The sequence below is a fragment of the Lepidochelys kempii genome, chromosome 8, assembly GCF_965140265.1.
Source record: "Lepidochelys kempii isolate rLepKem1 chromosome 8, rLepKem1.hap2, whole genome shotgun sequence".
In the NCBI taxonomy this organism is placed as follows: Eukaryota; Metazoa; Chordata; order Testudines; family Cheloniidae; genus Lepidochelys; species Lepidochelys kempii.
This window is the reverse complement of record NC_133263.1, coordinates 78,266,047-78,409,910: the sequence shown is the minus strand read 5'-3', so window position 1 is coordinate 78,409,910 and position 143,864 is coordinate 78,266,047. Positions and strand designations below refer to the sequence as shown.

Here is a 143,864-nt window from a genome sequence, read left to right as displayed (position 1 = left end):
TTCTGTCCTAAGTGCAGGACCCTGCACTTATCCTTATTGAACCTCATCAGATTCCTTTTGGCCCAATCTTCCAATTGGTCTAGGTCCTTCTGTATCCTATCCCTCCCCTCCAGCGTATCTACCACTCCTCCCAGTTTAGTATCATCCGCAAATTTGCTGAGAGTGCAATCCACACCATCCTCCAGATCATTTATGAAGATATTGAATAAAACCGGCCCCAGGACCGACCCTTGGGGCACTCCACTTGATACCGGCTGCCAACTAGACATGGAGCCATTGATCACTACCCGTTGAGCCCGACAATCTAGCCAGCTTTCTACCCACCTTATAGTGCATTCATCCAGCCCATACTTCCTTAACTTGCTGACAAGAATACTATGGGAGACCGTGTCAAAAGCTTTGCTAAAGTCAAGAAACAATACATCCACTGCTTTCCCTTCATCCACAGAACCAGTAATCTCATCGTAAAAGGCGATTAGATTAGTCAGGCATGACCTTCCCTTGGTGAATCCATGCTGGCTGTTCCTGATCACTTTCCTCTCATGCAAGTGCTTCAGGATTGATTCTTTGAGGACCTGCTCCATGATTTTTCCAGGGACTGAGGTGAGGCTGACTGGCCTGTAGTTCCCAGGATCTTCCTTCTTCCCTTTTTTAAAGATTGGCACTACATTAGCCTTTTTCCAGTCATCCGGGACTTCCCCGGTTTGCCACGAGTTTTCAAAGATAATGGCCAGTGGCTCTGCAATCACAGCCGCCAATTCCTTCAGCACTCTCGGATGCAACTCGTCCGGCCCCATGGACTTGTGCACGTCCAGCTTTTCTAAATAGTCCCTAACCGCCTCTATCTCCACAGAGGGCTGGCCATCTCTTCCGCATTTTGTGATGCCCAGCGCAGCAGTCTGGGAGCTGACCTTGTTAGTGAAAACAGAGGCAAAAAAAGCATTGAGTACATTAGCTTTTTCCACATCCTCTGTCACTAGGTTGCCTCCCTCATTCATTAAGGGGCCCACACTTTCCTTGGCTTTCTTCTTGTTGCCAACATACCTGAAGAAACCCTTCTTGTTACTCTTGACATCTCTGGCTAGCTGCAGCTCCAGGTGCGATTTGGCCCTCCTGATAACATTCCTACATGCCCGAGCAATATTTTTATACTCTTCCCTGGTCATATGTCCAACCTTCCACTTCTTGTAAGCTTCTTTTTTATGTTTAAGATCCGCTAGGATTTCACCATTAAGCCAAGCTGGTCGCCTGCCATATTTACTATTCTTTCGACTCATCGGGATGGTTTGTCCCTGTAACCTCAACAGGGATTCCTTGAAATACAGCCAGCTCTCCTGGACTCCTTTCCCCTTCAAGTTAGTCCCCCAGGGGATCCTGGCCATCCGTTCCCTGAGGGAGTCGAAGTCTGCTTTCCTGAAGTCCATGGTCCGTATCCTGCTGCTTACCTTTCTTCCCTGCGTCAGGATCCTGAACTCAACCAACTCATGGTCACTGCCTCCCAGATTCCCATCCACTTTTGCTTCCCCCACTAATTCTACCCGGTTTGTGAGCAGCAGGTCAAGAAAAGCGCCCCCCCTAGTTGGCTCCTCTAGCACTTGCGCCAGGAAATTGTCCCCTACGCTTTCCAAAAACTTCCTGGATTGTCTATGCACCGCTGTATTGCTCTCCCAGCAGATATCAGGAAAATTAAAGTCACCCATGAGAATCAGGGCATGCGATCTAGTAGCTTCCGTGAGCTGCCGGAACAAAGCCTCATCCACCTCATCCCCCTGGTCCGGTGGTCTATAGCAGACTCCCACCACTACATCACTTTTGTTGCACACACTTCTAAACTTAATCCAGAGACACTCAGGTTTTTCTGCAGTTTCGTACCGGAGCTCTGAGCAGTCATATTGCTCCCTTACATACAGGGCTACTCCCCCACCTTTTCTGCCCTGCCTGTCCTTCCTGAACAGTTTATAACCATCCATGACAGTACTCCAGTCATGTGAGTTATCCCACCAAGTCTCTGTTATTCCGATCACGTCATAGTTCCTTGACATCACCAGGACCTCCAGTTCTCCCTGCTTGTTTCCAAGGCTTTGTGCATTTGTATATAAGCACTTGAGATAACCTGTTGATCGCCCCTCATTGCCAGTATGAGGCAGGAGCCCTCCCCTCACAGACATTCCTGCCTGTGAATGTGTCTGTGATTCTCTCCCAATTTGGCAAGATCTCTAAAGTGATAAGCTCCCTTTGTTTTGACAACACTAAACAGATTCCCTCCCCCAATTCCAAATAGGGATGACACAAAGTCATATCCTGTTAATGCTTGTGCAGCAGGACGTATGCTGCAGAAGTCAGGAGTGAGTGCATCACAAATCGCATGCGCAGGTGTGAAGCGACACTTGTCAATTGTGCTGGTAATGGTGCCTGTTTCTATCCACATATCATGTATGTGTTCCATTTTTGGAAAGCAGTGAACAGCAAGGATTAAAGCATCTGAATCAAGTGATCTAATTACTACGGTTCCTTTGCACCAAGAGACCCAAAAGCCATATGGGAACATGCAGAAGCATCCTTATGTCCACTTCTGTTGAGTCTATACAAGTCTTGTGCTTCTTCAACACCTATACTGGTGATGGACTTTGCTACTTCACCATTGCAAAAGCCTTCAGCAAGAAGTCATGTTTGTACTGTGTGTACTCCCTCACTCTCAGGTGCATTCTGAACCATATATTCACAGAAGAATTTTACAAGTGACTGATTGTTGAATGCCATGTTTAGAAACTTTTTCCATGGAGGCATAGGGCATGCACCAATTACCTGTATTTCTGGAATCTAACCTTAGATCCTGTCCAGTATTGTCTTTCTGCAGTTTTCACAGAGTATCTCTTGTCAGATCTGTCAAAGACTTTGATTACAGAATTAGCTCTGTCAAATCCTTTTGGGACCTGCCTCAAGTGCTCAGCAGCCAATTCATCAAATGTGTGATATTTGTCTCCAACCATCATTTGCATGACAGCAATGGCATCTCTGAGGTACACTGTGGTTTCTTTGTTGCATGCTCTTAACACATGGATTCTTTCAGCTTGACCTTTTAGCTGATACCCTAATTCTGCTTTATCTGTTCTTCTCATTGTTCCATTAGCCTGAAAGAGGGACATAGGCATAGATCCTACTGGGTGACTAAGAACAGTTGCCACTGAAACATCATCTCTGAGTCTGGCTAAGGACAGGAGTGTGTGGAAAAGAATTTTTGGAGTGATAGCTGCTGTGGGTGCCCTCTCTCTTGCCAGACTTAAATTTTGTCTTCTTGGCCATGTAAGCAAATGTTTTGATCTCAGATTTCTTGACTGGGCTGAAGAACCTGTGTCCCTCATCAGAATCAAGTACACTTCTCACAACTCACTCAATTTGTTCTTCACTAACATCTGCTATTTTCAGTAGAGACTCTTGTACATCTGATGTTACATGCAATCTAGTAGATATAATGATAAGCACCTCTGATTACAACTCTATGCTGCTCATCAATGTGAGCACTAAGGATACTGCCAAGTCTGAACCTTAGCAGATCAGTAGTGACTACAGGGATCTGGGAGGTAGGGTGAAGGAGTCAGGGGAGCAAGTTGTGTTCTCGTCCATCTTCTCATTTGAGGGTAAGGATCCAGGCATGAACTCATTCATCCTGGAGATGAATGCATGGTTGTGCAGATGGTGTCACCTGGAGGGCTTCAGCTTCTTCAACCACGTGATGCTCTTCCCAGAAGAGATGAGGTCCATCTGACCAAGAAGGGGAAGAGCATCTTCAGGTACCAACTTGCCAACTTAATGAGGAAGGCTTTGAACTAGATTCAATGGGGGCAGGTGACAAAATCCCACAGGTAAGTATAAAAACATTGACATTAACAGAGCATTAGATTTTGGCAGGGTGGGGCTGGGAGTGGGGGAGGGGCATGGGAAAGTACAATAGGATCAAAGGAACAACCAGAAAAAATCAGTGTGGCAATCTGATCTGCATTTTAGATCTCTGTACACAAATGCAAGGAGTATGGGGAACAAACATGTACTAATACTTCCAGTTCTCCCTGAGCTAAATTATGATTTAATTGGCATCAGAGATATTGCTATAGAGGGTATAGCTCATTTAGAAAGGATAGACAGGGGAAAAGGGAGGGTGGGCTGTATTGTACATAAAGGCTATATACACGTGTTCTGAGGTCCAGAAGGAGGTGGGAGGTGGACAAATTGAGAATCTCTGGGTAAAGATAAGAGGGCTACAAAATAGGAGTGATGTTTACTAAAGATCACCAAATCAGGAAAAGGAGGTGGATGAGGTATTTCTAAAACACCTAACAGAAATATCCAAAACACAGGACCTGGTAGTAATGGGGAACATTAACTACCCAGATATCTGTTGAGAGAATAATACAGCAAAACACAAAATCTCCAGTAAGTTCTTGGAAAGTATTGGGGACAACTTTTTGTTTCAGAAAGTGGAGTAACTGGGGAACAGCCATTTTAGACTTGATTCTGACCAACAGGGAGGAATTGGTAGTGAAGCTGGCAGTAAAAGGCAATTTGGGTGACAGTGATCGTGAAATGATAGATTTCATGATTCTAAGGATAGGAAGGAGTGAGAGCAGCAGAATAAGGATAATGGGCTTCAGAAAAGCAAACTGTAATAAATTCAGAGAACTGGTTGGTAAGGTCGCATGAGAAAAAAATGTAAGGCCGATCTACACTGGGGGGGGGGGGAGGGGGATTGATCTAAGATACGCAACTTCAGCTACGAGAATAGCATAGCTGAAGTCGATGTATCTTAGATCGACTTAGAATCACTTACCTCCCTTAGGATCAACGGCCGCCGCTCCCCCATCGACTCCGCTTCTGCCTCTCGCCATGGTGGAGTTCTGGAGTCTACGGCAGAGTGATCGGGGATCGATTTATCGCGTCTACACTAGATGGATCACTACCCGCCAATCCGGCGGGTAGTGTAGATGTGGCCTAAGGGATAAAGGAGTTTGGGAGAGCTGGCAGTTCCTCAAGAAGACAATATTAAACACAACTTCAAACTATATGATGCAAAGGAAAGATAAGAAATAATAAGAGGCCAGTATGGCTCCATCAGGAGCTCTTTAATGACCTTGAAATCAAAAAGGAATCCTACAAAAAGTGGAAATATGATCAAATTGATAAGGAGGAATACCATTCATGGAGGATTGGTCCACCAATGGCTATTAGCCAGCATGGGCAGGAACAATTCCTAGCCTCTGTTTGCCAGAAGCTGGGAACGGGCAACAGGGGATGATTACCTGTTCTGTTCATCCCCTCTGGGGCACCTGGCATTGGCCACTGTCAGAAGACACTATACTGGGCTAGATGGACCTTTGGTCTGACCCAGCATGGCTGTTCTTATGTTTTTATATTCTTATGTATCTAAGGTGGTTCAACAGGGGTCAGTACCTGGGTCTGGTACTAGTCAATATTTTCATTAATGACTTGGATAATGGAGTAGAGTATGCTTATAAAATTTGCAAATGACACCAAGCTGGAAGGGGTTGCAAGCATTTTGGATGACAGGTTTAAAATTCAAAATGATCTTGACAAATTGGAGAATTGGTCTGAATTCAATAAGTGAAAAGCACTTCACCTAGAAAGGAAAAATCAACTGTACAACTACAACATGGGGAATAACTTTCTAGGTGATAGTACTGCTGAAAAGGATCTGGAAGTGACAGTGCACCAGAAACTGAATATGAGCCAACAATGTGATGCAGCTACCAAAAAAAAAAAAAAAAAAAAAAAGAAAGCTAATATAATTCTGGTGTGTATTAGCAGGCATGTGTTATGTAAGTCACAGGAGGTAATTGTCCTGCACTGCTCAGCCCTGGTAAGGCCCCAGCTGGAGTACTATGTCCAATTCTGGGCACCACAGTTTAGGAAGGATGTGAACAAACTGGAGCAAGGCCAGAGGAGAGCAATAAAAATGATAAAAGGTTTAGAAAACATGACCTATGAGGAAAGGTTGAAAAAAACTGGGTATGTTTAGTCTTCAGAAAAGATGACCAAGGTGGGACCAGATAACAATCTTCTAGTATGTTAAGGGTTGTTATAAAGAGGACAGTGATCACTTGTTCTCTATGTCCACTGAAGGTAGAACAAGAAGTAATGGGCTTAATCTGCAGCAAGGGAGATGTAGGTTAGACATTAGGAAAAACTTTCTAATTATATAGGTAGTTAAGCTTTGGAACAGGCTTCCAAGGGAGGTCGTGGATTGGGTGCCAATGTCCACATTTTCTTAAAACTGTCCCCTGTAACGTCTAGAGGCTGTAGCTAAAAATACCTTAGATTCAGATATCTTGAACTGATAACTATTTGTACAGTTGTGAAATAATTAGCCTAAATGATCTCTGCAGACCAGAGTAGCAGCCGTGTTAGTCTGTATCCGCAAAAAGAAAAGGAGTACTTGTGGCACCTTAGAGACTAACCAATTTATCTGAGCATTTGTTAGTCTCTAAGGTGCCACAAGTACTCCTTTTATTTCTGCAGACCAGTTATAAATTAGCATTACCTTGTAAAAGGCCGAGATTTATTTTTGACATTTTAAGAGTTGCCAAGACAACTGCAGAGCACAGTAAACTGAGATTTTGTGTAATACTTCTATATCATCACTGCAATCCCAAGTGTTTCACTACTGCAACTATGAATATAACAAGATTACTTTGTAGGTGAATGGGGAGCGAGAGACAGAAGTTGAGTTCCATTCATTCAAAAATTACAAAACCAGAAATTCTGGTTTTAGGAATCAGACCCTTAGGTGGAGTAGTTCACTTTATTTAAAATTCCAAAGCAGACATGTTATCTTTACAATTTGGCAAAAGAGTCTTGTTAAACAAAATACATAAATAGTTTCTCAATTAATCCCACAAAGTGGAGTTACCAATCCTCATCTAATTTATCCCTACTATCTTCCTTCTTTAAATGGATTACAAATCAATAAACTCTAAGGAATAATCAAGGATTCTGAAATAAACAAGAAAAAGAATGGTTTCAGAGTAGCAGCCGTGTTAGTCTGTATTCGCAAAAAGAAAAGAAGTACTTGTGGCACCTTAGAGACTAACAAATTTATTAGAGCATAAGCTTTTGTGGGTTACAGCCCACTTCATCGGACGCATAGAATGGAACATATAGTATATACACATACAGTACTGATGAAGTGGGCTGTAGCCCACAAAAGCTTATGCTCTAATAAATTTGTTAGTCTCTAAGGTGCCACAAGTACTCCTGTTCTTTTTGAAGAAAAAGAATAAGTATTACATTTTAAACACACACTTCTGTGAACGATCAATAATAAATGTAACAACTTTCTATTGACCAAAGATACTCCACATGCTTCGTTCTGTCTGTGAGTACCCTCACTTCCTCCTTGGAATTTCCAATAGGGAATCAGTGTACTGCACTGTCCTTACTTTATTTATCTACTTATTCACAATGGCATGCTTTACATTTCATTACAGATCAGATCTGATGTGTTCTTGAGAGAGAGAGAGAAAGAGAGAGAGAGAGAGAGAGATTTGATTTTGCAATGATCTCAGGGTTAATTCATAAAGAGCACTTTCACAGTTGCACAGAGGTCCCACAGTGTCATGCCAGTTCTTTTCAATTATCTGGCTTCACAAATTCTAGCTCCAGAAATCAAACATCTGTTTTATGTCACTGATCATTGATCTCAGACAGCTTGTCATTTTAGTGCCAGCTGAAAAGTGTAATCAAGCACATCCTCAATTTTCCAGAGCAAAATTGCCCAGATAATTTTTTTGTTGATGATAAACAATGCTAATAACCTCATGGCCAATGATCTTCTATACTGGCCCTCCTCCCCCAACGCTCCCTTCACACAATTTTCCACTGTCTTCAGCAGTCATGATTGATATCACAATGCTGGTAATGTGATGCCTACTATCTGTTCCCTTGATTCTTTCTCAAACTAGATCATCTCTATGCTTGTCTCACCATGTCTAATTTTTGCATTGGTCTCACTCAGAGCTGGTTGCTGGCTGGGTTTTCCTGCAATTAAGATGTCAGTTGTCGGGGAGTTAGTTTCGCTTGTGAGATGTTATTCTTAGATTCAAATGCTTCTTTGGTCAAAAGTGGAAAGGAATCTGGTAGTTGCATACTAGTCCCAAGTGCAAGTGTTCATAAATCACAAAACTCCTACTCAAAAGGGAGGATTGTGTCTGGCATTCTGAGGGTGTACAAGGTGGGAGAGCACAAAATACCTTCTTTCTTCCCATTGGTGTGCCACCCAAGCAAGAGATAAGCAATATTGTAGTCTGTGCTCTCCTGAGTGACTGCACCAGGCTAGTATCCCTTGCAAGGCAAGCTACCATATAGAAGGCAGGAATTATATAGTACTAAAGAAATGACATTTTGTTTAGGGCCCCTGTACATTACTGGAATGGTGTAATGGGATCTTAGTGTAAATGAGAACTGGGCCCATTGTATCTCCATTAGCACATTTCACTTCAAATCATAGGAACAAAACTGCGCAGAGTAAGTCATAAAAACAATGCCCACTGTGAGAAAGCTAAGGAGATGACCACAAAACAAACAAGAAGCTACCACTGAGAATAGTAACCATATAATGGGCTAGGTTGTGATTGGCCTGTAAGTGAGCAGGATAGGAGAGCAAAAAGGACCTTACCCTCTTCACAGCTCCTCCACACAGAAACTAGGCACATCTGTAGTCCAGCCAGTCATTCCCAGTATGCCATTGATAGCCATAGTGGTGCCATGGTGGGACAGAAGGGCCTGCAGTGTTGCCAACTCTCATGATTTTATCACAAGTCTCCCAATATTTGGCTTTTTTCTTAAAGCCTTAGTTCCTGGAATCATGTGACTAGGTGAGGATCTCAGCTTTTGTTAAAAAACAAGCTAAACACACACACATTTTTATCCCTCCTGGCTATGGAGAGAGAGACCCCTAATGGCTCAAACTCCAGAAGCCGAATCAAAAGAACCTCAAATGTTGTTTTTAAAATCTCATGTTTTAAACTAATCTCAGGATTTTTGAGTAGTTGCAGTTGGCGCACTAAGAGCTTGGGAGCCATTGTTCCTTTTGGACGCACACTGTAGCTCTGAGCTCACACTCATGGGGCTGGAGCTGCTCTGCAGTGCACCCAAAGCAGGACTGCACCTTAAGGGCACAATCTCCCCCACTGTGTTTATACTAGGACCCACTGAGTACCCCAAATCTGAACTCCAAGCTTTGGGGATTTCTAAATCCAGACCCAAACCCAGCTCAAATGTTGTGGCCCAGATCAACCTCTAGTTTAATAGGGGAAAGTATTACAATGTATCTACTTAGGAATGAGAGTCTACACAATTCACTGCAATAAAGTAAACACTGTGGTGATACATCAGAATACACAATGCAGGGCTTGGATCACACATTATTAAAAATATATATCGTATAAAATTCTGCATATTTTTTGTTAGTCCAAGAGGACTAAATTGCTATACAAAGAGATAAAAGGAGTGAGGAGAGAAAGGAAGAAAATTCAGTAATTGATGCCAGCAAAAGCAGTATTAGTGTCTCCAGAGAGGAGGGCCTAAAAGAGTCAAGGGGCAGCCTATGTGGCCGAGTTTTAATACACTCAGCACTTTCTGAAAATTCCTTCAATCATAAAAGGTGCTCAAATCTCATCTAGCACCATCATCCTGCCCCCTTCTTTATAAAATGTAAAGTTCAAAGGAAAATAAACCAAAACAAATCCATTTCAAACCTCCTAAAGTATCCTGGGGTGAAAACAGTCTGTGATTGTCAGTAAGCTGATGTGTCACATAGTTCAATGGCTGAGGGAAAACAGAATCGTTTCATTCTTCTAGTGACGGTGTACTTGAAAGAGGATGTTAGGTCTGTGATGGCTGCAGGAACTAATGGATGTTTTCCTGTAGCTCAGAAAGGTAACACTTATTTTTGTAACTAAAATAGGCATGAAAGTTTTAAGTGAGATGGATTCCTAAGAAGGGAGCCAAGCAAGGAAAGTCTTTCATATGGCTTATCTTCAATTGGGGCGCAATCATGCATATAGCTGCCCCCAACCCCCATTGACTTCAGCAGGAATTAAGGGCACTCAGCACCTTGCCACACTGGGCCTCTGGTTATTATTTATTTTACCAGAAGGCACCATTGGATCTGCTACTTTAACAGTGTTTAAATACTTGCCTCACAAATGTATAAACCTCCATACAAGTAAGCAATCAACAGACAGGAAAGTTACTTCTTATGGGCAACGATAGAGAGCACTGCACAGTGCTGATAGAGTCTCATGTTGGCACGGCACAGTGGGGAAAAGAAGTTATATAGGAAGTGTCTTCCCCAAAACAGCCTCAGACCCAAGGAACTGCCTAGAAAGTGAAGGGGCTGTGTCTGGGGACAGATAGAAGACAGAACATTAAGTGATATATTTCCCTTGGAAAACGGAGTAACATAGGCAATAAATGTATGGTTAAGGCTGTGTGTTCTGTGATTCCCTTTTGAAGGGACATACAGCATTGGCCTGATAGCTATTAGCAGCCTGGCAACTACATCTGTCATGCTATGCAGCCTCCTGAACACTCATGGGGTTGGGATCTGGTTCGCAGGCCACAACCTCTGGTCCTTTTCCCAGTCCTGGTCCTACCCCTGCACGCCCTGAACCATGGCCAGTCCCATGACTCAGGAGGGAATGTTCACCTAAACTGAAGTTCTAACACTGCCATAAAGTTCTTGGACTATGTTTCTCCCCTCCATATGATTTTATGCAGTGAGGGAGTACATGGAAACTCTTTTTTTAGTATCATTGGTGTAAATCAGGAGAAAGCCCCTGGGTTTCAAGGCTCCTATTTCTAGGTCACTGGCTTGAATTTAGGCCAGGTTATCAGTGAAAAAAAGCCATTAACAGCTGATGTCTCTTCAATGTTCTGTATAAGAGGAGTTGGTGGTTTTGATCTAAATTCCGACCGACAAATGTTGACATCGCACTGTAACCAATAGCCTTGTCGGCAGTCTCAGTTGAGGGGCCAAAGACTGAACATGCACGGAGGCTGAACTATATCATCATCACCAGTTAGTCCTTCTAGGCAAGGGTTAGGCATATTGACAGGGAAGTGTAGGGAAATCCATACTGCCTATGCTGGATTCTGTTATGTGTTCTTCCACTACATATATGAAAACTTCCAGTAAATTCATAGATTAATTTTTTCCCTATTTAAAAAATATAAAAACAATATACTGTATAAGTTATGATCCCTTCAGGAAAAGAAATATAAATCACTACATCTGCATTGTGTCAGGATATCATTTTAAGCCAATTTCATAAATATTTTAATAGTGCAGCACTCAAGGAAATTTTTTTTAACAATCTGACAGTCACTTCCATGTTAAATGTTACATAATCTATTTTCCATCCTTTCCTATATCTCTCTAGTTCAGCTGTTTGAGTCATTTGATAATCTTCCATAAAGTTTGAAGAAAATGATACTTGTAGCCTTTTGGAAGAGGAAGTGTTTACAAAGCATATACATAGACTGTGATGGATCCAGAAAAGATTAGTTGCAAGGACAGTAGTCAGAAACTTGGAGAGCTCTTACAGGTCAGTTAGTATGCTGAATTACCTAAAAACTCAAGGTTTATTCTGATTTCTGGGACTGGTAGATTGCTGTATGCAGGTGCATAAATTCTACTTTATACTCTGAAGTCAAACAAATATGATGGGTTAAGTTCAGACCTTACGTAGGTGTAATGTCAGTGAAGTTTTAGTCACTTACCCTAGATCTGACTTTAGCCCCATGACTCAAACTGCATTACAACAACTTGGTCTAATACAGCCTGGTCTAATAGGGAATGAAACCTAGGTGGAGCTACTATAAGGTAGATGAATTACTGGTTGGAAAACCATTCCCAGAGAGCAGTTATCAGTGGTTCACAGTCACAGTGGAAGGGCATAATGACTGGGGTCCCTCAGGAATCAGTTCTGGGTCCAGTTCTGTTCAATATCTTCATCAATGATTTAGATAATGGAATAGAGGGTACACTTATAAAGTTTGTGGATGATACCAAGCTGGGAGGGGTTGCGTGTGCTTTTGAGGATAGGATTAAAATTCAGAATGATCTGGAGAAATGGTCTGAAGTAAATAGGACGAAATTCAATAAGGACAAATGCAAAGTACTCCATGTAGGAAGGAACAATCAGCTGCACACTTACAAAATAGGAAATGACTGCCTAGGAAGGAGTACTGCAGAAAGGGATCTGGGGGGGTCATAGTGGACCACAGGCGAAATATGACCCAACAGTGTAACACTTGCCAAGAAAGCAAACATCATTCTGGGATGTATTAGCAGGAGTGTTGTAAGCAAGACACAAGAAGCAATTCTTCTGCTGTACTCCGTGCTGATTAGGCCTCAACTGGAGTATTGTGTCCAGTTCTGGGTGCCACATTTCAGGAAAGATGTGGACAAATTAGAGAAAGTCCAGAGAAGAGCAACAAAAATGATTAAAAGTCTAGAAAACATGACTTCTGAGGGAAGATTAAAAAAATTGGGTCTGTTTAATCTGGAAAAGAGACAGACTGAGCGGGGACATGATAACAATTTTCAAGTACATAAAAGGTTGTTCCAAGAAGGAGGGAGAAAATTTGTTCTTCATCTCTGAGGATAGGACAAGAAGCAATGGGCTTAAATTTCAGCAAGGGCATTTAGGTTGGACATTAGGGAAAACGTCCTAACTGCCAGGGTGGTTAAGCACTGGAATAAATTGCTTAGGGAGGTTGTGGAATCTCCATCATTGGAGATTTTTAAGAGCAGGTTAAGACAAACATCTGTCCAGGATTGTCCATGAGTGCAGGGGACTGGACTAGATGACCTCTCGATGTCCCTTCCAGTTCTATGAAACACCCAAATTAATGTTTTCCTATATAGTGAAGACGGAACTAGCAGCTACCCCCTGTAGATCGCCCTCTAACCTTAGAAACCATCCCAAAGTATCCCCAACATTTTTAATGGGATTTTGTTTCTAGTGAAGATCTTCAAACACCAGCAGAAACCAGTGAAAGTTCATCCAGGTCTAGGGAGACCAAATAGCAAGTGTGAAATATCGGGACATTTCCCCCTCCAATAGGGGTATAGTTGCATATAAGACAAAGCCCTTTATATAGGGACATCTGGTCACCCTATCCAGGTCCTACTGTATAAGCAGCTATTTTTCGTTGAATGACCTGGATCTCCCTGCTCTCATGGTCATGTTTTAAAAGACTACGCAAAAATGCACAGTATATAACTCAGACTAATTTTTACCTCAGACAGTTGTTTTCTGGTTGGATTTTGGCTAATTCTTGACCTGTTCAAAATAGCATGTCTGAATGGTCATCTTCCTTGTCAATATTATATTTGTCTATTGTTCTGAATGTGTGGACAGAAACCTTTAAGGCAGAGGTGAGCAAACTACTGCTCGCAGGCCACATCCGGCCCGTGGGACCGTCCTGCCTGGAACTTAAGCTCCCGGGCGGGGAGGCTAGCCCCTGGTCCCCCCCGCTGTCTCCCCTCACCCGCAGCCTCAGTTCACCATGCCGCCAGTGCTCTGGGTGGCGGGGCTGCGAGCTCCTGCCGGGCAGCACAGCGGTGTGGCTGGCTCTGGCAGGGTGGCGCGGCTGCCAGACATGCTGCTCTGAGTGGCATTGTAAGGAGGTGTGGAACGGGGGGGTTGGATAAGGGGCAGAGGGTCCCCAGGGGCAGTCAGGGGACAGGGAGCAGGGGGTGGTAGGATGGGGCGGAAGTTCTGGGAAGGGGGCAGTCAGGGGATAGGGAACAGGGGGGTTGGATAGGCGTGGGAGTCCCAGGGGCCCTGTCAGGGGCTGGGAGTGTGGATAGGGGTCGGGGCAGTCAGGGGACAGGGAGCATGGGGGGTTGGATAGTGGGTGGGGTCCTGGGGGGGCAGTTGGGGCAGGGGGTCCCAGGAGGGGGCAGTCAGGGGACAAGGAGAAGGGGGGGTTGGATGGGTCAGGGGTTCTGAGGAGAGCAATCAAGGGGTGGGAAGTGGGAGGGGGGGGATAGGAGGCAGGGGCCAGGCTGTTTGGGGAGGCACAGCCTTCCCTACCTGGCCCTCCATACAGTTTTGGAACCCCGATGTGCCAAAAAGTTTGCCCACCCCTGCTTTAAGGATTGATTCAATGTACCTTTCTTGGGGAGGTGTTCATGCACACATGCACTGAGAGATGTAATGATGCAGAGTCTTAACAGCAATAATATTGAAATACTCCATAGATGCAGTACATATCTGGTCATCTTCTCTTGCACCCTATGTTTGATTTTGTTCTGTTTTGCTCAGAGATGCTTTAAATAAAATATTTACTCTGCATTCTGTATCTACTATAGGCACACAGTACAGGGTACAACTTGTAAATATGATTAAAATGTGTGCTCATGATTATTTTAATAAGGGTCGGCTGCTCAGCAATATTGGTAAGTACCTGAAGTTTTATTTCCTGGCCTTAGTCAAGTGGACCTGGGTTACAGTTCCAAAGACAAATGTCCGTGCCACAAGAGGGGTTCTGTATGCACTGGCTCCTGTGGTTACTCTTACATACTTATAAAGGGACTATCAAATGCATATAGAATTTATAATCAAAACTGACAACTAGTATAATCAATTAATATTGCAATCACATGGTCACTTCCTGTTCTCAAAACAATACTTTTTGCAGTGGCCTATTCAGCTGCTAAGGCAAATTTGGCATCTGAGGCCTGCATGTGTTGCTCCTGTTCTTGTTCCATCATCAATGAACAAAGTCTTGCACTAATTCTGTCAACACAGAACACTGTCAGCAGCATTCTGGTTTTCTTAAGAATCCTACAGGCAGTGTTGGGTTTGGTTTTATTTAGGGGGAGTTTTCTTCCACCTCTAGGACTAACTATAAGAGGTGATTAACTCATATAACTTTGGTGCACATAGTGTAGCTGTTATCTTTTTAGTTTGCCAATTAGCATCAGTTTGAAGTCTAACATTCTCTTTACAGCTGGCCAAAACTCAGAATTTCCAGTGTGCAGGAAATGTTGACATAATTAGTACAAAATGAAATCTGGGTGAGACAGATCCCAATTTGGATGAGACAGGGCTTGTGGTTCAGGGACAGCCCAATCCGGCAGACTGGTCAGAACTGGGGATAAAGAGCTTCAAGACTGCCAGGCCAGCTGGCTCCCAGGCTCAGCAGTGCAAGTAGGGTGGTATGGTGATATTTAAAGCTGGTACGGTTTACCAGAAAGACACAGGAGGAGCAGAACGTGGGGCCACCCGGCAACTCCTCTGGCGCAGCTGTACTGCCCCCAGCCCTTCCATGCAGGACCTCCTCCATCTGTACAGCAGCCCTGCTGGAGGACAGGTCTGGGGGCAGTACAGCCGTACCGGAGGAGCTGCGGGCATGGGACCACCCAGTGTCCCCGTGTTCTGCTCCTTTCTCCACTGCAGTTCCGAAGTCTCGCACAGCAGGAGGAGGTCAGAGCCCCCCACTCCCTAGATTCCACTTGCACCACTGCCCAGGCTGCAGGAATTGGGAAGCCCAAGGAGGCATCTGGGCTAGTAGTCTGAGATGTACTTCCACAGGCCTTGGAAGTACATCTCAGGCTCCTGGCTCCACAGCAGGGAGCTTGGAAGCCTTGAGGCCTCCAGGAACTAGTCAGAAAACCAGGCATTTTTCGACAGAACCTATTTGATTCAACTAGAGTTAATTGAACCAGAGATGTTTTCGCACAACATTTTGTAATTGACAAATTTGTCAAAAAATTCCCAACCAACTCTAATTCTCTCACCTGTAATAGCAGGCATCATTGTGTCCTTCTTTATTACAGTAATTCTTCTGCTGCCGATTCTTGGCATATTGCTCTTTGGAAACTGATTCAGGGTTACTTGTCTTCAACTCAAAAAGCTTGATTGATGTTGGCATTAGGATTTTTTTGTCCTTTGGTCCACAAGTCCTAATAAAGCACCAAGAGCTCTGTGGTGATATTTTAAACAACAGGTACTGATCTCAGGACTTTTTTGTTGTTGTTGACACTTTCTTTGCTAGTTGCATTGACATTTCTGCTAACCTATTTGTGTGTGCATAGTAAGGGCTCAACACGGAGTGCTTGAACTGACTATCAACGAGAATTACCTAAATGTGAGTGCTTATCTGTTATTAGCTCATCATCTGGAATCTCATGATGAGCAGACAGCAATTTACAATGTATTATGATATTGCTACTCAATTTAAAAAAGCACAACTAAGCAGTAGTCTACTAGAAAGAGGTAATCTTTACAGTTTAATTCAAATAGATCTGACAGTCTAAGCCCAAGGGTGATCAAGATCCTCATATGGCTTCAGTGGTTCATTTATATTTTGCTTCCAGTACTGACTGTTTCACACTTGGATATCTTAGGCCAGATTTCTTGGTCTGTTATGGCTCCTTTGTGCTGCTCCAGAGATAGAGGGGGTCTCCACACAGCCAGTTTATCCATCCAGCTGAGGATTGCCCCTCTTTTGTGTGTTGTACATAGTGTTTTGCTATTGTGTATTGCACTTTTGAAGTGTCGCAGCCCTTAATAAAACAGCTACTAAAATCATTCAATAACCTTTAATAAAGAGGTTAAATACAGCAGAATTTGGCTCAGGATTATCATATTTTACGAAGAAATCCAGGTTTCTTCTTTTCTGCAGATATGTACAACATGAACCTCACTCAATCTTTTTCCCTCAATGAAATGCTGTGTTTTTCCTCCAATAGCAGTTATATATTCTTATAGCCTATTATATACTTAAAAAAATTGTTCACTGGTGCATATGTAGAATTTAAAATCTAAGGACCAAATTCTGCCCTGAGTTATTACGTATGTAACCTAATTGTTTTCATTCATTCTGTAAGAGAAATTGGCTAGCATTTTGAAATACATTTTTCCTATTACTCTAAAGAGAGAACAAAGGAGTGTTTAGCAGACAGAAGAGCTGCCCAAGGAGATCTACTTTCAAGTTTGTAGAGACAGTCTTCCTACTAATTTCCCCTTTCTTCTGACAAATCTTCTAATCACATTACCCTGTCCATGGACTCGTATACATTTTCTGTTTCCCCCATATTTTCTACCATTTGTTAAGTTACTTGCTGCTTGTTGACAGTGTAGCTCAGCTCAGAAAAGGTTATATTCAACTGCATGAAAATCACAAATCGCTTCTCTAATGCCTGGTAATGGCAGACCTCCTTAGGGAATTATTTTGGTCTTGTTCTTCTGGTCATTCTTAATTTTACTTTGCCTCATTGTTGTGTAAACCTGTATTCAATAGAGTTGCTCTTCTCACAAACAGAATATGACAGTAAATCTTTTACAAATTTCTCCTGGAATGCCTGTATTTTCAGTTATATATGTTTTGCCCAGAAATAAAAATTTCAATTTATGGGCTAAATTATAGTCTCCGTTGCAGTGGTGTAAGTCTGTAGTGACAATTGACTTCAAAGGAGTGACTCTAAATTGACATTGGTGTAAATGAGATCAGAATCTGGCTCCTAGATTGCATGTATACTGCTTAACAACAGGGACTGGAAATCCTTAATTTTTGCCCAGAGAATGGCTGGTCACATAAACCTAATTGGTGTATTTGTAATTCATATAGGGCCCAGTATGCTCCCCTTGACCTTAATAGTAAAATTCCCATTGACTGCATTGGTGAAGGATCAGGCCCATGTGAGTCTTACTCAAATGACTATTTCTAGAGAAAAAAGTGTCATATCATATGATGTGCCCACTACAAGATTTTATCTATAGATTGTAGGAAAACATAACATTTAGGCCCAGATTCGAAGGCAACTGAAATCAATGGAAAGACACTGGTGGACTTCAACAGGCTTTGTATCAAGCCCTAAAGGAAGTCAGTACTCAGCTGCACAATAACTTCAATGGGAGCTGTGTACATGTATCAGAACTAAATTGGGAAGTAAATATATAATATTTCAGCATCCACGAGTGCTAATAAACAAGTATTACAACCCACATGGCAGGATTTGAAATGAGCTCCATCTTCCTTGTTAGGAATTACCAAGAAGCTCACCACTCTGTTTTGCTTGAAACTAAATGTAAGTGAATGGGACAAACATATCCTCTTTTCTTTGATATTTCTACCTGCAAAAACCTGCTTGATGCTTTCATGCATAGAAAGACTTAAAAAAAAATTACAAAAGTTACAACACTTTTTAAAAAAAGAGAGCCTGACTTTTAAGGATTTCCTGCAGAAACATGCCACATCTCTTTGCATTTGGACCATCCAGTTGCAGTGCAATATTTAATATGAAGTGTCACACTCCTACAATGGGAAGTGATGAATCACAATATTATATGTTAGCCCAGAAATGGGTGAAAATGTGGTTTCCTAAATCCCTGGTTTCCGTAAACAAAACAGAAGGGCTTTAAAACTAACTCTAGAAAAAGAGAACATGAACCAAACTCTGAAGTTAATGATGTTGCACATGTTTAGAAAATTATCAAGAAGAACAAACAAACTTCTTTGCGGGACCAAACTCTATAGTCCTTATTCAGCAAAATTCGATTAATTTTTAATTAATTTGATTTTTAATTTAATTTGATTAATTAAAGCATGGGATTTGCACCTTTTGTATGTTCTAGTTTATTGGATGGGTTTCAGAGTAGCAGCCGTGTTAGTCTGTATCCACAACAAGAACAGGAGTACTTGTGGCACCTTAGAGACTAACAAATTTATTTGAGCATAAGCTTTCGTGGGCTACAGCCCACTTCATCAGATGCATGCAGTGGAAAATAGAGTAGGACTATTTTATATACACAGAGAACATGAAACAATGGGTGTTACCATACACACAATAATGAAAGTGATCAGTTAAGGTGAGCTATTACCAGCAAGAGAGAAAAAAAAAAACCTTTTGTAGTGATAATCAAGATGGGCCATTTCCAGCAGTTGACAAGAACGTATGAGGAACAGTAGTGGGGAAAATAAACATGGGGAAATAGTTTTAGTTTGTGTAATGACACATCCACTCCCACTCTTTATTCAAGCCTAATTTAATGGTGTCCAGTTTGCAAATTAATTCCAATTCAGCAGTCTCTCGTTGGAGTCTGTTTTTGAAGTTTTTTTGGTGAAGAATTGCCACTTTTAGGTCTGTAATCAAGTGACCAGAGAGATTGAAGTGTTCTCCGACTGGTTTTTGAATGTTATAATTCTTGACGTCAGATTTGTGTCCATTTATTCTTTTATGTAGAGACTGTCTGGTTTGGCCAATGTACATGGCAGAGGGGCATTGCTGGCACATATCACATTGGTAGATGTGCAGGTGAACGAGCTTCTGATAGTGTGGCTGATGTGATTAGGCCCTATGATGGTGTCCCCTGAATAGATATGTGGACACAGTTGGCAATGGTCTTTGTTGCAAGGATAGGTGCCTGGGTTAGTGTTTTTGTTGTGTGGTTGCTGGTGAGTGTTTGCTTCATGTTCTCTGTATATATAAAATCGTCTTACTGTATTTTCCACTGCATGCATCCGATGAAGTGGGCTGTAGCCCATGAAAGGTTATGCTCAAATAAATTTGTTAGTCTCTAAGGTGCCACAAGTACTCCTGTTCTTTTTTTAGTTTATTAGAGTGATCTCCAATTCAAGGGGTAATTCATCTCTGAATGGAGACCTGTGTCTTAACAAAATCCTTTGTAAAAAATAGTATTTAGTTTTATTGTCCAATCTAACCACTCTAGCATACAAGTTTCTTTATCTGGAAAGAAAAAAATAATTGTGTAAAGTTTTGGGGACACTATGAAAAATGTATATATAAACAAGCAATTCACATTATAAGAAAAGAAAAAGAAAGAAAGTACTTTTGGTTCCCAACAATTTTTGTTTAATTACATACGTACAGGTTATAAGCATCTGACATGTCAGACCAACTATCAGACTACTTTTATCCTTCGCTTAGATATTATTAATGGCTACAACAGCTGCCAAATAATCCAACAGAAAACAAAACTGTGACTGATAAAGCACCCAAAACAATTGTCCATCAGAATGTTAAATAGTAAAATCCACGCAGAAGTATCTAGCATAAATGAGTTTTCCATTTCATTTCCTGATTCAACATCTTTAAAAAATGAATGAATTTGTCTTCTTGATGAGTTTTCCACCCTAGTTTAAGAAGAGGAAATGGAAAAAAAAGACAGTGGTTTGGGCACTGAGCAAGCAAGCAAAAGCTATGTAAATTTCTGTCATGTTGCCTTTTTATTCTAGACCAAAGTAAACTCTGACTCTCTGGTAGGTAGCTCCGTTGGGAAGAGAAATCTTAGAAATATTCAGAAAGTGAAAATAACTGGTAACAATATACATTTCTGTGAATCGGTTATGGAGAAACCTCTGAACCTCCTCTTCTAAAGATGAGCAAGAAATGATCACCTCTCAGCCTGTGTTCAAAATCCATAACTTTAAATTCCAACACTGAGCCAGTATTTAGCAAAACAGATGTATATTTGCTCATCTAAATGCAGACAATATAAAACAATTGAAAAGTAGAGTGTAATCTTAATAGTTCCTTTTAAAGTAAGTTTTTTATAAAAACCCTTCATTGTTAAGTTTCAAAGTAGCAGCCATGTTAGTCTGTATCCGCAAAAAGAAAAAGGAGGACTTGTGGCACCTTAGAGACTAACAAATTTATTTGAGCATAAGCTTTCGTGAGCTCACGAAAGCTTATGCTCAAATAAATTTGTTAGTCTTCATTGTTAAGTACAGTTCTTCTGTGGCTGTTTTAATATTGGTTTCAGATCATAATGCATTTTGTGATACTGCATCATGTGATATGAAGTAATAAAAATGCAGAATAGTCTTTCCTTCAGAGAAGACTAAGTAGTGCTCTCAATCAGTAGTACTTTCACAATCAGAGTTATTGTATAGTTTTTTCCTATAGTGGACTACCAAGCAGAAGGAGAAGATGCATTGTATGGTTATTTTTCACATTATCCTATAGTACTTGACTGCCCATTGTCGCTGTCTTGGAGTCTGAATTAATGCAATGATCTAAGCCGATGGTGGTGAAGAGGCAGGATATGATACTACCATGATTTTTAAGTTAAAGAAAGTCTGAAGAGGTTCTATAGTCCATCATAAGATTTTGGGAAAAATCCTAATGATCATCATTAAGAGATCTGAGCAAAATATGGAATTTCCATCCATGGAAAATTCTAACATGTTAATATTTGTTTTTGGCCCAAATCAGGACAGAAGATGAATTTCAAACATTTTTGTGGAATGAAAACTGAGAAATTTTGATTTGGACGTGTCAAAACATTTTAACGTTCCTGACTTTGAAATGTTTCATTTTGGTTTGTCCAAATCACCCAAAATGCCTTTTTGTTTTAGTCAGTTCAACAGTAAACTCTAATAGGACTGTCTGCTACTCTAAGAGCCAGAGAAAGCCAGAGAACAGCTAGCCCTGTTCTGGAGAGAAGACTAGTAGACAGGTGCTGGGGATCAGCCAACCCAGCTGGACAGCATCTAGTAACTGGGTCTGATTTAGGTTGGCAGTTTTGGTCATGTTCCTGGAGGTTTCATCACATGACATAATCTCCAATAAAAGATTAATCTTAATTCCTGAAGACTCCAGGACAATCCTGGAGGGTTGGCAACCTGAGTCTGATTATTCCCAGCTGGGGGATATAAATGAGGGCCTAAACCCCACAAGGGAGCCTGGACAAGGAGAGGACCGAGAGTACCCTCTCTTGTGGCTGTAGATGAAGGCTACAAAAGGGCAAGCAGGCCCTGTGGACCCTCTTGAGGCTGGGGAAGGTTGAGACCTTTAGCTGCCTGAGGACATAGGTTCCCAAAATCTCACTTGAGAACAATACTGTTGCTTTTTGTTATTATTCCACATTTCCTTTTGTTTGTGTGTTGAACACAGCCCTGAGCAGAGGCTACAGACTGAATTGAGTGTGGCCAATTGTTTGTCCCAGATTGGTGATCAGGTCCCCCACCTTACAGTTGCCTCATGGGAATTGTAGTTTAAGATTACGATGCCCCCATTCGTTCCTATGGGCCAGGCTTCCTGGTGGACTACATCTTCCATGATGAGCCCAGAACCGCGCGATTCCTGTGATGTAGCATGCAGCTGAGTCAGTGGGAAATCTGCATTTTGTTATGGGAGATTTAGTCCTCTAAACTACAACTCCCTTAAGGCAATGTGCTGATAGGAAAATGCAGTTTAAATGTTCTGCTGAACTAAGTGTGAAAGGTCCATTAAAAAAGCCGAAAACTATCCTGATTTGCTTTGAACTGTCCTGAAATTAAATATTCCCTTTTGATTTTCACAATGGGAAAAAGTTTTCAGCAAAATCAAAATTTTCCTACAGGAAATTTCAGATTTGTGAAAAACAGTTTCTATTGGAAAAAATCATTCTGATGGAAAACCATAGCTAAGGTTCTGGCTCTTTTGTCAAATTTCATGAAGCATTACCAAAGAGTCTAATAGGCTCACATAAAGAGGATCCTTTTTAAAAAACAACCTCTTGGCAAGACCAGGAAGCAAAACAAGTTTGAGAAGAAGCAGAATGAGGTTTGTATACAGATACACTAAACTGACTGATAGCAACAAGGACTCTAGATAATATCTTATTGCAATACATGTTTTTGTTTGCACAGACACGATCATAAATGTGAGAGAGTTTCAGGAGAACTGTCTGTAAGATTCAGAGTATAAAGCTATTTCCCCAGATGTAGCACCTCAAACAGTACCATCACTTTCAAGTTGACAGCTGGACTCTAATGTGTCTGATTCTCATTTACACTAACACCACTTTCCACTGCTCTAGCAGTAAATATAGTTTACTCCACTTTAAAGCCCCTTCACTCTGCCAGAGCAGTGTAGTGTGGCCTTACTGTCCGTGAGAATCAGTCCCAGATGTCTGACAGGAAGTGCTAAATGAAAAAAAATATACACTGTTACAAATATAGTAACTTTTCATTCACTTTCAAACCTTAAATTTTCCTTAGACATATAAAGACACATATAATTAAGGATGTTAAGCTGGCTACAGGAATACAAAATATGTCCCTGCTCTAAGTGGTAGGACAGGCCATTAATCAAAGAAGAAAACATTTATAGAAGACAGGAGGAGGAGTAGCAATGCCCTGTCTATTCTTTTTTCCCAGCTGAGTAAACTAGGCCTTAGCTTGAACCAAGCTATGGTCATGAGAGAGGATTTTACAGAGAAGACATATTCCTCAAAGTGCTTTCCCTTTTCCTGCCAGCATCACCTCAGTCTTGCCTGGCATCAGCCTTACGCTTTGTCTACACTACTACTTTTGTCAGTAAAACTCTTGTTGGTCAGGAGTGTGAAAAAACAAACCAACCACCCACCCACATCCTGACCAACATAAGTTTCGTCGGCAAAAGTGCTGGTGTGGACAGCGCTGTTGGCCGGAGAACCTCTCCCGCCAACATAGCTAACACTGCTCATTGTGGGTGGTTTAATTATTAAGAGCAGCTACACGGGAGACATTACAGCGGCACAGCTGCAGGGCTACCGCTGTGCCACCGTAAAGTCCATAGAGTGGCCCCAGCCTTAGCCACTTACTCTTCAGTGGAGGCGTGCCAGTTTGATCCAGGCATCGCAAAAAAAAAGGCAGGGATGTGGGTGTCATCCCTCTACAGCTGCCACTTCAGCCCATGCTGTCTCAGCAGCTCTCCCAATCGCTTTACATAGATCATTAGCAGTGAAAAGAAATGGAGAAAATATGATTGAAGAAAAGCTTTGACTGACTGAAAAAAGCCATTAAATACAGAATTCATTTTGTATCCATGCTATGATGATCACCACTATTGGTGTAATGGGGACTCAGTGATACGGTCCTTGGCATGCATTTCTACTGGCGGCAGCTGTTTCAAATAGCTAATAATGCTGCAGCCCACAGTGCAGCACCAGTGTCCAGTTTGCCAACACAAGCTTAGAGACTAGTCAGGTTTTTAATACACTGATAACTGAAGAATAAAAAGCCAATTGTGTGAGTTTAGTAAATCATTCTGTTTTATTTTCCACTTCAAGGATTTTACAGCATTCCCAAAGACTTTCAATATACTACTACCTTTACTGAAGATCTATAATACGGCACGCAACATTCCCAGCTATAAAGGACCCATATAAGTGTGAGAGTCCCTTCTTAAGATCTATAGCATCTTTGAGTCAATGGTAGCACTTAGTGCAAACTGTCAGTGACGCACATGAGGCTCTTGTTTCTTGTCTGAACTTGGCAGTTCAGACAGACATTCTAGAGGACAAAAGGTTTGAAGACATTGCAAGCAAACACACAGAAGATCCAGTTCAGACTGAGGAGAAATACAGAGTGCTCCTCCCTGCATAGTGCATTAAATAAGAGACGCTAAACATTGTTAAGCATCAGAAGGTTATGCATATATTATGCTGTAAATAAGGAACAGGGTGACCATTTTCAAGCTTGGTTGTCTATCATTGGGCACTACAATCCATATTTAGGCACCTAAATAAGTGGCCTGATTTTGAGAGGTGCTGAGCATTGATGGTTCTCACAAAAGTCAGTGGAAACTGTAAGAGCTGAACACCTCTGAAAGATCAGGCCACTTAGATGCCTGAATATGGATTGAGCCACGTTAGAGCACCCAAATTTGGGCATTTTGCCCAGGATCTTTTTAATTACAGAACAATTCACAGTGTGTAACTGTGCCAGGTCTTTCAGTTTTTGAAGGAAACGACTTTGAATGGAAGTGAAACTGAATTTGTCAGTCTGCTTTGATGCACGCATAAAATAAAACCCCAAAACTAATGCCAGGTTGTTTTAAGGGATGTACCAAATGATCTTCTAATTCATCACGTGATGCCTAGTTTAGTTGTATCGGACAAAATTACTGGTAGTGCTACACTCTTTATATAAAGAGGGAGAGTTGGCAGTACATTTTTCTAATAGTGTTGTTAAGAGAACTTACAAAAGATGACTATGAAAGAATTTGCTAATATGATGCAAAAACAATCAACGTGAGAGGAAAGCAAGATGGAACAGAATGTCAGAGCATATTTAGTACAGTGAGGCCTCTACACTCTACAATAATACAAATAATAATACAGTTCTAGGACTAAAGAGAGTTCCATTCTGCAGGAAGCATGTGTCCTTTTTACAATAAGTCAGGGTTATTCAATGGAACTTGCCTTGCAAGACAGGTTGGAATTTTACGGTTCCTTATTTTGGTTATTTTGCATGTCCATCACTCACAGCTTTAATAAGACTTGAATCCAGGTCTCCCGGGTTAAAGGGGCAACACATTGAATAAGAATGGGAGATTTCTATACTCAGAGGTTTTGTACGGTCTCAAATAATCTTTTTCTTTCTTGGTTTCCAAAATTAGCCCAGGTTCTCAAGCCATTTCCTTTGAAATTTAAACTCATAATATGCCCCATGCACCCAAAAGGGTAATTCTATGGGTGGGGGAGAGGGGAAAGAGGACTGTTTTCCTTCTATTGGGAAAGAGGTCTCCTTCAGCTCCTAAAGCCTTGCGCACACAAATAAAATATTTCACATCCAGAATTTTTCCTCAGCCTCCCTACTTATTAATTCACAGACTGACTGGACTGGTTTTTCACTCCACCTGCTCCCCCGTCCTTTGACAAATAGGATTTAAAATCAGGTTTTTCCCTCTATGTAGCCTTCAAATCACATTTTGGGGGGTGTGATTTGTGAGATCTTGATTGTCAGAAATATGCATTTTCCCATCCCAGCACGTACGGAACACTTTATTATGTACTTCTGACCTCCAAACACACCAAAGACTGAATGTTAATTGCTGTCATTACCAGTAAAGGTACTAGATTATGACTAGCTACGGTCTCACTTTTTGATGTGACAGTAGATTTTAAGATAAAGTATTTTGGAGCCAAATTCTGAACTCTTTACTCTAGCATACCTCCAATTAAAATCAATGTCAGTTTTGACTCAGTAAAGAAAGAGGGATTTATTTTTAACCAGCAGGGTTTTTCTAGATTCTCCCCTGCCCCAAATCTACAGGAGAAGAGAAGATAGGACTGAAGTTGTATTAAACTACTTGTGCTGCAGAACCCTTCCTTGCAGGGAAGGAGGGCTCAGGGGACAGTTGAGAGGGTCCCTGCACTGCTCCTAGTGGGGACCAGTTAGTAGAAGGGAGGCAAGGGACATCTGCTTGGATGCCCCCCTTCCTACTGCAGAGATTCTGAGACTTACAGATCTTGGGAGCTCTCCAGGGAAAGGGAGTGAGGCCCTTGGCAGCTGTCAGAGGGTTATTCCTGTGTTGAGGATAATAGATTAAAAACCAAATTGTGGCTTTGGCACTTAGTCACTGGGCTGTTCAGGGGTCATGAAGAACCATACTTCCCACGGGAAGGGGCTGGGCCTTAGGAATCAGCAGGAAACTAAGCTTGGAGTGGTTAAACATAAGAATACAGGGGAACCGGGCAGGTTGCATGATCTTTTATCTGCAGTCTACTCTCCTGGAGCACCCCTCCACAGACCAGTACAAGGATAAGTGGAGGAGCCATGGTCCTGCCTCCTTTTGAAGCAGTGTGCATCCCTGAGGCTTCAGGGAGAGAGAGTGGGCCCTGTCCTTCCACAAGTACAAGGACTGCAGTTGTGAGTAACTCTTGCAAGGTGCACACGAGGCATGGGGAAACTCCTCTTACCTCCTCCTCCCCCCCCCCCACCCCAGTTGCCCACATTAATCTGACAGGCTGGATTCTGGGGGTGTTGTGTGTACAGTTACTTTGTGGTTGCTTTCTGCAGAAAGGAGAGGATGCATCTCTCATATTGAAGTCACTCCCTTCTCTTGTCCCTAACTCCATTCTCCATTCCCTCTCCTCTTCCTAATCCCAATATTCATGCAGACAAGTAGCTCCAGACAAAGATTTTTCTTTTCACTTCCCTTTAGTCTGTTTCCTTGGAAGACCTGTTTAAAATCCTTCTCCTGTCTCCCTCTATTCCTCCTTGCTGCCATCCTCACCTCCTCCAATGTTTTAAACAAGGGCTAGCCTTTAAATAATGTAAAGAAGTATTTTCAAAGGAATGAGGAGGGATGTATCTCTGCAAAGGAGGGCATAAAGGTGTGGGGTAGCTGCTAGTTTACTACAAAGAGATGGACTCAATGGATTACCAGCTGCTCTTCTTTCCTCCCTATAATTCTACTTTTCCCCTTTTCAAATACTGCTGGGAAAGCAATCTGAAAACACTGCTGCTTCCACCTGCCCTAGGATAGCACCACCCACTACAACTGCAGTCTCGCTCTGTGTTTGAATTGGAGTCTCTTTGGGTATCTTTTGTCTGGGATCAACAAGTGGCCTTGTTTATGGCCATCTCCGGTTCACAGAGTGAGGAAAAACACAAAGCAATCATAGTTGCACTACATGGCAATTACTGCAGAGCCAAAGTTACATTCTAAGACAGCCACATAGTTCAGTCATCTTGTCCTACGTCTGGGACAGCTAATTCCACTCTAATCCTGCAGAATCCACCAATCTGAGGGAATAATTTAATGGTATATGGCAACGTTTCCTTTTTTGCAATGTGTAAACAAGAGGCATGATTTAGTTAAGAAAGATAGAGACTGACTTTTTGTAAATAAACAATCCTTGTAAAACTTGGTGCATCACTCAAAATAAAGCCTCCTTTCTTCAAAAATACAGGAAATAATCTTCTGCCCAACACTTTTTCAGTACCTCTTTCCAAAAATCACACGACTCTCTTCCTACATTGCCAAAATGATACAAAATGATGCCAGAATGACCAAGTGTTGTAGCTGTCATACCAAAAACAGTGGCAGTTATTTCCTTTAATATAATGTTTTGCTGAGAACCTTCTTAAAAAGGTTCAGAGTAAATTCAGCCTTGTTTCAGTATCTGCAGTTAAAAGAATCACCACCTCAGTTTAAATAGTAGTAAAACACCTACTTTGTGGCCACTGCACATCCAAATGCCTTTTCAGCAGCATGAGAAACATTTTTAATGATCAAATAAGTCCAAATACTGACACTGTTGAATAACTGGCACTGAAACGGTGATGAAAGTAAACACCAGTTAATTAGTATTCCTGTAAATGAATATTCTAATAAACTTTAGAGACTAATGCTATGGCTTCATTTGCTACAAATTCAAAGGCCAAATCTGACAGACAATGATGTCTATTCACAGCTGAAACGGGGGATTGTACGAACAGAATTTAGGCATAAATCCCATGAGGTTATAGTACTGGAATGACTACCCCAACTCAGTAATTTCATTTAAGATAGATGAGCATATTTGACATGAATGTTCTACAGTGTGTCATACTGGCATCCTCCTGCTCAGCACAGTCAATCAGCAGAGGTGTTGCCTGTCTGAAATATATAGTTTCAGTTAGAAAGTCTGGAGGGATGTGCCATTCAATAGCAATATACCAACTACAGTGGGACAATATGGACACTAGTGCCCACACTCTAACTGGCATGTTAGCAGGAGAGGAATCATATACTACAAAACTTTTAGAGAAATGCACTCTCTGTTGAGACAAGACAGCCAGCCTCTGGTAAAATGGTTACAATATTATGGACAAGATCCAGATATTTTTTAGAGTAATCATTATAATCCTTAAAAGCACAGTTGCCAAGTCCTAACATTTGATTTATTATAATTTTTAGCATCTCTTTTCAATTTCTTTCTATAATTTGTTTTACAAAGCAAATGCTTGAGGGACAAAAAATCATTGAAGAAAGAAAACCAAATTCCGTAGCCACAACCAATTCTACTGTAACATAACTGGTGTATCTGTGCAAGGGAGAAAAATATCATTTTAATCTGTTAGGGCTTAACAGTGAGAAAATGATTTGAAAGTTTTCCTTTCTTGACCTTTTAACAGACAACCATCTAAAGCAGCAGGGCCCACACCTCTGGAACCTGCTACCTCTGCAGGGCCACCAGAGCATGAGTTCTGGGAGCTTTAAGCAGAGTGGAGCTTTTATGGGACAAATTCTCTGCTGGTGTCAGTTTGTGAGACTCCCATGAAGTCAATACCACTGCACCCATTTACCCAGCAGAGAATGTGGCCCTAAATGCTTAGCTAGGCTTTTATAGAGACCCGTAGCAGGGATTCACCCACTCTGGTTTCAGACCTGTCCACTCAGCATGCTGTGTCAATTTCCCGTTTCAGAAGACATCCACCAGCTTCCAGCACTGTTAGCTCACTGCAGTGACTTAGCCAGATTAAGTCATAGAAATCCATCCTTTCCAAAGTTAGCTAGAACGCAACAGTCTTTAGCCTTTTGTTTTCTCTAACTTCTTGCCTTCCTGGGCTCCAACAGACCCTTCTCCCCTTGCTGACAAGGAGTGTCTTCACCCTCCCAACAAGTTGGCAGCATAACGAACCCATGGCCACCCTCCCACGGCCCTGGGACCCTAACAATTGGACTGTTTGTCTTGTATTGTGACCTGCTCTGATTTTGCTTCCCCATGACTCTTCCTACGTGGGCAACCTAGGCCTCCTTACTAGCCTTTCCTTGCTATTCTCCTACTCTTTAATGGAGCACTCACTGGTTCGCTCCACCTGGAGTCTCTCTACATGGATGAGCTGACACAGCTCTGAGACTCTGACCATCACGGCCCTTTACATCTCCAAACAGGCCTCAAATTTCTCTCTATGATGGACAGTACTAGGCAACCTTAACAACAGCCATCACTACCAGGTTTCTCCATGACGTTTGCTGCTATTATTTAAAAAAAAAAAATCTGTGCAGTTATAGTGACATCAGTGGTTGTATCATTTCACAAATGAAATTAAAAGGAAGACAGCCATTTTTCTGATACAGCACTCTAAAATAGAGAAGGGCAACGATCGGTAGGGGAATGTGGTTAGAGGCTTAATAAAAAGTTAGAGGCGTATTGTATTAACAGAAAAACTGGTTCCATTTCATATGAAAGCTGAAATCTCTCTGCTGTATGTTAACACTGAAATTGTACATATACCCCTGTCCAAAAATTTACTCTTTTGTTTCAAAGTCACAGATTTTAAACATATAAAGGCAAGTATGGGAAAGTAAGACCTTAGATCTGAGGTTAAAATGTATGACTGCAAGAGCTGATTTATGGTGACTAAATCATTTCAGAATAATGCTAGGATAGCATATGTTCTGAATTTTACTATCCTTGTTCTTTTTACAATCTACACATACAAGAAATCAATATCCACTTTTAAGATTCCCCACTCAAATTCAGTCATCACTAGGATGCAAAAAGTGCCATGGCTATACTGGGGAAACAGCCACCAAGAGTAAATGCATTATTAATTAATTTAAACACACCTATTTTTATAATAAAGAATAATGGAAAACAAATATAGAAGATGGAATAGATGCATAATATTGTTTCTAAAATAGGTTTTCCAAAGTTTCCACCTGTAACAGGGGTCATTCACCACTGCGGCACCTCCTGTTGGGTGTCCAAGGGATTAGCTCTGCTAGCCAGTGCATCCTCTTCTGGTGGTGTTTTGCCGCCATCACTTCTGCTGCTGGACCCATGTTGCTCCAAGGACTGCAGCATCCTCTTCAGCCCTCCAGCTGTGCCACACTCTGTGCTCCCCCCTTCCAGGGGATAGTCTCACAGTCCCTCAGTCCAGGCACTTCCTCAGTGGCGAGTAGGGGTGGGGGAGCCCCAGGCCTGCCCACTACTCTGGTTCCTGCCCCAGGGACCCTGTAGATGGCTGCCACTTGCTACATCCCCTCTGACTCCTCAGTTCATTTCCCTGGGCCACTTCCCCGCAGCCCCCAGCACCTTTTTCGACCTTACCTCAGGGCTTCAGCCTGCCAGTTTTAGCAGCTAGCCAGAAGCTCTCTCTAGCTTCCCTGGTCCCTGCTGGCAGCACTGCTCTGACCAGGGTGCTGGTACTCCTGCCTCCTACTAGGCTCACTTGCTGCCTTTCCCTGAGCCACTTCCATATCTCTTGCCTTCCCCACTCCTCTGGGTTTGCCAGTCTCTTCACTCCCAGGGAGTAACTTTAGGCAACTCATCTCTGCAGCGCTCCCTCTTCCTCAGGGAGTGACTGCAGACTCCTTCCCTACAGCCCCTTCTGTTGCCAGCTTCTTGGCTTTTGTAGAAGCTCTGCCTATCCCTCACAGGTGAGCTTCTCTCTCTATTTAGCTGCCTACAGCTGAAGGCTCCCCTATTTGAAGCCTAATACACTGATTGAATTAGGCCAGGTGGGCCCAATTCAGCTCTTGCAGGGCTAGTGTGGGGAGCTCTTCTTTAGGTCTGGGAAACTCTCATCTGTAATTCATTCTTCTTGAGACTGGCCAATGGTGCAGAATTATTGGAATTTCATGTTATACACTGAAATGTGTGGGGGGTTATTGTGTGTATAGTATTTTATAAGATTTATATTATATAAATATAAATATATAAAATGTAATTGCAAACCTTTATTATTTTATGCAACAAGACAAATAAATGCTCTAGGCCTTACAAACCTTGTCTGAGTTATTACAAATAAAAATTGTATGCTACATGAAATGAATAGTTCTAAATGGGTAAAGAATTCTGGGTAAAAGAAAATGCCCTATCCTAATTAGTATTTATGGGTATTTTAATGCAATATGTTACTATTAAATTGCACAGAAAATAATGCATTTGGAAGAGTTAAAGTGTAAACTGAACCAAAGTTTGCATCCAAAAGAGGATCAGATATCCACCAACTATTTTAACAAACCACTACAACAAAAGCTGTAGCTGTTGCAGAAACAGAGAATGACAGATGTAAGGTGTGAAAGAAAGAGCTTCACGAAGTGATAAGTGAATTTTCTGAAGAAAATTAAAACAAACGATTTTTGCTAGGGCTTCTCTGCAGGTATGGTAGTGCAAGGATTAAGGACTAATTCTTAGTTATATCAAAATTTGCATGAGGAAGGTGGTCAGGAGTTGGCTCTACTAGAATTCCAGAGTTAATTAGATATTCATGAGTAAAAATTAAATCTAGAAGGTAGTTGAAGGAAAAGAGGGACTTGAGGATGACAATGAATGCCAAAATCAATTTCAGGCACCTGTCACAAAACTGCATCTCAATGTGCTTCCCATAAATAACGTTTTTGAATTGCGGACTCAGGAAGTTTGTTCCCAACTCTGTGTAGAAAAGTTTTGCCTGGATTGCTTATATTCTAATTTTCTCCTCAATCTAATTTCTTTACATCTTGTTTCTGATATGTTAGTACTGCCCTAAATCCATTTATTGCTTTTTTTTTCTTCAAGACAAGTGTTCTGCAAGATTATCTCCACTTCCTCTTTAGTGCAGATATTACAGTTCTAACATTTGCCTTGCTAAAATATTAGCCCTCTTAGACGATTCTAGACTAAATGAACATAGGGTCTGGCATGGATAGGCATTATAAGGACTTTAGTTACCATTTAATGGACCAATGCTATACTAATATTGTAGGAACCATACATGGCTCCATCAGCCCTGCCATATATGAATCTAACACAGTTTCCACACTCTGAGTTATGCTCTGCTGGACTTTTATAATTCTTACAAATATTGTTCTGATAATAAAAAGATTCTAGATATAATCTCTCTGGTTCCTTCATAATACAGAATCTCTGTACATTTTATTCATGCATTCTTTAATATACTGTATATGCCTCAGGATCTCAACTGATCTTTTTTTAAATCACAACACAGGTAGTTTAAAAATATTACTCCCGGTACTTCTCAATAATCATTCTGCAGTGTTCTTCCTTTGCGACTACAATTAATTTGCCAGTTTTGCTACTACAGTTAAGGGGTTTTCTCATGTCACCTTATCCTCCTTCTTCAGGTACTGTAAACATTGCAACACTACATTGGACTGAAAACTGACTCTCAGCTGAAAAGCAAATTTTGTTGCATGCAAGCTGATTTGCTTAGCCCTAGGTAACTAGATTATAGTTAGAGGGCAAAAATGGATGCAAGTTTGGCTGGCATTAGAAACTTTTTATGCTTTTCTTCTTAAAGATGCCATTATTATTTAAAGTATTATATAATGCATCAATAACAGTAAAAGGGCAAGTTACTTTGGAATATTTCTTAAAATTTGAAATGAGCATTATGTTACAGAAGCAGCTGTGTTGTAAGTACTTTTCCTGCCCTGCCCTACCCCCACCAAGATTGCATATTTAGAGGCCATTACAATATTTCACAATATGCTGAATGTATTACAGCTTCTCCTCAGCTTTTCTGTACTTGTACATGCCATTGAGCAAATACATTGGCTCTCCTGAGGTGTGTTCTCAGGCTTCTGAATTATATAATTTTACACCAGGTACTGTCAGCTCAAGGGGGATTTACACATTGGTGATATTACCTCCAACTACAGACCTGATAATATCCAAACACCCCCTTTTCACCTCTGTAGGTAAAAATGGACAAGTCTACACATTAATTTTTACTTTCCCCCATTCTACAACTTATAAATACATACCAGATGTGAGGGATAAGATGAAGCTGTTGTCCAGAATGAGAATTTCATCAGCATCTGCCTTTAAATCTTCAGCTGCTATTTTGGTTTTGCTACTGCTACACAATCTTATAACAATCCAGGGACACTTCTAGAGCAGTCAATAGGGTTCCAACTAAGGAAAGCATGTAAGCATATGTTCTAGTCTGTCCTTATTCAGGACAGCAGTTAAGCAAATTCATTGAGTTCAATGGGACTTTAATGTTGTCTTGGATAGGCGCGCTTTCCTGAATCAGGGCTAATTCCTGATAGAAAGATGGATAAATTCAGTTAGAAAAAATTCTGTGCAAAGTCTGAACTGAGAACGAATCTTGCAGATTACTAAAGCCAATTAGCAGCAGCTTTAAATTATTTTCCAATTTAGTGGATGAAAAGTTCATGTAATTTGCATTCACTTCTGGATTGGATATTCTGTGTCTTTTGGACAATGCATCCTTTGCTGGCCCTCCCTCCCCACACCACACCTGGCAAGCTTCCTCAAGATACGCATCAGCTCAAATGAAGCAGAAAACTGACAATGTAATTCCAGTGAGAGCTGTTTACATTTCTGTAAATCATTAATAAAGAGGAGCTAGATTTAAAGTGTGCGTGCATCTGAGCAGAACAGATAGAAAGGCCGAGCTGCTCAATGCCTACTTTGCTTCAGTCTTCTCACAAAAAATAAGACGTGACCGGACGATTAGTGAAGTTACCATAGACAATAAAGGGGAAGGGAAGCAGATTGGGATAAGTAAAGAACATATCAGAGATCTTCTGACCAATTTTAATGAATTCAAATGAGTGGGGTCGGATGCTTTTCACCTCAGGCTACTGAAGGAATTAGCTGAAGAAATCTCAGAGCCACTGGCAATAATATTTATAAACTTATGGGGAACAGTAGAGGTCCTGGAAGACTGGAGCAGGGCTAACATAGTGGCCCTCTTTAAAATGGAGAAAAAGAAGGTGCTGGGCAACTATAGACCAGTCAGCCTGACCTCGATGCCTGGGAAGCTACTAGAGCAATATATAAAACAATCAATTTGTGAATACCTGGAGGATGAAAGGATGATCTCCAGCAGCCCGCATGGATTTACCAAGAACAAATCATGTCAAACCAACTTGATTTCCTTCTTTGACAGGGTAACTGATTTGGTGGATAGGGGGAATGTGGTGGATCTCATATACCTGGACTTCAGCAAGCCTTTTGACACAGTCTCACATGACATTCTGATAAATAAGCCAGAGAAATGTGGGTTTCACCGAACTGCCATTAAGTGGATACATAATTGGTAGAAAAGCACAAACAAAGAGTAACTATTAATGGAATGATGTCAGACTGGAAGGAGGTCTCAAGTGGGGTTGCACAGGGATCTCTTCTAGGTCTGGTGTTGTTTAACATCTTTATTAATGAGGTATTGAGAGCATCCTAATAATTAAGTATTGCGAGAATGTAGGTAATGTAGGAGAGCATCCTGATCAAGTTTTCAGATGACACAAAACTGGGAGTGTTGCCAATACGTTGGAAGATAGAGCTAAAATTCAGAGGGATCTTGATAAATTGTAGAACTGGGCTACTGCCAGCAAAATGAAATTCAACAAAGACAAATGTAAGGTGCTACACTTAAGGAAGAAAAACTAAATGCACAGACACAGAATGGGGGAAAACTGGCTTGGCAGCAGCACTTCTGAGAAGGATCTGGGAGTTGTGGTGGATCACAGCCTCAAAATGAGTCAGCAATGCGATGCTGTTGCAAAAGCAAATGCAAGTTTAGGTGGCATTAACAGAGGCATAGCATGCAAGTTACAAGAGGTGATATTTCTACTTGGCGTTGTTTAGGCCTCAGCTGGAGTACTGTGTCAAATTTTGGTCACCAATGTATAGAAAGGATGTAGAGGCGAGCAACAAAGATGATCAAAGGGATGGAATGCGAGCCATATGAGCAAAGGCTGAAAGAACTGAGTATGTTAAGTTTGGAAGAGAGGAGATTAAGGGGGGATATGATAGCAGTCTTCAGACACTTGAAAGGTTGCCATAAAAAAGATGGAGAAAAGTTGTTCTCTCTTGCCACAGCAGGCAGGACAAGAGGCAATGGCTTCAAATTACAGCATAGCAGATTTACATTAATTCTGATGAAAAACTTCCTAACTGTAAGAACAGTAAGACAATGGAACAGATGCTTCGGGATGGTGTGGAAGCTTCTTCACTGGAGGTTTTCAAAAGGAGGCTGGATAGCCATCTGCCTTGGCTGGCTTAGACACAACAAATCTTGCATCTTGGCAAGGGGTTAGACTAGGGGTATGACCCTAGCAGTCCCTACTAACCCTATGATTCCATGAGATATAAAAACATAATGCAATATATATGCTTAGATAGAACAAACTCCAAAGACTTAGTAGCTTTGTCTTATTCATAGCAAGTAAACTCCCTGGTAGCATGCATTGGCACCATTCATCACAGTGGTTATAAATGATCTAAAGATTAAGATTACACTAGCAATACATTCTGTTATGACATTTTGTCAATGGTCCATCCATTAAGGAATCTCTGCTATGCCCTGATAGCATAAATTATGATGATTTAAATCATACATGTATTAATTGATCCATAATAGCGCTCCCTCTGTGTCTTGAATAGCACAGAGCTATGTTTTTTAAAGCATCAGGTGCTTCCAGGATGTATTGAGATGCAAGATCTCAACAAATTTTCCTAGAATCAAAGTGGAAGTAACTTCTTTCTTACCCTTTTCATATGATTAAAAAAAAATGAATTGAACTAACATTGAGATTATAACCAAAGTGAACAAGAGCCAAAAAATTCCAATTTAAGACTTTAACAACTTAATAATTCTTTCCATTGTGGATAATTAATGAAACATATGGTACACAGATGATTTTCATGCTCTTTTTTCAGTGCCTACTCAAGATGGAGACCAAGATAAAGCAGGAGTCTTAACTTGGAATATCAATTGTTCCTTGTATCACAGCCTTCATTTTAATTGAACTGCTATTTTATTCAGCATAGTAGGGAACAAAAATGATCATAGTCTTATTTTCTAATTCTTTACTTTGAAACAGAAAGCCAAAATTCAGAACATTTGACTAATCTAGCCTAATTATTCATTTGGAATATGATTACAATTTCTTTGAAGGAAACCACTTCCCTCCCCATTTCATGACATCCTGAACTGGTCTTTTACACTGATAATCTGTTTCCTGCATCTAAATCCATGGGTTTATCTATTTCAGTAGCTTACACTATGTATCATGCCTTCTCATATCATTGCCACACATACTTTCTTTCTGAAACCTGTTTTTTGGAGTATTTAGTTTTTGGAATATTTATTTGCACCTTCCCAACTATAAATTGATTATTTTGCAAATCTGTTTCCAGGAGATTTATGGGTTTATTTACTTTTTTGTATTTTCAACATATTTTTTTTTTAACCTCAGCAGTCAAAAAAACCTTCCTACCATTTGCCATCTTCCCAAGATTACAAACATCTTAAGGGATCCTTTATGTTGTAAACTTTCCGTTCTAGGGTACATGTGTATCCTGTTTCTGAAACTGTATAAACTTATTGTACAACGTAAGTGATCTTTATTCATGATCAGTAGAACATTTTGTCATCCTTATGATTAAACATAAGATTACATCATCACTTGGAACAACAAGAACCTCATAGGAGATTATTTTGTACTAGTTATCAGACAAAATGTTAATAAGACCGAGTGGCAGAGATTTGCTAGAAGTCAGAGGGCTAAGAGCCTGATCCAGTGCCCTTTGAAATCAATAGAATTATTCCTACTGATCTCAGTGAGTTTTAGTAATGTTTGTGCTAAAATCCTGGTTTATGTTTGGAGTAAGGATTTTAGTTCAAGCTGACACTCCTATGCATGTGAGTGGCTTAGTCAATCAAAAACACATAAGATATACCATGCAACTTCCTCCATTTGACCTAGTCCAATGAGCAAGTCTTGAAATCAAAATAGAGCATAAATAAAAATTTGCTAAAACGTAAAGCCAGAAGCTTTTTGCAAACCCTTTTTTTTAAATCACAATCTACATACAAATAAGCTAGGGTGGGTTCATAGACATTCAAACTTGAACTAGGCCGATTTTAATAACTTTTGGAGCAGAATTTGGTTTGCTCTACAATTGGCAGGTTTTGTTTTAAACCCATCTCATACATAGAGCCAAGACTTGCTACACCACAGGTACTGTGACAGTCTGTCACAATAAGCTAGTAAAAATGTGTTTTCTTACATATTAATGAAATAAACCTTATCTTACTAAAAGGAGTTATTGGAGTCATCAGACTATGCCAGAGACATTCTAGCATCTCTAAAGAGAAGGTCTGACAGAGGATGTTTACAATTTAAGAGCTGTTTAGCATACACAGTATAATTTGTGCCATATGTTCTCCAATTTACAGTTTTCAGACCAAACCATCTTCTATTAGATTCTCAGTGCAGGAAGATTCCATTACTGCAGTAGCTCTGAATCTTCTGAAGTAAGACATACCCTTTTATTAAATTTGAGATTTTCTTTCTATTGCATTTCTTAATTGAATAGCATTCCTTGAATTATCTATCTGGTCCATGGCTGAAAATATAAATGAAGCAATACAGAGAGTTCACTTTAAGAGCCTAATTTACTGGAATCCAGTCTTTGTGAGCTGCACACATATTTAATACAGAGAGACAGCTTGGTTTCTGGTGGCTTCTGCAATTGATTTCTAGAGGAAAATCTTTGGCGGCTGCCCCTAATTGGTGGGAGCCTGAAAGGCTCCAAATTGAGAATCTTCTACAAAAACAACAAGGCCTTAATGTTGTTCAAAGTCTTATGGAGACTGTGGCTGCAATCAGTTAAGACTTAAGTCCTAACCACCGACTGAATAGTTTAAAATGCCACCCTATAGCATAAGTTTTTTTTTAAATGGTCCCATTCCTTCTTGAATGATTGAGTTTAATTACTAAGGAATATAGCAGGGAAAAGAGGAATCATGGACAGAAGACTTAAAAGTGGTCTAAAGAATTGCTTTGGTTACTTTACTGAAACAGTATGGTCTTAGATTCCTCTTCTGAGACATCCTCACACCTGGATTATAGTATGTGATCAGACCTGTTGCTTGTGTGTATTCATGTACAGGGCACTATTAGTAGTGCCCTGGTCACTGACATTGCTGCAGCACTGGTTGGAGTGCAGGCTTAATTTAAGCCACTGAGCCCTGGTCTACTATACTGGGTAAGGTCGAATTTAGCCGCGTTAGGTCGATTTTAAAATGAATGCATCTACACAACCAACTCTGTTCCGTCGACCTAAAGGGCTCTTAAAATCGACTTCTGTACTCCTCCCCGGCGAGGGGAATAGCGCTAAAATCAACCTTGCTGGGTTGAATTTGGGATAGTGCAGATGCAATTCGACGGTATTGGCCTCCGGGAGCTATCCCAGAGTGCTCCAATGTGACCGCTCTGGACAGCACTTTGAACTCTGATGCACTAGCCAGGTACACAGGAAAAGCCCCAGGAAATTTTGAATTTAATTTCCTGTTTGGTCAGCGTGGTGAGCTCAGCAGCACAGGTGACCATGCAGTCCCCCCAGAATTGCAAACGAACTCCAGCATGGAGCAAACGGGAGACACTGGATCTGATTGCTGTATGGGGAGAAGAATCTGTGCAGGCCGAACTCCGATCAAAAAGAAGAAATGCTAATATATATGCCAAAATTGCATAGGGCATGGTGGAGAGAGGCTACAACAGGGACACACAGCAGTGCTGCATGAAAGTTAAGGAGCTCAGGCAAGCCTACCAAAAGACAAAGGAGGCAAATGGTCGCTCTGGGTTAGAGCCCTATACATGCTGCTTTTATGATCAGCTGCATGGCATTCGAGGGGGGGGGACCCGACCACTACCCCACCACTGTCTGTGGATACCTGCAAGGGGGGAGTCTCACACAAAAGGGAGGAGGATTTTGTGGATGAGGAAGAGGAGGAGGAGGAGGAGAATGTGCAGCAGGCAAGTGGTGAATCCGTTCTCCCCAGCAGCTAGGACCTTTCAATCACCCTGGAGCCAATACCCTCCCAAGGTGGGATCCCCGACCCTGAAGCTGGAGAAGGAACCTCTGGTGAGTGCACATTTGTAACTACAGTACAGGGTTTAAAAGCAATAGTGTTTAATGTTTGATTTGCCCTGAAGAATTGGGATGCATTCTCGGCCAGTACAGCTACTGGAAAAGTCTGTTAACGTGTCTGGGGATGGAGCGGGAATCCTCCAGGGACATCTCCATGAAGCTCTCCTGGAGGTACTCTGAAAGCTTTTGCAGAAGGTTTCTGGGGAGGGCTGCCTTATTCCTGTAACCCTTCTGCCAGGCCAAGTTGATAGCAGCAAGGGCCAGGTTCAGTACACAGGGGTTCCCTCTCATCAAAGCAAATGCAAAACTGGCTCGAGCCCCCACCCAGTGACCTGGGAAAATCTTACACACCCCCTGGGCGCCTCAAAGAGGCAATACTTCCCCTCTCGCAAGCATAGAGTCTCGGTGTAGCAGAGAATCTTTAATAACATGAGGTAAATGACATCAGCATTAAATTGGGGAAACACCACAGCTAGTGTTCATTAACCAAACCATGAGCAAAGACCCACCCCAGAAAATTGGGCCACATCCTTTCCCTCGGGTTCTTGAGTCCCAGAACCCAAACGTCTCTTGAGTCCAGCAATCCACAAATCACCCAAAGTCCAAAAAGTCCAGCCCCAGAGTTCAAAAGTTCATCTGCATAGTGTTACTCCCCAGTCTGGCTAAAATGTGCCTGTGTGTGGGGGAAAGAGGTAAAGGGCACCTTACGTGTCCTGAAGCTGACTGCCCCACAGGGCTCTGCTCTGCTACGCTGTCTCACGAACGGCTCTGCTCCACCACGACCGGCTCCGCTCTGCACAGCTCGCCGTCTCACGAACAGCTCTGCTCAGCTCGCCGTCTCACGAACACACCGCTGTCTCACGACCGGCTCCGCTCTGCACAGCTTGCCATCTCACAAACAGCTCTGCTCACCTCGCCGTCTCACGAACACTCCGCCAGCCTATCCACGAACAGCACCGCTGCACTCTAGATCTTCTGGCTCCCCACTACTTGACACAGTGCTCAGTGATTTCAGCTCATAGTAGTGGGAGCCTTAGTGCTGGTGCACCATAAGGCCAAAGTGAATGCAGCACAGTACCTGTAGCAAGACTCTTAATAGACCCAAAATTAGCTCTGATGTTCCACAGTGGAGAGAGACAGAGGTGCAATTGGTGCTTCAGGCCCTCACAAAGGGGCCCACATCACCAGGTACTAATACCTGTCTCAAGTCTCTCTCCATTCACAGAGTTTTGGAACCCATGTCCCTTGCCTAGCGAGTGCTACTCAGTTGATGGTGAGTCCCTCCATCATAACAAAAGGCCAAGTACAGTTCCAAGCACAGTTCCCATAATCAGGGTAATAACAATTTATTCTTCCCGCCTCAATAACAGAGACACTGGGGATCCCACAGCAGCCAAAGTGTCCATTTGGGCAGTTATGGCCTCATTGTAGGTGGGGTGGGTGTGCCTATGCAAATGAGATCAGCCCCTGAAGTTCTTTTCCACAACTTGCCACACCTCACCACCAGATGTCAGGGTGGAGCCCATCCTGACTCTGCTTACATCCTCCCCCAAGCCGAGAATTTGGTGTCCTGACAAATCATACTCCCTTTATACCAACTCATTGGTTTCCTCCAAAGGGCCTCAGAAAGCCCACTTTGGCTTCCACAATCCTGTGTGCTAAATGTATTGGCTCCTCACTAGTCACCCCAGGTGCATCATAAGTTAACCGTTTTACTGGTCTTATCACCCTGTCTCGTTTATTGAGAATCTCTGTTGCCGAGGTAGGGGGAACATCCTCTTGATTGACGGATGGAGAGGCTTCCTTTGAGGGTCCCTTGGCTGGCGTAGGCCCCTGCACTCCTAATTCTAACGCGGGAGGGTGTGCCTATGCAAATGAGATCAGCCCCTGAAGTTCTTTTCCACAACTTGCCACACCTCACCACCAGATGTCAGGGTGGAGCCCATCCTGACTCTGATTACATTCCGTCCTCCATGGTAGGACACTTTACCACGCCAAGCAAGTAGCAAGTAGTCTGGAATCATTGCAGCACAAAGCATGGCAGCAAATGGTTCTGGGTTTTGGTTGCATTCAAGTAACATTTGGTCTATATCTTTCAGTGTTAGCCTCAGGAGAGTGATATCATTCATGGTCACCTGGTTGAAATAGGGGAATTTTTGTAAGGGAACAGTAAAAGGACCCCGTTCATGCTGGGCTGTTTGCGCTTGGCTAAAAGGGATCATCCCAAAGAATATCCACGCGGTGGGGTGGGGGGAGGTGTGTGCTACACATCCACCCTAAAAACTGTAGCCCCTCCTTTTAAATGTGAAATCCAACCGGCATTGCTTGCTATGGGAAAGGAGGGCACTGCAGTTTGAAACCATTCCCACATGTTATGAAGGCAGAAGAAGCAAACCCCACGTACCCTTTGGCTTACCACAGCTGCCTGGAAACCGAATTCTGTTGCCCAGCTGTGTGTGATGTGTCACCATACCAGCAGGCGCTCAATATAAAAGGCAAAATGCAATCTTGTACCTAAAGCACATGTGCTGTCTGCTGTGAATTGCTTGATTCACTGTGAAAGAGTCTGCCTTTTGTTCTCAGAAATGTATCATCTTAAATTTTACTCTCCTTTTTATCACCCTGCAGGTGCAAATGTTTCTATGCTCCCCCTATCATCTCCGTCCCTGAGGTTATCGCAGATTAGAAGGCAAAAAAAACCACATTCACAATGACATGTTTTCTGAGCTTGTGCAGTCCTCCTGCACTGATAGGGCACAGCTGAATGCATGGAGGCATTCAGTGGCAGAGGCCAGGAAAGCATTAAGTGAGCGCGATGAGCAGAGGCAGGATGCGATGCTGAGGCATCTGGTGGAGCTGCAGGAAAGCCAACAAGAGCACAGACCCCTGCTGCATCCACTGTATAACTGCCTGCCCTCCTCCCCAAGTTCCATATCCTCCTCACCCAGATGCCCAAGAACATGGAGTGGCGGGAGCCTCCGGGCACCCAGCCACTCCACTCCAAAGGATGGCCCAAGCAACAGAAGGCTGTCATTCAAATAGTTTTGATTTGTAATGTGGCTACAATAAGCCATGTGGCCTTGTCCTTCCCTCCTCCACCAACCCACCCCACCCAGGCTACCTTGTCAGTTATCTCACTTTTTTTTTAATTAATAAAGAAAGAATGCATGGTTTCAAAACAATAGTTACTTTATTTCCTTTGCCAGCTGTGATCAAAGGGGGGAGGGTGGCTGGCTTACAAGGAATTAAAATCAACAAAGGGGGTAGGTTTGCAGCCAGGAGAAACACACACAACTGTCACACCATAGCCTGGCCAGTCATGAAACTGGTTTTCAAAGCCTCTCTGATGTGCAGCGCGCCTAACTGTGCTCTTCTAATCGCCCTGGTGTCTGGCTGCTCAAAATTTGCCTCAACCTCCCACCCCGCCATAACCATCTCCCCCTTACTCTCACAGATATTATGGAGCACACAGCAAGCAGCAATAACAATGGTAATGTTGGTTGCGCTGAGGTCTAACCTACTCAGCAAACAGCACCAGAGAGCTTTTAAAGGTCCAAAGGCACATTCTACCACCATTCTGCACTTGCTCAGCCGATAGTTGAACTGCTCCTTACTACTGTCCAGGCTGCCTGTGTACAGCTTCATGAACCATGGGAGCAAGGGGTAGGCTGGGTCCCCAAGGATAATTATTGGCATTTCAACATCCCCAACAGTAATTTTCTGGTCTGGGAAGTAAGTCCCTTCTTGAAGCTGTTCAAACAGCCCGGAGTTCCTAAAGATGCGAGCGTCATGCACCTTTCTCTGCCATCCCACGCTGATGTCGGTGAAACGTCCCTTGTGATCCACCAGTGCTTGCAGCACCATTGAGAAGTACCCCTTGCGGTGGTCCGGTGCCAAGATAGGGATATGTGTTCTGTCTATCACCCCACCACAATTAGGGAACCCCATTGCAGCAAAGCCATCTAGTATGACCAGTACATTTCCCAGAGTCACTACCCTTAATAGCAGAACGTCAGTGATTGCATTGGCTACTTGGATCACAGCAGTCCCCACAGTAGATCTGCCCATTCCAAATTGATTCCCGACTGACCGGTAGCAGTCAGGCATTGCAAGCTTCCACAGGGCTATCGCCACTCACTTCTCAACTGTCAGGTCAGCTCTCATCTTGGTATTCCTGTGCTTCAGGGTGGGGGAAAGCAACTCACAAAGTTCAAGGAAAGTGGCCTTATGCATGCAAAAGTTTTGCAGCCACTGTGAATCATCCCATACCTGCAACACTATGCGGTCCCACCAGTCTGTGCTTGTTTGCCGGGCCCAGAATCGGCGTTCCACTGTATCAACCTGCCCCACTTGTGCCATGATGTCCCAATTGCCACAGCCCATGCTTTCAGGAACGTCTGTGTCCATGTCCTCCTCACAATCGTCCTCGTGCTGGCACCCCTTAGCCATGTTCTGCACATACTGCAGGATAATGCGCGAGGTGTTTACAATACTCACAACAGCAGTGGTGAGCTGAGTGGGTTCCATGCTTGCCATGCTATGGTGTCTGCATGGGTAACCCAGGAAAAAAGGCGCGAAATGATTGTCTGCCGTTGCTTTCACGGAAGGAGTGAGGGAGGGGAGACTGACAACATGTACCCAAAACCACCTGGGACAATGTTTTTGCCCCATCAGGCATTGGGAGCTTAACCCAGAATTCCAGTGGGCAGTGGAGACTGCGGGAACTGTGGGATAGCTACCCACAGTGCACCGCTCCGTGAGTCGATGCTAGCCATAGTATTCAGGATGCACTCCATTGACTTAATGCACTTAGTGGAAACTTACGCAATCGACTGTATAAAATAGGTTTCTAAAGATTGACTTCTATAAAATCAACCTCATTTTGTAGTCGACATACCCTTAATCAGTTTCTGTTGGGGATTTCTGACTCTTGGGTGGCAATTTCTAGGCTAATGAGGCAATTGGCTCAGTAATTGGGAAGATATAAGTGGGAGGAACAGGATTAGCCTGGGTTGAGGAGAGAAGACTGCATGGAAGTCTGCCTCTTGTACGCCTGCAGTATGCACTGTTATATTTTGTAAATGAAGAATATAAATACACACCTGGTGAAGGGGTAACAACCTGGTGTGTGTTTGTGGATAAGAGACCAAGAGACAGGCCAGACCAGGCAGTGTGACATACTGGATACCAATGGAGGCACCTTGTGACATTTCAGAATAGTAGCTTCTTACATTACTGACAAAAATGTTTTCATTAGCCTTTTTAAAATAGCTCTTGTAGTCCAGCAGAACCACTACAGCTATCGGGGCTGGATTCTATTCTGGTTTCTACAGCAATTAAATTGTTAAAGTTTCAGTTACAAAATCTGTGTTATTAATGAAGGGGAATAAACAAGAATGAACCCAGCTTGACTTTCAGCTCTGAGAAGGAAATTGCAGGGTTAGTAGTACTACCTCTCTCCCCGCCCTTTTTTTTTTTTTTACTTATACATTGAACAAGTTAGACATATTCCTATACATAGTCCATGGTACAAGTGTGCAGAGTATTCTCTATCACTACATGTAGTGTCTGGTCCTGTTTAAACAGATGCACCCAATGGAGAGATGCTACTCCATAACTTTTATTTTTTCTGAAGTTAGTGCTCTAATGCGGTTAGTTACATGTTAAGTTTTGTAGGTTACTTCTATTCAGTTGGGCTAATCATTTTGGACTGTATTGGTGAGTGGTTACTCACACAGATAGTCTCATTCATGTCAATGGGGGCTATTTGGGTAAGTAAATGTTTTGCAATCTGAATGCAGCAGTAGAAGAAGAATGGGAATTTCCCACTTGGCTTGGCCTGGCCTGATCAGGGCATATGTTAATTGGGAATTTCATCTTTGCTAAGCCTTTTGTTTTATGATTTATTGTAAGTCTGAGTCAAGTGAATATGGCTTTCTTCTTTATGTCATTTGGGAGATGCTTTATAGCCATCTCCTTCCCCTTTCTCGTAACATATCCACAATTTATGTGTGACCTCTTATTATAGACAATAGGGCTAACTGTCTCTTGTGCCATTAATCGTGTTAAGAAGGCTGCTTTTGAGCAATACATCATGAACTGCATCCTTCCAAGAAGCCTGAAAGAAGGATCTCTGTGGTACTTGGAGCATTTGGTGGTGTTATGATCTGAGAGACCAAGATTAATTTTAAACAGAGCACTGGACAACAACCAAGTCATTTTGCCATTCAGTGGGTGCAGCCAAAAAGTTCTGTCTTACCTTTGTAATGTAAAGATATTAGCAGTTTGAGTAGGCCTACTGTATTGTCCTCTAATTACAAAAGGGCATACCACTGGAACTAGTGCTATATAGCTTGCTGGTAAAACAATAACAGAAAAAACTTCCCAGCTTTGCCCACTGTTTCTGACTGTTTTTTAATGCCATAAATGCACATGTGATTTTGTGGCTTCCTATTTTGTAATGTCTAGCTTGTTGTTTGTTTTCCACTGTATTTAATGTTTGTTTCACCCCTCTCTCCAGTTTGAGGTTATTGTTTGTTCATAAGTCTCTTTGTGAACTAACCACTTCCTTTGTAGCTCTCTTATTAAGGAAACAAGTTGTAGAAAGTTTGGACTGACATTCTGCAGAATTCCTACTGAGAGTTTTCATATGCAGTGCAGTCCTTTTGTTTTGTTATAAAAGAAAGGACTTATTTTCTTCTGATGCTTTTACTAACAGTGTTGGTGAGTTAGTCAAAACAGGAGCATATATTCCTGGCTTAAGTGGAGATACAAATATACTTTATAATGAAAAAAAATTTACCTTGAGTTCTTTATTGTTCTTTTTCCTGCAATACTCTAATAAAATAACAACCAGGCTGGAAGAATTGCTCTTTGAAAATAGTTTTCTACTACAGAAACTTTCTGGAGAAAATTACCTCCAGGTGTAGGAGTGAAACTGATGTCTTACTTTCATATTTGTCCTTGCCTGTTACCAAAACACAACAACACCATTACACATGGACTGCAGGAGCACAATATCTTCTAAAAGACTTCCAACTGAAACTTCCAACCTGGAGAGACAGACAGACACACATTTCTGTGGCTCTATTTCCATTTCCTTTGTTTTCAGAGGCCTAAATATAGAATTTCAAGTTTATAGACATATGAAATGGGATAAATACAGTCAGACGATCGGAAAGCTCTTGGCCTGAAGAGTGTTCTTTTTCCACAGAATGCCAGTATAAGGAGAGTTCCTTGTAAATGGAATTGCAGTTGCAGTTGCACTGAAACATTTTGACCTTGTCTTCACTAGGACATGAAGCAGCATGATCCAGTGGACGGGTCACTGTACAGCAAGTCAGAAGAGTTGACTTCTAATACCAACTCGGCTACTGACCTAGTGGATGACCTTTGGCAAATCACTTCACCTCTTTGTGCCTCTGTTTTCCCTCACATCCTTTCTCTGTCCTGCCTCTTTGGACTGTAAGCTCTTCACAGCACAGACAGTATGATAAGGTGGCCCCTGCCTAGGGCTTTGCCCTGTGGCAGACCATGCCTTGACAGGCACCTCTGCCTCAGTTTCTACTTGGTCCAGTCAAAAAGGAATACAGTTTCTCTGTGCTTATATCACAGGGTCCACTCACTGCACATACTGCCTCCTCCTGGTGGCTCTAGGGGATTAGCTCTTTCCAGGCACTGCCCTCCTCTGGCAGTGTCTCTATCCATTGTCTCTTTCTCTCTGTGGCCCCTCTTGCTACCAGAGTTGCAGCTTCCTGTTCGTGACTTGGCCTCCCAGTCAGGTCACTAAGGTCTTCCCTTTTCAGGGAAGTCAAAGTCCTTCCAGACCAGGGGTCCAGCTAGCGTCTCCACTAGGTGGCTGGTAAGGGAATTTAGGCCCACCCTCTATACTGGGTTCTAGCCCAGAGACCCTAGAACAAGCAGCCGAGGTCTGTACAGTCCTAGCCCTTGCTGCTGTTTCCCTGGGTTTCCACCTGCCTATCTGGCTTCCCCCTCTTTCTGGGTTTGCCAGCCCAAGTTTCCTCCTCCCAGGGAGTGACTATAGACTACTTCCTTGCAGCCCCCTTGCTGCTCACAGCTCCTAGACTTTGTACAGGCCCCTCCTGTTCCTGCACAGCTGGGCCCATTTCCAATTAGCAGCCTGCTCCCTGTCTCCTTTTTTAGGTGCAGCAGGGGCAATTAATTGGCCTGCCTAGCCACTTCAACCCCTCAAGGCCTTGTGTGGGATGGGCACCCCATCACAGCCTACTTCAAAACCCCATCTCTAGGCATAATTTATTCATGTACAGATTCAATAGTCCGGACCCCTCATGACAAAACCATTCTCTCCAAATCCCAAAGTACAACAGGTTGACAGCACTTTTCCATGCCCTCTTCTGGGACATCATTTTCAGCTCACCCTCCCAAGAATCCATCTCGAGTCTGTTCCCAAACTCTCTGCCCTTATTCCAGGGCTCCACTCTCCAAGGCCAGCCACTGGAGAGCTCCCAGATTCCCATCTTTCCCACCCCAAGTCAGGGCTCCCCCAAGAGAACTTTTGGCATCTTCCACTCAGCCAGGCCTCCCTGCCTGTCAGCCCTTCACTCAGACCTATTGCAAGGGGGCTTCCCTCAGTGTTCTACTCACCCAGGCCTCTCTGCCTGTGAGTCCTACCCCTGTGGATCCACCCTCCAGCACCAACCCTCTTGCGAGGACTTGGCCTCCCCTAATCAGAAAGGCTCTTCCCCTTCCTTCTAGGGCCCGCTGCACAAGATCTCTGATAACTCAGATGGGATTCCCCAGCTCTGGACAGTCCCCGCCAACAACGTTTTTCACCTTTTGTTCTTTCCAGCGGCTCTCTGTACCAGCTCTCCTCTGCTGCTCCTCTTTCTGCCTGTGTCTCTCATCTCCTCAGGGATCTCTCAAGTGCCCCTTCATAACTTCCTCTTCTCAGGCCCAGCTGCCTTCTCTTAAACCCAAGGGGGAGGCAGTGGACAAGTCACAGATTTACTGGACCCCCCACTTCCTCTTAAGGGTCCAGTCACCCTGTGACAGACTGTCTATCACTATGTCCTTCTACAGTCCAGCTTGATCTTGGCCATGGCAGTACTGTAACAGATCATAATAAAATGTTTGCTAGCATTCCCCACTATTGCTACCAGCATTTCAGGAAACCTGGTGGTATGTGAAGCAAAGAACAGCGTACTAGAAATAACCTTTGAAATACCTGTAATCATATTAGTTACAGCCAACACAGAACAGCAAATACAACACTAAGGTGAATACAAATCCTCAGGTTCAGAGCTGAAAACTAAAAATGTTTCCAGTACTTGCAGACCAGGTTCCCCTCTGAGTCATGCTAGCACAACTCCATTGAAGCCAATGGCTTGCACTAGTGTAACTCAGGATAATATGACACATGATCTAGCTACATTTTACAAAACTAGATTTTAAAATTTAGAAGTAAACTTATCAAGACATTATTTGAAATATGTATCTCATTGATGTTTCTTCTATTGCTACTGAAAAAGTTCACCCTGAGTCCAACAGTAGATAAATATATTTATCACTAAAAGTCTATTTGATTCTGCAGCGTGCAAATATCAATTAGCATAATTTATAGGCAGGAGACTGGACCTTTGATTTAGGAAAACAAAATTACATGATGCCACGTTCAAAGTGCAATATAGGAGCACAACTCTCACTAAACTGTAACCCAGTGTAATTTTGCTGTGACCTGATCTTCACTTCCTACTGTAATTGCACATATATCTTTTTAATGTGTCTCCCTTAAAAATAGTGTGAGAATGCTAACCTAGTTCTAAACATAATCCATCTGGCAGCTAGTATCTTTGAAGTAAGCTCCTTAATGATTTTGCTGAAGTCAACACAACTCACTAACTGTTAATTAAGCTTTTTATCCTATAGTCCACAGACTATAGAATAAAAAGTTTGGATAATAAAATGAAGGAAACATGAAAGGTTTTCCTTTGATCTGGAATTCTTCCCACCAGAATGAGATCACAAATGCTTCATTATGTTTTATCGACTGAGAGAAGTTCAAAGCTAACACTAGACAGAAATTGGCTGTAACCACTGCATTAAATATTGACTATTCTATCAAATACCTTTATTGGGTATGGTAGCTCCTAGAGAAGTACATATCTGGGTCATCTGGGTCCCAAGAGAGCTTCTTCAAAACAGTAAGAATGATAATCAAATATATAGATTATCACATAAGATGTTCATACTCACTTAACTGATATGCTCAAGAATATCTTTGCCAAATGACCTGTTACCTGAAAAAAAATGTGGGTAAACAAATAATCAGTGAATTACTGAACTGATGGAAACAAAACAAGCAGCAAACAGAAAAACCAATAATCCAGGTACACTTCAAAATATAATAGTGTAATTTCATTCAAGCATTCACAACTGCTAGCTATAAGACTGAGGCTGGGAAAGACCGAGATTGAGCCATCCGAGGAGATGTGAGGGAGTGGCATGAGTAATGTAGCAAACTTGAATATACCCTAGCAGAGCAGAATGTGCTTTTGAAGAATTTCTGCTTCCCTCCCCCAGTATTCAGCCTATGTCCCTCTCTCTGCCAAAGTCACCTTTAACTATAGTTCTTCCACTTGATGCATTTTACGCAGCTGTGCTCTATCGAGGTACAGTGGGAAACCCAGAGGGGCGGATTGCCCTTCCTTTGAACTGAAGCAGCTACTGTGTTGGTAACGCAAATTTATAGCACCCTCACCCAGGAACGAGCCAACTGGTGAAGTGAAAATAGTGCCAGGAGGAATATTGGAGGAATGTCCAGTGAACAGGCTTCATTCACTGTGGCCACTGAGAACAGCAAATGGGCACTGATTGGGCCAGCAAGGTAGTGGACCAGTGCCAGAGAAGAGCAGGTGTCAGCAAGAGAGGTATAGCAGGGCTTCCTACCCCTCATCTGAAGCAGCAGTGGGCAAAATCTGTTCTAAGCCATGGAAACAGTGCTTCCCTATGGATCAGGAACCCACCCATGAATGAGCCGAGCAGATAGTAGAGGGAGAAGTAGGTGAAGAGCAGGTTCCCTTTCTCACCCTCTTTTTGTTTTCTACATGAGAGTAAAAACAATCGTGGCTTGCTGGAAATGAACCTGGAATGGCTCCATCTTTAGGTTGTCACAACCCTCCACTGCTCCCTAGGCATCTTATGCAGATACATCCTGAGTGACCCAACCAGACATTACAGGTGAGTAAGACAAACAAATGGGGGAGAGGAGAGGAAAGACAAGGTAACAATAACAATGGGTATTTAATATAAGCTAGCTGTGTTCAGAGTTCACCTAAATCCTTAACAAATTTCCTTCTCACATGACAGAGACATTTTCATAGCACACATAGAATGTGTGTCAGTATTATGGGTGACAGCCACGCAGCCTGATTCTGCAACCCCCTACAGTGATGGGTCAAGGGGGTCTTCTTAACGTTATGGCCTAATGGTATTAGAAAATCTGGGCAAAGAGACTTGGACACAAGCAACACTTCAGCGTTCAATATCTCCAGCATCATGGTTGTTTCAAGTCCTTGGCCAGTGAACAGTGGATAAATTATTGTCCAACATTCCTTTGTAAATGTAAAATTCCTTTCCTGAACACCTTTCGAGCAGCGTAATTTTAATGGTGCACAAGTTTTCTCCCTCATGGCTAGTGATCAAGCATATGAAAGCTGATTGCAGAGAGGGACTAGATAGAACTAAAGATAAAAACTGAATGAAAGAGCGCTACCAACACAATCAAATACAGAAGCAGTTGTGCACCAAAACAGTTTCTCACTTTGAACACTAGAAAGGTTTCCAGAGTTGCACTCCTGCTGAGAAATGGCTAGTACTCTTTTCTGACCATTTCACACTTCTCTCCCTCCCTCTCATTAACCTCCTATCACCTCTTTTGAAAAAACTTTTGGAAAGTTCATTAGACATGATGTCAGACACTTTGCTGTTTTCTTCTTGCCCTAACAAGACTCAAGTATGCTTTCCCCCTGTGGCACATTCTCTCAGTGCTTAGACCTTAGCTCTTCACATTTTTTCTATTGACTTGGGGTCGAGTCAGTTCCTCACCTCTACAAATAAGCTGAGTGAGCAAGAGTGGGCACTAATATTGGAATATGCCTCTGTGAAGAACAAGCAGAAGGTATTTAACTATTACTGGATAGTCGGATTTTATTATTTTGTTATTTGGTACTCGTTGAGGAAGAAGAGAGAGGGCAATCTGAGGAGGAAGACAGTAGAATTTCAGAGAATTCTGAGGCAAAAACCTCATTGGGAAGGAAGACAGCAATATCAACAGCAGAGATACTGTATCAGGAGCATTGTCCTTCAAGCGCTCAATCTTATGAAGTGCTGAGCAGCTTCCGCGCCTGCTGTCTTCATTGCCTTGCCAGATCTGACTACTAACACTCAGCACTGAAGGAGATGAAGAGAGCTCCTTGGGGAAGGACCTGGGCCAAGACTATTTTCCTGTGGCACGCCATTAACAGAACAATGAGAAGTATTCTTAAAGAAGAACAGGAACACTATAAAATAAAACCATATACAACTTGAAACCAACATAAAATTCTGTGATATACAAAAAAAAAAAACCAAAAAAACCCAAACTTCTGAAAAATGCACTTGAAAATAAATCTTTGTGAGGTGACAATACTACAACATATGCTCTCCTTACAGTTCTGCTTTATATCTACAGAACAATATTAGTCAAGGATGGACTTTAAGTTTAAGAGTAAATTTTTAAAGAAGACCTAAGTGACTCAGGAGCCAAAGACCCCTTTAAAAAGGGATTTAGGCTCCTAAATCCGATTGTCTTTCAATGAGACTTTAGCACCTAAGTGCCTGTCAGTTGGGCTCTTTCAAAAATTTTATTCTAACTGATTTTGTGTGGTTCAATTAATATTAATTTCTATTTTTAAATTTTCCTTAAAGGAATGGAATAATACTGAGCTGTGCAATTATGGAGTGGCTAATATACAATGCCTAATCTATAAAGAGTAACATGCATTAATATGGCAATCCATATTCTTATGGAGTTAGTGCCGCATGGAACATTGACCATTGCTATTAGGTTTTTCAGTGACAACATTGGCTTCAATGAAGTTTCACCCATTTACACCAGCAGGGAATCTGGCTCAGTGATTTAGGACCTGATCCAAAGCCAACTGACATCAGTGGAAAGATGCCCATTTGACCTTAATAGATAAACCCGTTAGCATACAAATCACTGAAAGCTACATCCAAAAAGAGTTGCACAATACAGTTCGGTGTGGCATTGTGTCAGAACATATACAGTTAATCCTAAGTATCCATATCACAAAACCACTGTTATAACTGATATTCTCGTATCAAAGCCCCAAAGTTAAAGGGTATGAGACTCCCATTCTCTACAAAGGTAATTCCGCCAGATAAGGATTGAGGCACATTAACATATGTTTGCATTGTTAGTGTACCTTTTCTATACCATCTCTAATGAAGGCAGTCTGGCACCTTTCACCAGTGCTAAATTCTACTCATTTATATTTATTTATATTTTTTTAATTACATGGAAGGAAAGAGAAGTAGGAGATCTCTTCAGGATGAACTGAATGACAGAAAAGTCAATAAGGATTTTATAAGGATTGGGTTTAAATATTAAATTTAAATTTAATATTAAATATTAAGCTAGGGATGCAAATACATTCTCAATTTGCACATGCAATTATTCACACTATGTTCACAAAATGGATAACTGAATACATAAATGGATATTTGTGGTCACTTGGATGTGCAGCTACCCAGTTTGAATGCACAACTGAGGTATGCACATAGATTTTGCAGGCACAATTGCATGTCTGCAATGACGTCTATAAAAATAACAACCCTGATTTTCAACTAAGTTTTCATCTTGGGTATTATGAGTGGGATTTTTTAAAGGAATCAGTGTTGGCCTCTCTGTTCCCAGGAGTTTAAGGATTGATTTAAAAAGGAAGACAGTTACGACAAGGCTGAATGTTTTTGAAAATTCCACCTATATGTTTTCTAAAACAAAATAGTTAATATATTTTAAACTCGTAAAAACCATGACATGTGAGATCAATTATTTTTTTTTAAAATAGACCTAGGTAGTGGAGAGTCTACAGTTTCTTTTACACTGATAAATATGTTTATGTACTAAGGACTTCTGGAGAGGACTTTTTTTTTTTTTTGGATCAGTGCAGGCATTGTTTTAGTATGGAAAGTGTTAGAACAAGTTTTGGGATATGTGTCTAGAGGTTTAAATAACTGCATGAGATGCCTGAGTGAAGTCTATAGGAATTGCTTGTTGATATTAAACGAATGATGAATTTCTTTACCAACATCTGGTATAAATGAAGATCATGTAAATCATGGCTAGCTGGGGTCAGCTTTAACTACAGAAATGTGCATATGGAAGTTTATATGGAGAATATATATAACCTCCATCCACTTACATTTCTCTGGGAAATTTACATTGATGTTAGAACTGCCAAACTTTTTGCAATGAGCAATATTTGGAAAGTTCCTGATTAACAGACCAACCTACCCATGGTACATTTTTGGTCTGATTATAAATAATTAATTGTGTTATATGTTATTGTAGTCATAAACAATGCCCTGTAGCACTTATGGGAGAGGTGTCATGTTACTTGTAGGGGAAGGACTATGTTATTGCCTTTAAAGCATCTGAGCATGACCAGGGTGAACTAGGCATTTTGAGAAGCCTGAACAGCATCAGATTGAGAAGAGTATTTGTGCAGCTTAAAGAAAGACAAAATGTGGTCTTCTCTCCAACCAGCTTGACTCTTGAGTGTGTTAATCATTACAGTACTGTGACCTATTGCAAGGACTTCTAAGAATCTTCATACACTATCTTGTGGTAAGATTGCAGTTTGCCTATATCACTAATTAATATCTGAAATACAGACATTATACAGAAAAATGAAGAGAGAAAGTGTAATAAAACACAGAATAAAAGCTTTCTTGAAACTTACTAAACATTCACACAATATATTGATGTCCCATAGGTTCACTCAAGGGATCTGTATCTCAGACTGAAAGTGACATGTTGGGGGAGGTTTACGTTGGATGTTAGGAAAAACTTTCTCACTAGAAGAGTGGTGAAGCACTGGAATGGGTTACCTAGGGAGGTGGTGGAATCTCCTTCCTTAGAGGTTTTCAAGGTCAGGCTTGACAAAGTCCTGGCTGGGATGATTTAGTTGGGGATTGGTCCTGATTTGAGCAGGGGGTTGGACTAGATTACCTCCTGAGGTCCCTTCCAACCCTGATATTCTATGATTCTATGTTACCTTCAGAATTACCTCTCTGGATATACAGTCACAAGCATGTTCTTCTGAAACAGGTTTGGCTTGTGGTTGTGGATTCACTGATCCCTTTACTCTGAGGTTTTCAAATCAGACTTGTGGAAGGTTTTCCTCACATTTACCCTACAAACCTTTATTCTGTTTTAGTGCCTCTTAAGAACTGGAATTTTTTAAAGAAGTGTAAGACTGTCTATTGCTCTGCCAGCCCATTACAATAATTAGTTAGCACAGATAGTTGGGTTTGCTCATTTGTTTAAGTAACTGCCACAATTAATTGAAATCCCCTTTTCTTTTAAGTAAAAACATCAAAGTCTACCGATCACAGAAAACCCAGGCTTAATTAAAATCTTTACAAATCTGCTTGCACACACCACTTCAGTTTAGTATATAAATTACTCTTCAATTGTTTCCAGCTCTTAAGGAAATTAGGGAAAGCATAAAACAATACACTGACTCAGTAAGATAAAAATTCAACTGAATGCTCAGAGATTAGACCTTTGTGCAATTATATAGCGATATCAAAGGTATACACTAGATCAGTGGAAAGCAAAGAATGCTAGATAATAAATGCAAGATGTTGTTAGTAAGGAAGAGCCTCTGTAATTTGGAAAGGTTCAGGTAACTTCGAAGACAGCAGAATTTAGAGGCCTATAGCTAAGTTAGTTATTTTCATTGCCAACTTTCATGAACTTCATATTGCCCCTTGTCTGTTTGTAGTATCCACTTGTGATCACTCATTTTATACTTCGTTTGTAAGCTCTCCAGTACAGGGACCATTTTTTATTATGTGTTTGTATAGTGCTGGAACACAGGGGCCCTGATTCCTAACTGGGGCCCGTAGGCACTACTACAATATAAATAATAATAATACTAATGACAAAATTAAAATACATTCCCCCCCACCTATGAAAATTGTTACATTGTTAGCTGCGCATGTAAAGATGGATGTGTTGTCCATATACAAGCAGATAGTTAGCCTAGTTCTTTGGCTACAGGAATTTAGAAGCGCAGTTGTGAGAAGGAGGAAGGAAACTGTACATTTGAGAGGATTAACAAGTTTGGTGCAAGGGACAGTGGAGCTTGTAAGTACAGGAAACTGCTCATCTCCAGACTAAAGAGCTTTACATTGCCTTTGTAGTTTCAGTAGCAATGCTGACAATCTCTGCTGGGAAAGGGGCATTAGCTGCAGAAAGCCAAATAGCTGTGAAAGGAATTGGCATTAATTATTCATGGAACTGATGCCACTTTTGGAGCTTAAGTTAAAGGATCTGACATGTCCATAGTGGAAGCGACAGGTGGGTCTCACCTGAACAACAGCTTCATGAGTAGCCACGCAGAAAGTATTCAGGATTTTCTGTTTCTCTTTTCCTTGTTTGATGTAAGCTTTCAAATATTGTTTGCTATAATCATATACCAGAAGATACATAGGATATGCAACCTGGGTGAGTTAATGTCACTGAAAGAAACCTTAACTTCTGTAATTTTGCTGAGGTTAGAGCCCTTTGTCTTGCATACTCAAAGTTTTATAATTGCTACATTTGTGTGTTTAACCTGGATCTTTTAAAGTGAAAAGAGGCAAGCGATCAAAACCTGATGCACAACAATTTACTGGACTAGTCAGAAAAAATTATGCACAAGTAATTTCTATAAGAGTTTGTTAGCAGTGAAACTAGTATTTACTAGTGCTGAACAACTTTGCTCTTTAATGTGTAACTAGAAATCTCCTTTAATGTCACCTATTTGGATTGCAATATCCTCTGTTTTATAAGGTCAAAACGTTGGTGAAGAGGAAAAGTTTCAACTAATGAATGCAGGACAAGACTTGTCAGGCAGCAAGGCTAACAAGACTGAAAAGTCAGACTTTTCAACATCATCTCTTGAACACATGTTCAAGAGATTCAAAGCCCATTTATCAATTTGTTTCATACAGCTTAAAGTTATGTTAGGACCTATAAAAAACTCTGCTCATTCATTTAAAGGAATCTAACTATAGCTGCTTTTATTGTATTAATAATAATGCAGCTGTCAGCAATATGTTTTTCTGGAAGGGATTCATGTGTACACTGTACGTCTGTTGTTCCTAGTTTCAAGAATGTGGTCATCGTTTGTAGTCACCCAAGAAAAGGTGTGTAAGATCAAATATAATTTTATATTTACCAGCACATATGCACATTGTTTTACATAGTGGAACCACAAGAGCTCTAAAATGCAAGTCTCACACACACTTTCAGATGGCTACCATGTGCTCTATCCCATGAATTGTAATCATTAGGGCCAGAATTAAAAAATATGGTTGAGGGTGCAATTTGTTACGAGAGACTGACAATCCAAAAAATCTTCATTAACTTGAGCAAATGAATTTCTCCCATCCGAGAGATGAATGTGGCCTAATACTTGTGAGAGGCCCATCACCGCCCTAAAGGCCAGATCCTGAGCAATGCAGAGGGCTCGCAACACTCTCTGAAGTCAGTGGGCAGTTGCTAAGCAGAAAACTTTACACCAGTTTTCCAGCCAGAAGAACTGCACTGCTGCTAGCAAGGCTCAAATACTTCTAGCACCAGATCATAACAATTTGCAGGGAAATGTGGGTTACTACTACTAAATAAGATCAGCCCCATCATGTTTGTATTGCAAACCAATACTTACATTTGTTGTTTTACTAGATTCATGGATTTTAAGGCCACAAGTGACTTATAATTATGTACTCCCATCCCCTGCATGACACCAGCCATGGAGATTCACCCAGTATCACACACATAACTTCCATGGTTCTATAGGCACCACTTGGGTTTTACCTAAACATACTGATCAGCTAAGTGTAAATTTATCATAAGTAACATATTGATAGGTGAACAATCTAGCTAAAAGAATGTTTGATCAGCTCCAGTGTGATAAAATTAAACAAGGATGATCAATTCTGGGTTCTAGATTCAAGACCTTAAGCTTCTGGATGGGTAATCAAATACATACATACAGGAAGTTTAGTCGTATATCACAGGCCTCATTTGGCACAATGAAACATCATAGGCCAGCCTCATCTGTCACAACAAGAATAATTTCATTGTGAGAGCCACTTGGCAGCACTGTTGAATATTGCGTCTCAAAAACTCTACCCATTGAACCAAAAAATATTGCCTGCTAGCTACCTTGAAAGAATCTCTGTAATCCATATGCTCTCTCGTGTACCTTTATAAAGGACACAAGAGTTCCCATTATGATCTCTTAGTGGAAGTACTCCAGCTTCACCATCCCTCCTCAAAATAGATGCTAAACTACTAAAATCCAGAATCAATTATGGAAATATTAGCTGTGCATATTAATAAACTATTTAAAATCCTGTCTATTAGATGTATTCCTTTGTAGTTTGTCACGCAGCATCTGAACATGTATTTTCAAGGGATTCTAAGGCCACGGTTTAATTGATAGGTGCCATTTTTTCTTAGAAGACATGTATCTTTCCAGCTGTCTGGTTGTCTCGATCATGGGGTTTTATTCACAGCTGGGGTTCCTCCCTGTGGCTGAGGCTGGGGATTAGCTTTGCTGGGTCTGCTGCCTCCTTCCTTCTCTTGCTGACGCTGTGGCCCCTCTTGCTCTCTAGGAATTTCTCTGCTTCCTCTTTGTGGCTTGGCCCTCCAGCCAGCTCACTGTTCAGTTTTCTATACAGTTTTCTCCTTCCAGGGTAACCAAGTCTCACTGTTATCTGGGTGTCATTCCAGGCAGCCTTCCTAATCAATTTTGTGCCGCTTTCCCAGTGGCTAGTTGGAGAACCCAGGCACACCTGCTAATCTAGGTTCCAGCCCAGGGACCCCACAATCAGTAGCCAAGGTCTCCACCATCTCAATCCTTGCTGCCATTTCCCTGGGCTTCTTCCTACTCAGCTCTGTGCAGAGTGTTAAATCCTGTTAGCTCTGCAGAGTTTTGTTTTAGACTTTGTAGTGAAGACTAGGAGTTATAGGGTTTGTATACTTTAGAAACCATAGATAAAATCCTATATGGTCAATAGTGGAACTCCTGTCAACTCCAATAAGGTCAGAATTTCACCCTAGATCCTTAACCCTGTTCTAGCTGGCTTGTGCTACTGCAGCATGGTAAAGCTGCCATGAAGCCAACTAAACCAGTCACCGAAGATTGCTGGCTAAAAAAACCCCAAGTCAGATCATAGCTATAAATTTAATCTAAGTACACCTTCACAGTGAGTTGTAGAGTGAAATCTGGGCTCCATTGATTCAGTGGAGCCAGGTTTCACCCAGGCACTCTAAGGGCTTGTCTACACAGTGGAGGTAATGCACATTAAATGGGTGTGATTTCTAAAGTGCATTAACGTGTTGCATATTAATTGGTCTGCATAAATGCTGCTGGTGTGCACTAAATGTTCTCTAAAGTACACTATGTGAAAGCACACTAAAAACAGTTAGTGTACATCAGCAGGTTCTACATGGACCAACTAACGCTCCATGTGTTAGTGTGCTTTAGAAATCACACCCCTATAGGGCACATAACCTCCCTGTGTTGACAAGCCCTTAATGGGGTTATTTTCTCACAGAGAGGAAACTCTCGTTTGATGGCGAGCCAGCGTAGAAACTCCTCCATCACTCTCCAACCCAGCCTTTGGGACAGGGGACAGGATTGGAGAGAAAGATGGTGTGCCTACAGGGATCCTGTGTTGTTGGAAGAGCACTTTGGGACTGTCTGGGCTGGGCACCAATGAGAGCAACAAGGAAAACTACGGAGAGGGAAAAATTTGCAAATGATACAAAGCTACTCAGACTGCAAAAAGTTAAAGGGATCTCATTAAACTGGAGGACTGAGGAACAAAATGGCAGATGAAATTCAATGTTGATAAATGCAAAGTAATGCACGTTGGAAAAAAGAAACTATACATATAAAATGATGGGGTTTCAATTAGCTGTTACCATTCAAGAAAGAGATCTTGGAGTCATTGTGGATACTTCTCTGAAAACATCCACTCAATGTGCAGCGGCAGTCAAAAAAGCGAACAGAATGATGGGAATCATTAGGAAAGGGATAGATAAAATATCATATTGCCTCTATATAAATGCATGTTGCCTCTATATAAATGCCTCTATATAATTGCCTCTATATAAAACACATCTTGAATAGTCATGCAGATCTCGTTGCCCCATCTCAAAAAAGATATACTGGAATTGGAAAAGGTACAGAAAAAGGGCAACAAAAATTATTAGGGGTATGGAACAGCTTCCATATGAGGCGAGATTAATAAGACTAGGACTTTTCAGCTTGAAAGAGAGACACTAAAGGGGGATACGATTGAGGTCTATAAAAATCATGATGGGTGTGGAGAAAGTAAATAAGGAATCGTTATTTACTCCTTCTCATAACGCACAAACCAGGAGTCACCCAATGAAATTAATAGGCAGCAGGTTTAAAACAAACAAAAGGAAGTATTTCTTCACACAATGCCCAGTCAACCCATGGAACTCTTTGCCAGAGGATGTTGTGAAGGCAAAGACTATAAAAGGGTTCAAAAAAGAACTAGATAAGTTCATGGAGAATAGGTCCATCAATGGCTATTAGCCAGGATGGGCAGGGATGGTGTCCCTAGCCTCTGTTTGCTAGAAGCTGAAAATGGGCAACAGGGGATGGATCACTTGATTGCCTGTTCTGTTCACTCTCACTGAAGCACCTGGCATTAGTCACTGTCAGAAGACAGGATACTGAGCTAGATGGACGTTTGGTCTGACTCAATATGGGCATTCTTATGTTCTTAAAAGTAAAAGTAGCTTTAAACCATCTTTGGCACACCTCTTTGGTCTTGCACTGAGCACAGTATGTGATTTCTGCCCGCTAGAACACTTGATCACCAATTTTGAAATTCAAATACCAACAATAGATTTTTTGCAGGGTGGATAAAACTCAATTGGAAAAAAAAATATTTACATTCATTCTTTTTTTTCAAAGTAAACCTATTTAAACTTATGACAACCTATAGTAAGGTCTACATTTACTATAATCCCTTAAAATCATTTAATTCAATTTTTAAAAAATATTCAAACATTACATGTTTACTGTTGAATTTTAAAGAAAATCAAGCAACTAAATTGGTGAAAGTCACTGACTACACACCTGGAACCGGAGCTCATTGAAGTGGTAAACCAGCTTTTGCTAGCAGTAACTTCTCCTGCAGGTGCACAGATAATATTTTCTTTGTTTCAGTTTATTCAAGTAGTTCATTTCAATGATTAGTTCATTCAAAGTTGAGAAACCAGTTGGGAGTTTCCACTTGTTTTCCTCTTCCAATCTATGAACAAAAATGAGGTGAGAGAGAAGGAGATCTATAGTTCTAAAATCTAGATGGTCATAGTGATCAAAACCAATCAGTTCTATGCACAAACTCCAAACAACACATCCTTTTTTTAAATAAATCAGTTAGTTTTACATGCAAAACATATTTTGATAAACTTACCTTTTTTTCCTTATGTATTAAGCACATTTAAAGTAGTTTTATTTAACTAATTAAAAACAATTTCAGTTTTTCTAGTTTTGTATATTTTTAATTTAATTCAATTTCCATTCAAATACAGCTTGACACAAATCATACATAAACAAAAATAACCATGATCTTGTTAATAAGAAAATGCATCATTCACTATTTTCTAACAAAAAAGTAAAAATTAAGAATCTGAATAACTGTATGTTAAGCAACATATCTGCTTAAATAAACATATATAAATACAGTGTATTCTCTTGATTAGCAAAAAGAAGTACCACATTTAATGTAAATGCTGTATTTCATATAAATCAACATGCTTTAATAGTTACCAACCAATGAGAATCAATCTTTCTTTCAGAAAATTAAAGTACAAACACAAATATTAAAATATATTCTTTGAATCAAGGTTTCCTGCTCACTGATTTAAATAAGTATTGAAATCTGTGATGTAAATCATTTCTATTTAAATCAATCCACCCCGATTTTTATGAATATTCCATAGACTGCCATTTGTTTGCTTGGGATAGTCAAATAATGTTGAGTACCAAAGTGTCAAAATTAATGGGACTTGTTTCAGAATACTCTGGGAAGCCAAAGTTCTATGCATTTTGGAAACTATTTGTTAGCAATGACAAATGCTAACTTTGTAATAGTGACTATAGTAAGGGCAAGAGATTGATAAAGGAATATACTGGAATGTGGGTGGGGACAATAGCTGTAATAAGTCTTCTTTAAAATATTCATATCAAAAGCTTTGCTCTAACTGTACTGAAGGCAAACTAAGCAAGAACACAGCCCCAGAGAGAAGTTATTGAGTCCACTTTGAGGTCTTTTTGGCTTGATTTTCTTGTTTCCAGTATTTAATTGGCCAAACTACAGCTGCCACCGGAAAATGCCCATGAGAGAGAGAGAGAATGAAATGGCTACTCAGTGATTTATTTAGTCTTCATTGTACAGTTGTTTGATCCCAGGGAATTATGCTGTCTTGAATTCCTGAACTTTCTATGGCTAATATAAGGCATTTGACTTAGTACCGGATGATATTTTGACTGAAAAACTAGAATATAAAATTAACATGGCACACATTAAATGGATTAAAAACTGGCTAACTGATAGGTTTCAAAATGTAACTGTAAACAGGAAATAGTCATTGAGTGGGTCTGGTTCCACTGGTGTCCTGCAAGGACTGGTTTTTGGTCCTGTACTAGTTAACATTTTTATCAGTGATCTAGAAGAAAACATAAAATTATCACTGATCAGGCTTGGAGATGAAGATGAAACAAAAACTGGGGGTGGAAAATATTGAAGAGTACACTGATTCAGAGCAATCTGGTTTCGCTTGGTAAAGTGGGGGCAAGCAAACAATATGCGTTTTAATGTGACTAAATGTATAGATCTAGGAACAAAGAAAGTAGGCCATACTTACAGAATGGGGGATTCTATCCTGGGAGGCAGTGACTCTGAAAAAACATTTGGGGGTGGGGGAGGATAATCAGCTGTATATGACCTCCCAATGTGACTCTGTGGCTAAAAGAACTAATGTGAACCTGGGATGCATAAACAGAGGAATCTAGAGTAAGAGTAGACAGGATATTTTAACTCTGCTGGAATACTATGTCCAGTTCTGGTGCCCACAAATCAAGAAAGATGTTGATAAATTGCAGAGGGTTCAGAGAAGAGACATGAGAATGATTAAAGGATTAGAAAAACATGTCTTACAGTGACAGACTCAAGTAGCTCAATCTATTTAGTTTAACAAAGAGAAGGGTAAGGGGTGACTTGATTATAATCTATAAACTTCTACGTGGGGAACAAATAGACTCTTGAATCTAGCAGAGAAAGGTGTAACATGATCCAATGGCTAAAAGTTTAAGCTAAACAAATTTAGACTGGAAATAAGGTGTACATTTTTAACAGTGAGCATAATTAACCACTGGAACAATGTACCAAGGGCCTTGGTGGATTCTTCATCACTGTCAAGTTTTAAATCAAGATGGGATGATTTTCTAAAAGATCTGCTGTAGGAATTATTTTGGAGAAGTTCTATGGCTAGTGTTATACAGGACATAAGACTAGATGATTGTAATCAGAGCCGTCCCTTGGGTGTGGTGAATCTGGGTGACCGCTCTGGGCCCCATGCTTTGGGGGTCCCCGTGGGTAGGGAGGTGAGGCAGGGAGGTGAGCGGGGTGAGGAGGCAAATGGGGAGGCGAGTGGCAGGCTGGCAGATGGGCAGGGGGCAAGCAGGAGCCCCACCAATCTGCACCTCCCTCTCCCTCCCAGCGCCTACTGCCTGCCGCAGATCAGATGTTTTGCGATGTCAGGAGGCACTGGGGGAGGGGAGGGGGGAGCGAGGGCACAGCATGCTCGGGGGAGGAACAGGTGGGGTGGGGCCTTGGGGGAACGGGTGGAGTGGGGGCAGGGCCTGGGCGAAGCACCCCTCGGCAGATAGACACCAAGTTTCTAATGTCCTGGGCCCCGTATCTCCTGAGGGACAGCTCTGATTGTAATGGTCCCTTAAAATCTATGAATATAAACAAACAATGGCATGTAAAGTAAGACAAAATGCAAACAGTAGAAAATCTTAGGGCTAATTCTGCTCTCAGTTATTCCTGTGCAGCTCCAGTGATGCAGGAACTCAGGCAAACTCATCTCTATTGGAACTATTCTGGAGCTGGATCAGAGACTTGGGAAATGTAAAAGACATCAGTTTGCTCATGTCTGAAAGCAGGTTTGAAGAAAGTTGCTCACTCCAACAGTTTAAATGCTGTTCCATGAAAGGAAAACCAGGCACTGAATACCATTTAGAAAAACTGTAGAGATCTTAGGGCAAATAATGTGGTTTGTCAAAAGGCTCAGAGAGAAAGGATACCAATAATAGGGCTTGTGAAAAACTGGATGCCTACCATTTGGTTTTGGATACTGTATAGGAACATTCAGATAAAGTGTTCCAAATCTTAGTGAGAAAGCTAAGTGCGGGAATAGACCATGGCAAGAAGGGATATTATTTTTCAGTTATTGGATGCAAGCTGATGTGGAACTGGATGGAAAATTGTGCCTACTATTAACATAAAGTTATTAGTTTAATCAATATGGTGAGAAGACAAGAAGGGAAAGGGAATTCTTGTTAACAATTTACTATTCAAGGCCTGATCAGATGCCAAGAACAGAGACTAAGTGATTAGACTGCTAAAAAGAAACAAGACATTGTACAAAAATCATAAAGTACTCTTGTTTCCAGATGTTAGTCTGGAAATTGAAGCCAAAAGAAGAGAACTGAGTTCTAGCAAGTGGTATTTTATAAAAGTGGGAACAGAAGCTTATTTCATAGATCCAGATAAGCACTGTATGCTGCTGGGCATAAGAACTGCTCGTGTAGGTATGTGGAACTCTGCAGAGAAACTACTGCAGAAGTTATAACAGAAAATAAGCCCTGGTAGGATTTAGACAATGTCTCCCACAAAAGAGTGATGAGGAGGCTTGTATTTGTTGTGGAGGTTTGGTTTGTTCTGGGGAGTTTCTTTTGTTTAAGACCTTGGTTGCCTGATGAGATCATGTCATTTATAGGACAACCAAATTTCCTCCCCATTACTACAAATGCAGACTGAAAGAGAAATAAACAGGAACACCACCTTTGAATGCTTCTGTCTAGGGGGAAATTCCCTTTAAATAAAAGCATACAAAAAGGAGTTGTGGCCCAGGTACAGAAAACTTTATATTTCTATCTCCAATCCATGCATCCCAAACAGATAGCTATAAGCTCCATTACATTCTAACTGCACCAAAATTATGGCAATAATTTGGACATGACTAAATGGATAAAAGCTAAATGATAGACCCTCCTACATAAGCTTTAAATGGCACTTTTCAATGTAATTTAAGATGCATTTAAAAAGTGTGTTATGCAAGGTATGTTTACTGATGTTTTCCAAAGACAATGATTGTTATAGTAATAAATTTCCAGACTTACATAGTTGTCCCTGAGGACTTGGGCTAAATTCTGATAATCAGGAGGTTTACAGTAATTAATAAACATTGATGGGTAGTACCTTGTTTTGATAACAGGGAGTTTCAAATAGCTGAAGTCTGGATAATCAAGGCTGAGCTATATACTTCTAAAATATTTGCTTGCGAAGGGCTTTTCTTTAACCAGGTTTGGATAGTGAGACTGAGAATCAGAGTTATGTGTTTTGACCTTTCTGGCTTGGGGATTGCCTTCTGACAGCTCACAGAAGCTTGGTGAGCCAGTACATTTTCATGCTTGCCATCTTATAATCCAGAATCTAAATGTTCATTAATAAAAAAAAGCTATTAGCCCTTATTGTTGCAAAGATAGCCCTCAAAACATAAAAATTGAATAACCAATGCAATGTAGCCCGCTTGAGTATGCAGACATCCTGAACCAACTGTGTGACCAACATAATGGCCGGCTCTCATCTCCACACTGGTCTTTCATTCTCCTTGCATTCTCCTCTACAGCCTGATGATAACACAACTTATTGGGAGCAGACTCTTCTGTCCATGCTCCTTGAACAAGCTTGAGTTGGGAATTTAGGTTTCAGGGACTCTTTATCCTTCACCACTTGCACTTAGAAGTTGTGGGGTTCTTTTCTCTTTGGGCAGCACTGTGAAATTTCCCTTACAACAGTAATCTAAATAAAAAGATTTAGTAAAAATAGAAAATGGAACTAAACTAGATGAGGTATCTTCAACTTAGTTACAGAGAAAAGTGATTGCCTTATATCCCTGGAAAGCAGTATCCTCCTTCAGAACTCTTTTGCCCATCTGTTGGCATCGTACTGGTGTCTACAGAAACACTTTTGTCTGCTATCCTCAAGACTTCCTAATCAAGCGCAACCTGATCCAGGGCTACTCCTCCTTTTTCCTAACCAGTTTTCTCCAGTTACCTATGCACACCATAACGTCTGGTAAAACAGCTTCATTCTTCACTTTGTAGAAGATGGTCTACTGAGGAAAAGAAAATCCTTAACTATGATTAATGGCTGCCTTTCAAAGGTTTACAACTTGCTCAGATTTTACTTTCATTGGCAATTGCCATTTTTGATCAAATCCTATGACAAACTTTCCAAGCAATTTTGTTTAATTTTTTTCCATAACCTATAAATTATAGACAGAGGTTCAAACCTCTGTCACAGAACAGTCAACTCTAAAATCTAATCATGTCAACATAAATGTCAATATTGTTACCGGTACTGCTTGGTAGTACTCCACACACTAGGATTATGGTTAACACAAAGGGGATAAAATAATCTGATATTTTATTTAAGTAATTATGACATATTTTTGATATTTGATTTTGAAACAATTGCAGAGCCCTATAACAAAAACAAAGAAAAATATAACTGCTATTTATAGTGGCTCAGATCACTTTAATGGAATGCTACAGAATATAATGATCATATTCAGATAGTAATTTATCTGAAAAATAATCTGTGTGAATGAATCTGCAAGAAAATATACAGTATTTGCCCTGGACTTGTCAGTGGAACAACTTGTGTGCTTAGAGTTAAGCACATATATAAGTGATTACCAGTTTGAGTCCCAAATTTGCTACAGCCAAATTGGGCTTGAGTTAAATGTGGCCTCTTCTACTATACAAAAGTTAACTTCATAAAAAGAGAGAGAGAAAGAGATGAAGAAAGGGGAAGAAGCTCAGTGAAAGCATTTCAACTGCTCTGCGTTCTGTTATGTTTTATGCTAGTCATAAAAAGTACAGTGCAGTACATCACATTATAAATTAAGAAAACCAAAAAAAAAAAAAGTATATTCATGCATTAGGACCATTATAGAAAAGGTAGAAAAGTTTGGGATTTCTTTTAAGATTATTGAAAATTGGGCTTTAACCTGAAGAAAATAATTAAATGTAAGTAACGTATAGCTCATGTTTTACAATATACTGTATATTGATTTTCTTAGAGGAAAAAGACCTAACCTGGAAGAACACCCTGTATTCTGAGAATAATCTGCAATGCCAACCTACCATTTTTGTACTTCAAAATGTTTTCAGTTTTGATAACCAGGCATGACTGTTAAAAATACATGAGGTTGTTAAAAATACATGTTTACTTTAGTAGTTTATAATTCAAAGGGGTACTTTAGTGGGTGGAGCTGTAAATTGGCAAGTGGATTGCTGCCACAGTGGAGTAAACTGCATCTCTGCAAGGATCTTTACTAAGAATAGATGTGGTCACAGTGATAATTAAAAAGGGCTTGGCCTGAAAGAAGCTTTGGTGGGGAACGATTAAAGCTATGGAGGTGGTTGCTGGCTACAGAAAAACTTCACTAAAAATTACATGGCATAGATTACCTTAAAAGGGTTACATTAAGATGAAAAAGATACAAAGTATAACTGATAGGCCATGGTTTCTATTTTTAGCAGAGCCAATGAAAGAAAGGGGCATTTGAAGTATTTATGCTAACAATAACTCAGAAGGCACAATTTTAGAGAAGAAAAAGATAACTTGTATTGTGAGAAGATGTGGTGAGACTGTGGGAAGGCAGGGCCGGCTCACAACATTTTCACACCTGAGGCGGGGAGCGCAAATGACACCCCCATGCCTACTCGCTTGGGCAGGAACTTTTAAAGGTCTCAATTCTGTTCCTTCTTCCTATTCTACTCCTCTCATGGTACTGCTCTGCTACCTACCCAAATAAAGGAGAACTAACTTAAAATGCCTTATTCAAAAATGTTAAGTAACACTTAACTTTCAAACGCCTGAACAGCAAATGTAACTTTTCTTGTCTGCATAGTAAACACTGGCATTTTTATCTGTTTGAATAATCAAAGTGGTGCTTTCTATGCTTTCTTGGTTGCAAAGATTTGAACTGCTTCCTCAAGGTCCAAGTCTGGGCCAGCTCATGCTCTATTGAGATGGTTGCAAGGCCGACCAGCTTCTCCTGTGTCATTGTGGAGCACAGATGTGTTTTTATTAACTTCAGCTTGGAGAAGCTGCGTTCTCCACTGGAACGTTTGTTCCCCCGAGGGGACAAATAAGCAGGCTGGTAGCAGGGCCTGAGTGAGGGAAGATATCAGAGTCTTAAGGGCCTAACTGGCTCCTACTACTTCAGTTGGCTGCCTGTTCTCCTCAAGTGGGTTCAGGGAAGCAGTAGGAAACAGGAAGCTCCCTGAGAAGCTGGTGTTAATCAGTTCAGGCTCTTGGGGGTGCTAGAGAGGTACATAAGAGGCTCCTCCTCCTCTCTCTCCCCAGAGCTCCTGCTGCTTTCTGTTATTCCCTCTCACCGTTTCTCCTGCCTGCCTGTTATGTCTCTTGTGCCCTCCTTCCTCCAGCACAGCACTCCACCACCTCTGTGCATCTAGAGCAGGGAGAATACATATGCACCAGGAGCAGATACAATTTTCTACACTGTGGGTCCTAGTGGCGCCCCCTCCCCCATTGTCTGGCACCTGAGACAGCTGCCTCAGTTTGCCTCATGGTAAGGCCAGCCCTGTGGGAAGGTGTACACACCTGGAAGCATATTTTTTCTATCACTTTTCAAATGAACCAGATCAGAGATTAATTGCTTTGTGTTAATTGCTTTGTATCAAGCATTTGGTACAGTTTAACCTTTGAAAATAATGAAAGGTGTGGAAGTCAACCTCAGAGTTCTGAGATTCTGGGGTGGGTGGTTGGGGGGGGGAAAATACCTTTTATGCAATCAGGATGTCAAAAGGTATCAGAGTTCTCTGGGCAGGAATAATTTATTCACCACTTAATAGGATGATATTCTTTTGGGCTACTTATAAGCCCCAAGAACCTTTGCAACTGGTCTCAAATCAGCCATGTGATGCTAAGGTCCTGGGCTGCAAGTTGTGAATTCATTTTGGTGATGATGTAATCATTGCACCACTGATGGGTACTCTGAAGTTTATCACTAAGTGATCATGCAGTTATGAGCTTTGGGATTAACCATGAACAAAAGAGTAAATATTCTAACCCAAAGTGCAAATCAGAATAGGTAGGGGGTTTACAATAAACATGCCTTCTGACTGCAGGAATTCCTTGCCAGTGAACGGCATCAATGGGGTTTATTTACCAGCATGGGCTCAGGGAGTGTGCAAGCTCCCTGTACCTGTGGGGGAAGCTCCATCAGCAGAAGCATTCTTCAGCGGAGCTTTAAACTGACTGGAGCTCCACAGGAGCCTCACCAACAAAGGCAGCCTGAAATTTGAGCTAAATCATTGCATCTACTTGGTGCTGTAGCCCAACCCCCTTCCCGTGTGGTTCCGCTTCTATTGTTGGTTGAACTGACTGGCTCTAGCTCTCCCACCAGGGGAAGGAATATAGCTGACTTTCTACTGTTACGCAGCAGTCTGGATTCTGCTAGTGGAGTAAGTCTGGCTCACTGTCTCTTACAAGCCCTTCCTCCCACTCTGCCCACCTCTCACCAGTTACTTCACGGAGAAAGCAGAAGCTGTTTCCTTCCACATGCAGTCACGCTCACCTTACTCTTGCACCATCACTCCCCTGCTCAACCTGACCAAGACTATTTCAGCTCAGTCTTTGACAATTAAGTTTTCCTTTTCTTAAGGGGCAATTTTAACCTATCAACTTGCCCCTTGACCCCATCCTTTCTTGGCTTCTAACTTCCCTTGCTCCTTCTTATTCCCTTCCTAACCCACTTTAAAATTAGGAATTAAGTATTAAGCACAACACAATAATTTGTTATTCCCTGAGCAACTGAGAAGAGAAATGAATGGATGAGACAGAGGTGTTGAATCTGTGCCAGATATCTGCCAAGCAGTCTCTCCTTTCTACTGTACCTCCTATGATTATGGAGCAAAAGGCTTCCAAAGGAAAGTGAATTACCCATCCAATCAAACATGGTGTCAAGGTTCCTCCCTGACTCTGAACTCTAGGGTACAGATGTGGGGACTTGCATGAAAACCTCCTAAGTTTACTTTTACCAGCTTAGGTTAAAACTTCCCCAAGGTACAAATTAATTTTATCCTTTTTCCTTGGAATAACCACTGCCACCACCAAACTCTAACTGGGTTTACTGGGAAACATAGTTTGGTCACATCTTTCCCTTCAAAATCCTCCCAACCCTTGCACCCCACTTCCTGGGAAAGGTTTGGTAAAAATCCTCACCAATTTGCATAGGTGACCACAGACCCAAACCCTTGGATCTGAGAACAATGAAAAAGCATTCAGTTTTCTTACAAGAAGACTTTTAATAGAAATAGAAGTAAATAGAAGTAAAGAAATCACCTCTGTAAAATCAGGATGGTAGATACCTTGCAGGGTAATTAGATTCAAAACATAGAGAATCCCTCTAGGCAAAACCTTAAGTTACAAAAAAGACACACAGACAGAAATCGTCATTCTATTCAGCACAATTCTTTTCTCAGCCATTTAAAGAAATCATAATCTAACGCATACCTAGCTAGATTACTTACTAAAAGTTCTAAGACTCCATTCCTGTTCTATCCCCGGCAAAAGCAGCATACCAAGAGACACAGACCCTTTGTTTTTCTCCCTCCTCCCAGCTTTTGAAAGTATCTTGTCTCCTCATTGGTCATTTTGGTCAGGTGCCAGCAAGGTTACCTTTAGCTTCTTAACCCTTTACAAGTGAGAGGATTTTTCCTCTGGCCAGGAGGGATTTTAAAGGGCTTTACCCTTCCCTTTATATTTATGACACATGGAAAGGGAATTGGGGGACTTTTCTCAAAAATCAACAGATTAATCCAGACCATTTGAAATGTTCTCCTTCTTCTAGATGTCCCACAAGAGATCATGCACAAGTTCTAAGGCAGCAAATTGGTAGTTTCTTAGCCAGGGAACAGATTGTAGAGGGCAATATTAGACAGATGGCTCTACTAATAATTCTGAAATGATGCTAGATTCTAGCAGCTTCTCTTGCAAATCTTCACATTCCAAGCAAAGGAAAGATGATGGGGAATGCCCTTTTGAAAAGGAAAGTCTTCAGGAGGAAGACAGTTTTCCATAGATATATAGCTCTATGGGGGACTTCCAGAACAATCAGAAAACAGGAGATTGGAGACATTTATTTGCAAGTTCCCTTGTAGAGAAGACTCAGTAACAGGTGCCTTTGCAAAAAAGTGCATATATGGGGACTAATTACTTTCCTTTATTCCCTCTGCTGCAAAATGCAGTAGTGAAGATTTTAGTGGAAGTTATGGTGAATTGGATATTAGTCGTCCCTTTTAAAATTTATCTGGAGATCCAGATCTCGGTTTCAGGCACTAATAAGAATACTAATGGACTATGCAAGAACATTGGGAAGGCTTGAGAGCTAGTAACATATCACATCAGGCTGATGACTCAGCTGTAAGGAACTCAGTGGAGATCATATCTCATATGTCTTCTATCAAGAAATTCCTTGAGGAGGCAGGTTTACAGAGGGAAGCTATTAAGTTTTCTATTATCTCTCTGGAAAGTTTCCACGAATATATCTTACAACAGAATTTAAAGCAGCTTTATGCCATGGATAGGAAACAGAGATAAAAGATCTTCTATCAACCCTAAACTACTAGTAATAGGCTATTTGGCAGACAGGATTAAAGAGGGTAGGGCTCCAAGTAGCCTTAAAATTTATGCTTCTGCTTTAAATTCTGTTCTTCCAGACATTAATAAATCTAAAGCATATGATATTATGAGCATCTTCTACTTCAAATCCTGACTTTCCCAAATACAGTGAAAAATGAGACTCTGGTGCATTACTTTCCCTTTTATCAGAGATCAATAATTGCAAGACTAGTGACTGAGAGCTTATTGGCTTCTTTTGGACTAGCAGACTCAAACCTCCACCTGGTTAGAATTTCAGAACCTTAATTAAGGGACACTGTGCATGGATATGAAATGCAACTCATTTCCCAACTTTACTGTGTCTAGATTGTTCTAGATAATTCTAAAAAACCAAACAGTTTAAATTTTATTGTGTTAACAAATATACACAGAAAGGTACAGAGTACGGAGGAAAGACAACTCTTCTGAATGACACTGTCCCTTTAATGGGTTGTTTCTCCTCCCAGTCCCAAACAAATCTATCAGGTTGATTAGAGAGACTCGGGTTCATGGATCACATATTAACAATCCTTGGATGGAAGCTACAGTGAAACTTAATTTAAGAAAAAAAAAATCCCATTCATCATGTGGAGTTACTAGTACAAATATAGTGATTAAAAAACATGGATGCTTCAGTACCATCAAGAGCATAATGTAACAGTGTAAGTGTCCTTGACCTTGATTTAGCAGGGAACTTAAGCGTGAGACAATAGTCCCAATGACATTGATGGGACAGCGGGACTACTCACATGCTCAAAGTTATGTACAGATTAAGTACCATGCTGAATCAGCCTTTAGGTTGTATTGGCACCAACTGTTTATAAGTCAGATGTCTCATCCAGAATGTCAAATCCTATAGTATGCAGAATGAATGTCTTTGTATTAAAAATTAAAAAACTATAGTGAAATATATTTTTACTAGAGAAGCTTCTTAATACAGAATAGTGTAGACCTGACCAATATTGCAGCCTTATTTTTCTCATCATTATACAGACAACACAAACTGTTTGTGTTCTTACATAGCTTAAATCTCTTTTTCACTTTCTGCTGGATGAACTCATCTTTGAAAAGGATGTTCAAACTGACTTGAAGAATGTCTGATCACTTTTGCTACTCTATGTGAGCTCAGAGCAGCAGAAACGGAAGGTTCCCACTTGTTAAAGCTCCAACAAAAGAGTATTATAAGAGACAGATATTCGTGACCACGTAAGCAAGTACAGTACCGATGAGCTCATATTGCTGCTTGACAATTCTTCTTTAACCTTTTGTAACAACCACCAGAAAGAAGTTCGATGCAACCAGCTTTCTCTCTTTTGAAGTGATACAGCTGCAGTTGAACATGTAAAGATTTGTCTGGGGAAAAAAAAAATCAAAAGCTTATTTGAAAACTGCGTGGGCACTTATGTTAGCAGCTTTGTCATGTGCCTCTAAAGATGAAAATGACAGTAGAAGGTACATATAACAACATTCTAAAAGACCTGTTTGATAGAGATTTAAGATATACATATAGGAAATGAAGAATCGGCAAATAAAATAATTTAAAGGATAAGAGACCCCAAACTCCATCGGTTCAACATAGCTCTGCTAAGGAAATCTGCAGTGTAACAGACTGTTTTCTATATAGTAAAATAAACACAAATAATTAAATTGGCAGTATTAACAATGTTGCTAAAAATATCTGCAGTAATCTGATGTGAATTTTAAGTAATTAACTAGTTAGAAAAATAAAAGAAATCAGTCTCTTTCTTCATAAAAGGAATAAGCCCAGTTGAGGAAGAAAACAAATTATGCTTGGGGCTAGCCACCCTATTTCAATGGTGGGGGAAAAAACCCAACCATTCTGAACAGCCACAAAATGTCATCACGATCAGGAAAACACAGTTGTCATTGTAAGAGGGACTTCAGACTCCAAAATGGTCCTGTCGGAAGACTCTGGAATTGCGAAGATTATAAAGTGAATTTTAAAACCATACAGCTTTCATTTCATAAATTGAGTTAGATCAAATTTACTGAGCCAAGTCCTAAATTTCTTCTATCTACAGTAACCTATCTAAGCAGTTATACTGAACTCCTCAAGTTAAGCACTATAAATTAAGGGGAATTTTGCCTGAGTACAGACAGGATTCAGCTCACTGGGATGCAAATGGGAAGGTTATGTCTCAGGACACTATGCTGCATATTTGTAGAACCAGTGATAAGCCATCTTGGACGCTGAAGGTTTCCTCCTGCTTAAGAAAGAACCAGCAGCTCTGTGGATGGGTTGGATCCAAGGTAATAAACTCAGTATTTGTATGATTTGATTTGTTACATGGTCAAGAGTGTCCTTAAAAGCTGCTTATAAAATTAAGTTTTCTTCCACAGTGCATTGGTGGTGGCTGCATATCATGAAGTTGAGTACAATATATTACACAAGCATGACATCATTTCAGTGCTATGACTAAATGACATGAATGTCAACTTTGCCACTAGCAGCATGAGAAAAAAGCCAATGTATGTGCCTCATAATAAGAGAACTACAAGTAAAGAGAAAATATTTGAATTCTGTAATGTGAAAATAAAGATCACTAGCTGCTGTGTATGCTGAAAAACAAGGAGACATCAAGCCATAAAGGTACCTTCTAAACTACAAGATGTAGACATGTTAATGGTAACACATAGCTAATGCTTCATAAAGAAATAAAATCCTTTTTGGGTTGTCATCCCCTCGAGAGCTCGGGATATTCCCTTTCAGTGAGGAGGCAGCATGCACTTACGACTGAGCAGACATATGACGTATGTGACCTAGCAGTATTATCCAGTTGGATCCAGCAATTGTTTAAATCATTTGGAATCAATAAAAGAGCACAATCAAGAACTGTGCTGTCTTATTTTCAAAAAAGGGCAGATTTGGGGAACATTCTGATGGCTGGCAATGTACCATATGCATCCTAACATCTCTGAACACTCTCCATTTGTCCATATTTTCCTGTAAATAAAATGCTCAGAATTGAACATTATATTCTGGGTGTTCTACACTGGAGTCATACAGACCTTTCATTTCCTGGGCTGTTGTTCCTTTATGTATGCAGCCTAAAACTGCATTGGCCTTTGTTGCTCTCATTTGACATTAAAGACTATGTCTGACTTGCTGTCACTATCACCAATAAATTTCTCCTTCTGAATATCTGTTTATCCAGATGTATTAGTTCAACCATGCAGAAAGTTACTCACTTGCCTGGGGTTAGTAATTTTTTGACAGGCAAGTTATCAATATGAAGATAGGCGAATATACTTTGTTCTTCTGTGTAGTAAATACACAGATTGTCTGCAGCCTGCCAATTCACAATCCCATAATATCTCTGAGGCAACTACATATATTTCTGTCTGTCTTTTAATACCATTTAGCAGTTGGAAATAAGGGGGAAGGATCTAGCACCATGTGATCAACCAGCTCCCTGCAGACCACACAGTGCTCCACAGAACACAATTTAAGAATCTCTGACCTGCAAAGGCATAACGTACATACATGCCGGCTGACTTTTATACATTCAGATTTTCCAAGTGTTCCCTTATGGCTCCCCGTTCTTTGTGAACAGTTATTTTTACAAGGGTTTCCTCATTTCTGAACCATCAAAACTTACTTTATTTTTTGTAGTTGAATACAGATTTAAACAAGGAGTTCAGTACCTTAGGTATTTGAGTCAACACTGGACACTAATCCTCCCACCACTTACTAAGGGGCCTATTTTTTCCTCCTCTAGTATTTTTCCTCCTGATGTGTTTATAAAAGATGTTATTCTCTTTGCTTAGCATTAACATATCCTGGCCTTCAAGTAAATAATACTTAAGCACAGTCAGAGTATCGACTGGTAACTTAGTAGTCTCAGCCAAACTCATAGTGCTTTCTAGTTGCAGCTACCTATAGTAGGAGCATCCAAGTATGTGGGTAAAAGGGCTGAATCGCTACGGTCTCTTAAGCTTCAATCCTGTAAATACTTTCATGTTCAACTTTATACAGAAACAATGGTCCCACAGACTCAATCTTGCACAAGCTTAACTTGACACATATAAGTAATTCCATTGGCTTCAACACACAAAGTTAAGTGCATGCATAAGAATTTTAAAGATAAGGGCCTTAGTGATTCCATAATTTCTTTTCTCAGTTCACAAGTAAAAAAAGATATATTTTTCTAACTGCCAGCCCAGCAACCTCAACCTGTTATCTCAGTGGCTTAGTGTTTTCTGAGCAGTGCATCACCAACAATCAGCCTGACACAACTGAGGTGTATTATACTCATGGGATACTTGAAGCATACAAACTTGCGTACTACATTGAGGTAAAGATTCTGCCTCTGAAACTGTCACCAATTCCACTAATCCATGTAGCCAGCTATGGGAGGTAAGGTTTAGCTATGGATAGAACTCTGCACGGATACAAAAATGTGAATCCGCATCCGAACCGCATCTGCCGGGATCAACCCACAATCCGACCCACAATCCACTAGCCAAATTTTACCTCTACCCGCATCCGCAAGCCGTCTCAAGGGCGGGAAGGAGCTGAGATGAGCGAGGTGGGGGGCAGTCTTGCATGAAGTGGCAGCGTGAGGGTAGGGACTGGGGGTAAGGGGCGGTGCAGGGGTGGGGTCTTGAGGAGAAGAGGCTGTGTGGAGGGGGGGCTGAGCTGCTGGATGGCGAGCAGGTGCTGGACAGCCCCAATTCCGATCTGCCGCCCAGCCCCAGCCACTGGCTGTTGCCACCGGCCCAGAGCATATTGCACCCCCTGGTTGCCCGAGCTGGATGCCATGGGACAGGCACCGGTAGGATAAGAAGATGGTCCAATTTTATAGGGACAGTCCTGCTATTCAGAGCTTTTTCTTATATAGACATCTATTACCCTACACACTCTGTCCTAATTTGTCATACTTGCTAGCTGGTCACCCTAGGTGCTGCCATGTGACAAAAGGCGCCAGAGTCCAGCTGCTGCTGCTCAACATGTACTTGCCAGGTATGGGGCCTGCTGCCCTGGGGGACATGAGGGCAGGACGGGGCCCAGGAGGCCCCAGCTTAGATTCTCCACCCCCAACATGTGAGGGCCTGTCCTCCCTGCATGGACCCAGCCTGAGAGGACGAGAATAGGCTCCCAGGTCTTCTCTCCTGCTCCTGCTTCTCCCGTGGCACTGACTTTCATCCCGCCACTCCCTGAGCCATCAGCCAGGCAGCCCGGCTCCTTGGTCTCTCCTTCATGGTCTCTCCATCCCCTGCCAGGCACTGACTCTCTCCCTTTCCCTCTTCCTCTCTCTTCCCCCCTCACGTTCCCAGCCCAGGCAGCGTATTTATCCATCCCTAATTAAAGTGCTCTGGGCTCTGTTGGAAATCAGATGACCTTTTTCTGGACGTATTTCTTGGCTTAATACCTCCTGCTGGGTGGGGGAGGGAGGGAGGGGTCGCTGCTCCTGCCACGAAGGGGACTTGGGACCGGGCTGCGTTTTATAAGCTGCCCAGCAGGCGCTGAGAAGAAGCAAAGTGTCTCCAAAACGGTTTGGGAGTTGGCCGGGCGCGGCTCAGCTTGGCTTGGCCCTGTGCAAACGCGTATCTGTCTCCACTCCAGATCCAGACAGCCCTGTAAGGTTCTATCTGCATCTGCATCTGCTCAACTACCCGCAAAAATGGTCTACCGATATGAAGCGGATAGCCGCGTATTTGCAGGGCTCTAATTATTGCATTAAAGTAAAGACAAAAGGTTCAGGTTTTTCTAATTTCCTGGATAGCAGAGGATAGGTTAAAAGCAATTTACTGGAAATTCTTAAACCATGTATCAAATAAGAAGCCTACACTTACTACAGTGACCTTCATGTGGTTTAATTGGACTCTGCTAGGCTTTTAAAAGTAAACTTGGTACTGGATTCAAGGTTTTACTTCTGCATATCTTGATGTTTCTTCATTCATGATTTTTTAAAAAGGTTATGATGGTTCAGTATCACTAAACAGGTAAATTCTGAATGGTGGAGGAAAATATTAAACCTAATCAAAAGAAAATTTAGTATTAGTTTAAGGCAGGCAACCAAAAAGTTGTAATAGAAAGTACTGTGCTTGTGACACAATAATCAAATATACTTAAATAGTTTTCTTTAAAAAAAAAAAAAAAAACCACGTAGAGTGTAAACCAACAGAAACCTACTTCATATACCATTAGCTTGATGATATGGATACCTAATTGCAAAATAAAAAAAGAAAATACTGATGCACCAATAAATATTTCATTGCTAGTAGTTTGTTATATATTGAGAAAAGATTATCATTAAAACATGTGCATGTAAAACAAAATAAGAAACGTCAGTTATATTTTTATATAAAAAGGACATTTATAGGATATTTAATATACATTTAAAATTTATATATTGAGATGTTTAGATGTTATCTGAAACTGTTATCCTTTAAAAACTATATCACAATTCTGTAAGAATATTTTATATTATGGCTATAGAAAACCAATTTACATAATCAGGATTTTCCTTCATTCTGGCCCCAGTTCAGCTAGGTACTTAGGCATGTGGTTTGTTTTAGGCACATGAGTAATCCCATTGACTTCAAATGAATTACTAATGTGCTTAATATTAGGGATATTCTTAAATACCTTGTTGAATTGGGGCCATTATCAGGAGGATTGTCACCACACTTAGTGCCTCCATATAATAATTTGAATGGATTTTCTTTCAATTATAGATTACACTTACAAAATATTAAGAATAGTATTTCTATTACTATCATGGTAGCTGGAATGCAAATTGAATCCAGTGAGATTTTTACAGCAACGGAAGTACAGTGAATAACAGGAACGCATATCTTTCATGGAGACTGTGCAGTTTTTCCCTCACTATTGTTCAAGAAATGCAGATTAGTAATGCCATGTAAACATTCAGAACATGATCAGACAGTGTATACACATCAGGGTAGGCTCAATTCTGAAAAACTTGGGAGTGAGAGTTTTGCTATGAAGCCCTAATGACACAGGGTTCAATCCAGCAAAGTGTCCTCAACTTCCATTGACTTCACTGAGAGTTAAGGACACCCAATAAGGACAGAATCTTGTCAGGTGCCATTTAAAGTATTCTAAATTAAAGAAATCAGCCAAACATTGTTACATATGAGTTTTTCAAGAACTGTACATAATTGTGGATGCGGTGGTTCTGGTTTTCTGATTTTTGTAGATTGTGCTCTAATTCTTTCAAACATACTTCCTGATGTTTCTCACTCTAAAGAAAAAGAGAGAAAGGGGATGCAAGTTAGAAATAAAATACAAAATAAAAATACAGTAAGACTAGCACTTCAAGTTTATAACCCTGTCTGTCATTCCCTAAAATTTTAGCCAACTCCACACAAACACAAGACCTCCAAAATGATCCCAAAAGCTTGAACCTATACATTATGTCTCCTGAGCCCAAACTGATCTGTTTGTATAACTTTATACTCTTAAAAAAGGACACTAGTCCTGGGATATCCTTTACAGCAACTGTCAAACGTTTTGGATTTCCATCATTAAACATTTGTGGCATCTTAATTCCAATACGAACTCAAAACTCACATGCTTATTTTTTTAATGAGAACGTCTGTTACTGATCTTTAATGCAGCCTGATTTTTGTTGCCTATGTTACCCTTTAAAATAAAGGGTGAATGATAACACCATTTACTTGTTTATTAGATCCATATACGGTAAATTGCAGATTATTGTTTATGTAACAAATTACCATTTTTGGATTCTCTTTTATGCCTATCATAACATGATTTCAGATGTGAGTTTCTTAAAATAACATTTTTCTTAAATTTTTTGTCAATTATAACATTTAGATTTAATTCTAACATTAGATGAAATAATCAGGTTAAAATGAGCTAAAGAAAAAATTACCTTCTTGTGCCCTGCCCTGTTTCCAGCATCATTCTAACAGGAATAGAACAATTTGATTTTTGTTTTTCCTTTCCATATATATTCCCAATTTTATGGGTATGTAACTGGAGAAGGTGAACAATGGATACGTTTTGTGTTTGTTCAGAATAAACCTCCCCTCAGGCATAAATAATTCTCTTTTCATATTTATTTTGAACTGGCGCCTAAATACTTCTAGAATGAAAACCACTGAAAAATGTACTACAGACCTGATACAAAGGTATCAGAGAGATTCTGCTAAAAAATAATAGCAATGACTTGTAGTCCTTATCTAAAAGGTTTCAGACCCAGTTGGGAGATTTGGAAGTGGAGTTGCAAGATAAAATAATTTAGAATGCATGGGAAAGTTTCTGGTCATGTGACTCAAATTCTTTTATAAAGCTAAGTGAGTTGTAATAAATCCATGCTTTGAGGCCTGACTACGTTCCCATTGACCTCAATGTCAGAACTCCCACTGGTTTCAACAGAAGCAGGATCAGGCTCATAAAAATGAAGACATCCATAGGTATCATGGATAGATTTTTAGAGGTACCTTTCAACATGGGAAAAAACAAAAAAGGGGACAAGAACACCCTGCCCAAAATAGAAATGCCAAAGGGGGGAGGGGAGGAACACTGACAATGTTGGAAATAAGTTATAAAAACAGCTAACAGAACATCTTGAATATCCTTATTTGAAGCAGCCACAAAAGAAACTCATGTCTTCCTTGTTAACACTCAGGTAGGGGGCTGAAATCTGTGGTCCTCTCCCATGGGTGGATATACACCCCTCTGTTGGGGAGTGATATCTTTTCTCACTCAGGAGGTTCCCCTGGAATTATTCTACTAATGCTTTCTTCCAGCTTCAAAGCTTCACACTTGGCTCTATAATCATCCCATGCCCCACAGAATATTTGGCTGTGTAGTTCCAACACTACTCCCATGGGCTCCCCACAGATTCAGCATTAATTTGCTTGCCAAAATCCTATATATTTCCAGGAGATCTGATACTACTTCTGCCCCTCTGGATCATGCCTTCACAGCTGTAGATCCTTGACTCCTGTAGAGGGGATCAGGAAAGGCTCAGAATGATCCCATTCCAAGGCCGAGCTCTGTCAGATACCACTTACTCTAGCCACTGAGGCAGAGGAGTCAATGTAGCCCTCAATTCTTACTCAGGTAAACTTATACTGACTTCACTGGCTAATCTGACCAATGTCCAGCTCAGCTGTTTGAACTATGTACCAGGTGGAGATTTGTTCCTTCATTTCTCCATGCTATTGGGAAAAAAAGATACACAGCAAGAGAAAACAAAAGCAGAAAACAGTAAAAATGTAAGGCTATGGGAAAACAATTATGCATTGCTTCATAGAAAATCCTTTACGAACTAGAGTCCACAAACAAACAAACAAAGAAAAAAACAAACAACAAAGTCATTTGAAATGTTAAACACTCCCCTATTCTAGTGCAGGGGTCAGCAACCTTTCAGAAGTGGTGTGCCAAGTCTTCATTTATTCAATTTAATTTAAGGTTTTGCATGCCAGTAATACATTTTAACGTTTTTAGAAGGTCTCTTTCTATAAGTCTATAATATGTAACCAAACTATTGTTGTATGTAAAGTAAATAAGGTTTTTAAAATGTTTAAGAAGCTTCAATTAAATTAAAATGCAGAGCCCCCTGTACCAGTGGCCAGGACCCGGGCAGTATGAGTACCACTGAAGATCAGCTATATAGTGGAATCCTGATTAATTGGGACTGAGGCCAGATTGCATAATCAAAAATTTGGATAAATCAGGAGAATGGGCGAGGCTCCAACTGTCCGCTCCAGAAGTGGCAGGGCTGACAACCCGAACCCCGCTATCCAGTTCAGTTAATATGGAGAGCCAAATAATGGAGGCGTGGACAAATGGGGTTCTATTGCATTGTTTTGTAAGAATAACATACATGCCTCTATAAGGTGCTTATGGATATTTTTAGTAAAAGTAATGGACAGGTCACAGCCCATAAACAAAAATTCACTGGTACCACTGCTCAGGCCGTCTGTGGGGCCAGCGGCACCAGCTACTGGTTGGGCAGTCCCCAGGGCCAGCAGCTGGGGGATGCCGAGCAGCAGCTGGCGCGGCTGGCCCCTGGACCACCCAGCAGCAGCTGGTGTGGCTGACTGCAGAACTGCCTGAGCAGCAGGCTGTGGGGACGCTCCAGCAGTGGCCAGTGTGGCTTTCCTGGTGCTGCCAGCAACAGACTAGGAAGCTCCTACTCCCTCTGAGCCTGATACCCCACCCCAACCTAACCTCCTCCCCACCCCCTTTTCTCTCACTTCCTTCCAGCCTTATAGATCCGGCTAATGAGGCTGGCAGGTGTGGTCAGTTATCAGGCAAAATAGGGAGGTTCACCCAGCCCCAATCAGGGAGAATGTATTGGGGCTGTAGTGGCAGGAGCTGATTAAGGGCTTCTGTGGCAGCACCCTGCCACAGGTAGAAAAGGGTGTCAGCAGACTGAGGCTGACAGCAAGACCAACACCAAGAGACAAAGATGCTGTGCAGGGCAGGCTGCTTCTCCCTGCCAGGGATGGAGTTAGCTGGGCTGATTAGTATTTGTTCCTTAAACTTTTCTTGGCAGCCTTTGTAAGTAAGACTCATGAGTGTAGGTCTTTTATTGTTTCTACTCTGTATTCTAGTGCTTTGTACTTTTGAGGAACAAACAAATAATGCTTCATTTGGAAGACACCTCCTATGTCACTGCAAACTTACATTACTACATTTCCCTGAAGGAAACCTCTTACAGGTACCAAAAGCGAGTTGGGCCTGTGTGATTACTATGCTTGGTAAAAAGGGGTTGCAGCCCAGAGATCCAGTTTAGGAATTGTTGGACCGAGTGGCTCTACCTGGAGCGAGGAGCAGAAAGCCAGACCTGTCACCTAAAGGGTGTATTTGAGAGGAACTAAAATAAGTTAAAGGCGCAGCTTGCCCTGTAGCCATGACAGGATTAGCAGCTTCCACAGAAAAATCTTACTCTCAAGAATCCAGCCCTCAAAGAGCCAGCAAAGAGTCAACATTACTCCTGGGGGGGAATTCTGCGCCACTGCACGTGCACAGAATTCATGTACCCAACAGATTTCTTTGCTTCCATGCAGAAAAATGACTTCTGATAGGGAAGCCACAAGAACAGTCATGCACCCCTCCGCAGCAGCCCAGGTGTGTCGTTTTGGGTGCTTGGAGTAGCTGGCAGAGAGGTAAATCGCTGCTGGGAGGGGTTTTTTGGGGACCTACTGGCCATTGGCTCCTACCAGAGCTGGGCTTAGCTGCTAGCCTTGGCTGGGCTGGGGGAGGACAGGACTTACTCTTCCTCCCAAGGAGAAGCCATGTCCAGGTCAGATAGGAACCTCCCCCAGCTATAGAAAGCTCCACCCTCTGGCTTTCTGCCCCCATCACTCCTCAGCCATGGGGGGAGGGGTGATTGTACAGGGAGCTGCTCCCCCATCCATGCAACTCCCATGCATCCAGACCCCCCATACCTAGATTTCCCTGCCAAGCCCCACCCCTCCCTGGCTCACCTACCGAGCCCCTCCTCCCTGGCTCCGGACTCCCAACCCTGCACCCAGACCCCACCCCCGCTGAGACCCCTCTACACTTAAATCCCACCTTGATGAGCCCCATCCCCTACACCTGGACCTCCACCCCACGAAGCCCCACTCCCCCAACACCTGGATCCCCCTGCTCAGACCCCGCCGCCAAACCCTATCCCTCCACACCCAGTCCCCCCTTGCTGAGCCCTAACTACCTTCATCTTGACCCTGACTACACAAGGATGAACAGGGAGCAGCCAAAAAAAAGCTAACTTTGTTCTCTGTCTCAAACTTGGAAATCTTTAACAGACTTCACAGAAATATCCAAAGTAGCATAAGAAACTAAATTTTCCCTGCAATACTGCTTATCTTTGTCAGTGATGTGCCTTTCCATTCTTATTGTATCATTTCTATCCATTGTAAATTGTTTTTTATTTTATTATAATTAAAGACACATCAAAACAATTCTGTGATAATGGCCATCAGTTTTGGGCTCCTCTCCCCGCCCCACCCACAAGCTTCTAGAGAGTTTAAAAAACGTCCTGTGAATCTTAAACCAGAGTTCATGCTAGAAGGAGAAAAAGACCAGTTCAGAATGTAAGATGATCAGGTATCAGATCAGAATGTAGGTGATCAGGTGTAGCCAGAGTTCCTTTTGACCATATGCCACCTTCAGTTTAGCTGGAATTCATCTCTTCCCCCCGCCCTTCACAAAAAAAAATGTCTATGAAGATTTATGTAATGTTCATCCATCTCATGAAGGATATGAGAGAAAAATGATTTTTTTTTAAATTAAGGGGGAAATGTTTGTTACCTTTGTGGTGTTTACGTGGCCGTTAGACGAAAATACCATTTCATCACCATTCTTCTCAGAGATAAGAAACATCTCTTTCAGGAGAGCTTCGACCTCCCCTTCTCTGACCAAAGGTTACTTGAGATTTTTAATCATACAAATTAATCAGTCAGAGAGAATAATTTCTTTCTAAGCAAAAGATTTAATAAATATGATTAATTAGACACAGTCCAATTCAATCTCCAACTTTACTGAACTCTGGGGGGAAAAAAGACAAGACAATCCATTCTGCTTGTAGTAGTAAAAGTTTGCTCTGAACATCTGTCTGAAGTAGACCTAAATGAAAGGACACCAAAGGCCCAATTCTGATTTGACACCACTTTTTACACTAGTGTATCTAACGACTACAGTTAAGTTAAACCTGATGTACTACAGGGTCAGAATCAGTCCCCGGGTCTCTGAAAACGTATGTATCTCTTTGTGTACTGTTGTCTCTAGCCTGATGCAATGAACTCAAGGGCCAACATTTTCTATTTGGATACCTAAAGTTAAGCACCTGGGATGCAATTTTCAACGAGTAGAGGATTTAGACATGCCTTCCATTAACAATAATGGAAAATGTGTTGAAATCCCCAAGATTGCTTTGAAAATCTCCACCTAAATTCATACTTTGGCATCTAAATAGCTAGCCTGATTTTCAAAAGGTGCCAAGCCCACAATACCTTCTTGAAATGGGGCCCTGATAGGTTAAGTACCAATGTGCCACACCTAGGATCTGCAAGTGCTTGAAACCTTTGAAAATCAGGGCACTTATTTAGATTCCTATATAAGGTTATGAGTGCCTAACTTTAAGCACTCATGTTTGAAAATTTTGGCACAGATTCCTGGTAAGATCAGATTCTTTTACCAGCTCAGAAATACATTTATCCACTTCACTAAATAGGTATGGACTTGCTACCAATTTGTTTGTGTCCAGGTGAGCCTTTAGAATAAGGAGTAGCCCTAAGGGAGGTTACTAAGGGGTCTTAGCAGAGTAGACAATCCTGCACTAATGTAGGAAGATGGATTAACTATCCTAGAGATCTTTTCCTAATCTGTCATCTATAATTCTGTGCACAAAATATGCAGTCTTTCTGATAGCTTTATGCTTAACTGAATTATGTAAACTGACTTTTTGCCCCAAACTATGTACAAATTCATTTAGAAATATATTCATTTATTTAAAATACTTTAGCATATGTAGAGATTAAATTAACTAAGAAGTTTATGATCAGTGTTAGTAAAGACCACACCACACGATCCATTGTCCACAGCCACGCTCTAAGATACAACCGCATTTGCTCCAACCCCTCAGACAGAGACAAACACCTACAAGATCTCTATCAAGCGTTCTTACAACTACAATACCCACCTGCTGAAGTGAAGAAACAAATTGAGAGCCAGAAGAGTACCCAGAAGTCACCTACTACAGGACAGGCCCAACAAAGAAAGTAACAGAATGCCACTAGCTGTCACCTTCAGCCCCCAACTAAAACCTCTCCAGCGCATCATCAAAGATCTACAACCTTGGCGGGGGAGAGGGATAGCCCAGTGATTTGAGCATTGATCTGCTAAACCTCAGGTTGTGAGTTCAATCCTTAAGGGGGCCATTTAGGGCTCTGGGCCAAAAACTGGGGATAGAGCAGGGGGTTGGACTAGATGACCTCCTGAGGTCCCTTCCAACCCTAATATTCTATGATTTTATCCTGCAGGACGATCCCTCACTCTCACAGATCTTGGGAGACAGGCCAGTCCTCGCTTACAAACAGCCCCCCAACCTGAAGCAAATACTCACCAGCAACCACACACCACACAACAAAAACACTAACCCAGGAACCTATCCTTGCAACAAAGACCATTGCCAATTCTGTCCACATATCTATTCAAGGGACACCATCATAGGATTAATCACATCAACCACACTATCAGAGGCTCGTTCACCTGCACATCTACCAATGTGATATATGCCATCATGTGCCAGCAATGCCCCTCTCCCATGTACATTGGCCAAACTGGACAGTCTCTACCCAAAAGAATAAATGGACACAAATCAGATGTCAAGAATTATAACATTCAAAAACCAGTCGGAGAACTCTTCAACCTCCCTGGACTCTCAATTACAGACCTAAAACTCGCAATTATTCACCAAAAAAAACTGCAAAAACAGACTCCAATGAGAAACTGCAGAACTGGAATTAATCTGCAAACTGGACACCATTAAATTAGGCTTGAATAAAGACTGGGAGTGGATGAGTCATTACACTAACTAAAAACTATTTCCCCATGCTAATTTTCTCCCTACTGTTACTCACACCTTCTTGTCAACTGTTTGAAATAGGCCATCTTGATTATCACTACGAAAGTTTTTTCTCCTGCTGATAATAGCCCACCTTAATTGATTAGTATGGTTAAGAGTTGGTATAGCAACCCCCATTTTTTCATGTTATATCTATATCTTCCTACTGTATTTTCCACTGCATGCATCTGATGAAGTAGGCTTTGCCCCACAAAAGCTTATGCTCAGATAAATTTGTTAGTCTCTGAGGTGCCACAAGTACTCCTCGTTCTTTCTGCTGATACAGACTAACATGGCTACCACTCTCAAACTGTCAGGAAAGAGATAGATACTCACATTGTTTAATTTGCAGACAAGTCGCTTTTGCTCCTCTCGTCTCTCTCTCAATTCAGTTTCCAGAGCCAATATTTTTGTCTGAAGAGCTCTCTCCTTGGATGAATTTTTTTCCACCACTTCAGACTCCTGTGATGTAATGAAAGAACAAAAAGCTATATATATACCTCTACCCCAATATAACGCGACCCAATAGAACACAAATTCAGATCTAACGCAGTAAAGCAGTGCTTTGGGGGGTGGGTCTGTGCTCTCCGGCAGATCAGCGCATCTGGCTCCGACACGCTGCTCTAAACGGCATGTTAAGGGTGCCGGGCTGGGGCTGAGGGGTTGGATAAGGGGCAGAGGGGGTTGGATGGTTCAGAGGTTCTGGGGGTGGGGCGGTCAAGGGACAGGGAATGGGGGGCATTGGATAGCACATGGGAGTCCCGGGGGGCCTGTCAGGGGACGGGGGTGTGGATAGGGGTAGGGGCAGTCAGGGGACAGGGAGCAGGGGTGTTGGGTAGGGGGTGGAGGTCTCTGGAGGGGGGGTTATAGGCGGGGGATCTCTGGAGGGGGTAGTCAGGGGACAAGGAGCGGGGGGGTTGGATGGGTCGGGGGTTTTGAGGTGTCAGTCAGGGTGGGAAGTGACTTAATAACGAAAATGCTCGAAGCCAAAGCAAGTTCGATATAACGTGGTTTCACCTATAACGCAGTAAGATTTTTTGGCTCCCGAGGACCATGTTATATCGAGGTACAGATGTAGTTACATATAGACCTGCATTTGAAGCCCAAAACAACAAATAATTATTTTAAACTATTTTATGCTACAATTGATCGTCTCTTCCATATTACTGGTTATAATCCTCCCTCTATTCCCGACCAATTATTTTGAGCACACATGGAATACATTCTGATTTAAAATTAAATAAGTTGTCTCATAGGAAAATACTGTCCGAATGATTAATGGGGGGAAAAAAAAAGTCTGACTCATCTGTGAATCTGTCCTGAACTGAGACTTATTCAGAATATGTCAGTATTACTAGAATATGAGAACAATCATACAACTGTACGTTCTACTTTACTTATAGTTAATTTAATGGGGACATTATCACTTCAGATATATATTTTCTGATTGTACTGCAATAGTTACTTGTGATGTAAGTTCCAACACTTCACCTATTTGTTTTATTGCTTGAAATCTATCTTTTCTGTTCATGACCACACAAAAACTTGTACATTTTGAGTGTGGAAAGCCCTCTTCTGACATTAGAAAGACTCAGTATCAAAGTCCTAGTAGACTGCACATTCAAAAGGAAAATGAAAAAAAAGGCAAGCTGAAGCTTTTGATCAGAAACTCTGTCACTTCTGCACATTTAAATATTGGATGGTTGAAGCTCTTCATGTTGTTTGAAGGAAAGAATTCCTTTGTATAAAGATGGACAAAATCCCGGCCCCATTGAAGTCAATGGGAGTTTTGCCATCAGTTTCAACAGGGTTAAGAAATCCAAAGTTCTTTGTATTTATTCAGGCAAAACTCCCATTGACCTATTTTTCCACATGGCCCCCTACGTATGGAATGATCTACCTTTCTTGATTTGTCTGACCATCACACCTCCTCAAGCCCATTGTTCTTTTCCAGGTTTTTCTTTATTTGAAAATGGGAAAAACTGCAATCAAATTTAGAAACATATTACACCATATATACCTTTTTTCTGCCTTCTTCCAAAGCAGCCTCCAACTGTCTGGCTAAAGCATCATATTCTGCTAATTTCTCTTTAAGCTGCAATTCACTCTGCTGAAGACTCTCCTCTTGGTTTGCCAGCTGATGTGCAAGTTCTTCATTTTGTACTTCCATCTTTTCTAGCTGTCTTTATGCAAAAGAGATACACATGAAATTTGATTAAGAGGAGAAAAATGTAAAAGTGAGTACTAGTCAGATATCACATTTACCTTTTAAGATATTCATATTTCTTCTTAAGGTTACAATTTTCCTCTTCCAAAGAATGGTTTCTCAAGAACCTGTTGTCATCCATCTGTGAAAATGATGTTTCCATGCTGTTTAATGGAGATTTGCACAGGACATTTTAAGCCAAATCAAGCTTGCCTTATTCAAGCTATCGAATCAGTGGGCCTACTTCATCACCATGGCAAGCAGTATTTGGCCTATATCTGAAGCAAATAAAATACAACTTATGTAGCAGACTATAATGTAAGCTAAAGACTTGTTAAGGCATGAATTTAGGGCTGGCTTACACCCTGCAACCTAATGCATTTAGTTGAACCGGTTTAAATCAGTGCAAAATCTTTTAAATCCATAAAGCTTTTTTTTCCATTTTAAAATTATTTTGTCCTCACAGTATATAAAAAGTGCTTGGAAGCTTGATAATGATATTTGTTTCCTTACCATTTTCTTACATGTACAACTGTTGTTATGCAGGAGCAGCTTAGAAGTGCTGTCTGATGGATTTTTTAAAGCACCAAAGCATTTATTTTGAAAAGAGCAAATAAACTTTGCAAAAATATATACTAGACTTTAACTATATATATTAGACTATAACCAGATCTAATAGAAGAAAAATACTGATTTGAATTTAAATGTCTTGTTGACAAATTAGTGATCAGATTCTGATCACAGGAACACAGTGAAAACCTTGAGAAACATCACTGATAGCTTTCAGAGTGGTAGCCGTGTTAGTCTGTATCAGCAGAAAGAACGAGAAGTACTTGTGGCACCTTAGAGACTGACAAATTTATTTGAGCATAAGCTTTCGTGGGCTAAAGCCCACGTCATCAGATGCATGCAGTGGAAGATACAGTAGGAAGATATATACACACAGACACACACACAACACATGAAAAAATGGGGGTTGCCATACCAACTCTTAACGAGACCAATCGATTAAGGTGGACACCATTAAATTAGGCTTGAATAAAGACTGGGAGTAGATGAGTCATTACACTAACTAAAAACCATTTCCCTGTGCTAATTTTCCCTCTACTGTTACTCACACCTTCTTGCCTACTGTTAGAAATGGGCCATCCTGATTATCACTATAAAAGTTATTTTTCTCCTGCTGATAATAGCCCACCTTAATCGATTGGTCTTGTTAAGAGTTGGTATGGCAAGCCCCATTTTTTCATGTTAAATCTATATCTGTATCTTCCTACTGTATTTTCCACTGCATGCATCTGATGAAGTGGGCTTTAGCCCACGAAAGCTTAGGTTCAAATAAATTTGTTAGTCTCGAAGGTGCCACAAGTACTCCTCATTCTCATCACTGACAGAGTTCCTCTGCATTTAGGGCTCAATTCAGGACAGTCTCCCTACTCAGGAAAGCATGGAAGCATTAGATTAACTTTAAGCACATACTTAAAATTAAACACATGATTAAGTGATTTCCCGAATTGAGGCCTTGGACAGGTTTAAGTGAGAGCAGAAGCTGGTTCTAGATCTATAAAGATGACCTTTCCAAGAAATTTAACATAAAATCCAGAGCTCGTATTTTTATAGGGACCATAAAAATAGCACATGGGACCTCATTCTGTTTCTAATGGCGTCATCGGAAGTTCTGCCACTGACTACCTGTCAGTTTTAGGAGACCTTTTCTGGTTTTCCCCATTAATTCCAACACTTCCCAGAGCTCTGCTGTCACAGATTATTCTAGTCCACAAAAAAGATATATGGTCTGTCACATAAATTTAAATTTAAAATAAAAAACTGTAAGTTTTTATTCTGAACACGGAGAGAAAGACAATCTTTGAAAAATGAAATGTATATAAAAAACAGGAGGAAAAACATGTTCAGGCCCTTAATTAGTACTACAAACAACAGTGATTAAAAAACTCTAAAAATTACTTGAAATCATCTTTTTTAGAAGTCTGAAGTGTCCTTTTTAGTACATTTATACGTAAAATACAATATAACTTGTAAAATAGAAAGGATATAATTTACTGCTTTGAAGTTTATGATTTATAGTCATTTCCCTGAACAAATATTGCCCAGCTTATGAATTAGACATTACAATATCATTTTTTAAAAATGTAATATTTTCATTACATGAAAAAAATCCAGAGATTGAAATTACTCCATTAGATATAATGGTGTCCTTTAGAACTGTACAATACACTAACAAGGAAAACTTTCTGGGATTCAGCTGGGGATTCACATTTAACATACCTAATTATTCAAAAGGGAAGAGGGTGTTTTGGTTTTTTTTGGTCAGAAAGCTCTAAAATCTAAACACAAAAGTAAATAAGAATTTTCGGTTAGGGAATGAAGCTGCAATTTCATTTCTCTAAAGGTACAGAAAAATGTAAGCAGACCATATCACAAAGAGCATCACAATTGCTGCACAAGGAACTTTTGTTGTATTAAGCAAGTACGTGGCTGAGAGAACATTGATATGGGTTCCCTCAGATGGCAAAACTACTCCCAAGACTTTCTTCCATAGTTTAGATACTTTACTATTAAATGGTTATGCTTTAAGCACCTGGACCTGTAGCTTCCTAATGGTTTTTGATTTGTCTGCATAGCTCCTTTTGTAGGACAACAGGTTTTCCTGATACTCCTGCAGCCTCTCTTCAGCTACTTTCAGTAAGTCACGAACACGTTCTAACTCCTTCAAGTGAGCCTGCATCTGGCTCCTCACCTGCACGGTAGCATTAAGGGAAAACAGGTAGGTGCAAAACCATAAATTAATTGTTAAAAATCTTCAAATGTTTTCCACATGGTTACATACATAATACGTCTAAAATTCTACACACATTTTTGCATAACGTTATTCCTCCAATAATAATAGGATGACCAGATGACCTGATTTTATAGGGACAGTCCCGATTTTTGGGTCTTTTTCTTTTATAGGCTCCTATTACCCACACCCACTATCCCGATTTTTCACATTTGCTGTCTGGTCACCCTAAATAATAATGAAAAATGTAATTAACATTACGGCACAAACTCATCCCTCCAGCCCTATATTTTAGTTAAGGCTCAGTGAAACTGGAAATGTAATGAAATGTTAATGAAAAGTAATGTGAAATTTTTCAACAATTTATTGTATGTGTATTGCATTCCTAAAATGCTGATTTATTGGGACATTGTGTAACATAATTTTTTCACAGTGAGGCATGTGAAAGCTCTAAAAGCTTTTTAGATGAGACATTCTGAACATGAGGATTATAGTGTAATTTTGGAAGGCAGTGGCAAGTGCCCTCCTCAGCCACAACAGCCACATACAACACTTTTCAAACATTGTTTAGTTATGAGATAGGCAAATACCATATCCCCATTTTACAGATGAAGGTTGGAACAGAATGTGACTTGCTGAAGGTCACACAGCAGGTTATTTTCAGAACCAGAATAAAAACCTAGGACTTGTCACTGTGAGGCTTAGGCCTAATCTTTAAAACCATGGTGCCCTACAGGGGAACCAACACCTGTCTGTGTCTCAGTAAAAAAAAAAAAAAAGGGGGCAACAATATTTACCATAAAGGAAATCCACAAACATATAGCAATTAAGTTATATGCAGTCATAGATAATCAGGTAAAGATTATCCCAATTTTACTAATTCAGAAACTGAAGAGCAGAAGGGCTCTACCTTCTGCTGCCTAGCATGGCTAACAATGAACCAGGGAAGAGTCACGGGGAGTGAGGAAGCAGAGTGTAGAAGATACCAGAGATCTATGTAGAATCATAGGACTGGAAAGGACCTTGAGAGGTCATCTAGTCTCCTGCACAACTATAGTATCTGCACAGCTGGGAATGTTGCTCCCCCCAAAAGGAAGAATTTGTAGGATGCTTAGCAAAGCAAACCTTATAGTAATTTCCTTCTTCCCTGTCCAGCTTCCACAGATTTTCTTAAGGATGGGAATAAGCTAGGCCACTGATTAGTATTTAAAAGCAAACAAACAAGTCAATCTGAACATTCTATGATGGGTTCACAAATGGTTATAGTGTGGACCACACCTTAATTGAGAGCAGCTTATGGACCACCTCCTCCCTAGTCACTGTCCGGGGTACGACTGCTGCTCCTGCTCTGCAATTCTCACTCTGTGGTGATTACAGCAATTGCTTACAGGGAAAAGTAGTGTTAGTGAAGTATTTAATATATTTTTGGCATCTTTTTATGAAATTTAGTACCTGGAAAACAAGAAAGCCAGCACCTTACAACCATCAGCAAGTGGTTCCCAGGCCAGTCTGAGGTTCACTGTTCTACAAAATACCATGAAACCATGTTATACTGTTTATTAAAGTGGACTACTTACCTCACTTATCTCTAAATCTTTGGCTTCTATTATTTTCTTTTCATTTAACACTTTTTCATATCTGACTTTCAGTTCTTCTGCTTCTGTTTGTAATTTTTGTACCTAGGATACAATATATTTTACATGTATTTGCAAATGCAACTCCATCATTCCTTAAAGCTGGAAGCATTTCTGGCAAGCAACAGCCTTTCATTTCCCTAAATGGTACTTTGTCTTGACCTGCACTTACTTATTCATTTTCTCTATCCTCATCATTGCCTTCACAACTGAGTAGGCTGCAGAAACACTGAATACCACCCAAACTGCTGAGCAACTGTGGAGACTGCTCCTTATTCCAAGCCATGTATTGTACTCGTACAGATACAGAAAGCCTATTTTGACTTTATGTTGCCCCCAAACGTATATCTTTGCAGAGGCAGAAACTGTGACTCCACCCTATTTGACTGTCATCTGACTCATTCACCTGAGGCCGCTTGCATCACTCCCCAGTCGCAACAACGGCAGTTTTCCTTCCTTGCCGTGTGACACCTGGTCAACCTGATGAAGTCAGCCAAATGTGTAAATGGGAAATGTAGTCTTCTGGGACTCAAACAAGACCAAATTACTTTTCAGATGAGGTTCCTCTGTATTAATTCAAGCATTGTTATTTTTTCCATAGGCAAACTTTTCTGTCCTGCAATTAAAACTCATCTAACAAAGCCCAAATAGTATTAACATATTCATGTTAAGACACACAGACTTTAATGAAAAGCCTCTGTGCTTATCGTGAAAAAATCCCCACAATCTTTGAAACAATTCACTTGAATTTACACAGGCACTTGACGCTCACTGCACTTTAAAGTTATTTTATTACATACAGTAAATAAAAGGCAACAAGTGGTTAATTAATATGATTTATGAGCACCTATATCTTTCATTTCAAAGGCTTTGTTATGGCCAAAGGCCATATGCAAAAAGTTATAGAGACATAAATATGAATAGATCTACCCATTTCAAGAGATCATACGTCCATGTCTCCAAATTTCAAAGATTCTCCATCAATTTAAGATACATGGGGTCAAATTCATCCTTGGTGTAATGAATGTTGCCTGTCATTGACTTCAGTGGGAGTTGGACTGATTCTAAAGGGTCAAGGCCAACATTTTCAAAATTGTGTGCATAAATGTAGGCTCCTAAACAAATTTTTTGGCACCTAAATATCTGGTGTGGCTTTCTAAGGTGCACAGTACCCAGAAGCTCCTGCTGAAGCCAATGGACCACCACCTTTAAAATGATCAAATTGTACACGCTTTTAGTTAGATAGCAGTAACTGAATTTCTATTTCTTGTTGGTATAAACATATTCATCATTAATTTACCATAATTTAGATTTGGTGCGATGAGATCTTATTGCAGACTGAAAAATTCTGTCTGTGAAAAAAGGGCTGTACGTTTAAAATCATAGAATCATAAAATATCAGGGTTGGAAGGGACTTCAGGAGGTCATCCAGTCCAACCCCCTGCTCAAAGCAGGACCAATCTCCAACTAAATCATCCCAGCCAGGGCTTTGTCAAGCCTGACCTTAAAAATATCTAAGGAAGGAGATTCCACCACCTCCCTAGGTAACACATTCCAGTGTTTCACCACCCTCCTAGTGAAAAAGTTTTTCCTAATATCCAACCCAAATCTCCTCCACTGCAACTTGAGACCATTACTCCTTGTTCTGTCATCTGCTATCACTGAGAACAGTCTAGATCCAGCCTCTTTGGAACCCCCTTTCAGGTTGCTGAAAGCAACTATCTGTTTGTAATGTATTTAACAGAGAGAAATACTATTTCAGTTAAAAAGAGCTTTTACACTGCAGAATACTTAAAGGTAAACCCATTCTCCTTGCATGTGTTTCACAGGTTTTCCATGCCTCCAACTTCTGTTACTTATCAAAAATATATGTGCTTCAACAAGGAATTTCCCCCTTTGTATTCCAATCTCTCCTCTATCTCATCTTTGCAGTGAAGTCAAAATTACATCAATCATTTCCACTGTAACAAATTCTTATGATGAAGAGCAAAATTATGGCTTCACTGCAGCAGCAAGTAAGTGGAGAAGCTGGGCTGAGAGGGAGAAAGTTTTTTCTGAAATAAATGTAATCAAGAGAAGCAGTGAGGAAACTAAGTTCCTGGCATCAGGAAATGATATTTGTATTAAAGTTTTCTTTTTTCAAATTTGCTGCAGTGTGACAGACCCCGCTTCACAGCAAATATTTTCAAAGGGCAACTCTGAATATAAAACACCAAATTTAACTGGTAATATCATGGCTCATTATCCACCATGGAAAACGAGCTGCAGCTGTTGTGTGAGAGCAGTTGGCTGTCCAATCCCTTCCATCTCAAAACAATGGGTGTCAACTAATGGTAGCCTATTTCTGAAGGTCATTAGTTTGGACCCTAATACCTACTTAAGGCTGGATGTGTTAAGGAACTACCTCTTGTCTCTTACAGCAGGCTAAAAATTTTATTGTAGCTCTTTGCTCCATAGGCAAGGCCTGTTGGCAGGGTTTAGAGTTTGTAAACTGACTACTTCCTGGTCAGTAATTATAAAATATGACGAGTCAGGGATGTCAGTCAAGTGTGCCCTTACGCTGTCACCGAATTCTATAAAATATCTGATTTCATCATGCTAAAATTTCCTCTCTATAAACAAAGGCACATACTACAAAGGAATTGCTAAGGAACTTAAAACAGATTTATAAAATATGGGCTTTGTTGGTATTTCCCTAGCACTGAGACAAAATATCCATATGCCATATAAACAGGCTGCCAAAACAGTACTCTAGTGTTGCCTCACTAGTCCCAGGACTGTTACCAGTTGTCCTGGTCTGTGGGGATCTTGCTTCTGATGAGCTTGGAGAGATTATCTGAAGGCCAGAAGAGGGAGTTCACGAAAGATTTCTTTCAGGGTGGGGTCCTCATCAAGTAAGAGGTGTAGTAGTTTGATGATACCCTGTATGGGTTCCAGTGTTGGGTGGTAGGTGACAACTAAGGGTGTGCATTTGGAGTGGGTTTCATTTCTGTACTGAAGCAAGTTCTCTCCAGGTATTTGGGTGGTCCATTCCATGATGTGATCTACTTCTCAGGTGGAGTGTCCTTGTTTGGTGAAGGTGGTTTGGGGTGTTTTAAGGTATGTATCCTGGACTTTCTCCTTGGAGCATATTCTGTGGTATCGGAGTGCCTGGCTTTAGATAACAGATTTCTTGGTGTGTTTGGGGTGATTAATGGATCTATGAAGGTAAGTGTGGTGATCCATGGGTTTCTTGTATAGAATTGTCTCTAGGGTTCCATTGTTGAAGCTGATCATTGTGTCCAGGAAGTTGATGCTAGCATCGGAGTGTTCCAGAGCGAGTTTAATGGGTGGGTGGTGGTTGCTGAAGTCATGGTTGAAATCTATGAGGGAACTTAAGTCATCTGAAATATCATTGATGTATCTCAGGTATATCATTGGTTTCATGGTGCATTTGTCCAAAAAAATTTCTTCAAGGTTTTATCTGTTAACTACAGCCAGGTACTCAGATACCATTGACTATGCTCCAAGGAGAAAGTCCAGGATACACACCTTAAATCACTCAAAACCACCTTCACTGAACAACGACACTCCACCAGAGAAGTAGATCGCATCATGGAACAGGCCACCCAAATACCCTGAGAGAACCTGCTTCAATGCAGAAATACACCCGCCTCTGACAGCACACCCCTAGTTGTCACCTACCACCCCACACTGGAACCCATAAGGGGTATCATCAAACAGCTACAATACATAGTCGATGTGCACCCCATCCTGAAAAAAAACCTCTTACCTGAACCCCCTCTTCTGGCCTTCAAATACCCACCCCCAACCTCTCCAAGCTCATCATCAGATGCAACCTCCCCGCAGACCAGAACAGCAACTCAAAGTGACACCAGATCCTGACAGAACAACAGATGCAAAACCTGCAGACTTATCTCCACTACTACCATGATCAACACCCCCTACAACACACCTTTAAAGATCCATGGGTCCTATACATGCTTATCACAACATGTGGTTTACCTCATCCAGTGCACTAAATGCCCGAGTAACAACTATGTGGGTGAAACCAGACGATCGCTATATTCTCGAATGAACTCACACAGGAAAATGATAAAAGACAAAAATACCATATCACCTGTGAGTGAACAATATATCTGATCTATCAGTCCTCATCCTCAAAGGAAACTTGCACAACACCACTTTCAAAAGGAGAGCCTAGGAGCTTAAATTCCTAACTTTGCTAGACACTATAGCCCTGTCTTCACTACAAAGTTTTGTCAGCAAACACTGCCTTTTGCCAACAAAACAGGGGAGGTGTACACACTACAGAGCTATTTTTGGCAGCAAAACTCTGCTGTTTTGCCGACAAAATAAAACCACCTTGATGAGAGGCATAAAGCTTTTTGTGGCAAAGTTAAAGCGACAAAGTATCAGGTCAGTGTAGACACTGCCATTTGTTTTGTCGACATAACTGATTTCCACCAGTATCCCGCAATGCCTGCAGTGACCACTCTGCTCACTGTTTTGATCTCTGCTGCTCTGAAGGCATGTGCCCCTCCCCTTTTAAAGCTCCAGGACAGCTGAACATGCTGCTCTGCTCTGAGAACAAAGAGCAAATCATTAACTTGGCATGCTCCTGTTCTGCCCTGCACTAGGAACACAGCAGCAGGCAGACTGCTGCTGTAGGGAGTGGAGGGTGGGTGGGGACTGCTGTGCTGCTTTGACATTCCTCAGCATGGAAACTCACAGAGCTGCTCAGGATGCCACTCCCGGCAGCTGAGGCTGTGAGAGAACTCGGAGGGAATCACAGAACCATAGGCAGGCAGAGCGGGCTGCTTCGGGACAGACTGCTGTGCAGAGCAGAGCCGGGGGCTGATGTGGAGGGGCGTGTCCCCCTCCCCTGCCTCAGGATAGGTCAGTTGGTTGGCCTGCTGTCTTCCCTGCCCTGGACACACCACTTTCCTGTCTCTCCTCGCCCCCCCACTTCAGTTGAAAAGCAGCTGATAATCTACTAGGATGCCCATGGAAAGTTGGGATTGAGAAACCTGCAACATGTGATGCTGTACCTGCCCCATGAGGCATTGCAAACTCTTCCCAAAGCATCCTGTGGCCAGCTGCACATTGGGATAGCTACCACAGTGGCCTGCTCTCTGAATCGATGCAACAGATGCTAGCGTGGATGCACTCTGTCGACACAAGGAGCACAGTATGGACATGCAACAGTGTTTTTAATTAAAGCAGCTTAACTTTTGTTGACAAAGCTTTGTAGCGTAGACAAGGCCTAAAAATCATGATCTTACTAAAGACATGAATCTGTAACCCACTAACCCCCTAACCCCTTTTTTGTACTATGACTACAGGGATGTTAATAGGTAACTTCACCTGGAATGGTCCCTTAGAATATGTGCTAACTACTTATGCTAAACTGTTCAACCTCATATTTAGCTGTGACACTCTGAGTACCTTTCCCAGACCTGAGGAAGACCTCTATGTAGCTCAAAAGCTTGTCTCTTTCACCAGCTGAAGATGATCCAGTAAAAGATATAACCTTATCACCATGTCTCTCAATTAAGATCCTCATCATTATCTCAAAACTGCACATAGACATAAAACTGATACTTAAGCCTCCAGGTCCATTAGTCACCTGAGTTTTATACTGTTCAGCAAGATTTTCCTGCTGCTTTACTTTTTCTTGCAGGTTTAAGAGTTCAGCTTCAGCCGAAACAGTGTTGTCTTCCAAAGCAGCAAGTAAAGCCTAGATTAAAATATACAGAAAATAAATATTTTATTCTTGTTATAGGCAATACACTTTTTTTCTGATAATGAAGAATTAAGAAATCAAAGCACCATCAGCACTATTATATGACTAGCCATTAAACTACTGGTATTTAGTTGTACATGATCATATTTTGTTATTTTGCATGGTAAGTAACTGTGACAAACTCATTTAAATCTGTCAACTTTCATTCATATTTGATCCAGAATAGAAATACTACACAAAAGATGTAAATCCTGTCATTTTAAAGACAGACTGAGTGTGAGTTAATCTAACTCTAGTTAGGGCAAACCAATATTCAATCAGCTTGATTCTCTGGCTGACTAAGAAGTAGGCAAAATCAAAGAGGCATTTGACAGCCTTGGTTAAAAAAAGGAAATCTTGGATTTATTTTCCAAGTTGGAAGGGCTATTAGATTTTAAGGACTATAGGGGATAATAGTCACTATACAGAAAACAGAAACTGTTTCACTTCCCCCAGATAGTACACCTGATCAAACAATATATTGTTGTATTGCCTATGTAACCTTGACCAGCAGGTCTGATGTGATGATGAATTCTGGAACATCTTTATAGTCTGTTTCAGAGTAGCAGCCATGTTAGTCTGTATTCGCAAAAAGAAAAGGAGTACTAGTGGCACCTTAGAGACTAACCAATTTATTTGAGCATAAGCTTTCGTGAGCTACACGAAAGCTTATGCTCAAATAAACTGGTTAGTCTCTAAGGTGCCACTAGTACTCCTTTTCTTTATAGTCTGTGACCACTTTCAACATTAAAGTACTGGGATCTGAAAGGGAAGCAGGGAGGTACTTGAAACCAGAGAATGTGATTCTCAATGTACGTCTACACTTCAAGCTAGGAGTGTGATTCCCAACTGGAGGAGAAATACTCACACTAGTTCTGATCAAGCTACCATGCTAAAAACAGAATGTAGCACAAGCAGTCGGACGGTCTAGCAGCCCCGAATATATGTCTGGGGTCTTGGATGGGACCGTACTTGTGGCAGCTAGGCCCTCCGCTGCTCATGGCTATACTCTAGTTTTATCATGGTAGCTTGATCAGAGCTAGCATGAGTATTTCTTCTTGAGCTGGGAATTAGTCCCCCAAGCTCCAATTCCAAGTGTAGGCATACTGTGAAAGGCTAGAAGGACAAAAGGAAAGAGTACTTTCTAGACATGTTTAGGTTTTTTTTAAACTTTTATTGTAACTAAACATAAACCAGATATTATGTATACTATTTTATTCTGAGCTGATCTTCTCTCTACACTCTTAATAAATCTTGTTTTTAATTAGATCTCTCGAGACTTACTATTTGGGAATTTCACACAGAAAGTCAAATGCCATTTGAACTATGTATGCAGCAATAAAATTACTTGAATGGTAAAGAAGCTTTCTTGTTACAAACTGGATTGCAGTATTTGTAGATCAAATGACATATGAACTAGGCATCTTTTGATGTAATTAACAATTAAATAATAATTGTGAATATAATCTTTGGAGGAGTGGGATGAAAGGTGGCCACCCACAAGCCCCAGTGATTGGTTTTTCAGTGTGTAAAGCTTTGGTTTACAGGAAAAGCCCACAATGGAGATATCCAGAATAATAATATGAGCCACAGAAAAAGAACAGCAGGATAGGTAGGAGCAAAACCAGCAAAGGAAAGTCCGAGAGACTCTATCAAATTGCGCCAAGCAAGTTTGAAACCTCCTTAACTTAATTTGAAACTAGTTATTAAAAGTGAATGCAGTTCCCATGTTTGGAACATTGTTAAAATTTGTTTCAAGTTAAAAGGGTAATTGTTAGTTACGTAATCATACAGATAATGATAATGAAAAGGACACAAGGTAGTGTGGTAAGGTACAGGACTGGCCGATCAAAGACCTATTCCTAGCTCTTCCACAGATTTCCTGTATTAACCTATCATTGTCTCATTTTCACCAACTTCAAAATGGGGATAATACCTACTTCACATGGGTCTTGTGATGTTTAGTTCATTAATGCCTGTAAAGCTCTTTGGGATCCTTGGATGGAAGGTACTGTATAAGTGCACAGATTATTAAAGGAGGCCTCGAGATATTTAAAATGTATAGGAATAACAACATCTGAATTAAATCTAGTTACTCTTTATTTTAAAATGCATCAGGTATTCAGTGTTATTCTCATACTGAACAATGAAATGATATAACAACCTACCTTTAATTTTGCATTTTCAAGACGAATATTTGCATTTTCTGAATTGATAGAATTAAGCTTTCCATGGATTTCTTCATTTGAATTTCTTCCACAATCTTGTATTTTTTTCAGGTCCTCCAAAAGGTTTGTGATCTGCCTTTATTAAATAAATCAAGAACTTTTGCAGCAACTAGCATATAGTACTTTTTAAAATTTAAGTTGCATATTATGTTCCTCTAGCAGTTATTGAAAAGTTTGTGGGTTTTTGGCTTTTTGTTTTTATTAAAGTAACTCCACATATTTACACACCCCAAATGAGCAACTGGAGAAGTTGCAAGTTCTTCAGCTTTTCCAATAAATGATGTAATAAAATTAAAGGATGTGAAATGGGGTTAGAACAATTGTAAATAAGCTGATTAGATGGAATGCACAGGCACTCTTCCAGCACAAATATCAGATTATATATATTTACAGTCCAAGACATTATGATGCAGAATTTAAAAAGGGACTGTCAAATTAAAAGCCATCTTAAAAAATTGTCTTATGTAGGTTAGGAATACCACCTTCAACTATTAAAAGTAAACCGATTCTACTTTACTTTTCACCATTTATGCCAATTTACTTTTTGTACTACAGTCAAATTAGATAATGAAAATTGTCTAATCAGATTCACGTCTGTTCACAGAGAGTTTTACTTTCTGGTGCTCATTCCCTGGCATAGTGCCATAGTTTTTGCTGCAATGTTTAACTCTAAGGAAAGAAACTTTTTCTTTGAAATTAAAAAAAAAAAGAGAGAACGCTTTCCATGAAAATTAGGTTTTCTGAGACTTAAAAAACCAAAACCTGTAAACTTAATTTTGGCCCTTATAAACATGTGAACATTCCTCTTTAAACAGCTATTTGACAAAACAAACATTCTGCATGAAACCCAACTAAAAAGTACAGGCAGCAGCCATTAGTCTTATTTTACATATTTATGAAAAACCTATTGGAAATACAAACTGTAGTTCAAACCATAAAAATGTGTAAGAATATTTCTTACCATATGCCAAGGAAAAAGGCATTTTTAATTATTCAACCTTTTTCTATTATATATTTTAAGATTTTAGGGAGTTCTGTTTTGTCTGTGATTACAGGGAATACAATGTTATAAAAATGGCACACATGTATACATTTGGTGGCAAATCCTACCCCTATCTCCATGTATGGAAGGCCCATTCCGTAGTGGAACTAACTGGTCAGATTCACTGCAGCAGAATTGAGAGTAGAGAGCCAGGAGTCTATACGGGGGGGTTCTTTTGTGCTGTTGTGGAGGCAAGCTTTGACAGTGGGGCTGGAGAAGAGAATCCCTGTTGTATCAGTTACTACTCAGAGCCTTCAGCTATTTTCCCCGTGTGAGGTGTAACCCAAGTTCATAGCCTGTAATTGCAGCCACTGCTGGCAGATGAGAGGGTTCCCTGTGTCAAGCACAGTAAGCCCCTGTAGTCAGGAATGATGTAGGGGACAGAATACACTCCTTGATGAGTAGGAGTTACTCTTTAGTTATAATGGAAGTTGTATGATCCAATGGAGAGAAGACTATAATGCTAAGATATGTTCCATAGTTGAAATATCTAATTCTGAGCACCAATTTCCAAGTTCTAAATTCTACCTAGAATTTTAAATAGAAAAACCTGTATATGAAATTAATATGATTTCTTATTAATTTGCAAAAAGCTTCAATAGTTTAACTTACTTCTTCAGAGTTTCAGTTTGAACCTCTAACCTAGTCTTTTCTTCTACAGCCTTCTCATGATGATTTTTCCAGACACTGGAAGCTGAAAGTACTTCAGACAATTTGACTTCCTGGAGAATATACAAAATATAGATCATGTAACATAAGAACTGCTTTTTAATTTTGCACAGTTCCCTAAACACAAAAGGCATTTTAATTTAAAGCAACCTTAAGTTACACCTCAGTAGTATAAAATAATGTAAACTTAAGCTTGCAATCTCAAGAAGAAAAATTAAAATAAATTTTTAATTATGTTAAATAAGCTTGAACTACAGAATTATGAGTCCCTAGAACTGAATCACAATTAAGCATTCATAATGTTTTCTAGCTGCAGACTGCAGCAAGACTTCAAAATTTGAGGTAAAATGTTTTCTTAAAATAAATATTTTGACTGTACTAATCTCAGAGACATAAGAATGACGACATTTTTTAAAATAAGAGATCAAAATAAATGCCAAAATGAAATTGAGTCACAACATCAAAATGTTGTGAAAAAGAAACAATAGCTAACTAAGAGAGTTTCAAACACAAAAGAAGAAAGATTGGATTTTGTGGTTTATTTAATGGCTGTTAAAGTAGAGCTTCTAAAAGCAGTGAAGAGTTAGCCACACATGTTCCATTAAAATTAACTGCTTCGAAAACCTTCAGCTTAAACCTCACAATAGGAAAATAAAGGGAAAGTACTATGAGAACACATAAAAATTGGAGTTAGACAAATGGCAATTAAATTACTTTAATTAATTAATTTATTAAAAGGTCCAGTTCAACTGAATGTCATCATGAGAAAATCAAGTTGCACCGTATGGTCTGAAGGTAAATTAAGCCCACAAAGAAGAAACAAAGCAAAATTTAATTAGATCCTGATATACCAACTAGGCCAATGTATTGTATGTCTAAAAAGGTGTAACGTTATGATGAAAGCATATTCCCACCTATTGGGAAATGCAATGAAAGGAGACAAAGTTTTAAATGTACTCTAATGGGACAACTGATTCCATTCAGAATTGTAATCCACCAGCTCCAGAAAGATCACTCAAAAAAGTTCTGATCCTCCTGGCCTTCTGAAATTTCTTAACATTGGTGAAAAAAAGGCAGCAAGAGGCCCTCAACAAGGTCCAAGCAACAGCTGAATGAGAGGATTCTAACTTCATTTTCAAAGCTCTACAAAATTCAGAGCATACAGCTTACAAAGGGAGATTTGAGCATCTATAAGAAATGCTGCCTGCTGGATCCATTTTTGAAAAAAGAAAATAGCTGAGTACTAAGACATCAAGACCCCAATCCTGCAATCTGATCTGTGTGAGTGGACATTTGTGCCCATTAACTTCAATGTCTATCCACACAGCTCAAACTGCAGGATCGGGGCCCGCCTATGAATGTAAGGGAACAAGCTTCTCAATGATATTTAAGGATTAATGTGCATGACTCCCAGTAATATTAACTGGCATATACCGTACTGAAGGGAGACCAAAGCCCCTAGAGCAAACTTACAAATTGTACAACCACGTGGTCCAAGTCATTCACTAAACTGACGTTTTAATTTTTTTAATAAAATGAAGACTAGATGATTATGATGGTCCCTTCTGACCTTAAAGTTCATGCATCTTATTTAGCAATTACTTTTGGATCACTGATTTTAAATTACCCTTCTCTAAAGTGGAACAAATTAAAAGGTACCAGTCCAGAGTACAGCACGCTCAGTCGGTCATTACTGTTCTTCAATGATGAGGCAATCTTAATGTTTGATTGCACTTATTATTTTAAATAATTGATTATTTTAAAAAACATTTGATTATATCAACACAGCCACTTACCCTCTTTCTAATTTTGGAAGTTAGTTTTTCAACAGATGCTTCAAAACATTCAGCTCTTTGTTTCTGGGCTCTGGTTGCTTTTTTCAGAGCTTTCTTCTTTTGCTCATTTGTTTCCTTTACAGCTAAAATTTGGAGCTTGCGTTTGCCAGTTTGAAGCTTCCACTCAGTTATTTTCTTTTCCAGAGTCTGCAGCATAATTAAGCAAAATGAATGATATATTCTGAACATTATGGGGCAGATTTTGAGTCACAGTAACATAACCATGCAGGGGAGAAAGACTTTCACCCCACCTGCACTAAGCTACCTGCATCCCAAATACATGCACAAGGGTGAGAGCAGAAACTGTGCACCCCATATTTCCACACACTGAATAGTGAGAAATGGGGATGGAGGGACAGAGGGGGAGGAGGGTACATAAGTCGGAGGGTAAGGAAGGAGCCAAATGGTGGGGGAAAGCCTTGGGGGTGGGGGCACAGCAGAAGGGGAAGAGGATAGGAATAAGTGAGTAGGTTGTGGGGGGCAGCAGCAGCAAATGGGGAGAAGGACAGACTGGGGCTTGAGGGGCAGAAGAGTCTACAATTACTAGAAAATACTCCCATCCAGAACCTGGAATAGAAGCCAAGAGTCCTAAGTCGCTACATTCTTCTGTTGTCAGCAAATAGTTCTGAAGACCACTGAAAAAGTGTGTGTTTCATCCTCCTCTAGTGGCTGGCCAAAACAGCATATAACCACCTACTACTGCTATCAGTTACTAGATTAGCTCAAGTGGTTCAAGTATGTGCTGTGGATGTAAGGGTCTAAAATCTGCTGATGACCCAAACTGGCAATCAATATGAGTCCACATGACAGAAACTTTTTTGCAGTTTGTTTTTGAAAAAATTAGGAAATTACATTTAACCAAATACATTAAAAGAACATTAAGGCTGCATAGTCATACACTCAAAAGTTAGGAAACGCCAACACTGCCTTATGTGTATAAATTATAGTACAGTCTTTAATTACATGATAACATACTATATTTTCCACAGGACCCCTGCCTCATTCAGCGATCTGAATGCACCCAGTCTGGGGATGAATCAGGGCTGTGCAGCGAACAAGACAATTATCTTCAGCACCCCTGCATCATTTATTGCAGAAGTTAGAAGTATACAATGAATGAGGCAGAAGATTGCAAAAAAAGAGAAAGGATGGTCTCAAAGTTGAGTCAGATGAACGTTGCCCTGGAGAACTGGATTCTCTCCATGCCTCCGCCACAGAATTCCTATGCAAGGCTGGGCAAGTTACTTGAACTAGATATTTATGTTTGTTCCCATACATAGCATTTTTTATTACAATAAGGATGCTAGAGGCAAATCACATCAAAGACATTAGAACAAGGTATAGTGACATTTGGCGAAGAAAGCAATCAGATGTATCCTTAAAGCCTGCTTGAAAGAGGGCCCAAACACAGTTGTCTTTAGGATGGCCATCGATGGCATCAACAATCTACCAGCATGCAACTGTTTCTTGATGGACAGTCTTAAAGCCACATTGATATTATCGACAATTTTTCCACCATGCAATAAAGTAGTAAACATGTCAGCTACATATACCAGTCTATATAAAATCTTCTATCAGGTCATCTTAAAATAGTTTAAAGGCAGACATGACTAAATGTAACATGAATTAAAAACATGTATAGTGCCTTCTCATTCAAGTTTGGGCCATGACCCTTCCTAAGGTGGGTTCCAAACACATACATATCTAGAATGATATGCAATCTACTTGGTAGTCAAAAGAAAAAAAAAAAGGAACAATGTTACTTCTTGATGTAAGTGTGAAATGAAGCAGTTTATATTTGTGATTGATCTTTATAACTGTGATTTGGGAAATAATATCTTCAATGAATTAAGCAAATTTAGGAGAATATAGAAGATTTTTATTTGTCAGTCTGTTGCTTATACGTTGGTAAAAGATATTACCTCACCTACCGTGTTGCGTATATTAAGTTAAAGAAATACATAGGGAATACAATTGTTAGTCCTTTATATCACCACAAGATGTCACTATCACACTATGACTGACAGTCCTGTGTAGCATGCAGCTATGTCCTTTACAAAGACTTTAGTAAATTTAAACTTGGAACTCATTTCATAATGAGCAGAAAACATTCAACCTGTCCCAAGGCTTTGTCAGGGTATCAGCTGACTTCAATGGGCTATGGACACTTAATTACCTTAGATTCCTTTGAAAACCTCAGCCCATATGGCTGTCTACTCTCACTGAATCTTTATGCAAAGATCAGCTTATTCCTTGAAATATACCATTTAATAAAATCTGCTGGGAGAATTCTAATAATTACACTGTGCAGAAGTACAAGAAACAATATCCTTCAGAACAAAACATGGAATGTGTATACTTAATTTCATGTTCCGGAGTAAAAGTGTTAGAGGAGAAAATAAATAATCTTCCAAACCTGGAAAAAAAAAAAAAATCTACCCTACTTTTAATTTCCAAATGTTGACTTCTTAATGGCAAATACCATATATTAGGGCTGGCAAGTGATTAAAAAAAATTTAATCGTGATTAATTACACGATTAAAAAATACCATTTAAATATTTGTGGATGTTTTCTACATTTTCAAATATGTTGATTTCAATTACAACACAGAATACAAAGTGTACAGTGCTCACTTTATTTTTTATTACAAATACTTGCACTGTAAAAAACAAAAGAAATAGTATTTTTCAATTCACCTAATACAAGTTCTGTAGTGCAATCTCTTTATCATGAAAGTTGAACTTACCACTGTAGAATTATGTACAAAAAATAACTGCATTCAAAAATAGAACAATGTGAAACTTTAGAGCCTACAAGTCCACTCAATCCTACTTCTAGTTCAACCAATCGCTCAGAAAAACAAGTCTGGTTACAATTTGCAGGAGATAATGCTTCCAGGAGATAATCCATGTCCCCTGGAACGGTGGCTAAAGCATGAAGGGGTATACGAATGTTTAGTATATCTGGCACATAAATACCTTGCACCACCGGCTACAAAATGCCATGTGAATGCCTGTTATCACTTTCAGGTGACATTGTAAATAAGAAGTGGTCAGCATTATCTCCTGTAAATGTAAACAAGCTTGTTTGTCTTAGCGATTGGCTGAACAAGAAGTAGGACTGAGTGGACTTGTTGGCTCTAAAGTTTTACATGGTTTTGTTTTTGAATGCGGTTATGTAACAAAAAAACCCCCTACATTTGTAAGTTACACTTTCACTATAAAGAGATTGCACTACAGTACTTGTATGAGGTGAATTGAAAAATACTATTTCTTTTATCATTTTTACACTGCAAATATTTGTAATAAAAAATAATATAAAGTGAGCACTGTACACTTTGTATTCTGTGTTGTAATAAAAATCAATATATTTTAAAATGTAGAAAAACATCCAAAAATATTTAAGAAATTTCATTTGGTATTCTATCGTTTAACAGTGTGACTAATCGTGATTAATTTTTTTTAATCGTGTGAGTTAACTGCAATTAATCAACAGCCCTTATCTATATAGCTATACATACACACACACAGTTAGTATTTGGCATTGCTCTGAAACTTCTACAGTGATATTGTTTTAAAATCACTTTCATTCCTATATTCCAAAAAGTGTAAAAATACATCATTACAAAGGTTTGTATCACTATTAGAAAATCATATTCACCAAGAAACAGGTGTAATCACTGTTAGAATTAATTAATTTCTATAATTAACTTATCAGTTGAGTTTATCTTTGCAATTGAGTAAGATTCTAGTAAGTCTAAACACAAAAAAAATCCTGCATATTTGTCTGTATGGTATCTATGAGGGGATCATTAATATCCAAAACATCAGAGTCCAAGGTCAAATCCAAGCCTTATTACTAATCTAGGCAAAAAGGAGTACTTGTGGCACCTTAGAGACTAACAAATTTATTTGAGCATAAGCTTTCGTGAGCTACAGCTCACTTCGAAAGCTTATGCTCAAATAAATTTTAGTCTCTAAGGTGCCACAAGTACTCCTTTTCTTCTTGTGGATACAGACTAACACGGCTGCTATGCTGTAATCTAGGCAAGTTACCTTTGCAATATGACATATCATGCCTTTCAACTCCTACTGTTCTAGGAGGGCTTCGTGAGTGACCAAAAGACCCAAATTACGCATATAAGATGATTCAACTGATTTTTTGACATGTTCAGCTAGTACACATACAATGCTTAGTTTAACTACAAAACTCAGCTTTCCTCAGACTATATAAAACTTCTCCTTCCCCTTTAAAATTATATTGCAAACTTGTATTAATTTCCCTAGTTTCTTTAATTGTGCTTAAAAGATTGAATATGTGGCTAGTTACAACTGATTTGGAGCAACCACAAGTAATTCCTTGGAGGATCAGTTAAAATGAAATGAAAATGATATGCTGCTCTATCCTTCTCTAGTAAGAGATTCTATTTTAGGAATTTTTAATTATACAGATCAACTGGCCAAACCTTCCCCCCTGCATATGATGGGAGATGACAGAGCACCTATGCAAGCTCCCACAGACCATGGATTGTAGAAGTGGCCTCTCCACTGGTGCTCCATTGCCAATGGGGTAGGATTCCATGCTACTTCGCCCCTGAAAAGAACCCTGCACAAAGCCTATTTACTTGGCTGTTTTGTTTGGGCTCAGTAGGCCATAATTCTGTATTCAGAGAACAATACTATATGTAGTAGACAAAGTAGCTAATTTCAATTATATTATCCAGTATATAGAATACATGAGTTGAACTGGTGAAGAACCAGCAGGCATGCCAGCCAGGCCTATAGACAGCACAGACCATAAAAAGAGCCAAACAAAATTAGCTCATCTTTAATAAGGGAGAATAAAGTATGGCTAACACAGGGTTTTACTCAATGTCATTGTCATTATTTAGTGTACAAGCAAGAATGAGTTTAAATAAAAAAAACCAAGCTTGGCAGTTATATTTTCAACAGTAGCAGTTCTGCTTGAAGTTTGGCCCATTGAAAGTGTGTGCAGCAGAGACCATTATCAAAATATTGTTCAGTAAGAGTGAACTTACTTTTTTTTATTATTATTCTAAACTGGAGAAAGTGAACAGAAGCTTATATTCATACCAAGATTTTTCTCTTTTTATTGAGTGTGTGATAACAAGCAACTGACCAACAGGTTGATGGTAAGGTATCCGGCAAATTCAAAAAGATAAAAGGTAATAGGGATAGTCCACTTTTAAGAGAACTCCCCTGCTCAATCCTAAATTTCACATTCCTTGCACATTTCAAATACTAGTAGAGAATCTGTGGCTACAGTCTGTCCCCTCCCTTGCAGCCACCTGATCACATCCTTGCAGTCTTTCAACACTGACAACTCCCGTCAACTCTCTCTGGTTGTTAACACGAATATTTGTCCCTTTATTAGGCCTTGATCCTGCAAACATTTCCATCCATGTTTACTTTAAGCATGTGAATAGTTGCATTCTCTTCAGCGGGACTCCTTAGGTGCACATGTGTAAGTGTTTGCAGGATAAAGGCTACTTTGGATACTTTTTACATCATTCTATAAGTGTCTATAGTGTAAGCTCTGAATATTTATAAAACTCATTTGTAATTAAGAGCATTGTCCAAGTGGATCTCAAGAAATATATATTTCCATTAGTTTTACTGGTTTGGGGTTTTCTATTCTAATTTAAGTCTATACCAGGGATTTAATTTAATAATAACAAGTGACATTTTAAGATTTGACTGACAACTTCTAATTTAAAATGGCCCTCTGGCCCCAACATACTTTCATTAATTTACCAATGAACTAAAAGTAAACCCAAAGGAAAAATATTTGTAACCTGTAATTTTGCTTTCAACTGATCATTCTCAGCCTCCTTTTTCTGAATCTGGCATTGCAGGTGGGTTTGTACAGCTTCTACTGACTTTGATAGGTGGTCTGCTTTCAGTGCATTTGCCTATGCAAAAGATATGAACACAAATCTTTTAATTTATGCAGATATGCCATAAGAAGATTTCTCTATTTTTTCAGTATAATTGATTTCTAACATAGAGTAGTACACACACTCTGTGGGTACATACACAATATAATTATGAAACAGATTGCAAACCCAGACTCAAGTATAATACCCTCAACTGAAGCACTGTCTAGAGCTGTTTTAACCCTCTTATTGAGTATAGTCAGTGCTTTTCCTCCCACCCTCACTTTGAATGGAGCCACCTCCCTTGTCTGGTACAGAGGGTAAAAGGGACCTTTATCTACATATTTTGGCGAGGTTAGCACTGTCTAGAACACTAGCCTTCAGCGACAGATGAACTCAAAGAGCACAAGGAGAGTGACTGTGAACAGCCCCTGTACAGAGGCAAAATGGAGAGGGGCTTTTGCACTCTCTTCTCTACAGGACTGCCAAATTTCTAACAGCAGAAAACCAAATACCATTACCCCACCCCTGCCCCGAGGCTCCACCCCTTCTCCCTCTCTCACCCCTCTCTCTCCCCACTCACTTGCTCATTTTCACAGGGCTGGGGCATGGGGTTGGGGTGAGGGCACTGGCTGGTGGTGCAGGCTCTGGGATGGTGCCAGATATTAGGGCTGGGGCACAGGGTTGGTTGCGGGAGGGGGTGAGGGTTGTGGACTCCCGGTGGCACTTACCCCAGGCGGCTTCCGGAAGCAGTGACATGTCTCTCTGGCTCCTAGGCAGAGGCGCAGCCGGGGAGCTCTGTATGCTGCCCCAGCCTGCAGGTGCCACCCCCACAGCTCCCACTGGCTGCAGTTCCTGGCCAATGGAAACTGCAGAGCCGGCGCTCAGGGCGGGGGCAGCATGTGGAGTCCCCGTGGCTGCCCCTATGCCTAGGAGCCAGAGGGACTTGTTATTGCTTCCTGGGAGCTGCGCGGAGCCGGGTAGGGAGCCTGCCAGCCCCCCCATCAACTGGACTTTTAATAGCCCGATCAGCAGTGCTGACCGGAGCTCCCAGGGTCCCTTTTTGACCAGGTGTGCTGGTCGAAAACCAGACACTTGGCAACCCTACCCTCTACCTTATGCATGTGTGCAACATTAGCCTAAACCTAACCTTAAATGAGAAACGACAGTCAGGTCCAAACCAACCTCCCGCTTCAGAGCCATCCCTCACACTGACCATTGGAGGGGCTGGGGTGAGAGTGGTTCACAATCCAAGAAAAACATCTGGAGCCAAACTTCCTGGTGTGGGTTCACCTCTATGAGAAACACTGGCCACAGGAATAGCTTTTCATATTATGTTTGAAATTAAATATTACACTTCTCACAATTTGAAAAATTAGGAGTTTTGGAGGTAAGAATTTAGCACACGGAGATAAAACATCTATTCTGAGGGGGAAACGGACTTACTTTTTCCTGTTGAAGCTGAGAAGAAAGCTCTACAATATGCTTTTCTGTTTCAAGCGTTTCTTTTCTGAGACCCTTCATGAGGGAAAATTAATACAAAATTAAAAGGTCTCAATATGCACATTTTGGGCTACATTTTCATAACTGCACTCAAATTGCACATGTAAAAGGGATAGTTTATTAGGGAATTGAGCTCTCATTTCCAGTGACACAAAATTTCAAGATGATGCTTAAAAGCAAAGAAATAGTACACCTGAATATAAGAACAAAAGTGTCTCAAAGCAGGGACATGAATTTAAGTGTACAGATGCACAGTCAACATAATTGGGTACCTAAATTTAGCTGATGTACAATGATGCCTTGTATTACAGGGATTTGTTCTGGGACACTCTTTTTGTCAAGTTTTGTCAATTTCCTGCAAATCAAATTACTGAAGGATACACATACACTTCATTTACTTATCAAATTGTTTTTAAAATTCTGATTTTTAAAATTACATTTGAAGAGGCCACAAGAGAGCAAGGAGACAGAGCAGACAATAAGGGAAGAGCCAAAGAAGGAATTAAGAATGGGGTGCTACTCTGGTGAGTAAAAAAACCAAAAACCAACCTAAACACAGAGCCAGTAAATATTTGTGAACTAAGTAAAAGTAATGTTACTTTTGAGATAGGAGCTCCTAATTGTAAAGATTATTTGGTCTTCCCCGGAAAGTAAGTTTTAGGATTCAACCTCTGTTGAAGGTAAATTTGTTGGCTGAATGCTTTTCAGACATAACAGCCATATTCTGCCCCTCTACCAGACTGGTAGTGTTCCATAAGCAGCCCTTGTACTGACACCTATTGTTCAGGTTGCCTTAACTACTGAATATCAGACTTCCTGCGTTGTGAAAAATAAACAGCTCTTTTAAATCTGATATCATTCAAATTCCAGTGTAGACAGTTTCTGCCCAAACTAGGAATAAAGTGATTTGGTTTATATTTTTTGGCCTTGGACAAGTCATTAACACCACCTTGGGCCTCAATTTACCCCATTTGTAAAATGAGGATAATAATACATGCTACCTGAGATATTTAGCACCGTATCACGCTTTTCAGCTAAACATCTTGTTATTCCTTCTCAGTACTGGAGTAAATTGAACTTCAACTTCTAATTACTCTGTTTTAAAAAAAGGTACTGGTGGAATTTTACATTTCTTTGTAATACTGAAGTTGCAACAAAATGGTTAAACTTCTCTTGTCATTGCTTTCATGGAGTTAACTATCTGGATTTACCTCTCTGAAGCTTTAGGTACTTGGATACCATATTGACCTTTATTTTCTCATTTGTGGCAAATGGCATATTTGGGGGAATGATTCAGAGGGTTTACAAGCTTTTAGTTCCATCTGCTTGCTCAAAATGGTGTAGTCTGATCACGATAGCTACCATCTGGGTAGGAATACGACCTCATCATGGATTGGAAACATTACATAAACTATAACAAAAATGGTAATTTGGGGGAGCAATGAATTCACGTTTTTCCCTCCCCTACAGTGCCTATCGATTTATGTCAGAATAAAAAGGCAATGCACTTGAATAACCATAACATTAAAACAAAAGTAACATCTGGCCTTAGAGAAACAGAGCTAGACATTCTTCTCAGTTACACCAGTGTAAATAAGTAGCATTTCCATTAAAGTTACTCTGGAATAACACTGGTGAACATCATCATAAACTGGCCCATGCTATATATAGGATAATGTACAGCACATTAAACTCTGTGACACCATACTCCTGAAAAATATCACTAGTAAAATGGGTAAGGAAGAAACAAAATAATGGAAATTGGGTGAGAGCCAGGCAAGTATATCAATATACACATACATGTGACCGCAAGACAGAAAGACCTGATCCTGATCCTAGGTCTGGCAGTTGCCTAGTGGAATTGTATGAGATGTGGATTTCACTGCTTTGGCATACCTTGATAGGGTAAGGAGCCAGAAAATGTAATTTACTTACATCATTTTCAGTTTCACTTTCAGTTAACTTCTGCATCAAAATGTCAATTTGTTTACTGCTTATCTGCAAGTCAAAATAGAAAAAACAACCAATATTTTAAAATTAATTATTTTATAGTATATGGAACTTGCTGATTCAGTGTAATCGGAATGGAGACTGATATATATGAAATACCCACAGCAAGGAGGTATTTACTTTGACATGCATGATTATTTACAATTGGTGGGAAATACCTTAGAGATTCTGTTCAATCTATGTGCGGAGTTTATCAATAGGGGAAAATAAACCAAGGTTAATTCTATATGTAACACTGATTATTTTTTAAATAGAAGCACTTACATGGCATTCATATTTAATTTTCCTTGTTCAAATAGTAGACTAAAGTACAAGTGTGTATTCCATTCATCTATTTTAAAGACAAAGTGAAGCATTTCCTTAAGAGTTTCTGAAAATATTGTTTGATGGCAGCTAAGATTATCTCCAGACCCCAAAATCTTATATCCCACAATATTAACTTCTATCATAAATATAAACTTGGAATGGCAAAACCATTTATGCAGCCATAACTATCACACAATCATCAATTACATAATTTGGCAGTCAAAGTTGTCCTTATTTTATCAGTTAGTCTTTTTACCCTTATTGATGGAACTTCCAGTTAAGTAAATCCCAAACTTTTTAACTTCAGAGAATGGGCTCACTGACTTCCAAGGAAGTTTAGATGACTCAGCATGTTACAGGGCCAGTGCATATTGAATTATAAGAAGGAGATAACCAGCAAGTTGAGTGTCAAACTACAGATGGATCGGAAAGCAGAGAAAAGTAACAAGGGGAAAAGCAAATGAGAGCTGCATTCTCGGCACTGGTATTTGCAGAGTGCACTCTGCTGGATTTTGGAAGCATGGTGTACTCTGTCTCATCAGTGAGAGGGAAGCCTTACAGAGCATTCTGAACAGAGCCACCAGCACATGTGTACAATGTCCACTTTAGGAATTCACTGCTTATGTATGCTTGGTTTTGTTTAAATACAAACACCGGTGAATAGAAGGTATTCAAACACAAAGAGATAATCACACTATTATTGTAATATAATGCTCTCTATATTTCTTCACTTTTCTTCTCTCTGCCTCCCTATTATTTACCAGTTGTCATTCTCTATTTGTTTGTCTTTTCCTTTTTAAACTTCCTCTCCTTCCTTGATTATTCTATATACATAGGCTCCGGAAAAAAGAAAAAACATGCCTTCTCTCATCTGCTTTTTATTAAAAACTTAATATATCTTTTTTGAAGTCAAGCAATTCCTATTCTGTCTTATTCAGCAAATGTGATTATGATTAAAGACTATATATACATGAAAGGAAAGTATGGGTATTCTATGATATTTACAATACAATACAAGCATAGCATAGTTTTCTTGAAATAGGTTAAACTTCCTACACAACCTGGGGTTGATTTGGACAATAAAGAATATTTGAAACAGTATGATTTTGCATTTTCTGTGACTGGCGCTTTCTTTCTTTGAAAACACTACTGAAAAAGTTCAGGAAAAAAAATAAAATGTGCTCGTGCTCTCTGTTAAACCAGCCCAAGATTGTTTTGGGTCATCTTACTTCTTCATGCTCTGTTCTAAGTAGGTGCAGTAACAATCCTTTTATGTGTTTGAGAGTCTCTAGTTCCTTTATCAGTAAATCCTCTTGTTTAGAAATCTTAAGCATATCTGATGTAGAAAGGTTACACACCTGATAAAATATTAAGCCACAAACAAATATACTGTAAGTGTACTACAATATTTCCCCAAAACAGCATGATTACCACTATTAAAATTTAGCTTTAAAATATAGAAAACATAAAATTATTTTTCTAAGTACACTGCAAAAATATCATAATGAATATGCAAAATACTGTTTAGATTAGAATTTAAACATTTTGGTATGAAATACTACATAATTCAATATTCACTCTTCAAAGTCTGTTACAGAGAGATCAGGCATATGCTCTTCTCTAGTTTAACTTTTTTGCTGATAAAATACCCAATTTTCCTCTCCCCAGGGAAAATCCATTTAAATCAAACTAGTTATGCTGCTCCAAAAATAACAAAGGACAATCAGGTAATAGACCTTTTAGTAAGTACTATCACAGAAGTTATTTCATCTGGATTTGCACATATGTATTCACAATACTTCTGTCTGTAGCTGGAGAGAAACTGAAGTACTATTGGAAATGTTAACTCTGTGGTACAGAAAAGTGTGAATTCCCAATGGCAATTCTTAAACAAATTATCCATGAGGGACTACAAAAAAATCAAGATATCTTGACTCCTAGAATAATATTTGTTTTGTTTTATAAACTTAAATAGTAATAATGTATTTGTACTCAACAGGTTACAGACATCAAAAATCTCATTTGAAGATATTTTTTAAAATCATAGTAAAAAAAAAGTAACTCCTGTACAATATTGTGTATAAACAGGGTTACAATTGGGGAAGAAGATGCAAATGTACTCAAGTTCTTCTCACAAACCCACAATACACAAGTAGGTATACGTTTCTGCTAAAATGATCAGCAGTAAAATAGCTCAGAATGTTGACTGGCATCGTTAGGGTTCAGAATTAACATTCATGTGAGATGAAAACAAACATTCGGACCTCTTAAAGCTCTTATTTAAAGATGTATGTCTGCACTCATATCAACGCATCAGTCAACATTTAGAGTGTTTTTCTAATCAACCATATGAGTTAGACATTTAAGATTTTATAAAATAAAAGTTTAATTCTGCAGAAATGAGTGGAGCAAAAAAAAAAAAAAAAAACACCATACAGCATATCCCAGAACACTAACCCAGTTAGAGTTCTGATGGTAAATATGTACACAGACTTTTGTATAGTATTAAAATACAGTAACTTACATTTGTCATTCCAGCAATAGTGACTTTAAAAGAAGGCAAAAACATTTCTATTGAACTGATTGCCATCTCTGCTTCAAGAAGCTTTTCCTGCAATGTGGCAATTTCATCTTCTTTCAACCTATTCACAAGAACTTAATAGAAATCAAATTGCACGAACTATACATGTTTAATATCTAAATAAACTTTTCCATTTCACAAATATTTATGAACCAAAGGCAGAATTTTCTTATAGTGTTCCCTTAATATACAGGCTACAACTCCTTTTCAACTGCATATCATAAATTATTTACACTGAATACTTATGGGAACACTTTCTTGCTGCTGCATTCTATGTCCTCTAAAGCCAGAGGAAGTAAGAACTTTGGGAATTACCCTATTTAAAAACAAACAAACCAAAAAAAACCTTTTGAAGCAAAGTTTATTTTAAGTGTTACCAATAACTCCTTAGATGACTGTACCACGAACTTTTAATAATCAAATGTACTTTTCACTAATTAAGCTGTTTGCTTTTTGCATTTCACTCAGCCAGGGGAATGAAAATAGACTAAACAATCTCATTTGCAGGGTCTCATGAACTAGTACAATATACAGCAGTGTTCAGATGGCAAACACAGACAGGGTGAGACTTTCAAAAAGTTCCCTATTATAGGGTGAAATTAATCTCTGTTCAGAGGACCTACATAAGCCCCTATGTTGTCTAAACACAAAGCCTTAAATGAATCATCTGCCCAAGCATGAATTGCACTCACAGAAGATAAATATTTATGTTTTGAACACATTGTGTGGATTTGAACAGCTAAAGAAGCATAAATAAATGCTGTCAGAACAGATGAAAGACTGTTGGTCTCATGAAATTCTGTAATTGTATTTTTCCTGGTCTGAAGCATACCATCTCATTTCACTCAGGTTTTGTTGTAGGAAGTTTTCCTGTGATCTGCTTTTGAGCTGGGGTGACAGTTCTTTCAGCTTGCTCTGATGTTTATCCATAACTTTGGTAAATGAACTCCAATTCTGCTTCAAGGGTTCCTCCTCCATGCATGCTGAAAACTTACAAACATTTTATTTTATTTTAGTCTTTATCTTCTCCCCAACTATTTCAAGACATATTTTCTACCTATAACAACGAAAGCTTAATCAAAAGATTCTCTATCACAAGATAACAAACAAGAATATGGGGCCAGAATTATTTCAAATGTCCATCATCCCTTTTATTATGGGAAACAGAATGGAATTAAAAGATGGTACCAATTTTCTCCTCAATAATTTATTACTCTACGTACTTTTCTCCTACTTTCTTTAGTCTATATGTAAGAAGTCTTGTCCAATGCTGTAAAACAGCTAACAGTGGACGTTATACCCTGAAGATCAAGCATATTACCATCACAGTGAGAAAAATGAAAGTCCAGAATTATTTACTTGTATAAATGGGCAGAAAGAAGGATGTTTCTGATTATAGTTATCATAGCGACAAATTTAGCATTAAGGTCACATAGTTTAATTATTAGCTTCTTAAAAACTGTACAGAAAACAATCCAGCTGGGATTTCTAAAGGAGCCTAAGAAAGTTAGGCAACCAAATCCTATTTAATTTCAAAAGGGAATTGTGTACTTAACTTCCTGATTATCCTTTGAAAGTTCCACTCTACAGGAATTTACAGCTAGTCAGGAATTAGGTAGAATTTTCTTTATGCTTTCGCACACATCATTCTATGAATTCCTTCCAATTTAGCAGGAAATTATTTAATGCAAGGGAGTTAAGAACAAATGTGTAAATATCTCTAATGCCAACAGGAGTGCAAGAAAGGCTTAAGAGCGTCAGCCTCATACTGATACTATTGTTAGGTCTTCCCTACTTGGTCTGCTTCTTCACTTAGACCAGTAAAATATTTTCCATGTTGGTTGACTTTTCTGATTCTAAAATAGTCTTCACAGGACTGAATCAATGAACAGAGTTTTGCTGCTTCTCCGGGTGTAATAGGTAGTGCATGTCTTGTTCCCTACAATAACTATATTGAGAATTATGTAACAATTGGTACCACTCATTGCTAAGCTTGCTATGCTTAGCTGCCACATGAGCCTAAGAGACATCTCAAGACAAAACAACTTAAGTTCTTTATTAAGTAGAAATACTCAAGAAAAATGTTCAGGACAAACTAAATTATCATTTTCATCTGTTATTTCCACCATCACTAAAGGCCCCACCTTGTGACATAACAGGAGGAGGTGAGAATTGAGAAAACTGAGAATTTAGCATCAGACTCTTAATAACTAGACTATAACATCACACTTATTTACATCTCTCATAATGTGAAATTTTACAACCAACTTCTATTTTTTCCATTTTAATTTCTTTGTTTTTTCATAGGTTTGCGTTTCATAGGGGACTTCAATCTGAATGACATATGCTGGAAGTCTTATGCTGCTCGTACGAAAACATCCTCTGAATTTCTAAAAGTTCTAGAGGACAATTTTTTAATTCCAGAAGTGTTATACCCAGCTCAGGGGAATTCTATAAAAAACCTTATCATCTTGACAGGAGGAATCGATTGCAGAACTAAAAATGAGCGTTTCCGTAGGTGCAAGTGATTGTGACTTGATTACATATGTTGCACACAAAAGACAATGAAGTCCAAGCCAGTCATGGTGATTTAAAAGGGCCAATTATAGAAAGCTGAAAACAATTATGAACCAAATCACTTGAGAGAAAGAATTTATACAGAAAAATGTGAAAGATAATTGGTAGCTGTTTAAAAACATTTTATTAGATGCCAAAAAAGGTACAATTCCACAACTGAGAAGGCTATATTGCTTAAAAAACAACCTGGTTCAGAGGGGAAGTGATATACAAAATGTGGTGTGGTGGTTAATGCACTTGACAACAATCCCAGAGGTTAATGGGTGGGGTCTCTATTGATCTTACACTGAAAGGCTGTCTCCAGTTCACCTCCAGAGGGTTTGAGAAGTCAAGGGTGTAGCAGGGCAGTCACACTGCCCCAGCCCAGAAGGGATTAAAAAACAGTCCTTGTGGAGGGCTGGGGCTGACAGCCAATCAGAGAAGGCTGGGAGGCAGCCAAACAGGGCCAGGCTAGGCCATATAAAAGGGCTGCAGGGCCAGCAGGCTACCAGTTTCTCTCCAGCCTAGAGAGGGAAAGACTGACTGCCTGCAAGCAAAAGAAACTACCTTGGACAGAGCAGTGGTGGGAAGAGCAGGAGGAGCTCCAGCCTGGTGAACTCCCAGGCTGAGAATTTGCTTCCAAGGCCTGAGGAGGTACTGGGGCTGAGGAGAACAGCCAGGGAAGAACTAGGCAGCCAGTCCAACCCCCTGGCCACTTCAGACTGCAGTTTGCCCCGAGGGAAGGAGCTAGATGAGGACTGGCAGTGGGTCACTGAGGTGAGGTGGGCTTAGGGGATGGGGGTTCCCTGGGGAGGGGAGGACCCTGAGTGTGGGGGCCACTGCTGTGGGGCAGTACCCAGGAGAAGGGGCACTGTGGGCCAGGAGGGATTCGGAGCCTGAAGTATAATGGTGGAGATTAAGAATAAAAAGACAAGAAGCAACAGCAGGAGATGGTCTGAGGCTGGCTGAGTTAATTCCCGGACTAACCAGCAGGAGGTGCCATAGCGGTGAGGGCACATCATGCTACAAAAGGCGGCTGGACATGATGCTAGCCACATTACTCCCTTGTATAATATTGGCTATGAAAAATGACACACCTTAAAGACATTACTGCTAAAGTTTGCAGATGACAAAGATTTGGGGAGTGTTTAAACAATGAATTCACACCACTGATCCAGAGCAATCTGGATTACTTGATAAACTGGGAAACAATATACATTTCAATGGAGCCAAATGTAAAGTCATATATGTACAAAAAAAAAACGCAGGCCATACTTAAAGGATGGGAGACTTTTAGGGGTCTACCAGTGTGGCAGTGTACCCCAAAAGGCTAAAGTGAACTCTGGATGTAAAAATGGGAATATCAAGTAGGAGAAAAGAGGGGTTATTTTACTTCTGTATTTGGCACTGGTGCAACTGACCACTACTGAAATATTGAGTACAGTTCTAGTGTCAACAATTCAAGAAGGAGGTTGGTAAAATGGAGATGATTCAGAGAAGAGCCACAAGATGATTAAAAGACTGGAAAATGTGCCTTTTAGAGAAAGACGTAAGGAACTATTTAGCTTATCAAAGAGAAGATTAAACAGACTTAAGTCTGTTAAGTACTTACATGGAAACATAAATTTGATATTAGAAGGCTTCTCAATTTAGCGGATGGAAGTATAACAAGATTGAATGGCTGGAAGTTAAAACCAGACAAATTTAGACTAGAAATAAGGTGAAAATTATTATCAGTGAAGGTAATTAACCACTGGAACAACTCAAAGGCTGTGGCAAATTCTCCATCACTGTTTTGCTACAAGATCTTATACTCAATGAATCTAGAACATTTCCAGTCTGAAGTCTTAATAAATAAATAAGAATAATAAACTGATTGTTTCTTTGACTGGTGATGCAAGTTAAAAGGGTACTTAGTTCCAGGAGAAGTAGAATTTTTCTAGAGTGATATAAATATGTATAGCAAAACAGTAACCAAATTAAAATTTATAAGCATTTAATGAAACCAGCTAACAATACTAATTTAAGTTGTAAGAGTGAATTAAGTCTCCATTGGTTCTACAAAGTAAATTCTTGCAAAGTTACTTGTATGTAGGCTTGTTAAGTAAGTTCTATAAAATATATTTACACAAAGGCTTAATACATTTCATTCCATGTGTGCTGAATGCAAATTTTCATATGTTCTCAAGTTAATATTGCTATGAAAATATTTTTGCTATATTTACACACTGCACAACTAAGCACAAAAATTTATGACTGAGATTAGTCAAATTCCTTCTATGCAGCATCTTGGGAGGCTTAGCATAGCATTTAATTTATCCTAGTTCATCCAGAGCCAGAGAAGCACAAACTAGAATTTATCCATTTTTTCAATATGTAATTTTTAGAGGTAGTCTTCAATTAGGATATAGGATCTCTCCTACCTTGTGTCAAACTTGCGTGAATCTTCTTTTAAGAACATAGCTTCTCTTAGTAAATGTGTAGCATATTCATACACTTTCATAAACCAACGCAGAAGTCTTCCGCATAATATCCTTTATTCTAACCCCATTTTTCTTTTATTCCCCTCTGAATTTATTTCCCAGTGGCTTGAGATGTGACCAAACAGCTTCCAACAAACACTTGTTTAAGAGCAGGTCTACGCTACTGCTTAAATCCGTCTAAGTTATGTTGCTCAGGAATGTGAAAAAGCAGCCTCTGAGAGATGCAAGTTTTGTGCTGTTCACACTGGTGCTATGTCAGGAGGAGACACCTTCCCACCACTGGTGCTATGTCAGGAGGAGACACCTTCCCACCAACATAGCTTCCGCTTCTTGCAGAGGTGGAGTAATTATGCCAACAGGAGAGCGCACTCCCACCGGCATAGTGTCTCTTCACTAGCTGTGCTACAGTGGTGCAGCTGCGCCAATGTAGCGCTGTAATGTAGATTTGCCCTAACTCACTTAAAGAATTATCCTATATATGTCCTTTATTAGCATTGCACTCCATTCCTAAACAGCAAGAGTAGACTCTTCAAAAGTGCCTAGGGGAGTTAAATACCTGGCTCCGATTGATTTTTTTCAAGGGGAATTGGGCACAAAACTCCCTCATACCCTTTTGAAAATCAAACCCCAAATGCATCCCTTCTTCCTACTGTCTACAGATAGGACACAAAATTTAAAGTTTGATCTGAAGCCAGGGCCTAGTCAGTAACAAAGTGCATACATTACTTTCCTTTGTAGGAAATGCTCATACATCAGTAACACATTAGCAGTGCAGTCCCTTGGGTAGGGCGAATCGGCGCAACTGCTCCGGGCCCTGCATTTTGGGGGGCCCCGTGGGCCGGTGCAAGTGGTCGGTCCCGGAAGAGAGAAATCTGTCACTTCTGCCCCGGGCCCCACACGGCCCTATTGATGGCACTGCAAATTAGTATGATTTGACTTACCTCAGCAATGTCAAAAGACAGCTTTTGTTGAACATACAACTCTGATAGACTATCGTTATTCTGTATGTGCATGGATGACAACATTGTGTCCTAATTCTGCAAAAAGATTAAAAGTTGATATAAAAGCATCTCTCTACAGTGCCATCATCGTAATAAAAATAATAGAAAAGCAAGCTAATGAGGGAAGGCACAGTAGTTAAAGATCACTGGTACCTCAGTTCAGTTGAATATAAAATGCAGGATGAACAAAACCTAGACCTACTACAAGAATGAGGCTTCCAGGTGACCCCGAGTGAAATTACTGGCCAGAGTCAATACTTAATAAAGTAAGGTTGTAAGGGATATTTATTTAGCACTTATTTACTTGGCCCCAACCACTCACACATTCATTGCAGAAAAGTTAAACAACTCCCCAAAATAAAGGGCTACTGACTGTAACTGACATAAAAGGGAGGGAAGGAGGGAGAGAGGCCCGTCAGGGCAAAGCCTGGCCTCAAGATCCCCCACCCGAGACACAGCAGCCGACGCCGTGAGTGTGAGGGGACGGGAAAGGGGCCGGCACTACGCGGGCGGTACAGGGCACCCCCAAGCAGCTTCCCCTTGCCGCGGGCAGTGCCCGGGCACCTTCCCCCAGCGAGCCCCGCCGGTACCGGCCAGCTCCCGCCCACGACCCTGAGCCGCCAAGCAGCGCCGCGGGCCATGCCACGCCCCGCCCCCAAGCAGGACAGGGGCGCCCCCCGCTCTGTCCTGCCCCGCCCAGGCCCACCCGGTGCCCTGCCCCGCCGGAGTCCCTGGTGACGTTACCCAGCCTCCCTCCACGGCCGTCGCGCTCCTTCTCCCCGGCGGGAGGCGGGAGCCGCAGCTGCTGCCTTGGCAACCTGTAGCCGCCCGCCGCTTCCGCAGCGCGGCTCCCTTCCCTCGCCGGCACTCAGGGGCGGAGCCCGCTGCCATGCGGGGCCGAGTGGTGCAGGGCGGCCGGGGACAGCTCCGCCCGCGGGCAGCCGCTCGGCCGGGCCTGGCTGCTGCTGGTGACTGTGAGAGCAGGGTCTTGGCCCCGCGGCGCCCGGTCCCGAGCGCCCCGGACAGAGCCCAGCTTCGTCCTCCCAAGTCCCCGTCAGCCGCCGGGAACAGGGCCCGTCACACACAGCTCCAGGCCAGGCCCCCCCCCCTCATCTGCCCATCACACACAGCTCCAGGCCAGCCCCCCCCCCCTCATCTGCCCATCACACACAGCTCCAGGCCAGACCCCCCCCCCCATCTGCCCATCACACACAGCTCCAGGCCAGACCCCCCCCCATCTGCCCATCACACACAGCTCCAGGCCAGGCCCCCCCCCTCATCTGCCCGTCACACACAGCTCCAGGCCAGACCCCCCCCCCCCATCTGCCCATCACACACAGCTCCAGGCCAGACCCCCCCCCCCCATCTGCCCATCACACACAGCTCCAGGCCAGGCCCCCCCCCTCATCTGCCCATCACACACAGCTCCAGGCCAGGCCCCCCCCCCCATCTGCCCATCACACACAGCTCCAGGCCAGGCCCCCCCCCCCATCTGCCCATCACACACAGCTCCAGGCCAGACCCCCCCCCTCATCTGCCCATCACACACAGCTCCAGGCCAGACCCCCCCCCCATCTGCCCATCACACACAGCTCCAGGCCAGACCCCCCCCCCCATCTGCCCATCACACACAGCTCCAGGCCAGGCCCCCCCCCTCATCTGCCCATCACACACAGCTCCAGGCCAGGCGCCCCCCCCCATCTGCCCATCACACACAGCTCCAGGCCAGACCCCCCCCCATCTGCCCATCACACACAGCTCCAGGCCAGACCCCCCCCCATCTGCCCATCACACACAGCTCCAGGCCAGACCCCCCCCCATCTGCCCATCACACACAGCTCCAGGCCAGACCCCCCCCCCATCTGCCCATCACACACAGCTCCAGGCCAGGCCCCCCCCCCATTTGCCCGTCACACACAGCTCCAGGCCAGACCCCCCCCCATCTGCCCATCACACACAGCTCCAGGCCAGGCCCCCCCCCCATTTGCCCGTCACACACAGCTCCAGGCCAGCCCCCCCCCCTCATCTGCCCGTCACACACAGCTCCAGGCCAGCCCCCCGCCTCATCTGCCCATCACACACAGCTCCAGGCCAGGGCTCCCCTCGTCTGCCCCTGCCCATCATATACACACCTTGCCCACCCATCACTTGCATCTCCAGACTAGGGCCCTTCCCCATTACATGCATTTCCAGACTATGACCCCTCCCCTGCCTATCCATCGCACACATCTCCAGACTAATCAAAAATTGGAGAGGCCCAATCCTAAATTCACCAGCCAGACGGGGCCACTTGACTGTCTGTGGCCCGTCTTGACTTTCTGCCAGCGAGAAAAATAAGATGTGCATGAAGACACAGTAATGGAGCTATTCTCATGCCAAGCTAACCTTCCCTAATGGATTGTCATATTAGCAAATTCTGAAGCGCAGTGCAGGTCCTGCCTGTCAAAGCCACTGAAGCTCTAATAATGGTCTCCAGCAGAGGAGTACTCAGTGCAATTAAGGAAAGAGTGTTTGTGAAAAAGTGGCTTTGAGCCATCTTTGAATTCCCTGCTCTTGAGACTGCTCAGCACTGAGCCAGTCTTCTGGTGTAATTGCACTAGCTGCCCATACCCCTAGGAACCATTCCAGAAGCCATGGATCATTGCACCAGCAACTGCAATTGCACCAACTGCACCATCTTTGCCAGGTGGAGAGATGACATTTCAGGGCATCTACCCCACCTGAGGATTCCCATAAGCCTGACGGTCCTTCTGGAGCCAGCTAAACTGCCTGAAAAGGAAAGGATTAGACACTAAATATTTTTAAAGATTTGCAATAAAACACACAAATATTACTTTTCATAGATGATCACATTATTTGATTGCAATTGTCAGGCTCTGTTGAGGAGAAAACAATAGGCCTTAGAAGAAATTTATCTCCCAACGGGGGTGGGTGGGGTGTCTTCTTGAGGACATTACAAACAGCCTGCTGTGGCACTGCAGGGGCATCTAACCAGGTCACCTGGTACTGGACTCCATTCTGGAATACCGGTGTTTTTCCACTGACTGGCATGAGACAAAGGGTTCCTGCCATATGCAAAAGCTATTTAAGGCAGAGGAGTGACATCACTGTGGTTCTTCACTGACTCCCCACCTAAAGAGACTCCTGGAAAGAGCTACGGAACAAAGACTGAACTGGGGGGAGGGAGTGCTGGACCCAGGCTAAAGTGATTTTTAGCCTGTGAAAGGAACACCTGGGGTTTTTAAGCTATAAGCAAGTGCAGCTGGCCCCTTAAGAATATCTGCAGCCTGCTTGAATAATCATTTAGGATGAGAATTTGCTACTCATATCCAATCTCTTTAGTATATTAAGCTTAGTTTGCTTGTTTTGTTTGTTTGCTAGGTAATCTGCTTTGATCTGTTTGTTCTCCCTTATAATCACTTAAAATCTTTTGTAGTTAATAAACTTTATTTTTGCTTTGTATAAAACCAGTGTGTGGGAGTCATAACTTGGAGCAGAGAGCGGTTGCATATCCTTCTCCACACTGAAGGATGGGGCAAATTTCATGAGCTTACGCTGTACAGATCACTGTGCAGTGCAAGACCGGTATAATTCTGGGTTTGCACTCAAGAGGGGTGTGTGCATTTGAGTAACTGGGCAGTTCCTTAGCTGTAGCCTCCCCGTGCTGAGCGGATCACAGCTCTGTATATACTGCAACTGGGTGTGTCCCTACTTGTAGGTGTGCTGATGCCTGGGAGAGGACTTGGCAGGTTGGTCAGTGTAAAGCAGTGGTTCTCAAACATTTTTACTGGTGAGTCCTTTCACATAGTGACCCCCCCTTATAAATTAAAAACACTTTTTAATATGTTTAACATCATTATAAATGCTGGAGGCAAAGCGGGGTTTGGGGTGGAGGTTGACAGCTCACGACCCCCCATGCAATAACCTTGTGACCCCCTGACCCCAGTTTGAGAACCCCTGATGTAAAGGAAGCCTAGGCTGGTGGACCAGGATGGCTCAGTAGTAGCCCAATTCCAGGTGGCTTCCTGTGGGGGGAACCCTTCACACATACATATGATGAGTTTTGCATGTGTATATTGCATATGCAAAAGCAGCTCTGTTCATGTAAATGTTACTCCTGGGGGAATTCTGTGCCACTGCGCTTGTGCAGAATTCCTGTCCCCCACATTTTAATTTTCTCTGCAGAAAATACATTCTGCCGAAGAGGCACTGCAATTATGCCTGTTGCTCACCAACCGCTGCTGTGGTGTCAGAACAGACAGCAGCTGGCTTACAGGCCAGAGCAGCAAGCAGTGGATAGGGAGGAGGAGAGACTGCATTCCTCACAGCATCTTATGTGTGGAGCCTGGTGAGGATTTGTGGGGGACAGACAGAGCAGGGCACACGGGGCTGCTGGGTGGGGGGAGGGGCAGGTCACAAATGCTGGGTGTGACGGGTTTGATCACAGAAACCCCCTTTGGGACTGCCACCTGATGTGCCTAGACTACCTCTGAGCCTGTTTTCCCTGCCAGCTTAGGACTTCAGTACCTTGCCTTGTTTGAGCCAGACACGCTTGCCTGCTGCAAACAGAGATCCAGGTCGGAACCACATCCCGCACAAGCTGCAGGCTTAATTGAAAACAGCTTAAGAAGTGCTCCTGTCTCCAGCACTCCAATACCCAGCTCCCCATGGGGTCCAAACCCCAAATAAATCCATTTGCAATGTATAAAGCTTATACAAGGTAAACTCATATATTGTTCAACCTCTATAACACTGAGAGATATGCACAGCTGTTTGCCCCCCCAAGTATTAATACTTACTCTGGGTTAATTAATAAGTAAAAGTGATTTTATTAAATATAAAAAGTAGGATTTAAGTGGTTCCAAGTAATAACAGACAGAACAAAGTGAATTACCAAGCAAAATAAAATAAAACACACAAGTCTAAGCCTAATACAGTAGGAAACTAAATGCAGGCAATCTCACCCTCAGAGATGTTCCAATAAGCTTCTTTGACAGATAGCCTCCTTCTAGTCTGGGTCCAGCAGTCCCTCACACCCCTGTAGTTACTGTCCTTTGTTCCAGTTTCTTTCAGGCATCCTTTGGGGTGGAGAGGCTATCTCTTGAGCCAGCTGGAGACAAAATGGAGGGGTTTCTTTAGGGGCTCAAATAGTCTCTCTCTTGTGGGTGGAAACCCCTTTCCCTCTCCTATGCAGAATCCAGCTCCAAGATGGAGTTTTGGAGTCACATGGGCAAGTCACATGTCCATGCATGACTCAGTTTCTTACAGGACGACACCACATTCCCTGGAAAGCTCAGATGTGGATTGGTGTTTCTTAAAGTTAATTGTTAGCTTAAGTGTTTCTTGATTGGGCACTTACTGAGAATAGTCTTTTCTCAAGAAGCTGACCAACTGCTTCACTGAGGCTACTTAAAATCAAACAAGTACATAGTCAATATTCATAACTTCAAATACAAAAATGATACATACATGCAAATAGGATGAATATATCCAGTAGACCATAACCTTTGCAGAGATATGTTGCATGGCATATCTCGCATAAAACATATTCCAGTTATGTCATATTTACACTCATAAGCATATTTCTATAAAGCATTATGGGGTGCAACGTCACACTGGGGTTGTGAATGGCTATTGGGGGGACAGACCGAGGTGGATGTTGAATGGAAGTGGGGGTGCAAGGGCACATGGGGAGAGGGAAAAATGTTCCTGACTGAATGGGAAGGGCAGGGGTCATCCGGGTCTGCAGGGAGAGGTTCCTCAACTCCCTAACAATCCTTCCCCCACAAAAGAATTTCCATACTTCTCCCACCCACACCCAACAACCCTCCAGGTTCACTCCAGGCTCCTTCCCAGCAATTACTTCCCTCTCCCTCAGCTCCTCCGTTTACCCAGCTCCTCAAAGCCTTTGAATTGCTTCTGATTGGTACAGGAAATTCATTTCTGTACTGTAGTTTAAAGGAATTATTACTCAAAGTTCTGTATTAATATGCCTATTAGGGAATCTATTTGTCTAAAAAGCATTTATTGAATCTTAAGTGCCTTAGACATCTTGTTGACAAGTTTTTTTTTAATAAATTACCAACATAATTGAAACTGGTGTGATTACATTGTGTTATTTTGACAAATAAAATATGCAAAATTATCTTTCACTAGTGACAAGCAGAATTTTGAACACGGGATGATAATAAAATATGGTACAACCATTCCCATGCTGGACTCTTTGGAAACTCATTTGGCCATGTGTATAATGTAAATGTTTATAATATACAACTTTCACACAACAGTAAATATAGTGCATACAGTGTGTTTATTGTTCTGATGTAAGTCTCTTATTGTGCTGTATTTTCTGCCACTCCCAGACACCCTATTGTGTTATCATCTCCTGGCATGTTAGACACCATTTTGCAATCCAGAGAGCCATAATTGATGAATTACAGCACTTGCCCATTTTGTTCCCTTTTGCAAAACCGGGACTTTTTAGCCATAAACACATTTCTACTATTAAAAATAACACAATTATGTAATTATGTTTGTGAAATCAACATTTTTACAAGGTGCTTAGTTTATGAAATGGCATGTTCTTTATTACAGTCCAACACTATTCAGTGGAGTTCACAATCTATTCACATTCTATGAAACCTTGCTGAACAATATTTGGATACCTCTTTTGGATATAGCTGAAGTAATAATTTCTCAGTTGTTGGGCTTCATTGAAGGGCAAACTACGATTAAATAGTGAGAACTGTGTAACAACCATTACTGTATATATGCTAACAGTATGGATCATGTGCAAGGATTGAAACTCTGTGTTCCAGCTCCAAAAATCACTGACCTTTATCAATTGAGTATAGGAAGACACTTTTAGCTGTGAGAAAGTAGTAGACTGTTATAACCACTAGGGACAATGTTAGGTGGAGGCACAATCACACACAGTAAGCAGTGTATTACAAAGATGCAAATCACATTCATCAAGGACATCCACAACTGCTGTGACCAAGTGTACAAACTCCAACACTCGTAAACATACTATAAAATAAAACTATAGCATCTAAATAAGGCAAAAATACACATAGCACTCTTACAGTGTGCTGGAATTATTATTATTAATGATAATAATACAGGATTCCACTACAACACCAACATTTCTTAACTATAAATTTCTTTTTTAAATCGAAAAGGCTAAATGGTATTTTTACAGCTGCTCCAAATATACCTTAACTACCTAAGCAATCATCACACCCATACAGTAGCATGCAGTTATAACATTGTTCAGATATCTAGAACAGGACTAGCTAGACCTGGGATGTTAAACCCATGTTGGCTGGCTCCAACTGGACAGGGAGGTACTAATAACAAATCCTTTAACAGTAAGAGTTCACCCTTGTATACCTTATCTATCAGAACCTTCATGATGATTGTGACTGCTTGTTGAATTCCTTTCTTTGCAAAAACCAGTTAGAACCATCCTTGATAATTGAGGCTTTTTCTTCAAAGATTTTCCTCGGAACTTATCAGCCACACTCCAGGTCCAGTATTTCCTATTAAGGTCACATTCCAAGCCCAGTATATCCAATTAAGCATACAATCTTTCAAGGCATTCTCACAATTGCTAAGCACCAGCACTTTACACAAACTGCAAAACACATATATTCTTTAGTCAAGGTAATCTAACCCTTTATATACCTTCTAATCCTACAAGCTGCCATGACATTTCATTTTTTTGCTGAAAGAAGACAAACTAGTGTAAGTAACTATGTTAGTCTTTGAACTAGGTTCAAAACTAGGTTATTTCAGTATATGCTACATAGACTGACTGACATGGTTGTAACTGTAAGGAAAACAAACATCCTTTTAATTTTTTTTGGCCTGCTGGAAAGGCTTATATAATGTGATATATAAAAATTATCTAAATGTACTTGGTACTGTATTGTTTGCAATACAAAGGCCTTTATCATAAATGACTGCATATTGGACGATCAGTTGTCATGACTTCCGAATAAATGACTACACAATATTTATACAGTCATTACTTAAAAAAATAATTTAATACACTGTTTAATAATCTGTACATAGATTGTTTCAGTTGTTTGTGTTTGTCCAAAATATGCCATGGACTTCATTATTGCTAGTCAAGTCATTCTGTTCAGGATGCTGATGTAAAATTTAATCTAAAACACCTCAGCCAGTCAATTAAGTTAAATTATAGCTAAGGCAGCTAAATCTTTACTCCAAAGATATTTTCAGTAAACTGCCAGCACTTCTTCATACTATACATCTATTTCTTCCACCCTTTTATTTAATGAAGAGGTAATGTGTTGCTGAGAATTAGTTCATCAGTGATGCACACAGTACTCACAAATGTAAACTCCCATTTACTGCAGTGGGACTGCTCTGACAAAGGGGCTGAACTGAAAGATCACTAGAATGCACAGTGACTATTTTTCATATAGATGTGTGGTATTCATGGCATTAATGTCATTACATTGTCAATTGTTTGCCAACACAATGCCAGATATTAAGAAGTGTGTGGGTATTGTAACTTGGCTATATTATTTGATACATATGTATTAAGAGCTAGATTGTAGTGTACCATACCAGAGAAAGTTTTGGGAATGATTATACATCCCTCCCTCCCTCCCTCTTGCCCTCCCCCCCAAGCTCCATAGTGAACAAGGAGAGTGCACAGAGCCTAAGACAAAAAGATAATTCCATATGCAGAAATATAAAATATGACAAAGGCCAAATTCTGCATTCTGTTACATGTGTCAATATGGAATCAGTCCACTGTCCACGCTGGATTGTTTCCAGATTTATACCTGTGTAACAGCTAGGAGAATTTGCCCTCATATGTGCAAAGGACCAACATTTGTTGCCTATAGGAGCCATAACTTTGAATTGTCTGACTTGTGCCTTAAAAACCTCAAACATAACTTTTCACTGGCATAGCATTTTACGATGATATTGGGATTCTGTATGTGAATAGCCACTTCTAGGCCATCATAATTATATCAGACAATTCAAAATTTCATCTTATCACAAATTGATATATAAACTGGATATTTGACCCTTGAAACTGATAAACCTGATTTTCAAATTAAAGCAGAAAATTGTTGTAGTAAATTATAATGAAGGTGGTTGTTTGGTTTTTATGTAATACACAATACATAGGCTCAAACTCAACATGCTTTCCTCACTGAAATATAGCATATACTTTCTTACATGTGTAGACTTTTTGAAATCAGTGAGACTGCTAATATGAGTGAGGTGAGCAGGATTTGACTCTGAATGTATAATATGTCATAGATTATACAGTAAGAAATAACATTACAATATTGATTTCTCTACATCATACATACACAGGATTATAATAATCACTCACCAAAAACTACATTAAAAGAACTTTGTGGCTTTAAAAAGAGAGGTGGGATGGATGAGAAGAGCCAGGAGAGAGATGCTGCTTTAAATATTATGCAGACTCTGCTAGGTATTTGTCAAGGTCCAATTCTTTATCTGATTTAAAAAATATAGCAACTCTTTCCATTTCTGTTTAGGAAATTGGAGACACTAAAGCATTTCGTTTAATTATGGCAATAGTATCTGATCAAGGAAAATCTCCATTTCCACTTCCTAAGCATGGATTTAGCTGGTGTATAACTGTGGATAACAAGCACAAATATTTTACTGATCTTTATTAAGGCAGCTGCTCTGATTCCATCTGGGTATTTTCAGAAAGAGAGCTATGGGCCTCTTTAAAAAAAGGCAAAAAACCCCAACTACCTTGCTAATATATTAAATGGGGAGGAGGAGTGGTGCAAGCCTACAGATCTAGGAGGACAAAGAGGTGGGTGGTAGGGAGATACCCCTCTTCTGTAGCATTGTCCCCCACCCTCTTCTCTAGACCCTCTAATGAATTCCCTCTAGAGTTAGCAAGCCAGTTGCAACATGAGTCAGCAAAATGCACTTAACATTTCCCATCAAGATCATTATCTGCTAACAGGGTGGGGTTTTCAGGCAAATACTGGCAGCCTGGTGCCAAACCTCCTCCCCTACCTGCCTGCCTGCCGCTCGCCTCCCCGTTAGTCTCCTTGCCGTCCATCCAGCGCCCGCTCCGTCCGCCCGAATGCTGCTCTCCTCCTTACCATCCTCCCGCCCACCTGCCTCCTCACCCCCCTCCCACTTGCCCGCCTGCCACTTGCCTCCTCATCCCACTCACCCGCTTACTTCCTACCTCACCTCCCTGCCTGCCTCCTCACCTGAATACTGGGACAAATGGCATCCCGATCGCACACTGGTCGTGATGCAGGACAAAGGGCTAAATATCAGGACAGTCCCGATTTTATCAAAGCGCAGGGGCCCCCAGAGTGAGGGGCCTGGGGCGGTCACCCCGATTCGCCCGACTCAGGGGACAGCTCTGCATACAGTTTCCTCAGCTGCGGGTTCTAAAGTGGTGGAGTGGGGGCGGGGTCTGGGCTGGGGTGGAGGGCGGGAAGAGGCGGGGCGGAAGTAGGGACTTGGGGGAAGGGGTGGAGTGGGGGTGGGGTCTGGGGCGCAGTGTGGGTTGAGCACCATCGGGGAAGGAAGAAGCTGGTGGCTGTGATTTCAACTATTGACTGGGTACATGTCACCTCAGGACTGGATGCAGAGATAAAGTTTCTTGACACTTTAAATGATTGTTTCTTGGAGCAGCTAGTTCTGGAACCCAAAAAGAGGAAAGGCAATTCTTGATTCAGTCCTAAGTGAAGCACAGGGTCTGGTCCAAGAGATGAATATAGCTGAACTGCTTGGTAATAGTGACCATAACATAATAAAATTTAACATCCCTGGGTGGGGCAGCAGGGGAGAAAACACCACAGCAGCCCACCATGGTAGCATTTAATTTCAGAAAGGTGAACTACACAAAAATGAGGAAGTTAGTTAAACAGAAGTTAAAAGATACAATGCCAAAACTGCAACCTGCAGGGAAAATTTTTAAAGCACCCTAATAGAGGCTCAATTTAAATGTATACCCCAAATTAAAAAACATAGTAAGAGGACCAAAAAAGTGCCACCGTGGCTAAACAACAAAGTAAAAGAAACAATGAGAGGCAAAAAGGCATCCTTTAAAAAGTGGAAGTTAAACCCTAATGAGGAAAATAGAAAAGAAAGGAGCATAAACTCTGACAAGTGAAGTGTAAAACATATAATTAGACAGGCCTAAAAAGAATTTGAAGAACAGCTATCCAAAACTCAAAAAGTAACAGCAAAAAAAAAAAAAAATTAAGTACATCAGAAGCAGGAAGCCTCTGAACAACCCGTGAGGCCCCTGGAAGATTGAGATGCAAAAGGAGCACTCAAGGAACATAAGGCCATTTTGGAGAAACTAAATTACTTCTTCACAGCTGAGGGTGTGAGGGAGATTCCCAAACATGAGACATTCTTCTTAGGTGACAAATCTCAGGAATTGCCCCAGACTGAGAAGCCAGTGGATGTGGTTTTGGAACAAATTGATAAATTAAACAGTAATAAGTCACCAGGACCAGATGGTATTTACCCAAGAGTTCTGAAGGAACTCAAATGTTCACCTCTTCTGGTCAACTGTTGGTAATGGGCCACATCCACCCTGATTGAATTGGCCTCGTTAGCACTGACCCCCTACTTGGTAAGGCAAGTCCCATCTTTTCCTATGCTGTGTATTTATACCTCCCTACTGTATTTTCCACTCCATGCATCTGATGAAGTGGGTTACATCCCACAAAAGCTTATGCCCAAATAAATTTGTTAGTCTCTAAGGTGCCACAAGGACTCCTCATTGTTTTTCCAGTGGATATAGTGTACCGACTTTCAGAAAGGCTTTGACAAGGACCCTCAGCAAAGGCTCTTAAGAAAAACAATCTGTCATGGGATAAGAGGGAAGGTCCCCTGGGATTAGTAACTGGTTAAAAAATAGGAAACAAAAGGGTAGGAATCCATGGTCAGTTTTCAGTAAGGAGAGAGGTAAGTATGGATAGTAGTGTTCTCCAGGGGTCCGTACTGGGACCAATACTGTTCAACATATTCACAAATGATCTGAAAAAAGGGGTAAAGAGTGAGGTGGCAAAATTTGCAGATGATACAAAACTCAAGATAGTTAAGTCCAAAGCAGACTGCAAAAAGTTACAAAGGGGTCTCACTAAACTGGGTGACTAGGCAACAAAATGGCAGATGAAATTCAATATTGATAAATGCAACGTAATGCACACTGGAAAACAGAATCCCAACTATACATATAAAACGATGAAGTCTAAATTAGCTGTTACCACTAAAGAAAGAGATCTTGGAGTAATTGTGGATAGTTCTCTGAAAATATCTGTTCAATGTGCAGCAACTGTTAAAAAAGCTAATAGAATGTTGGGAATCAAAAGGAAATGGATAGATAATAAGAAAGAAAATATCATATTGCCTCTATATAAATCCATGGTACATCCACATCTTGAATACTGCGTGCAGATCTTGTCACCCCTCTCAAAAAAGATATATTGGAATTGGAAAAGATACAGAAAAGGGCAACAAAAATTATTAGGGGTATAGAACAGCTTCCCCATAGGGAGAGATTAATAAGACTGGGACTTTTCAGCTTGGAAAAGAGATGTCTAAGGGGGGATATGGTTGAGGTCTATAAAATCATGACTGGTGTGGAGAAAGTAAATAAGGAAGTGTTATTTACTCCTTCTCATAACACAAGAACCAGTGGTCACCAAATGAAATTAATAGGCATCAGGTTTAAAACAAACAAAAGGAAGTATTTCTTCATACAACACACAGTCAACCTGTGGAACTCATTGCCAGAGGATGTTGTGAAGGCCAAGACTGTAACAGGATACAAAAAAGAACTAGATAAGTTCATGGAGGATAGGTCCATCAATGGCTATTAGCCAGGGTGGGCAGGGATGCTCTGAAGTGTCCCTAGCCTTTGTTTGCCAGAAGCTGGGAGGGGCAACAGGGGGTGGATAACTTGATCATTACCTGTTCTGTTCTTTTCCTCTGAAGCATCTGGTATTGGCCACTTTCAGAAGACAGGATACGGGGCTAGATGGACCATTGGTCTGACCCAATATGGTCATTCTTATGTTCTTAACAACCTCCTTGATCTAACTCCATAATAAGTAATGCATCATATATAAACACACAGAGACAAGCTCCTTATTAATAAATAAGAGATATTTCCTAGTTTGTCACACATGTATTGCTCTGTCTTGACTTGTTAAAAACTTAACAACACTAAATCCTGGATCAGAGTTCCCAGGCCTCTTTTAACACATCTTACCACATGCTCATTGGAAAGCCAGTTGTACTGGTGCCACTACTCATTTCTTGTGAGTCATTTCTAAACTCTCAAATCTCAGCCAAGAACCTTAGGATATACAGGGAAGTATCAGAGTCTAAAATAAGACAGTCAGCCATCTGGATGATTTGTTAGAGACCTTTGAGATTTTAAAAGGAGGAAGAAAATATCTTTTCTTAAGCAACTTTTCAAAGTCTACATGTGTTTATTCACCTGAGTTGTTCTATTTGTTTAGTTTGGCTTCTGTATTTGATAATCCTAGATATTTTCCCCCCTGAGATAACAGACAGATACAATCCATGAGCCTGGTTCTGATATTATCCTCTTGATTTCTGAAGGGCAGTCTACATGCAAAAAGTCCACATATAGCCGTATCTTTTCAAGAAGAAGGCAGTACACTCAAGTCTACAAGTGTGATTTGAAACAAACACATGAAGGAACTGACTCTGTAGTCCTTACAAGGCAAAACTGCCATTCCTATGAGTGGGACACTGCAGGATGCAGTCAGTAATGGAGATTTCTGCAAGAACTGCAAATTTCTCTGTAGACAATATAGCAAAAGCACACACACACAGTTTAGTTACCCAGCAGATTCAGAGGGAGTGAAAGGTGCCAGTAAAAGCTGGACTTGGGCTAAAGATGATATTATATTTATATTATATTTTGGTATTGTTGGTATTTAGACCTGCTGAACAATGGGATGATAGTTTACATTTTAATAATAAAGTCAGTGGGAGATTTGACTAAGTAAGGATTGAAGGATTTGGCCTTTTTGAAAGATAGGTGTTACTGGCCGAACTTGTGAAGGTCTTACAATACAATCAGCTCTATCATAGGTGCCTCCCACCCACCGGCAGCTGCTCCCCCTCCCTCCCAGTGCCTCCCGCCCTCTGTGGATCAGCTGTTCCACGGAGTGCAGGAGGCGCTGGGAGGGAAGCGGATGAGTGGGGGTGGGGCGTGCTCGGCGTAGGGAGCGGAAAGAGACAGGGAAGAGGTGGGCTGGGGCAGGGGCGGGAAGAGACAGGGCAGGGTTGGGGAGTTGGGGGAATGGGTGGAGTGGGAGCTGGGTTGGGGTGCAGCAGGGATGGGAAGAGACAGAGCAGTGGCTTGGGGGAAGGAGTGAAGTTGTGGCGGGGCCCGGGGGTGAGCAGCAGTTGAGCAACCTCAGGGAAAATTGGAAGCTGGAGCCTGTGAGCTCTATGGTATTTTTCTCTCTGTCTGTAATGTGATAACTTTTGAATGCTGTATTGGATCAATCCCAGAATTAACAGGAGTGTTCTAGGCATCAATGGCTAGAATTCTACAGACTTTGGGAAAAATTAGAAAACCAAAAATGGGGGATACAAGAATCTCCGGGCAGCTCTTTAGCACAGCCAAAGCGAGTTGATGGCACTCCTTAATGCCTTCCAGCATGACACTACCCTTAACTCATCTGTACCTAGCCTCCCAGTAGCTTGTAACATACTGACATCCTGAATGACCTAGCTCTGAAACAGACAGAAGATTAATGATGGAGGTAAGGGTAAATGGGGGAATGAGAATGTGCTCACAGCCCCTGGAATGGGGAAGGGGGAGAATGGGGGATTGAGGAAAGGGGATGCACAGAGCCCCTAGTATGGGGTAGAAGGTGGGAATGAGGGTAAGGGGCCCCTCCTACTGGGGGGAAACAGATGGGACAGACAGAATCCCTGCCATAGGTGAGAAAGAATGGGAGATCCTGGAATGGGTGGAGGAGAGAATTGGGAGTACAGAAAACCCTGGCAGGGGGGAAATTTGGGGACTCTAGTTTGGGGAATGGATGGCATGGTAGAAAGAGGAGAATGTGGAACCACAGAATAGGGGCCACACAGAGCCCCTAGCATGAAGGGATGGGGAGAATAGGGGCACACAGAACCCCTGTCATGGGGTGGAGAGAGAATGGGGGATCCTGATATGGATGTGGTAGGGAATGGAGGCACACAGAACCCCTAAGAAAGGAGAGATTGAAGGCAGTTTCGAGGAGTCCCTGACAGAGGCAGATGGGACACAGGAAGCTGGGAGGGGATGGAGAGGGCAAGGAGCCCCTGGTGTATGCAATCAGTTTGGCCTACACAGACTACAAAATGTACCACTCCCTAGTAAACAAGATCCACAATCGTTAAGGTAATTTTCATCACTAAAAAACTGTGTTTATGTTAAAGGCGGGAATCTTATCTATGATGGATTATGGCAGTTTCCCTCAGTATGCTTGAAAAATGTTATTGAATTAAGTTTAAATATTTTTGGAGTCCATTGTATTAAATACAAAGGTTATGTATTATTGTGAACCCTGGGAAATGTTATGAATGTAAAAGGACTGTATTGAACAATGTGCCAGACAAAAATGGATCTTGAACAGTGTCAAGTGGTTTGTCTGGGGAATCTCTACAGAGAGGTGACTGCAAATTCCCACCTCCAGTTATGCAAAATCTGATCCTTTTGAAGGTACACCCTGAGAAGGGGACCATTGTCTACAAATTACCTGATCCTGGAAGCTAAAGATCAAAGGCCTAAACTGTATAAAGGGAAGACTAATGTGTGCATGGGAGTGCTTGTTTTGAGCTAAAAACTTGTTATGAACTTGTAATCACAGGGGGGAAAGCCCTTTTGTAGGGTTTGAAGGACTGATTCCTCCCAGAGCCCATTCTGGGGTTGGGTGGGAGAGGCAGGGTTCTTTCTGGCAAGCTTAGTAGCCTGTGTCTAGGTTCTTTTATTATTTTGATGTTTTCTCTGTAGTGCTTTTACCTTAAAAATAAATGTACTTGCTTAGAGAGAGCGGTTTGTGGTCATTTATAACTGTGAGCAGTTACACTGTTTATTGCCTCTGAGGAGAAAGCAGAGGCCAGGTATTCTGGTTTGCTGAGGATATCACAGTGTAGGCAGGGAACTGTGCTGCCTGGAAAATCCCTGCTCAGGAGGTAGAGAGAGACATGCATCTCTACCCAAGAGAAATGACAGCTGGAAGCCTAGGAAGCCCTTGCAGGATCACAGAGGGGAAAAATGCAGTTGCCCTGAACTTTGACACCATTTGAAACCTGTTAAAAACATTTCTGGGGAAGAAAAGTTATCTGATCTTATCAGCTCATTCTTTAACCAATGGGTGTAATTGAGGGCACATTTGGGGTCACAGTGTCCATAGAGCTAGCAAAGGGCCCCTTCTCAGGAGGGATAATCAAGAGACAATAAGAAAAATCACTCTTGTATTTCCTGGTACTTAGCATGTGTTCATCACTAAAGCAGTTTGGCCCCTGGTTTTGAAGACACTTGTCCCACATTTAAAGGCACACTTTGGCCCCTTGAGAGTCCTGCTTCTGTCTTTCTGGGTGGGGAATTAGGTTTACAGCTCTTTCAGGCATCCACTTGGATTCTGAAAGAGGAATGATGGTTTGGTGTTTTAAAATATGAAGACAGGTTTCAGAGTGGTAGCCGTGTTAGTCTGTATCAGCAAAAACAACGAGGAGGCACCTTGTGGCACCCTAGAGACTAACAAATTTATTTGGCCATAAGCTTTCGTGGGCTAGAACCCACTTCATCAGATGCATGGCGTGGAAAATACAGGAGCAGGTATAAATCCATGAAAAGATGTGAATTGCCTTACCAAGTGTGAGGGTAGTCTAATGAGACAATTCAATTGATAGCAGCATACCAAAGGAGGAAAAATAACTTTTGAAGTGGTTATGAGAGTGGCCCATTTCAGACAGTTGACAAGAAGGTGTGAGTAACAGTAGGGGGAAATTAGTATTGGGGAAATTAGATTTAGGTTTTATAATGACCCAACCACTCCCCGTCTTTATTCAGGCCTAATCTGATGGTGTCCAGTTTGCAAATTAATTCCAGTTCTGCAGTTTCACGTCGGAGTCTGGTTCTGAAGTTTTTTTGTTAAAGAATTGCCACTTTTAGGTCTGTTATTGAGTGACCAGGGAGATTGAAGAGTTCTCCAACTGGTTTTTGAAAGTTATGATTCCTGATGTCAGATTTGTGTCCATTTATTCTTTTGCATAGAGACTGTCCAGTTTGGCCAATGTATACGGCAGAAGGGCATTGCTGGCACATAATGGCATATATCACATTTGATAGATGTGCAGGTGAACGAGCCCCTGATGGCGTGGCTGATGTGGTTAGGTCCTATGATGGTGTTCCTTGAATAGATATGTGGACAGAGTTCACAACGGGCTTTGTTGCAGGATTTGGATCCTGGGTTGGTGTTTTTGTTGTGTGGTGTGTAGTTGCTGGTGAGTATTTGCTTCAGGTTGGGGGGCTGTCTGTAAGCAAGGACTGGCCTGTCCCCCAAGGTCGTGAGAGTGAGGGATCGTCCTTCACGATAGGTTGTAGATCCTTGATGATGCACTGGAGCGGTTTTAGTTGGGGGTGTAGGTGACAGTTAGTGGCGTTCTGTTACTTTCTTTGCCTGTCTTGTAGTAGGTTACTTCTGGGTACCCTTCTGGCTCTCTCAATCTGTTTCTTCACTTCAGCAGGTGAGTATTGTAGTTTTAAGAATGCTTGATAGAGATCCTGTAGGTATTTGTCTCTCTCTGAGGGATCGGAGCAAAAGCGGTTGTATCGTAGAGTTTGGCTGTAGACAATGAATCGTGTGATGTGGTTTGGATGAAAACTGGAAGCATGTAGGTAAGCAGGGCCGGATTAACTTTTTGTGGGTCTGGTGCCAAACATATTTGTGGGCCCCCCGGGAAATTATTGTAAAAGGGGTCAGGGGCAAAAGCACAGTGGGGTGGGAGCTAGGGTTGATCCCTGGAGCAAGGGAGGGGACAGGGTAAACTTCAAGCACGGCAGGGCTGTGGAGGGGGTAAACAGGATCCCCCCCTACCCCTGCCCACATAGAGCAGGTACCTACCTTCTCCCTGGTTCTAGCCCATTCTCTTCATCTCTCTCTCAGCACCTAGCTGCCCCTCCTCCAGTGTAACAAAGTGGGAATGTTCTTAATGTTTTCTCTGAATACTGTGTGGGTGCCTCAGTTTCCCCTATGCATTTCTTAAGTATCTAGGTGGTGGAATAAGGGTGTATGATTCTTGCAGAGCCCTAGGCAGGTGTGATGCTGTCTGCACAGAGAATGGCTGACACCCTGTCTCCTGGCAACTGATGGCCTGGGCCCCTCCCCTGCAAGGTGCCAACTGAAGGTGTTGGAGGACAAAGAGATCAGGTGGCCTCGCCCGGGAAAGAGAGAAAGGACAGAGGAGGAGCTGGAGGGGGTTGCAGTTTGGAGCTGGCTGGGGAAACAGAGGGAGGTCCAGCACTGGGGGTGTGTGAGGGGGTGCATGGGTCAGGGCAGGGGGCTGGGGGTGCGTGAGGGGGGTGCAGGGGTCAGGGTGGGCAGAGAGCCGGCGGGTGTGGGCTGGGGTCATGGGGGTGCTCACGTCAGGGAGCTGGAGGGGGTAGCCCCGATTCCAGCCCCTTCCCCAAGACCCCGCCCCCGCTTCTTCTCCTCCCCCTTCCCGGAGCGGCAAGCATGCTGAGGATCCGCTCTTCCCCCTCCTTCCTGCCAGCAAACAGCTGACTGGTGGCAGGGAGAGGGGGAGGGGTGGGAATGCAACATGCTGGGGAAAGAGGTGGTGGGAGGAGCTTTGCTGCCAGTGGAGCCTGCCCCGCTGCAGGAGGAGCCCCAGCACCCACAGCATCAAGCTTCTGCCCGCACCGGAGGGGGGGGGCAGTGGCAGAGAAGAGCGGGCCGGGCCAGGGCCCCTTTGGACTGTGGGCCTGGCGCCATGGCAAATCCGGTATAGCGGTCAGTAGGTTTCCGGTATAGGGTGGTGTTTATGTGACCATCGCTTATTAGCACTGTAGCATCTAGGAAGTGGACCTCTTGTGTGGACTGGTCAACGCTGAGGTTGATAGTGGGGTGGAAATTGTTGAAATCATGGTGGAATTCCTCAAGGGCGTCCTTCCCATGGGTCCAGATGATGAAGATGTCATCAATGTAGCGCAAGTAGAGTAGGGGCGTTAGGGGACGAGAGCTGAGGAAGCGTTGTGCTCAGTCAGCCATAAAAATTTTGGCATACTGTGGGGCCATGCGGGTACCCATAGCAGTGCTGCTGACTTGAAGGTATACATTGTCTCCAAATCTGAAATAGTTATGGGTGAGGACAAAGTCACAAAGTTCAGCCACCAGGTTTGCCGTGATGGTATCGGGGATGCTATTACTGATGGCTTGTAGTCCATCTTTGTGTGGAATGTTCATATAGAGAGCTTCTACAACCATAGTGGCTAGGATGGTGTTTTTTGGAAGATCACCAAAGGATTGTAGTTTCCTCAGGAAGTCAGTGGTGTCTCGAAGATAGCTGGGAGTGAAAGGCCTAAGGAGAGAGTCTACATAGCCAGACAATCCTGCTCTCAGGGTGCCAATGCCTGAGATGATGGGGCATCCAGGATTCCCAGGTTTATGGATTTTGGGTAGCAGATAGAATACCCCTGGTCGGGGCTCCAGGGGTGTGTCAGTATAGATTTGTTCCTGTCCTTCTTTAGGGAGTTTCTTGAGCAGATAGTGTAGTTTCTTTTGGTAATCCTCAGTGCAGTCAGAGGGTAATGGCCTATAGAATGTGGTGTCAGAGAGTTGTCTAGCAGTGTCTTGTTCATTTTCCAACCTATTCATGATGACTACAGCACCTCCTTTGTCATTATGAATAGGTCGGAATATGAACAAGAGGAATCATAACATTCAAAAACCAGTAGGAGAACACTTCAATCTCCCTGGTCACTCAATAACAGACCTAAAAGTGGCAATTCTTCAACAAAAAACTTCAAAACCAGACTCCAACATGAAACTGCAGAACTGGAATTAATTTGCAAACTAGACACCATCAGATTAGGCATGAATAAACACTGGGAGTGGTTAGATCATTATAAAACCTAAACTTAATTTCCCCAATACTAATTTCCCCCTACTGTTACTCACACCTTGTCAACTGTCTGAAATGGACCACTCTCATAATCACTTCAAAAGTTGTTTTTCCTCCCTTGGTATCCTGCTGTCAATTGAATTGTCTCATTAGACTACCCTCACACTTGGTAAGGCAATTCACATCTTTTCATGGATTTATACCTGCTCGTGTATTTTCCACTCCATGCATCTGATGAAGTGGGTTCTAGCCCAGGAAAGCTTATGCCCAAATAAATTTGTTAATATCTAAGGTGCCACAAGGACTCCTCGTTGTAGTTGTTGTTTTAAAATATGAAGTTGCCAGAAGAAAGTGTCTCATGTAGATCTAAAGTCCCTCACCCCACTTTCTCACTCAGCCACATCCTGAACTCTTTAATCAGCGTTTATATCATCCTACATGGAGTAAGGACCTCAGATTTTCCCCTGTAGGTAATGATTTTGGAAGTAGACAGCTGCTGCGTTCTACTGGCTATCTGGATCATCCTCCAGGCTTTAGCCCACTTCCAAACAGATACAAACACG

The 143,864-nt window shown here is 41.1% G+C and overlaps 1 protein-coding gene across 6 annotated transcripts; it reads right to left on the bottom strand.

Moving 5' to 3' along the window:
• Window positions 1–70,707: 70,707 nt before the first annotated feature.
• Window positions 70,708–124,177, bottom strand: ODF2L (outer dense fiber of sperm tails 2 like). Of its 6 annotated transcripts, none has more exons than XM_073357167.1 (19): window positions 123,874–124,177; window positions 123,070–123,165; window positions 117,922–118,079; window positions 117,033–117,150; window positions 115,738–115,866; window positions 114,128–114,190; window positions 112,136–112,207; window positions 110,609–110,725; window positions 104,754–104,939; window positions 102,901–103,010; window positions 101,187–101,322; window positions 98,863–98,973; window positions 93,177–93,278; window positions 91,402–91,560; window positions 88,862–88,944; window positions 88,617–88,779; window positions 86,933–87,058; window positions 79,148–79,234; window positions 70,708–73,355 (listed from the first exon to the last, which is right to left on the bottom strand). In XM_073357167.1, the coding sequence occupies exons 2-19, from the start codon at window positions 123,151–123,153 to the stop codon at window positions 73,260–73,262; spliced, it is 2,100 nt and encodes a 699-aa protein (XP_073213268.1). In that variant the 5' UTR covers window positions 123,154–123,165; window positions 123,874–124,177; the 3' UTR covers window positions 70,708–73,259. The 6 variants fall into 6 exon arrangements, 5 of the variants coding, with proteins under 5 accessions (XP_073213268.1, XP_073213270.1, XP_073213273.1 ...); XM_073357169.1 differs by lacking the exon at window positions 123,874–124,177 and adding an exon at window positions 123,283–123,746; XR_012160421.1 differs by lacking the exon at window positions 70,708–73,355 and adding an exon at window positions 84,283–84,399 and having other exon boundaries at window positions 79,156–79,234.
• Window positions 124,178–143,864: the final 19,687 nt, after the last annotated feature.

Excerpts from the sequence above, each read along its gene's own strand:
- ODF2L (XM_073357167.1), bottom strand. The coding sequence starts at position 123,153 with ATGTTGTCATCCATGCACATACAGAATAACGATAGTCTATCAGAGTTG. Across the intron at positions 104,940-110,608 it reads AGTTGAAAGCAAAATTACAG|ACTCTGGAAAAGAAAATAAC; the intron begins GTTACAAATATT and ends ATTATGCTGCAG. Across the intron at positions 87,059-88,616 it reads TGGAAGAAGGCAGAAAAAAG|GAGTCTGAAGTGGTGGAAAA; the intron begins GTATATATGGTG and ends ATTACATCACAG.